Source organism: Gossypium hirsutum, chromosome D03, assembly GCF_007990345.1.
Source record: "Gossypium hirsutum isolate 1008001.06 chromosome D03, Gossypium_hirsutum_v2.1, whole genome shotgun sequence".
NCBI lineage: Eukaryota > Viridiplantae > Streptophyta > Magnoliopsida > Malvales > Malvaceae > Gossypium > Gossypium hirsutum.
In genome coordinates this window covers 43,558,906-43,703,084 of record NC_053439.1, presented here as the reverse complement: position 1 = coordinate 43,703,084, position 144,179 = coordinate 43,558,906, and the positions used below count along the sequence as shown (strand labels likewise).

At 32.1% G+C, this 144,179-nt stretch overlaps 5 protein-coding genes and 1 long non-coding RNA gene across 26 annotated transcripts; 3 read left to right on the top strand and 3 right to left on the bottom strand.

The window, feature by feature from the left end:
- The first annotated feature begins 7,560 nt into the window (after nucleotides 1-7,560).
- LOC107950819 (carbonyl reductase [NADPH] 1) lies at nucleotides 7,561-9,376 on the top strand. The gene is made up of 4 exons (XM_016885769.2): nucleotides 7,561-7,813; nucleotides 7,882-8,140; nucleotides 8,230-8,424; nucleotides 8,876-9,376. The coding sequence occupies exons 1-4, from the start codon at nucleotides 7,719-7,721 to the stop codon at nucleotides 9,269-9,271; spliced, it is 945 nt and encodes a 314-aa protein (XP_016741258.1). The 5' UTR covers nucleotides 7,561-7,718; the 3' UTR covers nucleotides 9,272-9,376.
- A 34,721-nt stretch (nucleotides 9,377-44,097) lies between these two features.
- LOC107949626 (chromophore lyase CRL, chloroplastic) lies at nucleotides 44,098-50,153 on the top strand. Of its 6 annotated transcripts, none has more exons than XR_005911382.1 (11): nucleotides 44,147-44,611; nucleotides 44,701-44,750; nucleotides 44,960-45,020; nucleotides 45,116-45,151; nucleotides 45,313-45,363; nucleotides 45,651-45,743; nucleotides 46,036-46,140; nucleotides 46,456-46,548; nucleotides 46,643-46,703; nucleotides 49,463-49,730; nucleotides 49,880-50,153. XR_005911382.1 is itself a non-coding variant. In XM_016884359.2 (10 exons), exons 1-10 carry the CDS (start codon nucleotides 44,432-44,434, stop codon nucleotides 49,882-49,884), a joined length of 735 nt encoding a protein of 244 aa, XP_016739848.2. In that variant the 5' UTR covers nucleotides 44,147-44,431; the 3' UTR covers nucleotides 49,885-50,153. The 6 variants fall into 6 exon arrangements, 3 of the variants coding, with proteins under 3 accessions (XP_016739847.2, XP_016739848.2, XP_040946120.1); XR_005911381.1 differs by having other exon boundaries at nucleotides 49,463-49,743; XR_001697826.2 differs by having other exon boundaries at nucleotides 49,463-49,753.
- A 7,659-nt stretch (nucleotides 50,154-57,812) lies between these two features.
- On the bottom strand, nucleotides 57,813-64,319 carry LOC107949627 (phosphatidylinositol transfer protein 3). Of its 8 annotated transcripts, none has more exons than XM_041090180.1 (10): nucleotides 64,125-64,319; nucleotides 63,676-63,909; nucleotides 63,496-63,558; nucleotides 62,836-63,413; nucleotides 59,361-59,461; nucleotides 58,807-59,065; nucleotides 58,692-58,728; nucleotides 58,507-58,612; nucleotides 58,296-58,406; nucleotides 57,813-58,219 (listed from the first exon to the last, which is right to left on the bottom strand). In XM_041090180.1, exons 5-10 carry the CDS (start codon nucleotides 59,454-59,456, stop codon nucleotides 58,103-58,105), a joined length of 726 nt encoding a protein of 241 aa, XP_040946114.1. In that variant the 5' UTR covers nucleotides 59,457-59,461; nucleotides 62,836-63,413; nucleotides 63,496-63,558; nucleotides 63,676-63,909; nucleotides 64,125-64,319; the 3' UTR covers nucleotides 57,813-58,102. The 8 variants fall into 8 exon arrangements, with proteins under 8 accessions (XP_040946114.1, XP_040946117.1, XP_016739850.2 ...); XM_041090183.1 differs by having other exon boundaries at nucleotides 63,052-63,408; XM_016884361.2 differs by lacking the exon at nucleotides 62,836-63,413.
- Nucleotides 64,320-80,967: 16,648 nt separating this feature from the next.
- LOC107949628 (uncharacterized) lies at nucleotides 80,968-83,386 on the top strand. Of its 2 annotated transcripts, XR_005911380.1 has the most exons (3): nucleotides 81,133-81,327; nucleotides 81,639-82,138; nucleotides 82,231-83,386. It is a non-coding gene; the product is annotated as an uncharacterized lncRNA (long non-coding RNA). The 2 variants fall into 2 exon arrangements; XR_001697827.2 differs by having other exon boundaries at nucleotides 80,968-81,327; nucleotides 81,639-83,386.
- A 24,055-nt stretch (nucleotides 83,387-107,441) lies between these two features.
- On the bottom strand, nucleotides 107,442-113,175 carry LOC107949629 (protein BONZAI 2). Of its 7 annotated transcripts, XM_016884363.2 has the most exons (17): nucleotides 113,015-113,145; nucleotides 112,630-112,811; nucleotides 112,301-112,348; nucleotides 111,426-111,574; nucleotides 111,293-111,341; nucleotides 110,905-110,961; nucleotides 110,555-110,743; nucleotides 110,324-110,458; nucleotides 109,894-109,955; nucleotides 109,710-109,812; nucleotides 109,510-109,624; nucleotides 109,062-109,138; nucleotides 108,846-108,983; nucleotides 108,593-108,757; nucleotides 108,263-108,376; nucleotides 108,017-108,113; nucleotides 107,442-107,717 (listed from the first exon to the last, which is right to left on the bottom strand). In XM_016884363.2, exons 2-17 carry the CDS (start codon nucleotides 112,771-112,773, stop codon nucleotides 107,623-107,625), a joined length of 1,737 nt encoding a protein of 578 aa, XP_016739852.1. In that variant the 5' UTR covers nucleotides 112,774-112,811; nucleotides 113,015-113,145; the 3' UTR covers nucleotides 107,442-107,622. The 7 variants fall into 7 exon arrangements, with proteins under 7 accessions (XP_016739852.1, XP_040946108.1, XP_016739853.1 ...); XM_041090174.1 differs by having other exon boundaries at nucleotides 112,630-113,175; XM_016884364.2 differs by lacking the exons at nucleotides 112,301-112,348; nucleotides 113,015-113,145 and having other exon boundaries at nucleotides 112,630-113,001.
- A 1,396-nt stretch (nucleotides 113,176-114,571) lies between these two features.
- Nucleotides 114,572-119,157, bottom strand: LOC107949630 (uncharacterized). 2 transcript variants are annotated; one of them, XM_016884366.2, is made up of 8 exons: nucleotides 118,887-119,157; nucleotides 118,015-118,384; nucleotides 117,775-117,931; nucleotides 117,551-117,595; nucleotides 116,553-116,718; nucleotides 116,363-116,405; nucleotides 116,038-116,290; nucleotides 114,572-115,319 (listed from the first exon to the last, which is right to left on the bottom strand). In XM_016884366.2, the coding sequence occupies exons 1-8, from the start codon at nucleotides 119,067-119,069 to the stop codon at nucleotides 115,004-115,006; spliced, it is 1,533 nt and encodes a 510-aa protein (XP_016739855.2). In that variant the 5' UTR covers nucleotides 119,070-119,157; the 3' UTR covers nucleotides 114,572-115,003. The 2 variants fall into 2 exon arrangements, with proteins under 2 accessions (XP_016739855.2, XP_016739854.2); XM_016884365.2 differs by having other exon boundaries at nucleotides 116,038-116,405; nucleotides 118,887-119,156.
- Between the last annotated feature and the right edge of the window lie 25,022 nt (nucleotides 119,158-144,179).

The window sequence follows — 144,179 nt, the reverse complement described above, 5'->3', positions numbered from 1 at the left end:
TTTTGGACAATCAACCCCATATTTTCAAATTAATAGTGGAGGTGGTCGTAACAGAATAAAGAGTATCCTAGGTTTTATCTTCTTCCACGAAACAAAGAATCTACTGTATACAATGGAACTCTACCCAATGTTGAAAGAGTTCCAAACTCCAAACCCCATCAGTTTGAGCATGTGATTGTTAACCCTTGAACTACTCCAATGTCAGTGCTTTTTTGGAATTGTAGAGGTGCTAAGCACCCAAGTATTATTGCCACGATTCACGATCTAGTGAGAATCCACCATCTAGATGTCTTAATTATCATTGAGATTAATGTTTGAGCTAGTAAGGTTCCTCATATTGTTAATTGTCTTCCCTTCTGTTAAGTATGACTCCTATTTCAGTCAAATTTGAGAAATAATCTTCTAGTTAAACTCTGTTTATTTGTTTCAATCAAACAGTGATTAGTTTAGATTATTTTTTTATTATTTGACATATGAATTTAGCCTATAAATAGACTCTTTTACAACCTTAGAAAATACACCCATTAGATATTAGAACTCATAACACATTTAGAGAATTTTGTGTTTACGTTTTGAGGGTTCTTTGTTTTCGGGGTTTAGTTTTTATCTCCATTTTTTTTACTCTTCGTTTCTTTTGCCATTATAGTAAAATTATATTTGCCCGTGGTTTCTTATCCTCTTTAGAGGAGTTTTTCTATACTAAATTTGTGTGTTCAATTTCTAAATTTCTTCTGCTATTTTTACTTGTTCCTTGCTTAATCGGGTCAATCTCTAACAAGTGGTATTAGAGCTAGTTCAATTTTCATAAATCAGCCCATTCAGATATGGCAGCAAAAAGGTTTGAAATTAATGGTGAGACAAATTTCAATCTGTGGCAAGTTCGGATGATGGAAATTCTAATTCAATCCGGTTTGAAAAAGGTTGTTACCGGGAAAAAGCCTAAGAATCAATAAAACAGAATGGGAAGAGCTTGATGAAAAGGTTTTGTCTGCAATCCAGTTGTGCCTCAGGAATACGGTATTGCAGGAGGTATTGATGGAGAAGACCTCATTTGCCTTGTGGAAAATGTTAGAAACTCTTTATGCAACTAAGTCTCTAGCTATCCGTTTTGTGTTGAAACAACGTCTATTTACGTTTCGCATGAACGAATGTGAGCTTCTTAGAGATCACATCAGTCAATTCATTACTCTTTTAAATGATTTAAAGAACGTTGAGGTTCATATTGATGATGAAGATTAAGCTATGCTATTATTGTGCTCTTTACCCCATTCATATAAGTCTTTTAGGGAGACCCTGATTTATGGCAGAGACAAACTCTCGTTTGAAGATGTGAAGGGTCATTTGTTGAAGAGAGACAAACTCGACAATGAGCTTCATTTGGATAGCAAGGCAGATAGGAAAACTTCCTTTTTGATAACATCAAAGAAACGAGACAAAATGTGTCGCTATTGTAAAAATTTAGGTCACGTCAAAGCAGATTGTTATAAACTGCGAAATAAAAGAGTTGCTAAGAGTAACGAGGAAGATGTAAATGGTGCTAATTTGGTCGATAAAAGCGATGATGATTTCTTGTTAGTGTCAACGAGCAATAACTCCAAACTTACGTCCGAGTGGATCCTAGATTCGGGATGTTCTTTCTACATGTGTCTCAATAGAGAATGGTTCTCTATATATAGTTCGGTTGAAGGTGGAGTTGTGCGCATGGGAAATGATTCATCTAGTAAGGTAATTGGTATTGGTACTGTTAAAATTAGGATACACAATGGGACGATTAGGACACTCTCAGATGTTAGGTATGTACCTGATTTACGAAAGAATCCCATCTCCTTGAGTATTTTAGACTTGAAAGGATGCATAATCAACATCGAGTCGAGCGGCATTAAAGTATCTCGTGGAGCTCTCATTTTGTTAAAAGGTAAAAGAACTGGTATCCTTTATATTCCGGAAGGTTTTATAGTGACTACTGAAATCGAACGTCCCTCGTTTGTTACAGAGTCAAAGTCAACTCATTTGGAGCAGAGGCAACTTGGTCATAGGAGGGAAAAATGTATGACCATTTCTTTGAAGAGAGGTTCTCTTTGGATGCAAGTTTTGAAAAGTTAGGGCACTGTGTTCGTGAAAATTAGACTCGGGTTAGTTTTGATTTGGTAGTTTACAAGTCGAAGGTTAGAAGTCTTCTATTTTCTAAGCACAGATTCGAGTAAGTTAATTCCATGCATAGTTCAAAATAGGCTCGTGGCGAGCTTTGGCAAAGATGGCATTGTAGAAATATGATTCAAGGTGGAGATTTGTTAAGTATGACTTCTATTTCAGTCAAATTTGAGAAATAATCTTCTAGTTAAACTCTGTTTATTTGTTTCAATCAAATAGTGATTAGTTTAGATTATTTTATTATTATTTGACATATGAATTTAGCCTATAAATAGGCTCTTTTATAACCTTAGAAAATACACCCATTAGAGATTAGAACTCATAACACATTTAGAGAATTTTGTGTTTACGTTTTGAGGGTTCTTTATTTTTGGGTTTTTGGGGTTTAGTTTTATCTCCTTCTTTTGTACTCGTTGTTCTTTTGCCATTATTGTAAAATTATCTTTGCAATGGTTTTTTATCCTCTTTGGAGGGATTTTTCCTCGTTAAATTTGTGTGTTCAATTTCTCAATTTATTCCGCTATTTTTGTTACTTGTTGCTTAATTTGGTTGATCCCTAACACCTTTGATTCTTAGAAAGACACTAAAATTATTGGATACAAAAAAAGGCATATGGATGCCATGGGTCACTTGCAACGTCACCATCAACTATGTATGTAATATGGAGCAAGAGATCCATGCCTCTATCAAGTTACATTTCAACAACCTCAATTGGTTAACTTCAACCATTGATGCTAACCATTGCTCAAATGAAAGAAAACTTCTTTGGAATTATCGTAAACTTGTTGCTTCTCTTCGTAATCTTCATTGGCTACTTGCTGGAGACTTTAGTAAAGTTTTATCTCAATATGATAAAAAAAAAGAAGGTATGCCCTTTGATAATCATAGACAAAATATTTTTCTTAACTTTGTTGATACTTTTCATTTAACAGATCTTAGTTTTGTTAGACCAAGATTCACTTAGAGCAATCTTAGAAACTCTTATTCCCTTATACATGAATGATCTAACCCATTTGGGTGTGGCAGATTTCTTTGAGAAGCATAATGACAAAAATTAGAAAATTTGATATTATCTTAAAGTTATGTTGTTGTTTTTATATTTTAAGTATACTTTTATTTTTCCTTCTTAGTTTTATATATTTTTTCTATGATTATTTTCATTTTTTTTTGTTTTAATGAAGAACATAGATATTCACTATAACTTTGTTAGACCTAATATCGATGAAGACACGTGTCTTGTAGGTACTAACACAACACATACTATATTGGAAGATAATTTTTTTTTTCTCATTTAACAATAAGTGATGCCCATGTCAATAACATATCGGGTAGTTCAAAACTTATCGAATGCTCCGGAAGAACTATTATATTATTACCTAAAAGGATACAAATTTTCATTGATGATACTTTATTTTACACTAAGTCTCAAAGATATATATTGAGTTTTAAAGATATTCGTCTTAATGGATATCATATTGAGACTATGAATAAGAAAACTATTAAGTACTTATATATCACGATTGCTAAATGTGGAAAGAAATGTCTTTTGGAAAGACTATTTTCTATTTCATCAGGTTTAAACTATACACATATTAGTGCAACTGAGACAATGTTACTACAAACCAAAATTTTGTAGAACCATATACTTCTATTATTTGGCATAATTTGCTAGGCCATCTCGAATATATTGTGATGCGAAGAATAATTAAGAATTCAATTGGAAAATCATTAAAGAACCAGAAGATTATTAAATTCAAGAAATTCTCATATGTTGCATATTCTCAAGGATAATTGATTATTAGACCAGTACCAACTAAAGTTGGGATTGAATTTCTCGCATTTCTGGAATGATTTCAAGATGGTATATTTGGACCTATTCATACACCATGTGGAACATTTAGATATTTTATGGTTTTAATAAATACATATACTAGGTGGTCACATGTATGTTTATTATCAACTCACAACCTACGTTGCAAGACTATTTGCTCAAATAATTCAATTAAGAGCACAATTTCTAGATTATGCAATCTAAATTATCCATCTTGATAATGCTGGTGGGTTTAAGCTTTCAATGATTATTGTATGTCAATTGGGAAAAAATTTGAATATCCTGTAGCTCATATTCATACACAAAATTATTTTTCTAAATTTTTTATCAAATGCCTCCAATTAATAGGTAGGTTAACCTTTATAAGAACAAAACTCTCTATTACAATATGGGGATATGCTATTTTGCATGCAACAACACTACAACGCAACGTTATAATAAATACTCTTCATTACAACTGGTTTTTGGTTAGGAGCCAAATATTTTCCATCTTAAAATTTTTAAATATGCGGTATATATTTCAATTACTCCACTACAACGCACAAAGAAGAGGCCCCAAAAGAGGTTGAGAATATATGTTGGTTATGAATCTCCTTCTATAATTATCTCGAACCATTAACTGAAAATTTATTTATTGCTTGATTTGTTGATTGTCACTTTAATGAAACAAAATTTCCAACATTAGGGGGAGAAAAAAAACAACTGGTAAAAAAATTACATGGAATGAGTTATCATTATCTCAATTAGATTCTTGTGCTAGTCAAAATGAACATAAAGTTCAAAGGATAATATATTTGCAAAACATTGTTAATCAACAGTCAGATGCATTTATTGACCTAAAGAGAGTTGCAAAATCTCTTGTACTAGCTGAAAATACTTCAATATGAATTGATGTCCTAGTAGGACAAACTATGAATGCCAAAGAAAGTAATTCACACCTGAAGCATGGAAGACCAATCGGTTCCAAAGATAAAAATTCTCGTAAAAAGAGAGGAGCAAACATTCAATATGATCATAATGTAGAGGTGTCCGTGGGCTAGACCGGGCCGAGCCCAACCAAAATTTTAGGACTGTTTGCTGGGGCTGGCCTGACCCGAAAAATGGGCCTAAGATTTTGCCCAAGCCCAGCTCGGATAAAAATGTTAAAACCCAAACCCGACCCACCCGTATTAAATTTTATATTATTTTTTAATATAATTTTTAAAAAATATAATACATCAAAAATACTAAAAACATTAAAATAAATTTTTCCCAAAAAATTGAAAATAAATTTAAAAAAAATATGTATACTTAAATAATACTAAGATTGATGAACTTAACAAGCAAATGCCTCTAAAATAGTAACAAAATTAACAATAAAACAAGAGTTATATAATATCTAAACAATAACAACAAATTTGTAGCAACATTATAGTGAAATGGTAGCAAAATAGTGAAAAAAACAACAAGAAAATAGCAACAAAACATAAATAAATAAAAAAAGAGGCAAGAAAACAGTTTAAAAAACATTTTTTTTGCATATTCGGGTCGGGCCAAACTTGGGTCAAAAAAGCCTTACTCGAGGCTCAGCCTATTTTCTAAACGAGACTTATTTTTTGCCCAAGCCCATTTTTCGGGCCTATATTTTTACCAAAATCCTCCCACTTTTCGAGCAAGCCTTTGGGCTGGGCCGGGTGGTTCAATCCATGGACAAGTCTATCATAATGTAGAGGCAAGTGCCCAAGAAGAGGTTGATAACATAACTAATAAAAAAAAAACCCCATAAGAGGTTTAGGTAACTGAAAATAAATGATAATGAAGAGGTCTTGATAAGCTATGTTACTTCAGGAAAAAAATGGAATCGAAAAAATATAGTTGTTAACAACATTTTTGCTTATAATATTGCTATTAAATAGCAAAAGAAAATGAAGATTTTGAACCTAAATTTATTGAAGAATGTGAAATAGAAAAGATTGATCAAATTGAAAAAACGCAATTCAAGTATAATTGAATTCACTCTCTTGATCAGATTAAATAAATCATTATATAGATTAAAACATTCTAGGCTTCTGTATTACAATCGTCTTGGTGAGTATTTTTTGAAAGAAAGTTATAAAAATTATCCAAATTGTTTATTTGTTTTTATAAAAAAGTATGGATTAAATTTTGTAATAATTGTTGTTTATATTGACGATTTAAATATTATTTTGAATAGTTAAAGAGTTTCAAAATACAATATATTGTTTAAAGAAAGAATTTGAGATGAAAGAGAATTTGAGATGAAAGCTCTTGAAAAAAAACAACATTTTGTCTCGACATACATATTGGATCATTTAAAAAATGAAATTTAATTTCATCAGTCAACTTCTACCGAATATATCTTAAACGCATTTTACCTGGATAAAACAAATTCATTGAGTATCCCAATGGTTGTAACATCATTATATGTGAATAAAGACTTATTTTGTCCTTGTGAAAATGATGAAGAGTTTATTGGTCCTGAAGTACCATATCTAAGCGCCATAAAGATATTGATGTATCTTACAAACAACACGGTCTAATCTAGCATTCAATGTAAGCTTGTTAGCAAAATTTAATTTTCCAACACGTAGGCATTGGAATGAAATTAAACATGTATTTAGATATCTCGGAGGAACCATTTGTATGAGTTTATTTTACTCAAGTGATTCAAGATCTCTAATAATAAGCTATGCTGATGCTGGATATTTTTTCGATTCACATAAATGTTGATCTCAAATGGGATATTTACTTAAATATAGAGGTACAACCATATCATGGCATTCAACAAATCAAACATTAACTCTTGCCTCTTTAAATCATGTTGAAATAATTGCACTACATGAGACAAACCGAGAGTATATTTAGTTAAGGTTATTAACCTAACATATCCAGAAGATATGTGATTTGCCTCTGTAGGAAAAAATGTCAACTATCTTATACGAAGATAATGCAATATATATAACTCAACTAAAGGATGGTTACATCAAAGGTGATAAAATTAAACATATTTTATAAAAATTATTCTTCACTCATGATCTTAAGAAAAAAGGTGATACAGAAGTTCAACAAATTCGTTCTAGTGATAATTTGACTGATCTTTTTACCAAGGCATTGCCGACCACAACGTTTGAAAGATTAGTATACAAGATTAAAATGCGTCGACCTTAAAATGTACTGTGATGTTACCATTAGTGGGAGTCTAAAACACGTTATATTCTTTTCCCTTTATTATAGATTTTTATCCAACAAGATTTTTTCTAATAAATTTGTAAGTAGACACCTTTTTGACGTCTATATAACTCCCAACCCCCCTCTCACGCGCAAGAATTAATTCTATTGTAACACCTTTAACTTATGAAGAAAAGAAAACCAACCGTCAATTCAGTATTTGTAGTTTTTGAATAAAAAATTGGTTGGTTGATATTGAAGCAGGAACGCATTAGTGGTGCAAAAGAAATCAAGTAATGAGCAACGGCATCTTGCGTTTCTAAAGGCATAAAAGATGGAAGATTGGACCTAAAAATAAGCAGCTCCCAAGAATTGACCTTAAACTTCTCCAACAAAGTTTAAGATGAGATATACCGGATTTCAAATCTGCTGTTGGAAAACCTTCATGTTGTTGTGCCTCTAATCTATTATTACATACATAGGTATAGATATTTACTTATTTCTTTTTCTTTTATTTAATTAATGTCTTCCTGAATAATACCTGAAGTTAATCAACGAGGCAAAGGAGATGACAGGGAAAAAGGAAAAGGCCAGTGAGAAAAGGGAAAAGAGACTCCAAGAGATTTCCCTTCTTAGGACCATTCCTTATTCTGATCATCAAAGGTACGTACGTACTTTGGTTATTTGCAACGTATTTAGTTTCCTTTGTAAGTTTATGTATGTATATACAGGTGGTGGTCAGAAGAAACAATTGCTGTAGTAACGGGTGCAAATAGAGGGATTGGATTTGAGATTGCAAAACAACTAGCGGGGCATGGATTGACTGTAATACTAACATCAAGGGACACAAGTGTGGGCATTGAAGCAGCCAAGGTGTTACAAGAAGGAGGTTTCAATGTGGATGTCCATCAGCTCGACATCTTGCACGAGGAATCCATCTCTGAATTTACTAAATGGATAAAAGAAAAATATGATGGCGTTGATATTCTGGTATATACATATATAACATCCAAACTCCAACCACTTTGGATTGGTTTCTTTTAATGTTGGTTTATAAGTATGTATTTGTATTATGGCAGGTAAATAACGCAGGTGTTAACTACAATCTTGTGTCTGGAAATTCAATGGAGTACGCGAAGCAGATGATTGAGACCAATTATTTTGGCACCAAAAATATGATTAAAGCAATGATTCCATTGATGAGACCTTCCGCTGCTGGGGCTCGTATTGTTAATGTTAGCTCACGCCTAGGTAAACTAAACGGCCGCCGCAGTGTAAGTAAATCATCTCTCTTTGTTTTGTTTTTTTTTTTAAGTAAATAGTTTTATTATTATCAATATTATTTGATTATATATTACATATTTCAGTTAATTAGATGTTTTATTTCTTGTGCATTGTCAATTTTTCTTATATAAAAAGATAATCAAATTATTTAAGGATCGGGTTATTCATCCAAACTTGAAATCTTACTCATATTTAAAACAATTTAGATTAGAATTTAACAAAATGTCACACCAATAAAGTTTCGACTCCTAGAATTAAGGTGTTTAATGTAAAATATGAAAATGAATGTTCATATTCTTTTATCAATACATGACTGAAGATCACCTATTGCAAATCAGCTGTTAGGTTCTCACAACTTGTACATGTTCATTTCTATTAGCATTATTTGGCATGCAAACTAAATATTTATATATATACGCATATTTTTGGTGTGTGTGATAGAGGATTGAAGATGAAGCTTTGAGGGAAAAGCTAAGCAATTTAGAAACTCTATCTGAGGATCTAATTGACAACATGGTGTCGACATTTCTACAACAAGTTGAAGCTGATACATGGCAATCAGGTGGATGGCCTCAGAAATTTACCGACTACGCTGTATCTAAGCTTGCTGTTAATCTTTACAGTATGCTAATGGCTAAACAACTCTCTGAACGACCAGAAGGTGAAAAGATATATATAAATTGTTATTGTCCGGGATGGGTCAGAACTGCTATGACAAGTTGGTCCGGCAATGTCTCGGCAGAGCATGCCGCGGATACCGGCGTCTGGCTTGCTTTGCTTCCCAACGAGGCCGTCACAGGGAAACTTTTTGCTGAGAGACGGGAATTGAAAGTGTGAGACAATGAAAAAAAGGTTACATATTGTAGGGTTTGAAGAAGATTTGTTGAGTTTAAAAAGTTTGTGAAAGCTTTTGCTTTTATTCATGGAAACTGGATTGTGCCATATTTGCTTCAACCTTCTAGTATTTTTATACCCATAATGCTACTTTTTGAATGATTTGAGCTTTAACTGAACAAAACCCTAACCTACCCAATTCACTCATATACTTATAGTTTGAGTTGCAAATTTGTTATCAACACTAGCTTCGTGTTTAGAGAAGGAAAAGGAAAGTAAACAAAAAACCATTGCTATATTAAAACTACTCAAACAAATATTATTAAAAGCAGTTTACTTTTATTTGAAAGATTGATTTTGTGTTTATAAATTAAAATATATTTAATAATGGTGAAATTTTTTATATGAATAAAATTTCTAGAAAACTTCAAATTTTAAGTTTTAAATAAAAATTTTATTTAATTAAAGTACAATAAAAATATATTTATTGGTATATATGTTTAATTAATTTAACATATTTTACTCTCTTTTTTTAATATTTATGTAAACTTTTATAAAATTTAAAACCTTAAATACTTTATATTAAAATATGCTTTTTAAATCATTTTAAAATTTTTATTTTTTATTTTTTTAAAATTTAAAAACTATCATGTAATTTCATAAAAGCTTAATATTAGAAACTAAAAATAAAAATTACTCATATAAAGTTGTTTATTATTGAAAAATTATTATTATTGTTAATGGCAAGAAGATCATATTTAAAACTTAATTTAAAAATGAAGCTCATTTTAAATATAATTAAAAAAAGAAAGAAAGAAAGTATTTAAAACTCAATTTTCTGTTTTGCTTCTATACCTTCTTTTATAATATATATATATATATGATTATATTTTTTTTGAAAAGATATTGTAATTATAGTTCGCAGTTTAGGAAATATAAAATCGATAATAATTAATCAATAATGATATATTGTATTAGTTATAATTTTGAACCATTTATACATCATGATTATCATATGATATTTGGAGAACATTTTTTAAAAAGTAATTATAATGTTAATATAGGATTTCTTATATTTTCAATAAAGCAAATGCAATTATCATTGATGCATTAATACGTCATTAATAGAGCAAATATAATTATAGGTTTAATATATATATATAAATGTCTCATAAATATAATTATACATCATCACTAAAAGTTGTAAATAAATTTTAATTAAAATTAATAAAAAATAATATTTAAAACTTAATTATAAAGAGAGGACCTACTTTAAATATAACTAAAAATATATTTTAAAGTTCAAAAAACTAACCCATAACTTAATGTTTTCATATGCTCTCATACCTTCTTTTATATTATATATATGATTTATTTCTTTATTTATTTACTTTATTTTTTATCATTTTTTTCCTTTATTATGCAAACTTAGGTAACTCATTCCAAATTTGTAAATGATAAAAAAATAGATTTGGTATTTTCTTTTTATATTTTAAGATTTTTGAAAAATGAATTTTTTTATTATTTATTTTTTCATAAATGTATAATTTTTTTCATCGGTTTAGAAATATAATAGTACCTATTTATTATAAAATATTAAATTAAAATAAATTAATTTTAATTTTAATAATTGTGACTTTTTACCTTATAAACCAAAAATAAAACATAATCGAGTATAATAGATTATCTTTAAAACAAAAGCTCCCTTTGAATCTCATCACTACAATAGGGAGATAGAATTATTTTTCAAACAAAAACACCCTTTGGATAACTAGTGGTGAGATGAACCAAACTCACCACAACCCTTAATTCTCACCTATAAAAGCAATGCCAGCAAGGTTTTACTTTTACTTTTTTGGTGAAAAAACAAAACTGAGCTTACATTACATCGAGACATTAGAAATCCCCCTAGGTGGCTCCCCAAGAATTACCAAGTCTTTTCCTCTATCAAAGGCCATCTTAACTATACAATCAACATCTTTATTATTCTCTTTGAGAATATATTGTAAAAACCAATTCCCAACCTCCTTCAACAATTGATGTATTCGCCTAATCAATGAGGAATTCGAGGATGACATGAAACAATCATGAATAGCCTTTGGTGCTTCTATACTATTAGTTTGAATCAAAACATCCTCAAAGTTCCTACTCCTCATAATATTCAAACCATCCAGAATCCCTCATAATTCAACATAAAAAACTGAGCACTGACCCAAACATTTATTATAACTAGAGATCCACTTACCCTCCCGATCTCGCAAGACAACTTCTGAAGTACCTTTACCATAATCTATTCTAATCGCACCATCATAATTTAACTAAACTCAATCATTTGTCCAAGGGATTACCTTCCTAACCTATTGCCACTTAGTCGAACCTTCTTTATGATAAGAAACATACTATTTGGTCAAACTCTGCGAAATTTTGATGACCTCAATTGTAACACCCTATACTCGGCCTAGTCACTAAGCCTGAATATCAAGACACTACATCACTGTTTCATGTCATAACCAACAAGTAAAAGCTCATTCTAACAAAAACATCCATCAGTTTATTATTCGCATAGGTCTTAAGTCAATCATACTAGTTAGTTATCATTATCATGTGATAAACTTACATTGATTAGTCTTATAAACATATTAAAACATGCATAAGGTCTGTTCAACAAAATTCTCAAACCATGTCCGTAGGTATCAATACTAACACTAGGGTATCAATATTTTCTTTAAGTGGTATCGATACCACCTGGAAAAACGATTCCAAAATTGCATTTTGTTTCTTAATTAAAAGCCAAAGTCTCGAAAATTATCAGTACCTGCCATGAAATATTGATATTTTAACCTTGAGTATCGATACTCAAGCAAAGGTATCGATACCAAATCTCTATTCTGACTCCCTGCACGTTTCAAAATCACAGAGGTATAGATTTTAAAATCTGATTATCGATACCTCTGCCCTAGGCCTAAAAAATGCAGCATACATAAGTAATTAATCCATTCCAACTTAGTTCTTAAACATCATACACCAATTAGTTCGAAAAATAATCATTCAACGACCTACTTAACAGTTCAATGTCGTAAAATCATGTTCGAGCAAGTAACGTCAATCCATCCTCATGTTCATGAACCAAAGCATAACAATTGCATGTAATCCTTATAAACTAAACCAAAAACCAGAAAAATGTCTAGAAGTTAACATGGCTATAAACAAGTCTACCACATTGCCTCATTCCTCAAAATATAAATAAATATAGAACATATACAAAATAACAAATAGACTTACTTGGATCACCTCTCGGAAGCCACACAGCTCACACCAGCACTTTACTACTCTGCAATGGTTTAAGGAGGGAGTGGGTGAGATTAACAACCTCAGTGAATGCCTAGAACAATTACCATGAAAACAATTCATCAAGCATCAACGAAATAACCATATAGCATAACTTCAACAGTTCCAAATCTAATGCCATATTATACTTACTCGTGCATTATTTTCTAGTTCTTTTACATAGTAAACATATTCACTTTTAAGCACATACCACAATACTCAAAAACATCTTTATAGACAAATTGCATAATGGTCACATGTCATTTAAACACTTATCACAAAACACATATATTCATAATTTAAGATAATTTGACACTTGAGCTATGAAACATAAAAGTGAGCTCTACCATCACTCATCGGATCCACAGATCTCCAACACACCACATAGACTCATAGAGTCAAACATATCCCAAAAGTGAAGCATAAAGCTAACACTCTCCTCATTTCCCCTCACATGTCCCGTTGAATGGAGCTTAACTCACATTCCCCTATCCCTCCAACATGTCCCAGGGCCTCAACGCCCAAAATCATTGTACATATAGGTGAGTACTAACAAACCTATGACATGCCAACTATATCTAACGGTTTCAAGATCACAAGGCCAAAATATCTGAAATAAACACATATCGATTATCCGTGCACTATAACTACATATTTGCATTTTTAGCAAAACATTGCCACTAACATTTAACATATATATAACATGTACACATTTGCATTTTCGCAACAATTATCATAACCACATATATCATGTTATAACATCTCGTCCCAATTCACATATTCACATTCACACAAGTACATAATTCACAAGATAAACATAGGTATGAGAAAGCTTACACTCAGAATTTACAGTAGGGGTTTAGGTTACTACTAAATTCGCAAATAACACTTTGAATTATGCCCACAAGAAATTATTCCAAACACTCACCAATTACGCTTTTGCCGAAATGCCTAAAGCTCAAACTAGCTTTTCCTTGCTTTTATCTCTACTCGTAGAAGGTCCTATAAAATCCGAAACTTCAACACAACAAATTCACACAACAATACATTCACAAATCAGCTAAGAACTCACCACAAACAATCTAAACATAAGCCTAAGCTATTTTCTATTATAACCGAAAACTTTAACATAACAAACTTTAAATTCGAATATCTTGATTTATACTCAATCTTTTCACCTAAAATCAAATTTTTTTCATCTTATAATTCACCTACGACTAATTTCCAACCTGTAAACTACAATAAAATACTCAATTCATGGTATCAACTTTTTCGACATGTTTTATGACTTTTTCGAAAATTCATTGAAACTCAAGAAATTTTTAATGAAACTTAAAAGTAAGTTTAGAAACCTTCTAATGTTAAAACTAATTGAAAAACACTTTAAAACGTCATTTTTATGCAAAATCCTAAATTTCACCATTATTGACTCAATTTTTTGCTTTTATTCAAAACATGCAATTTAATGGCTAAAAACTTGGTTTTAAAGACTAAATAACATTTAAAACTATTTAGGAGTTGAATCGTTACCTTAGACGACAAAAAACTGAGTGTTTGATCAAAACCCGAAAAACCCGAAAGCTTGACAATTGAGGAAACTATGGTGTTTTTGGGTGTTTCTCTTAACTTCTATGGAGGTTTATGACTAGGAGGATGATAGAAATCAAAAGAATAGAGTTTAGTAATCAAAATTGAGGGATTAGGGTGTGGAAGAGCAAAGTATGGTAAAGCATAAAGGGTGAGAGGAACTATTGTGGGTTTTATAAAGATGGAGGGAAAATAAGTTGATTTTTGAAATTTGGTTTATTTTCCTCTTAAAAACTCTAAGTTTTGACTCTTTTACAAATTAGTCCTATTTTCACAATTAAAGGTATTTAAAAAAAATCAAAAATTGATTTAATTTTCTAAAAATCATAGTAAAAACATTACTGATAAATCATGTCGCAAAATTTCGAACACTTTAAGGCTAAAATTCCTAAAATACCCTTAAAACTCCTAGGCCTTATTTTGGGGTGTTACATCACTAGCATTCTATTGTATGCCCCAAAATATAAAGAGATTCATGTTCTTCTAGATACGTCATGCAATCAATCCAAAAAGGCTAGACCATTCCACATCCCTTATGACCATACAACGATGATTCAGAAAATTATCTATGAGTCATTCCTTTAGGCTACCATAAAAATAATACTCCTCCTATTTGTCGAAATTATCTGGCTCAAAATATCTTTTACCCTTGGACAATCTCTGATGGCTTGAAGAATATCCTTTGAGCCACGCTCACATATTGCTCACGAACTATCTATCCTGATCCCATGTCTCACTCGTTCTATGTTTGTGAGAAGCCTTTGTTTAAAGACTAGCCAAATGAAGAACCTAACTCTTTGGAACCCTTTGTACTTCTATGGGATATTCCAATAAGTAACCTTTAGGTCCTATGTCTGTTCATACACATTCCGATAAGCATTTTTAATAGAAAAGGATCCTGTTAAGGTACCCATCTAGCCAATTCTATTTGGTCCTGCCAAAAGATGCTGAAGGTAAGGGTGAGCATTCGATCGAATTGAATCGAATTGAATCAAAAATTTTTGAGTTAATCGAGTTTTCGAATCTCATTTTATCATCCTAACTTTATTTGAAGTTTTCTCAAATCAAGTCCATTGAGATGGAATTCGAATCGAATCGAATATATTTGTTCGAGTTAAATTTTAAAAAATAATTTTGGGTCATTGTAACCACTGTCACCCATCGTAATAAAATTTGTTCACCTTAATCAAATTTTTTATTAACTTTCATCACCTCATAATTTATTTATTAATTTTTTATATACTGGTTAGCTTCTTTGCTTGCTTAGTTGCTTCAATTATCTTCATATTCTTGTCACTATGTATTTTGGAGTTAAAAAATATATTAAATGTAAAAATATGATTTTTTAATAAAAGTTATTTTAAAAATAAAATGTGAAATTGATACCAATATAAAATTTTAACACGAAAATTTTATGACATAATTAATAATTCAGTTTTAATATAAATATTCAATATGACCAAACAATTCAATAATATAAATAATATAAAATGTGAAATTTAATTTAATAATATAAATAGTAGATATAAATAAAATTATTACTATTTATGTTTAGTGATTTTTTTTGGATAATTTTGATTTTTTATTTGAGAGTAAAGGGTGAGAAGTAAAGTTTAGGGAGAAAATAAAAAGTTTTAGGGAATAAAAGTTTGAGGGAAAGTAAATAGGGGGGAGTAAAATTTTGGAGGGAAAATATTAAAAAATTTGGAGGGGGGTTTGGGGTAGATGAGAGGTGGGATGGGAAGAGAATAAAAGTTTTAGGAAAAAAGTGGGAGGGAATAAAAATTTGGGGGGGGAATAAAAGGTTTTGAGGGGTTTTGGGAGTAAAATTGTGAGAAAAAGTAAATGAGATAGTAAAATTTTGGTGGGAAATAGAGTTTGGGTAGATTGGGGGGTTGGGAGGGGAGGGGAGTAAAAGTGGAAAGGAGTAAAAGTTTTGAGGGAAAAGTAAAAAGGTTTGGGAGTTTGGGGTAAAAATGTAAAATATTATAGTTTGATATTCGAACTATTCGAATTATTCGAGTTATTCGAATTCGAAAATTCAACTCGATTCGAACTCAAAATTTGAAAAAAAAAATTGAGTTGATTCGAATAGCTCGATTCGTTTAACTCGAAATTCAATTTTTTTTTCGATTTTTTCGAGTCGAATCGAGTTTTGCTCACCCTTAGCTGAAGGGTTATACTAACAATATGATTAATAATGCCTTCTGGAATTCATATTCGGAATATGTCCAAATTCCAAGAGCCACCTACCCTCACCAGATCCTTGAGAGTACACTCTAGATCAAGGTTACCATGTGAAGGAATGTGATTAACCAAAGGTCCAACTCTTCGAATCCAATTATCTTTCCAACATTTAATCATATTGTTGTCCCCCACAAACCAGAAGATGTTCTCACGCAGTAGAAGCCAGATTTTAGATGGAACCCTCCAAAAAAAGAAGCATCTACCCCTATCAATAGACTCTGGTACATTCTCCTTCATCCCATATTTAAACCTTAGAACTTGGACCCACAGAGTAGAAGAATTAGATGCCAAATAAAATGCCAATTTAAGTAAGAAAGAGGTATTATGAGCCCTCATTTGCCTTAACCTAAGGCCTTTACAAGACCTAAGTTGACAAACTGACTTCCAACTAACCAAAGTCATCTTCTTTTCCTCACTTGAACTTCCTTAAATAAACTTCCTCACCATACCTTCAATTTCATCACAAATGCCTTGCAGAATCATCATAGATTACATAAAATAGCTAGGGATTGAGAGCAAAATCGACTGAGCAAGAGTAACTCTTCAGGCCATTGATAATTGTTTAACGTCCCAACATTACAGCTTAGCTCTGACATTCTCAACCACAATCTCAAAGAACTGTTTGTTACTCTCTTGTGAAAAAGATGCACCCCGAGTAAGTTCTAAGATTTTCTACTCTTTGAAAACCAAGAGCATTACTGATAGAATCATTTAGTTCCTCCTCTACCCCACTCGAAAAGAAACCATTTGTCTTCCTCACATTAATTTTTTGTCCAGATGAGACACAAAACTACTCCAAGATACTTTTAATTCTTCTAGCCTATTCAATTTCCGCATGTTCGACAATAACCAAATCATCAGCAAAAAATAAATGAGATTAGTTTGGACCTGACCTGGTTAATTTGATGGGTCACCAAATCCCAGAATTGACAGCTGACTGAATACTGTAGCCAAGCCATTTCATACTGAGAACAAACAAGTAAGGTGACAAGGGACACCCTTAGCGGATACCCCGAACTGACTTGAATTTCTATGATGGGATCCCATTTCACAAAACCTGCATAAATGAACCCGTAATAGCATACATAATAACTTTGCATAAAAAATCAGGAATAACTATCGCCTTTAACGAGAAATCAATTGTAACAACCCGGTAGTCAATGTTTTGAAACTCAAAAAACTAACCCAGAACTCAATATTTCCATATGCTCCCTTACCTTCTTTTGTATTATATATATGTGATTTATTTCCCTTAATCTTAATTTTTTTACTTTAATTTTCTATCATTTTTTCCTTTATTATGCAAAGTTAGGTAACTCATTCTCTTCCTCAATTTGTGAATGATAAAAAAAAAATCCAATCAAGGATAGATTTGGTTTTTTTTTTAATTTTTTAATATTTCAAGATTTTTGAAGAATAACTTTTCGATTATTATCTTTTTTATAAATGAATAATTATTTTCATCAGTTTAGAAATATAATAGTATCTATTTATTATAAAATATTAAATTAAAATAAAATAATTTTAATTTTAATTTTCATAATTGTGACTGTTTACCTTATAAACCAAAAATAAAACATAATGGAATATAATAGATTTTTTTTAAACAATGGGGAGATGGAATTATTTTTTAAACAAAAACACCCTTTGGATAACTAGTGGTGAGATGAACCAAACTCGCCACAACTCTTAGGGCCAGTTCTTCATTGTTTTTAAAAAGTGCTTTTAAGGAGTGCTTTTAAGAGTGATTTTGAGAAGTGCTTTTGAAAATTTTGGGTGTTTTGTATTGCTGTCAAAAAATGCTTTTGAAGAATAAAATGTCTATTTTAGACATGATATTATAAAGTAGCAAATATGTATTTAAATAATGTTCAAATTAGTTAATATTATGATATTTTAGCAAAAATATAAAAAATAATTTATTATAACTTATTGTTAATATTTTAATATATAATATTAATTTTAAATATTTTTAAGTAATTAATATTAATTATTTATAAAATTTAATTAGAATATACAAACTATATTTAAATATTTAAATATAAAAATTAAATATTTGTAATTAGATATTGACACAATTATATTATTATAAAAATTATTTTTTATTTTTAATTAATACTTTTAACACATTTGTATTATTTTATTTTAAAATGTATTTGAATATATAACTCATATTATATATAAACCTAACATAGAAAACATAAACCTAACAAATTAAAATATTACATATGTTTGGATTAAAGTTTTAAAAAGGGATAATATTTATATACCAAATATAAATACTAAAAATTTTACAATAGTATTTACAATTTAAAGTGAATTCATTAAACTAGAAACTATAACATCTCTTGTTAATTCCATTTCAAAACCACTTGAATTGTTTGATTCACCGTCATCATCACCATCACCATCGTCGTCGTCGTCATCATCACTTTCTCGACCATGCACATTTTCTGAATCAATAATATAGGTTACTGCATGTGCCAGGACTAATCCAAGCAATGACCAAAGAAGAAAAACCAGGTTTTGAATATTTGATGTAACACTAAAATTAAACACACATAATACTATCTAACTAAAATCTAAAACCTAATTACTAAAACCCAATATTAAACTTAGTAATTCACTTAAAAAGAGCCTAAAACTAAGTGTGAATTTAACTCTAAAACATATATTAATTAAACACCTATCAATTTCGTTTCAACTGTCATTGTAATGTAATGTTATAATGTTTTTGTTCTAAAATATGACAATGCACATTGTTTGTCATATTTTTGTTCCGATTTAATGCACACTATCATTTTAGTGTAATGTTTGCCAATAATTGTTTCAAAATGGTATGAACTTTAGACCAAAAGAAAAAAAAGTTATATAAACAACAATTAAATAGAAAGCCGACAAAATTAATTGAAGTTAGTTCGATTCGGTTAATTATTTTAACAGAAAAAAGCTCAATTTAAATAACAGTTTAATTAATTATAGTTCAATTAACAATGGATCGAACTAACTATTACATCACCCCTTAGATTAAATGTTTGAGAATATAAAACAAAATACTTAGAATTATTAAATATTATATCCAGAAATCATATATACAGGCGCAAAAGTTGGAGACTACTATGCCATTCATCTTGTAATTGCTTCAAACGCAAGGAAGACCTAATTCTTTCACCTTTCTCCTATTCTAAAAGGAAACATAGTTTCAATTGAACAGTTTAGCGTGCAATGGATACTAAGATGCTAATTTGAGGGTAAAATATGGAATGCCCATATTGTAATCTGTGGTGCTTTATTAACTGCTGATATCTTTAACAGCATAAAGCTAACAATCCAGGGTCAAGGCGAGGCTTTCAAGGCAGCTTCTCCTAGTTTACCTCTGAGCAAATAATGGATCGTAGGGTGCTCCCCAAACTAAGCTAGGGACAGTTTTACTACTGGTTGTAGCAATAGCAGCTGGAACATTGGTACTATTACCAAAAGGGATTAAGCCCTCTACTGGCCCAAGACCCGTCTGCATTACAGGCCGACTGTAGCCATCAGAATAGGTGGTGCCACCTTGAAAAGGTGGTGCATATGAAGGATCAGGATTCATGTAGCCACTAGCATATGGTACCGTTCCTATTTTTGTTAAAGAACACAACATCAGTGCAAGTGTTAGCAGAGGGAAAAGGTGAGAGAAAAAGAAAAGAAGCAACCAGGTTATGTCCCAAGTACCATTTATATAGGAAAAGAAAGTAACCATGCATTTTCTTCTCAGCACTCAAGACTTCAGCGCGTAGCTTTTCGACTTTTTTGCCATCCGGATTAGATTCTTCTCCATAGCTTGCATTTGCTCCACCTGCTCTATGTTTGACTCTTTTTCATGCTGAAATGTAACGCTACATTTAAACAAATTCAAAAAATAATCAGAGCCTACTTCTTAGCAACTATATGGTGGTGGAAAGCACCACAAATGAAATATGAAACAAAGAGATCTTGAGGTAAGCAACATGATTATTTTGCTTGCTTGAACATTTGCATTACTTATGACTCTGGGCTCATAGAATAATTTTTTGATAATCAATATATAAATCTGGTGCTATCCAGGATTATTACAACCATTTCCATCTATTGATTACTTAAAACAGCATGCCACGTTAAAGCTGGAGCATGGGGCAATAATAACAAACGGCATATTCAACATGGCAATTTTATTAACAGTTACCAAGCAGTTTTATAATTCAGATGAACAATAGAGCAAATAAATCATATAGCATATTTAAAAATGGAACAACAACATCAACACCGAGCTGTTCTATAGCAGCTTCTAACTTATATCCTGCTCTGGATCACCAAATGGAACAGTTAAATTAACCTTGAATATCTTTGCTTTAAAAATGGAAGGATAATGCAGGCTGGATGTTTCATATTTACAAACTTGTAAATATGGAACTCTTAAGAAAAATGGCATATTTAAAATTCAAAAATGGGAAGAAAGCAAGGACGGAGGGCATCTTAAGATAAAAGAAGAAGCAAGAAATGGAATTGATTGGGAAAGTTCAACAAACAGAAGGGGAGCAAAATAAGACAATGGGAGAAAGGAAGATTGAAACAAGAAAAGAAGCCATAGTTGAAATCATTTGTCTCAAGAATTACTAGCTTAAATCAACAGCTTCAAACTCTTAATAAGATCATACATAGAGTGTCAGCTTGGCTGCACTATAGTGTAAACAGAACTATAAGATTTCAGATGAATAACTTTTGCATATTTCAGTGATATATATATATATATTTCTTAACTCTACTAATTCAAAAAGTCCTAATAATGTGATGCTAAATAATACCTTAGGATGGTGTGATGCAAACCAGACTTTGGACTCTGAGAAGGCTATTGATAAATTTAAATTCCCGTCCAATATTTTACTCAAGAACTCACACACAGTGTCTTCTTTCTTGGATTGTACTTTGGCATCCTATTAGAATAAGTAAAGACCAAAACAAAAACATAAGACCAAAAGCATGAAAAAGATAAAAACAAGCGAAGATATGGAGTGATAGTCAAACTAACCTCTAGGAACTTGTGAGCAGCTCCATGAAATTGTGATGGATAATTCTTATTAATAGTAGCTAAAACATTCTTGGCCCAGGTTACTGAAAAATATTTCACAGATGATCAAGAAATATGACATCATTAGCATCAGTGGAAAAAGAAAGTATGCCTACAATAGACAGTTAGCCAATGAAGACCAAAAGTAATAAAAATAAAGATATCAAAGTAAATAAATAGCACCCTGAGCACCTGTGAAACAAAATTTAAAGTGAAAGAAAAATGTTGATAAAGTATAAGACATACCTGATTCAGAAGATACCAATTTGCCATCCCTCTCAGATAATTTCATGCAGGTTAGTAGAATCTTCGAGACAATAGGATCCACTAAATTCCTCAGAGGAACTGAATCTATTACTGATATTAAAGCAAGATGATATGAGTCATCATAAGAACTGCAATAAACAAAAATCAGTTTAGAAGCAGCAAGTATGCAAAAAAGTAGGACAAGTAGCAAAAACTAATCAGCTTCACACCTTTGATCAACCAGAGCTTCCAACTGTATGGCAAGGAATCTATCGATGTTAAATTCCTTGGATAGTTCCAGAAGAACAGCACCAATATCCCTTTCAAAGCATGCAAAAAACCTAGTAAATTACAATTGAACCTGGTGACAAAAGACTTGCAGTACTGCATTAAATTTCTAAACAATGTTCAAAGAAACAAGGAGTTACTTGATATCCCTCAAACTTTCCAAAGCCTTCTTTAGGAATACATCAACAGACTGTGACTGCAAAATTTACACAAACTAAATTAAGAAAAATAGAAACTGGACTGATAAAAATAGAACCTAACATTTATTGCAGGATGATTGATTAGATTAAACAGAAGAAGAAGAAAAGAAACTCTCACCTGCGGAAGAGGAACAAAGATTAGGAAAGAGCTTTGAAAGCCGAAAATGGGGAAAAAAAAATTGGGTATACAACTCCAAAAAACCAGCAGAGGGGAAAGAACGTTTGGGGAACCGGCAGAGGGGAAAGAACGTTTGGGGGAGAAGACAGGATAATTTGGTCAATTATCATCCAAAAGCACTTGAGGCTGAAAAAAAGGAGAAAAAATTAGCTTCTCCATCTGGAGAAAAGCCCTTCTCTGCTGGTGAAATGTTTAAGTAAAAGGAACCAGTTCTTCATTCCTTTTAAAAGAAAACGCGCAGAAGAACACACCCTTAATTCTCACTGGAATAAGGAGCTTCGGTTGGTAACAGCAATGCCGCCGAGGTTTTCCTTTTACTTTTGACTCCTATTCTGCTTCTATATAATATTTGCTAGAACTTTTTCCATTTCAATTTAAAATGTACATAAACATTTCCTTTTTGCTTTTATTTTCATTATATAAAAAAATATTTTTTATTTGTATTAAATTTCCACTCTGTTGGCTTAATTATTTATTGACTAAAATATAGTGTAAAAATTTAAAGGTTATAATTTGCTCAAAGTTTTTGTACTCTTCATATATTTGAAATTTAATCTTTTTACTTTTCAAATTTAAAAATTTAGGTCTATTTATTGACACTGTTAGAATTATTTTATGTTGGTGTGGTATTTTGAAAATAAAAAGTAAAATAAACTTGATATCCACGTAACAAAAAAATAATATTGTAACGAATCTGAATTTAATAAAGAATTTTAACAGTGGTAACTGTTCTTAAAAATTCATATCATTTTAATTAGAATAAATTATTTAGATTAACTAATGGCATTATAAAAGTTAAGACATCAAATTATGTCAAAATTAAAGCATATAGATTAAATCTCAAATTTAAGCAAAATATAAGGATCAAATTAAAATTTAATCATTCTTATAATCTAAAAAGTAGAAAAATTGGAATTGAAATTTACCCATATTTATCTCATGTAAGAAAAAGAGAAACGAAAAAAATGGACAAGTGTTTAAGGCCTTCCTTTTATATATAGTTGTATACATACTAGAGGTGCTCATGGGCCTGGCCGGGCCCATAAAAAAAATTTTGGCCCGGCTCGAAATATGGGCCTAAAATTTTGCTCAGGCCCGGCCTAAGAAAAAAATCATAAGCCTGGGCCCGGCCCAACCCGGCCCAGTTTTTTAATAAATACCAAAAATTTATTTTAAAAATTTTAAAAAGTATTTTAAAAATATTTTAAAATTAAAAAAGTATTTTAAAAAATTTTTAAAAATATTTTAAAATTAAAAAAAATTAAAAATATTTTAAAATTAAAAAATAATAAAAAAAGTATTTTAAAATTATTTTAAAATTTAAAAAATAAATATATTTATTATATCGGGCCGGGCCAAGCCGGACCCGGGCCAAAAAAGTGGTGCCCGAGGCCCACCCGTTTTTTAAACGAACCTCGTTTTTTTGCCCAAGCTCATATTTCGAGCCTATATTTTTACCCAAACCCTCCCATATTTCGGGCGAACCGTCGGGCCGGGCCAGGCCGCCCGGCCCATGAGCACCTCTAATACATACTAGTTTAATAAATATATAAAATTTATTATTATAAAATTGATAAAAATATTTTTTATAATTAAATAATTTTATATGAATAATACAAATATGAATAATATCTTTTTACAAAAATTTAATATAATTAAAATTAAATACAAATATAATTTATGATTTTTTATAAAATTTTAATTAATTATTAATAAAATTATTATTTGAAATAAATACAATTTTAAAATGTATTTTATAATTTAATATAAAATATAAAATTAATTATTTTTAATAATTTTAATTATTTAACATATTTTATTTTAAAAATATATATTTTTAAGCATTTATTATAAATATTAATTTAATGTCTTTAATAATCATTTTTCATTCTCACATCATCGTTATAGTTGCGTTTAGATCCAAATACATATCACACCACTTGTAACACACTATACCCGACTCGATCTTCGGGTTTGAGCTTTAGGATGTCACATTCATTGCTAAAGCAACTACGATTTATTACAAACAAATTTCATCATTAATCATTAGTTTATAAGTACCACAAGTGTAATGATTGAGATTACCAAAAAGTATTTTGGAGATATTTTTTCATATTAGGGAGTTGGTAATCTCGATCATATTCTTTCGGGGGTTGAAAGCTGTGTTTCTGACAATATGAATCAAGCTTTGATTGTCTATTACACTAGAGAGGAGATAGTTACGACTTTTAAAAAAGATGGTGCCAATAAAAGCTTCAAGGGATGACGGCTTCCTATGTTTTTCCAAAAGTATTAGCACATTCTGGGGCAGGAGGTAGGTACGTTCTGTTTGGATATTTTGAATAGAGGGTGTTCACTAGATGGTTTAAATGTAACAGCCTAATTTTGACCCTAATCGGAATAGTGGTTTCGGAACCACAAATCCGAGTTTGAAAAATATTTTAATATTATTTTGTGTGTTTATGATGTGTGAATTTAAATGTGTGAAAGTTTTGTGAATTAATTTTGTTGTTTATGTGTTTAATTGACAAAAGTATCAAATTGCATAAAATGTGAAGTTTGATTATTAAGGTGTAAAGTGCTTATTTGATGGTGGGTTTTAAATATGAGGTTCTTAAAGGGCAATTAGCCCATTTTAAAAAGATAGTGGACGGCAATGATAGTTAATATATAGTTTTTATATATTAAATATAAAAGTTATAATAGTAATAGTATAATATTATATTATTATATCATTAAAACATAAAAGAAATAAGTTTTTTTTTTCTTCATTGTTTGTATCACCGAAAACAAAAAGAAAGAAACTTTGTTCTTCAAGCTTTAGCATTCGGCCATCTTAGGGATTTCAATTCAAGGTTAGTTTGATTTTAGTTTTTGATAATTTTTACGTTTTTGTGATCGTTGCTTTGAATACTTCAAAACACATGTCTTAATTTTGTGAATTGTTGATGATTTGAGAAATTCCATTGATGAATGCTTGAGCTTGTGATAGTTGATGATGAAATATGAAAGATATGTGAAAGATTAACATGCTTTGTCTTTGAATTTTTGATGAATTTGAGTAATTAGGGTTAAGTTGTAAAAATAAAATTTTTGAGGGACTAAAATGTGAAATAAATGAAATGTGTGGGTTTGTATGGACACTAGGAATATTCGGCCCTTAAGGAGTGTAGTCAAATTTTGTGTATCTTGTCTTTTGAGCAAAAAGGATTAAATTGTGAAAATATGAAATATTAGGGGTAAAAATGTAATTTGCCCATTTATGTGTTCTTAGACTAAATTGAATGAAAATATGTTTAAATGAGATTTATTTGAATATGTTTAGATCAAGAAACCAAGAAATCGGATTTAGATCGGGGGAAATCAAAGGTAGTTGAGTAGCCGATTTATTAGTCGACGATATCCGAGGTAAGTTATTAAGCATACATATTTGTGTTGTTTTAAATTATCTTAACATCTACGTAATTATGTTGAATTGAATTGATATATATGTAGTGATACGATTTTTGAAATATATCGTATTGAGTTGTTGACCTCCAACACTAAGTGTGCGAGTATAAAATAAACGATAATGAGATTAGCACTAAGTGTGCGAGTTTAATTGAAATGCACTAAGTGTGCGAGTATAAGGTAAAGCACTAAGTGTGCGAGTTTGATTATTAAGCTCTAAGTGTGCGTACTTATTAAATATTTTTGAAAGATTATTAATATCGAGTATTTGACTTATCGAGAAATCATGAGTAACAAAGTGAGTAATAATTATTTTGGTGGTATTCAAGATTAATTTTTGTAAGTATCAAACCTAGGTGGTGATTATAATTGGAATCATATTTATTTAAGATGATTCATTATATTTTATGATAATAAAATGCATAATATACTTGGCCTTGTACTTAAATTTGAAGAAATACTTATAGTTGTGTTATTATATTGATTTTTGTTAAATCATAGTATGAAGTGAATAATTATATTATGCTATGGTAAGCTAAAGGTAAGATGATTTAGAAGTATGAATTGGTTAAATATTATTCTAGATGTTAAGTTAAATTGTAGAGTTTATTTGCTTGTAACTTACTAAGCTAAATTAGCTTACAATGTGTTGGATTATTGTTTTGATGTATAGATTTTGGTGATCGCTACGTGTTCGGAGATCGTCAGCTAAGCTCATCACACTATCGGTGTCTCCTTTTGGTATTTTGCTAAATTGTTTTCAAGTATATGGCATGTATAGCATAGTTAAAATTGTTGATTTTGAAACCAATGTGTTTGTGTAATTAAAAGCCATGCGAAAATGGCTTATCTCTTTTTGTTTGAATTTGATTTTGATACATATAGTTAATGGACAATTTGGGGTATATGCTTATGTATCATGTGCATGATTAGTTAGATTTAGATAATGTATATTTTTGGCTTAGATATAAGTTCAATAATTATTTTCTTTTTAAAGATGTGATGACCGATTGTGTGGTACAGGTTTGATTTAGTGTATGCATATTAAGCATGTAAATTAGGTACAAAATTAAAGGTTAATAGTGTATAATATGGTGCAAGTTGTCAAGGTCATATGAGCACATAACGGTAGTGAGAAAGTAGGTACATTTTTGTGTTATAATTTGATGTATAATGCTATTCAATTAAAGCAATTTAAAGCTGCCAAATTTGATGTCAATTTTGAGTATATTTAAGCTGTCTAATTTGATGTATAATGCTGTCCATTTTGAGCATATTATTGCTGTCAAATTTGTTGAATAATTGCTGTCCAAAACAGGGTTGGTTCTTTATGGTTGTAGTATAGTACATAGTTAATCATTTATTAATGAAATAAATGTATGCAAATAGTAGTTTTAATATTGGCTCGGCATATGATATGTAATGATAACTGTTAATTCTTAAAATGTTTTAAGTGTTTGAATGATATAATATTATTAATTAATAAAGCATGATTGATACTTAGTGTAGATTGTTAATGACTTATATTTTTGGCGAATAAATTATTTTTGATAATTAGGTGAAATAAATTAGGATTTTAAATATATATATATTTACATATTCAAGACACATATTTATATACAGCTTGATATTTGGTTCATTCTGTTAAGTGTAATGTTTCAATATTTAGTATCACTCCTTAATCCTAATCCGGCGACGGATATGGGTTAGGGGTATTACATTAAATATGACGAATATTGTTCTTATACCTAAAGTGACTCATCCAATAAACCTTAAAAAATTTCGATCGATCAGTTTATGCACGATTTTCTATAAAATAATTTAGAAGATAGTGGCAAATCAATTTCAAAAAGTATTAGAGAATTGTACTGATGAAGCTCAAAGTGCCTTTGTCCTAGGAAGACTGATCACTAATAATATTCTTCTTGCTTATGAACTGTTAGAGTTGTGTGACCCAATTTACTGTTAAAGAAACCATGCAGCACAAGTAGAATCTGTATAGAACTACACTTCCTCTATTTGACTTTGATTAGAATAATGTTTTTCAACCTTTAAATAGATGTAGTAGAAACTCCTCTTGTATCATTCAGTTTTCAGCATTAGTGAATTTTCTTCTCCTCTTCCCGTGGTTTTATCCCGAAAGGGTTTCCAAGTAAAATCTGTGTGTTTTATATATCTTTCTTATTATTTTGCGATCATTCTATATTTCCATTATCGAAGTTTATTTTTACATGAACTCTTGCATACGTTCAAGCAAAGAAGATTAGGTCAAAAAGTTAATTTAGCTCTTAAGCTTGACTTGAGCAAAGCTTATGATAGGGTAGAGTGGGTTTTTTGGAACAGATGATGTTAAACATGGGGTTTTCCAGTTCGTTTATGGATTTTATAATGCATTGTTTAAGCTTAGTCTCTTATTTAGTATGCCTAAATGGGGAAATGGGGGAAAGGTTTAAACCAAAACGGGGATTACGTCAATGTGACCCGTTAAGCCCCTACTTATTTTTTATTTTGTAGTGAATGACTTTTTTCTCTTATGAGGCTTGCAATTCAGGGAGTCATAAAAGGGGCAAAGGTAAGTCGAAGAGGGCCATCTATATTGGAGTTGCCTTCAAAAATAAAGATTATGAACTGGAGATTTCTAAACAATTATCTACCTACTCAACTCAACTTATTTCAAAGAAGACTGGTGGGGTCTGCGAATTGTTCCAAATGTATAAATGGGGTAGAAAACATTGAACATGTTTTTAGGGATTGTCCTTTTGTAACAGGAATATGGGAAAATTAGACATATATTGGCCACAAAATTAGATGCATTTTGAATATTGGATAATATACCTATACAACAACAATCCAATTTATAAATGCAGTAGAATTGCATGTACGCTTTGGGTTATATAGACAATTACAAAATAATTATGTGCATGAGGGGAAACAATAGACATGAGAAGAAACTATTCGATTCATATTGGGATATATAAACAAGTTGGATGGGTTAAACAGAAGGTTACTTGTCTAAAGGGTGATAGGCAAACAGTGGAAGCCACCGAAGGCTCCAAAAGTAAAAATAAATTTTGATGCTACTTTTCAGAAACAAAATAATAAGTCATGTTCAGGGATTATGGTTAAAGACTCAAATAGACAAGTTTTAAATTTTGAAATATGCCTTAATAAACACATACCGACAATTTTTGCCACAAAAGCACTTGCTTGTGCACAAGCAACTCAATTCAGGATGGATCTGGGAATTGAGAAGGTAGTGATTGAAGGAGATTTATTATCAGTAATAAAAAAGCTTGTAACACCCCGAACATGTCTCTGTTATCAGATTAGGGTTACTGAGTATCACTAAACAATTAGAAACATTTGCACATTATACCATTCAATATTATAATCACATCATAAACCATTCATACATATGGATACTGTCCTTAAATCGAGCCTTCGTGGCGCTAAAAATAACATAAAAAATTTGGGACCAATATGGAACAATTTGGAAAGTTTAAGAAAAATTTGCGAAATTTGCAAAACAGGGGTCACACGCCCGTGTGGTCAGGCCGTGTGCCTCACACATCTAAGATACACGCCTGTGTCTCAGGCCGTGTAACAATTGAACTAGGGACACACGGCCGTGTTTCAGCCCGTGTCCTCACCCATGTAACTCTCTGAGTAGGTTTATACAGTCATGTCACACGTCCGTGTGCCAGGCCGTGTAACTCACTCACTTGTACTCTAAGGAAATCATTAAATAACACATAGCTGTGTTGCCAGGCCATGTGTCTCACACAGCTGAGTCACATGCCCGTGTGGACCCAAAATGAACCTTAAATGTCAAGTTTACCATTTCAAGCTTACTTGGACCCTAAGTAATCCATTTACCAGCCAAAAGACCTATTTAAAATGACATTAAACTAGCTCAAAACATGCTAAATCAACCATCTTAAGTGCCTAACCAATGTACCCTCATTGGTACCACAAGTATACACAATTTCACAACAAAATGAACTATCATCCAAAACATGAAAAATCACATAACTTAACTTCTAACCAATATGCCTATCATAGGCACCTCAAATCTAAACAAATTAATTTGACCTCTTAAACATACATAACCCACATGTTTGTATCAAAAACATATTCCATCATTCATATTCCATAGCAATGCATAATCTAAACTTTTGTCAAGCAACAACAAAATCATGTATAGGTGATCATGATACCAATTTGTACTTAGGTTTACTAGTTACATTGTACACATCCTAAACCAAAATAATATCACAACAAGCCTATTACATGCCATATAATCCAAAATGAATGTTCCAAAAACTACCGAAAAATAGGAGGATAGCGTGACTTGAGTGTTGATCAGGTCGTCCAACATTCCAAAGTATCTACGAAACAGAAATTAACACAAGTAAGCTTATTGAAGCTTAGTGAGTTCGACGTACAGAAATATTAAGTCTTATCGAAGTAAACATAACATTTTAATAAAAAACGATCCAATAACACATGTTTCCTGTCATTCACAACTACATACCGGTAAATTTTGTCACTTAATTCAAAGCTCAACCAAAATTCTCCGAAAACAATATACATATCCAAAATGTAATCAATTCTAAATATCAATTACATGTCATGCCATTCAAAGTCATAATATAGGTATAATACAATAATTTATGATCTGATGAACGACTTACAGATACTAGCACAGTAATCCATCCAAAAACATGCTAGAAGCTCATAAGAGCTAATCCACACGATAACACGCCAATTGCTCTGAAGAGCTAGTCCAACCGTAAACACACCAAATGCTCATTAGAGCTAATCCACCCGATAACACGCTAAAATAATGAGTATAACACGAGAGTTCATAACAAATGTTGAACCTCGACCTACTCGAAAAACATAAGTATATCACTCCACATCAATCTTCACTCCAATCCCCCTATAACACACCGTCAAACAATTGTACTCTATCTTGCGTTCATCCGATCCACGTATTGAATTTCAATAATATTTCTCAAATAATTATATATCAACAATAAAACTATTATATCTATTATATCAAATTATATCATCAAAAATTTAATATAAATATTAAATTATAAACCGTACGAACTTACCTGGACTAAGTTGTAATAGTTACAAAAATTCAGGGACTATTCCACAATTCTTCATTTTCCACTTATATCAACAGGGTCTTGATCTAAAATGTGAAATTCCCAATTATTAGCTTGCATTCATATTTCAATTTAATTTACATTTTATACCCCTTTTAATTGTTTGAAATCACACAGTTACCCCTAACTTTTACAATTTTTACAATTTAGTCCCTTGACCCGAAATTCATCAAACTAACCACTTTTCACAAGTCAATATTATAGTCGAATATCTAAGGCTTCTAAACAATCCACAAAAGACCTCATACTCACCTTTAATCCTTGAAAATTTGACATTTTAACAATTAAATCCTTAAATAAAAAACTAACTAAAATCATAACCAAAGCCTCAAACATATAATTATCATCACAAACAACCAATATTCGTCAATGGTAACTTCCAAAATTTTTAACAGATTCAAAAATAAAGGTACGGGCTAGCTAGAGCTAGTTGCAACGATCTCAAAAACATAAAAATTACAAGAAAATGAGTCAATTTTACATACCATGCAAAGCTAAGAAGTAATCGAAGCTCTCTAGGTCTACAATGGTGTTTTCGGCCAAGAGTTGAAGAAGAATGAAGAAAAATGGTTTAATGATTCAATTTGTTTTAATTAATTTTGACTTATTTACAATTTTGCCATTAAACATACAATTTTTTTATCATTTTTCATCACTATTGCCGTCCAACATTAATGACTAAGGTTTATTTGCCACATAGGTCCTCCATCTTATGATATTTAAGCTATTAAATCACCTAAATGTATTAATTAATAAGTTTTGTACCTTTTATAGTTTAATCATTTTTCCTTAATTAACTACCAAAATAATAAAATTTCCTAACCAAATTTTAATACGACTCAAATGAATTTGTAAATATTTCATAAATAATATTTACGAGTCAACACGATGGAAACTTGTGGTCCTGAAACCATCGTTCCATCACCACTAAAAAATGGGCTATTACAAAGCTGCAATAGAATTATGAACATAACTCTGAAATTAGTACCTATATATCAAGTATAAAAATTTTTAGTTATGGTTCTGCTGCATGTCAGTTTAAATAACTTTCAAGGCAGGAAAATAAAATGGCACATGCTCTTGCTATAGAAGGATTAAGAGATGAAAAGGGAACTTATTTGTAAAGTGGACTTCCATGATTGATAAAAATAAGGGTAGATAAAGACTGTAGGGGGTGTATATTCAAGAGTAGAGGGGCGAAGTTGTTATACCCATGAAAAGAAAGGGGAGGAGAGTAGTTAGTAATAGATGTAGATGACTCCAACACTGGAAACGTCAACGATTGTGGATTGGTTGTGTGAAGAAAGTGAGACTTGAGGATAAATAGTGGGTAGGTATACGGAGATACCTCGAAATCAGGCTGGTAGCAGGAAAGTCATGCTCTGATGAGATATTTTGTTCAGTATAGATGTGCCTTTGATGGCCTGAATTTTCGACTTTGGTGAACGGGCAATCATGTTGGAGCTTGGAAATAAAAATCTGGTTAAAACTTCATTTGGAAGTTTGATCATCTAACTAGGCTGGCTGCTGCATAGGATCATATGTAGGAGTGATTTTTTTCTTTTTAGAAATTGTTTAAGTTTTTATGGTATTTCGATTATAGTTTTGTGTTTTTTTTGTTTGTTTTTTAATAGTTAATGCAAGCCAACTGTTTCTCAAAAAAAAGTACCACAAGTGTAAAACATAATATATATATAACTATTTTTAGGTCATATAAGAGCTTACGAAAGCTCAATACCATCCCGGGGTCAAAATAAGATTAAACTAAAAGTTTCCAAAGTATGTAAGGTGAGTGTCGTAATTTCTAAGGTTTGGTATCGTGGCTTTGAAAACAGTAGCCAAACTTTCCAACCTGAGGACCAAATTAGAAAGTTTTCAAAATAAAACAATGCTTATATCGTAATGACAGAAACAGACCACTAAGTCCCTATTTTCCAAAGCTTCGAACCTAGTATATTAACCAACATTCGGTCCCAAAGGCTTTAAATCAACCATTTCATGTGTTGAAATATGCAAAAACATAGTTACCAAAACATCACTTCACTTATATGTATGACTATATCATTTCATAGAATCACAACATATATCCAACCATTTTAAAGTATTTCTATACATTAGAACAAATATTCCCTAGGTACATGCCTTAAGACCAAAATGAAACACAATATACAAACTTTGTTGAGTTGTAATAGTTGTTTGGATGCTGGCTTCAAGCCTCGGGGCTTCCAAAATCACTTGAACTTGCGCACAGAGAAAACAAACCGTACGCTGAAAAATAGGGCTTAGTAATACATTTATAATTCAAGTATATAACATAAGCATTAACAAATCAATCCCAAAGTAAACATATCTATATTCACTTATAACATTTTTAATATGACATGACAATCTATTATTGGCTGGAATATTTTTAATGCATATAATATGTAAAACCCTTAACTCGTATCTGTCGCCCAAATAGGGTTTCGAAGCATTACCGAGAATCATAATCTAACCATTCATTTCAAACATTTAAAAATCATAAAATGATTCATCATTAACATGCATAGAGTCTCATATTAAGCCCTTGAGGGTTTGAAAACACTTTAGAAACGATTTGAGACTAAATCGGTAACATTTGAAAATTTTAGAGAAAAGTTAGAAAAATTTTAACTATAGCGTTCACACGGCCGAGTGGTCAGCCGTGTGACTCCCACGGCCAAGACATACAGTCGTGTCCCAGCCCGTGTCTGTACCAGTATAACTCTCTAACTTGGGTCATACGGCCAAGCCACCCGTCTGTGTGCCAGATCGTGTACCCTTTGAGCTGGCTTCGCACGCCCGTGTGCTAGTTGTGTGTCCCACAAGACCAAGTCACACGCCCGTGTGTCTGGCCGTGTGGACCTAAAATGTGCCTTAAACAACAAATTTACCAATTCTTATATGCTTGGACATTAAACAATTCATAAACCATTCGTTTAACCTATCCAAAACAGTAACAAACACATACAAAACATGCTAAAATAATCATCCTAGGTGCCTAATCAATGTACCTCCATTGGTACCACATTTATATCATCAAAACATAAACCAAATTAAAATTATAAACGTGTCAAAATCCATCAATTTGGCCTAATTCAAAACTACCTAAAACATTAACTTAAATTCACATGCACAATCTAGATTTGGTTCAATTTACCATGCCATAGTATAGCTTTAAACACAAACAAATGTTTATATGTATATACCAAACCAACATTACATTTCTAATCTATCCACAAATTAACTATCGTTTAGACGTCCTAGGTACATGTTGACACAAAAGATAAACATCACCACATTTGAGTTCATGATCATTGTTGGATGCTGAATCGACGATCAAAAGTGAAGTACCTAATCTTCGCACAAAAAAAACAAAATTGTACGCTGAGTAAAACTCAGTGGTATTTCTATAATTCGAATATTTAAAGACAAGATAATATAATATGCACAATTGAATTTTCAGTACATAGTAATGTCTAGTATCATGACTATCTTATGCTATCATATTTCATTTGTTAAACAATTTCCCAATTCACACAATTTCTATATAAATAGTTATTCACATATCAAACCACATTTATTTGTACAATGGCATTAGTCATTTAATACTCAACTCATGAATACATCATTTCATACCATACTCAATTCTCATCACTTGCTATATAATAGCTTTTCACAATTTGATCCACATATCATTTAAACAATAACATTATCCATTCCATATCCAATTCACGAGTACATAACCCATGTATCTCATTTTCATGTTTCAAATCACTATCCCATTTTCAATTCATATACAATATCATCTAATATCAACCATAGTACAATTTTATTTAATTACCCCTATTAACATGACTCAGACTCGGATGGATACACGGATCCAAGCAACACACTAGTTTGGCACCCTGCGTCTCATCAGATAAATCCGAAGTAGTAACTGCACCCAGCGCTATACAAATTTGACATCCAATGTCTCATCAGTTAAACCAAAGTAAATTGGCACCCTGTGCCTTATCGACTTGAAGTTGAAGAAATCCTTGAACTCTTCCTATCCTATGGCATGTCATCTATATCCAACTCAACCCGATACAGTTAATAGGATTTAATTTCACATTTCAAAAACAATCAATATCCAATATAAATTTTTCATATAATCACATATACACATGAATATTCATTTCAATTCAAATAATCATACATTCATAATATATATACCAATTCAATCCATTTCAATAAACTTTTATTCAATTCAATATTAAAGTGTCAAATACTCACCTCAACCACTTACCATATGCATTAAATCAAAATACAACAATTAATAACTAGGTTCAGATTATAGAAATACAAACCGTGAATTTCAAGCTATTCGACGTCGATTTTATCTTTCTCATTTCTAGTCGAGGATTTCGATACGACGTTAGCAAATGAGCTTTAAAAAATTGGAGCCCTAAGGCCATGCGTCTCATTCTTTTCTTCTTTCTTTTTCTTTCTTAGTTTGTATGGCTTTTCTAATTTTTTATTTGTTTTATTATACATTAATTAATTATTATATAATACATATAAATTTACTTAATTATTAAGTTTTCTTAATATTATAATATATTTTAACTTTAACTATTATAATATATAAAATAAATTTACACCTAAATTATATAAATAATTCATTAATGCCGTCCACTTAATGGAATAAGGCATAATTGCTTCTTTAGTCCCTTAATTATTCTTTAATCTATAATTCAACTTTCACCCTAGACACAATTTAGTCCTTATACCTAACTACTTTTAATTCAAGTAAATTTGCTTAACCGAAACCTAATTAACTACACAACGAGCTAATAAATATTTACGAGTCCTAATTACGAAAACAGAGTCCCGGGAATGCACTTTCTGACACCCCTGACTATCAGATCGTTACAATTCCCCCTCTAATTAAATTTCGTCCCCGAAATTTACCTGAAAAGAGGTGGGGGTCCTGAGATCTCATCGCCTCTTCTGGTTCCCAAGTTGCTTCCTCGACACTATGACTATGCTATAGTACTTTCACTAACGGAACTCGTTTATTACGCAACTCTTTCACCTCACGTGCCAAAATCTCAACCGGTTCTTCTTTGTACGACAAATCAGGTTAAATCTCAATATCTTCCGTCAAAATAACGTGAGATGGATCTGATCGATATCTTCTAAGCATTGAAACATAAAAAACGTCATGCATTTTCTGTAGTTCTGAAGGCAAAGCTAAACGATACAAACTGGTCCCACTCTTTCTGTGATCTCATACGGTCCTATAAAACGGGACTCAGCTTCTCTTTTTGACCAAATCTCAAAATTTTCTTCCAAGGTGAAATTTTAAGAAATACTTCCTCGCCAATAGAATATTTGACGTTTCAAATCTGAATAAGATTTCTGTCTATCAAAGTTGTCTTCAATCTATCTCGAATTTTCTTAACAATATCTTTTATTTCTTGAATTAATTTCGGCTCAATCATTCTTCTTTCATTCAATTCTATCCAACAAACAGGTGTTTGACACCTACGACCGTATAAGGCTTCATACGGAGCCATTTAAATACTCAATTGAAAACTATTGTTGTATACAAATTTGGCCAAAGGAAAGTAACGCTCCCATCCAGATTCAAAATCAATACCGCAGGTACAAAGCATGTCTTCCAAAATCTGAATAACACGTTCAGATTGTCCATTAATATGTGGGTGAAAAGCTATGCTAAAATTAAGTCGCGTACTAAGAGATTTGTGCAACTGTTTCCAAAATCTCGAAGTGAACTGTGGATCTCGATCAGAGATTATCAACATAGGGATACTGTGAAATATCACGTTTTATTGAATATAAACTTCAGCAGGCTTTTGAAGTGACCAATCAGTCCTGGCCGTTATAAAATGAGCTGATTTTGTAAGTTGATCAACAATCACCCACACAACATTTTTCTTACTTGCTGATAAAGGTAATCCTGTTACAAAATCCATCGTGATACGATCTCATTTCCATTCAGGAATAGAAAGGGGCTAAAGTAATCCGGTGGAAACTTGATGTTCTGCCTTAATTCACTGACAAGTTAAGCATTTAGCCACATACTCGACCACGTCTCTTTTTATTTCTAGCCACCATTAAGATTTTCGCAGATCGTGATACATTTTCGTTCCTCCAGGATGCAAAGCAAAAGAATTATCATGAGCTTCACGAAATATTAACTCTTTTAATTCTGAAACATCCAGAACGCAGATTTGGTTATGAAACCTCAAGCAACCACAATCATCAATGCTGAAATTTTCTAATATACCATTCTAAACCATTTCTCTTTTCTTCGTCAACTTGTCATCATCTAACTGCGCTGACTTGATCTAATCAAACATCACCAGTTTGATCTTTAATTCAGCCAATAGGCTTCCATCGTTATTGATACTGAGTTGAGCAAACATTACTCGCAATTCAACTATTGTTTTTCTACTCAACGCGTTAGCTACAATGTTAGCTTTACCAGGGTGGTAATCAATAACGTAATCAAAATCTTTCAAAAGCTTTACCCAATGACGCTTTCTCAAATTTAACTCCTTTTGAGATAGGAGGTATTTGAGACTCTTATTACCAGTATAGATAAGACACTTTTTGTTGTACAGGTAGTGTCTCCAGATCTTTAGAACAAAAACTACAGTAGCTAACTTTAAATCATGCGTTGGATAATTACATTCATGCATTTTTAGCTGACGGGATGCATAAGCTATCACTTTCCCATCTTGCATCAAAACACAACCAAGACTTTTCAAGGAGGCATCACTATAAATGACAAAATCCTTTCCCGATTATAGTAAGGTCAAAACTGACGCTTCAGTTAACATATACTTCAATTTCTAAAAACTTTCTTGACACAGATCGTCTTAGACAAATTGAACATTCTTATGCAATAACTTTGTCATTAGCAAAGTTATCTTTGAAAATCCATTTACAACTCTTCGGTAACAACAAGCTAGTCTAAGAAAACTACGAATCTTTGACACATTCCTCGATGCTTTCTATTGAACAATTGCCTCGATCTTTTTTTAATCAACTCCAATTCCATCTGTCGAGATAACATGACCCAAAAATATAACCTCTGATAACCAAAATTGACACTTACTAAGCTTTCCATATAACCGTTTTTCTCAAAACAATTCTGAGGTGTTACTCATACTCGGATTAAGATTTCAAATAGATCAAAATATCATCAATAAAAACTACCACAAATTGATCCAAATACGGTTGGAAAATATAATTCATAAGATTCATAAATGATGTTGGAGCATTCATCAATCCAAAAGGCGTCACTAAGAATTCATAATGGCCATAACAGGTACGAAATACCATCTTCGGTACATCACTATCTTTCACTTTCAACTGATAGTAACTCGATCTCAAATCGATCTTTGAAAAGATAGAAGCTCATTTTAGTTGATTGAATAAGTCATCAATAAGGGGTAGAGGGTATCGATTCTTAATCGTCAACTTATTCAATTATCAATAGTTAATACAAAGCCGCATCGAACAATCTTTCTTTTTGACAAAAAGCACTGAAGCTCTCTAAGGCGATATACTAGGGCGTATAAAGCCACGATCCAATAAGTCTTGCAATTGTATTTTTTAATTCTTTCAACTCCGTGGGTGCTATACGATAGAGGGACATTAACACTGGAGCCATACCAAGAAACACTTCAATTGCAAACTCAACCTCCCGATCTGGAGCTAATACCGGTAATTCTTTCAGAAACATATAAGGGAATTTGCAAAAAGTTCAAATTTTACTGCACTAACTCTCATCAGAATTCGAGTTGATAACATAGGTTAGAAAAGCTTCACAACCTTGATTAAGAAGTTTATCAACTCAAATTACTAAAATGATACGAATTGAACCACTCGTTTAAACACCATTCACCTCAATCATATCACCGCCTTCAGTCTGAACAACAAACTTCTTTTTACAACAATCCAAAATCACTCCGTGCTCCATAAGCCAATCCATACCCAAAATCGTATCAAAATCGCCAAGCGGTATTATCAACAAATCAACAGGGAAGGTTATATTCTGTATCACTAATGGACATCTCCTGCACACCTAATCTACTAACACAGATTGTCCCAATGGACTAGACACTACTATGGTTACTCTAGACGTCTCAGATTTTAAACTTCCCGACTTAACCAATTCAGTATTAACATACAAATGTGAAGATCCCAGATCTATCAAAGCATAAACATGTTTTGAATGTAATAAAAAGATACCTGACACAACGTCATTGGCATCGCCATCCTCACGAGTCCTCACAACATAAGCTCGAGCTGGCGTTCTAGCCTCTGATTGATGAGTAACAATATCATTTCTCTTTCTGGCACCCCCTCTCAAAAATGAACCACTTCGACTCGACCCACGACCCCTAGGAGTAGGCATAGATCTTTGAGAAGTAACACGTGTAGCTTTCTCATTCTTCGGACACTCTCTAGCAAAATGTTCCATAGATCCACATCGAAAACAATCTCGAGTTAATTTCTAGCATTCACCAAGGTGCTTTTTCCCGTAGTGCTCACAATTCAGAATATCAGTATTCCTGGATGGACCTCGCACACTATCCGTAGACACAGTCGGTTGTCTATCACGATTTCTATCAGCTCTATCTGAATTAAAATTTGATCTTCAGCTACCATAAAATTTTTTTGATCTCTTCGGTTGTGGATTTGAACTCGCAGCTCCAGGACGCTTTCCAATAGTATGGGTATGTTCAGTTTTTTTATCAAAACCCAAAACTTGCTCTACCATTCTTGCTCTTTCAACTAGGTCCACAAACTCAGTAATTCTGTGCGATACTAATTGTACTTGTAACTCATCACGTAAACCACATAGAAATTGCTTACAACTATCAATTTCAGTTGGTACAAACTCAACAGCGTACCTACTAAGTCGTGAAAACTCTCGTTCATAATCAACCACAAACATCCTGCCTTTTATCAACATAAAAAAACTCTTGTCTTCTATCTTCGATATACAATTCGCCAACATATTTCTTTTGGAATTTCTTTTGGAAAAATTCCCAATTAGCCTGATCTGCAGATACATGTTTTTGTCACTGATTGCCACCAAGTATATGCTTCTCCTTGTAGTAGAGAAACATCACATATTATGCTCTAACGTGGGTTGCGTTCAAGTTGTTGCAAGATACGTTTAGTGGATTTAATCTAAACTTCAGCTGCAGAAAGATCAACTCATTTCAATCCTAAGAATTCAGTCGCACCGCATCTACGTAACTCTTTAATCGAAGCTCGACCAACAGTAGGTGCAGATGTCGTAGCGGATGTGGTTTTCGCCACACGCTGGAGAGTATCAGCAATAGTTCTAAGTAACTGTGAATCACCTCCTCCCTCAGTATTCCCTCGCTCAATGTTAGGTTGTTGAGTACAACTGGATTAACATTTGGTGCTACCGATTCGGTTCCATCTAACTTATTGGAGACATCATCTCTGGTATACATCTCTTGATCAATATTGTCATTATAATCATCCAACATTTTCAACTATAAAACAAAAATAAATATATCTGCATCCAAATCTTGACTCAATTTGACTCAACTATGGCATGTACCTCTAGACTCAATTCCGAGCTCGATTTAGTCTGAGAATTCACTAAACCTGTAAAACTCTGATAGTACTAAATGTAACACCCTTAACCCGTATCCATCGTCAAAATAGGGTTTTGGAGCATTATCGAGAATCATAATCTAATCATTCATTTCAAACATTTCAAAAATCATAAAATGATTCATCATTAACATGCATAGAGTCCCATATTAAACCATTGAGAGTTTGAAAACACTTTAGAAACGATTTGAGACTAAATAAGGAACATTTGAAAATTTTAGAGAAAAGTTAAAAAAATTTTAAATGTAGGGTTCACACGGCCGTGTGGTCAAACCGTATGACTCATATGGCCAAGTCACACGCCCATGTGTCTGGCCGTGTGGGCATTCGAAGTAGGGACACACGGCCATGTCCCAGCCCGTGTCTGTGCCCGTGTAACTCTCTGACTTGGGTCACACGGCCAAGCCACACACCCGTGTGCCAGGCCATGTACCTTTTCAAATGGCCTCGCACGCCCATGTGCTAGTCGTGTGTCTCACATGACCAAGTCACATGCTCGTGTGTCTGGCCGTGTGGACCTAAAATGTGCCTTAAACAACAAATTTACCATTTCCTATATGCTTGGACATTTAAGAACTCAAAAACCATTCGTTTAACATGTCCAAAACACGATCAAACACATACAAAACATGATAAAATAATCATCCTAGGTACCTAACCAATGTACCCCTATTCATTTATATCATCAAAACATCAACCAAATTAAAATTATAAACGTGTCAAAATCCATCAATTTGGCCTAACTTAAAACTACTTAAAACATTAACTTAAATTCACATGCACATATCTAGATTTGGTTCAATTTACCATGCCATAGTATAGCTTTAAACACAAACAAATGTTTATATGTATATACCAAACCAACATTACATTTCTAATCTATCCACAAATTAACTATCATTTAGACGTCCTAGGTAAATGCCGACACAAAAGATAAACATCACCACATTTGAGTTTGGGATCGTTGTTGGATGCTGAATTGGCAATCAAAAGTGAAGTACTTAATCTGCAAACAGAAAAAACAAAATCGTACGCTGAGTAAAACTCAATGGTATTTCTATAATCCGAATATATAAAGACAAGATAATATAATATGCATAATTGAATTTTAAGCACATATTAATGTCTAGTATCATGACTATCATATGCTGTCATATTTCATTTGTTAAACAATGTCCCAATTCACACAATTGCTATATAAATAGTTATTCACATATCAAAACACATTTATTTGTACAATGACATTAGCCATTCAATACTCAACTCATGAATACATCATTTCATACCATACTCAATTATCACCACTTGTTATATAATATCTTTTCACAATTTGATCCACACATCATTTAAACAATAACATTATCCATTCCATATCCAATTCATGAATACATAACTCATGTATCTCATTTTCATGTTTCAAATTACTATCTCATTTTCAATTCACATATAATATCATCCAATATCAATCATAGTACCATTTTATTTAATTACCCCTATTAACATGACTCGGACTCAGACGGGTACACGGATCCAACCAACACACCAATTTGGCACCCAGTACCTTATCAGATAAATTTGAAGTAGTAACTGCGCATAGCGCTATATAAATTTAACACCCAGTTTCTCACCGGTTAAACCGAAGTAAATTGGCACCCAGTGCCTCATCAACTCGAAGTCGAAGAAATCTCTGAACTCTTCCTATCCTATAGCATGCCATCTATATCCGACTCAGCCCGATACAATTAATAGGGTTTAATTTCACATTTCAAAAACAACCAATATCCAATATAAATTTTTCATATAATCACATATACAGATGAATATTCATTTCAATTCAAATAATCAATACATTCATAATATATATACCAATTCAATCCATTTCAATCAACTTTAATTCAATTCAATATCAAAGTGGCAAATACTCACCTCAACCACTTACCATATGCATTAAATCAAGATACAACAATTAATAACTAGGTTCGAATTATAGAAATACAAACCGTGAATTCTGAGATATTCGACGTCGATCTTATCTTTTCTCTTTTATTTCAAAGATTCCGGTATGACGTTAGCAATTGAACTTTAAAAAATTGGAGCCCTAAAGCCGCGCGTCTCCTTCTTTTCTTCTTTCTTTTTCTTTCTTAGTTTGTATGGCTTTCTCTCCTTTTTTTATTTGTTTTATTATACATTAATTAATTAATTAATATTATATATATACATTTACTTAATTATTAAGTTTTCTTAATATTATAATATATTTTAACTTTAACTATTATAATATATAAAATAAATTTACACATAAATTACATAAATAATTCACTAATGTCGTCCACTTAATGGAATAAGGCATAATTGCTTCTTTAGTCCCTTTAATTATTCTTTAATCTATAATTCAACTTTTACTCTATACACAATTTAGTCCTTATACCTAATTACTTTTAATTCAAGTAAATTCGCTTAACTGAAACCTATTTAACTACACAACTAGCTTCGTAAATATTTATTACAAATATTTATGAGTCCTAATTATGGGAATGGAGTCCCAAGAATGTACTTTCTGACACCCCTAACTATCGGGTCGTTACATAATATTTTGGTGTAAACTGTGTAACAAAAGAATAATTTATTACCACTTGTACCAAAAAAAAAGTTTTAAGTAACAACTTGGGGAAAATAGTGTAGTTTAGGTATTAATTTATGGGTTAATTTTTTTTTAAAATAGACTTAATAGTTTGACTAACGATTAAACTAACCAAAGTACCAACTTATGAAAAAAGGTAATTTAGGACGGTGGTCGGTTCTATACCAGTTTCACCTATATCGTTTTACTCCGACCAATTCCAATCACATCGATCAAAACATGGTGCATAAGGTGCATAAATAATATTAAAATATAAATTTTTTAATTATTTACTATTATGCTAAAGATTGATTGAAATGTATTGACCAATAAAAAAAGACTACATTGAAAAGTAAAGTTTAACATAATTTTAAAATATTTTTTCTAGGACATATTCTCATATTTAAAATATAAAAATACAATATTATTAAAAAACCACAAACAAGATTATCAAAGAAAAAATCCCCATTCACCCTTCGCCTTCTTTTTTTCTTGTTAATTTTGGATTTATTGAGCCATGGATTTTAATTTGTAGAGTTTATTGATAAGCAAATATTTTATATAATTAATGGATATTTTATATTTAAAATTTATTTACTGTCATTTTTATTTATTATTTTTAAATATTTTTATATACATATATAAAATATTTTTAAAATATTAATAAATCTAAAACGGTATATTTAAACAGACTAATACCAGTATGTATTTGTAAAATATCACACACACACAAATACTAAAATAAAAATATACCCTAAAAAAATAATTCTCCTAACAGAGAAGAGTGGTAAACAGTGCGTGAAAACTGAAAAAGAGAGGAGAAACGTGGTAAACACTGACACAACACCACCAAAAATATACCCAAAAACTCCAAACCCTTGTTTATCAATTCTAAACAAATTATAATCTCTAATATCCATCCTACTTTTTCACTTTTGGCTTGGCTCGCCCTTTATTTCTGGAGAAATCTAGATTATTATTTTCCTTCGATATTTCTGCTGGTCTAAGATGTGGGTGTCTGGATGAGCTCTGAATTTTGGGGAATTATATCATTATAATATATGGCAAAAGGTTCGGAGTCGGGGTCGGAATCGGACCCTAATGGATGGAGCCGAGCTCGAGGTTTGGTAGTGAAGACCTTGGTTCTAATTGGCGGCGCCTTTTTGCTCAAGAGGTTGACCAAATCCACCACTCGTTGGGACCATGCTAAAATCGTTGCCCGTTCTCTTAGCGGTGAAAAGGTACTTCATTTTTTTCTCCGTTCTCTTCTTTTTTTTCTATCGTTTTTTTTTATTGTCTATTTTCTTTCTTTCTTCATGTTTAATGGTAGTTCTCGAGGGAGCAAGCCTCTAGAGACCCAGATAATTACTTCAATTTCAGGTACTATCTATTTATTTACTGTATCTAGGATGAAAAACGAAGTTAATTTTAGATTCTATGGTTGTTGATTGAACTCGATATTACTTACAGCATACTTTATTTTTTTGGAAGAAATAAGCCCTTGCTTCTTAGTTTATGTTATGGTTCATTTTTTTCGGTAGCTGATGCTTTAAATACATCTAAATTTTAAGAAATTTTGATAATTGCAGAATATTTACTTGCCCTGCAACAGAGATGGTGGATGGTTCAAAGGTTTTATATTTTGAACAGGTTTTTGTTCAACTCAGTGCCTATTCAATCTATTTGTTCTTAAAATTTTCGGTTAATATGCAACAATTTAGTGGTTTGCATTTCTTTTGGTTTAGGCGTTTTGGAGGACTCCTCAGAAACCCTTTCGGCAGGTAAACTACCATGCAAGAAGATATACTGATCAGACATCTATGATAATTGAATACCTTAAGTTATATTTATGTTTTTTATTCTGTGTTTTCCTTTGATCTCTTAACTCACTTTCGGTGGAACACCTTTACCTCATACAAGTCTGACAGTTTTTTGGTTGCAGAGGTTTCTCATGGTGAAGCCTTGTCCAAAAGATCTGAAATGCGATGTTGAGGTTTGTTTCTACACTGATTTATTAAAAGTGCTAACTTCACGGTTGAGTAATGTCATTTTTAGGATTTAAGAGTAAGAAAAAAAGAAAAAAAGGAACACAGTGTAAGAATCTCCCTATGTTTGAGGGGTTTGTGATCAATACATTCTGTAAGCAATGCCAATTTGTTCTACTATTATTGTTTACATTGAGTATATCCACATCGTTTCCTTGATAACCTATTGCCTTCCTTTGATGTCTTTGGAGCTAGCTGGGATTTTAGATTTCTAACTTGTATTTTACTGGCACAGGTAAGTTCATATGCGATTAGAGATGTGGAGGACTACAAGAATTTCTGTGACCGCCCAAGGGATCAACGTCCGCTACCTGAAGAAGTTATTGGTGTAAGCCTTTTCACATTATTCCCTTGTGTGCAAGCATCTATGCATGACTTTGATTTTCTTGTTCGCAATTTGTAGATATTCCCCGTTGTCATGTGCTTGGTACTTGCTGTTTCTATCTTGTCATAACTTATCATGCTTAGGTTCTTGCCTTCTTAGAGCATGCTAGTGGTTGGTAACCATTATCACTTTGGCAATAAGCATTTTGACCAATAAATTTGAGTTGAAGGTTTAGATTTTGGTCATTACTGGCAATGGTAATTTTGCTTCTTGTAAAGTTATATTCTATAAACAGGATATTGCAGAACCTCTGACAACTATATACCTTAATCGCTGTGAGAGGGGGAAACGCTGTTTATACGAAGGTTCAACTCCACCAGGTGGCTTCCCAAATTCATGGGTATATTATTCTCTCTGTCAATCATGTTGTCATTCATGAAATTGCTTCTTCTTTTTTTGTCCAACCTTCCAAGGTTGTAAGCATCCGTGTCTCTCATAATCAAGCTTTGGCGTGGGGTATAATTTTCCAAATATATGATAAAACTTAAAAATGTGATATATCAGACACATACCTGTATTTCCTACTCATATCTGAGTTCAACTAACATAGGAAACAGTTCAAGTAAGAAGCAGTTAGTATGAATGTTTTCTATTGCAGTGAATGATGCTATACTAGCAAGCACTAATTGCCATAATTTTTTCACCATTTGGCTAGAATGGAGCAACACACTTTACTTCCGAACTTATGGTTTTGAAGAACAACGAAATATGTACCTGGGATAGGGGCTATGATGATGAAGGAAATCAGGTAATATTTCATGGTTTTGGTTCTTTTACCCACCTTATTTGGTCTAAAACTATGATGTTAAAATCTCCATTATAAAATTTTGTTTGTTAAACAGGTGTGGGGAGTGAAGGAAGGTCCTTATGAGTTCAAGCCTGCACCTGCTTCTAGTTTCAATGGTATGTTTTCGCCTCTAAATTTTCCTCTATCGCAGCCCCTGGAGAAAAAGATAGAAGGGTCATTTGTCTTGCAAGAATGATTGGTTTTTAACTTGTTATATATAAATATTCTTTATAGCCTGTAAATCTTATAAGCTTGAGTTAAGTTTTTTGGCCTTACTCTTGGTTATTTATGGATGCATTATTTTTAAGATGGGTAGAAGCTTAGGGGTAGTAGATTGATAATCATAATCACTAGGGATTGATTCTCGATATTGCGTAAAGTCTCTTAATGGAAATGGATGAACTATTTGGGTTAAACTTGGGGATCATTATGTATGATTTAAAGTGTTCCTAGGTAGAATCAGACTCGATTTAAGCTTTAGGTTTTGAGGTTTTTTATTTAAATCTTGTAAAGTGGCGGAATAAATGTAATTTTTTTTATAATGTCATTTATAATAATTTTTTATATTTTTCTATAATTTTTTGGACAATTTTACCAATAAAGTTTCATTTCCAACTTTATTTATGGAAATGGGCTAATTTTTTCATTAATTACCGGAAAGGGTCGAAAATACAAAATGCGTCTTCGTAGGAGCGTTTTTGAGTGAAATTTTAACAAATTACGTCTTTGGGGGAGCGATTTTACCATATCAGCACAAAACGCGCTGACGTGAACGTGCTTTGTTGACGTGGCAAAATCGCTCCCCTAGGAACTCAACTTGCTTCGTGTTTTTTTAGGGTTAGGGTTTTTTGCATGTTTAGTCCTTAGAATTTAAGGTTTTATGATTTTAGAGTTTTGTTAAAATAATTTAGGGTTAAAGTTAGGGTTTTCTTAAAATAATTTAGAGTTAGGTTTTAAGGTATGTTTAGAGAATAAATTAAGGATTAGAGTTTTTTTAAAAAATTAACTTAGGTTTTTGGGGTTTTAAATAAATTAATTAAATTGGGGTTTAGAGCTTTTAAGAAAATTAATTAAATTATGGTTTAGTTTTTAAAAAAATAATTGTGTTTAGGTTTAGGGTCGAGGGAAAATTATATTGACAATAAGGATTTTGTTTTTTTTCTACAGTAGTTCTTAAAAAAATTTTGAGAAGACGATTCTGAAAAGATAAAATAAAAAACGCTTCAAGTAGGATGCAATATCAACAAAATTACTGAAAAAGTTTCCACGTGGACGCTCTTTTTTCATAATAATTCATGAAAAAATAATTTTGAGAAGACGGTTCTGAACAAATGGTGTTAAAAACGCTTCAAGCAGGATGCACTGTTAGCAAAATTGATGAAAAAACTCCCACGTGGACGTTCTTTTTCTACTGTAGTTTCTGTTTGACTTTAGGTTATAAATAAGCCAAATTTCATTCTTAGGTTGCATAAGTTACAGTAAGAAAAATTAGAAAGGCTAAACAGAATAGAAATTGAAGATAAGTGAACGTATTAATGTTGTTATTTACTATGGTGGTGAGGTCCGTGACACCAAGAACAGCGTTTTTTTATCGGAGAATATAGCGCGATTAGTTTTTAACCAGAACATAGATTTGACAGAACTTCGTAAAAGAATTAGGCGAAAAATTTTCGAAATGACGCCAATGAGTGTTTTGTCTATTAAGTTTCGATTTTGTGCTTCTGTTGATCTCGCGACATATGACTCATTTGATATCAAAGGTGGTTGTAGCTTGTAAGCGATGGTGTAGACTCATCTCGTTAGTGGATCACTCTATCTTGAGTTATATGTACAAATTTTATTGCCAAATGAAGCATTTGTGACTTCAACATCTACTGTTGTTCGAGAGGAATACACGACCCTTACCCGACATTCCGTTAGCGGGAGGCAGAACACGGAAGCACCCCTGTTTGGTGGAAATATGGAATACACAACTCTTGCACTACACTCGGTTAGTGGATGTGACATGCACATCGGTTGGTCGATGTTCAATGCTGGAAATACGTATTGGGGAATGACATCAACTTCTAGTGGTTGTAATCCACATTTGATTGAGGACAGTACGAAACGTCCACAAGAAGGGATGATGTACTCCCTACAACGTCTACCAGCGATGGGACCTCATACGTTGCAAATGATGGTGGGTTGGATGATGAGTGATGTGGATCCACCTCGAGAGCCCGGCCTCGATGGTGCAGAAGTTGTATTATTTTTTGAACCAGAGTTTGTTCTAACCGAACCTGAAGATGTTGGGGGTTTAAATGAAGAAGAAGAAGACCTGCGATTCATGGTGTATTCGTCTATAGCCGACATGCATAATGTTGATCTATTGGCAGATGATGTGTTGGAGTTTTCAGATATACTACACAAAAGACGTGACTGTACAAGTTCGTCATTAGATTCGAGTGAATTGGAAGTTGATAAGGAGTTTTTCAATAAGGATAGTTTTCTTGATGCATTGAAAGAACATGACATCATAAACGGGGTTAACTACAACATAGTTAAATTTAAATCCGAGAAGTTCGAGGCCAAGTGTGCAGTGCAAGATGATACATGTTTATGGAAAATCATGGCTTCGGTTAGAAAAAAGACAGGCTTGTGGGAGATAAGTACAAAGGTCCACATACCTGTGTTGTCGGTACAATAGCATTGGGTGTTTAGGGTTTTTTAATAATACTGTTATTACTTAATGTTGCATTATTTAATTTACTTCGTTGATAGGTATTTCACAAGATCATCCCAAAATGTATTCAGATATGATAGTTAGCTTAATACTATTTACAGTGAAGGCAGATTCTAAGACTTCTGTGTTGGTTTTAATTGTCAATATTTGTAGCCAATTGAGGTATACGCCCTCTTACCGCAAGGCTTGTATAGCTAAACAGAAGGCGTTAGAAAAGATGCATAGTGGATGTGACGCTTCATATAATGAGATGTGGCAGTGGTCTTAGGTGCTGGAGAAGTAAGTCCTAGGTTGCATAACAGACTTTGAAACAGGCCCTGTATACTATAATGACCGATTACTCCGTAGATGGCAAGTGTTCAAGCGTCTGTTCTGGAACTTTAAGCAATACCGGGACGCATTTGTGTACTGCAAGCCATTGGTGCAAATTGACGGTACCTTTATGTATGATAGATATACTCATCGACTATTGCTAATTATGATATAGGATGATGGTAGGAGAATACTTCCAATTGCATTTGCAATAACACTGGGGGAGTCAAGTGATGATTGAAATTTCTTTCTTTCTAGGTTAAGAAGGCATGTCTGCCCCCAACTTGATATCTATGTTATATCGGATTAGAGCACTGGAATACTAGTCGCAATTGAGTGATAGGGAAGCCTATGAGATCGCACACGCCATCAGTATTGTCTAATACACGTTGCGTCCAATTACTATGGGCAATATCAGTCTACAACTGAATGACGGCAAGTGACCAACATGAGTATTTAATCTGTATTAATATAATTTCGTTTGTAATATTCAATTTATTCTGAATGGAAGAGTGGTATGTAATTTTTGCTATCAACTTATATTGGCAGGGTACAAGATCAATAAGGACCGTTTTCATGAGATGTTGGTAATTTTGCGTTCAATTAACGAACAATGTGCAAACTACCTCTATAACATATCTTTCGAATAGTGGACATAAGCATACGACGGTGGCTGACGATATAGTCATATGACCTCAAATTTGGTTGAATGCATAAATTCTATTTTGAAAGGAACGCATCATTTGTCGATAACTTTTGTTATGAGAGACATTTTCATTTAGTAGCATTATTTTCAAAGCGAACAATAAGTTATAAATGCCAAACGTAGGGAGGCCATGTATGGTGTCGGAAGGTGTTGCACGAAATTAACAAGGCGAAGGGGTGGACCAATACCATGCACACAATGTGCCATTATCGCAACAACCTATGGTTTCGCGTGACAATGTTTGACAGATCAAACCAAGGTATTACCAGCGGGCAATATCATGTACACCTGAGAAATAAGACTTGCGACTGTGGGGCGTTTGACGCACTTTGTTCTCAATGCGCTCATGCAATTGCAACTTGTCGAAATCTCCGTTTGGATCCCATGAGATATGTCGATGAAGTGTACAAAATAGAATACATGTACAATGTATGGAGACACGTATTCCTACCAGTCCCAGATGAACGTAAGTGGCTGTCTTTATCGTTTGCTCTGTTTAAGTTGTTACTGAATTGAGAATTGCATCGCAAACTAAAAAGTCAACCTTGCTCAAGTAGAATACGTAATAATATGGATATCCAGGAAATAATGAACCAACAGAAGTTGTGCAGATGGTGTAAGAACCGAGGTCATACAATTTGATCATGTCTAAATCGAAATAGTTGATAATTGTTGTGATGAAACTATGTTGTATTATTTCTATTGCTTTATTCAAAAGAACTATTTTATTAAAAATATAAAAACAATTTATTATTGAAATATTAAAAACAACTTATTTTATTAAATAAAATAATATAAAAGTAGTTTGTACAAATATATTAAAAAAATCATTGTATGTGGCGGTCGGAATCAGTGCCACATGGGGGTGGTCAATGGTTACGCTCTGGATTCCTTATTGGTTTAGCTTTCGATGGGGGTTGTGGTTGCTCCAGCAAGGGTTGTGGTTGCTCTGGCGGGGGTTGTGGTTGTGGGTGTTAGGAGAATGACCCACCTTAATAGAATAAAGAATGCGAAGGTGTTTGCATCACGCACGGCGGAAGTGTTTGAACCCCATAAGGCGATGGGGATTGGTAATGAGATAAGCTCCTTGACGGTGCCTCGTGCGGTCCCTCTTGCGACTATGGCCTATATGTCATTAGTTGAGTCGGAGTCATCGGGAAAAGAGATGCATTGGGCCATGCATTCCAACTTGGCATAAGACTGAGAAAATGAAACATATAAGGGTTAAGATACATATAAAGGCAAGGATACGCACCTGGCATAATCTGAAGAGGCTGTGGTCCAGGTGTTGTCGGTTGAGGCGTCGGGCTCGGTGATTGTATGGGCGCTGTTGATGGGCTCGTGCTGTCATCCCTTCTCTTTGGATTTAAAGGGTCCCGTCATTTCTTTTCGACACGAATTTATCGACGCCTCTACTTTTTGGACAGCAAATATTGCTTGCCATGGATCCTAAACTATGATATGTAACCCGGCGCGCACGTTAATTCTGGAACGATGATCGATTCACGAGTAGGTATATGATCATATCGATTTTTCCATATTTTGATATGCTTTGACCATAATACCGGTAAATTCGTATTCGATTACCATAATTTAATTTTGTGCTTATCATCGAGCACCTCAAGTGCCACGAGAATTGGTTGTTGGAATCTAAATTATCGCAACACTCTATCTGTCTGGTGCATCTCGATAGTAGCATAGTTCACCAATGGGACCTTCACATGTTCAGATTTTGAAAGAATTTATCCAGAATTACTGGCCGAATTGTCGGATCTTCGTATGGTGTCTATTGAAACTATATAAACGTGATAAAAGTATTAGTTATATACATAATACTAACTACTAAATATGAAACGACTATTTTATGTATATATATTTTATTTAATATTTACTTACGCTTTCGACTGTTGGTCTAATAAAAATCGTATATCTTCAAGAGCGGTAGGTATTCCAACATAACTCGCCGAATGGTTCCACCTAATTAAATAAATTTTTAGTATACAATTATATTTTAAATCTATGTAATAATTGTAAAATCTAATATAATTTTACCACGTTATAAGTGAGAATGTATATGGGTGGTTCACTCGAAGATGTAAAAATAGAAAGCGAAATCGAGCCCATGATTGTAGTAGTGATAGGCGACCTTCGATTTTGGCTTTGTTTGGTGGCGTCGCCCCGCACATCTCCCGGTAAATATTGCCAACACGACAGACCTCCAACTATATTCGTCAGTTGCTTTAAAATTAATGAGTTTCAGTTGTCACCTTAAATGTATGAGGTTTGGTGACAAGTCCGACATCAAATAACCTCCAATCATATCAAAGATGTATGCCCGAGCATATCGTGTTCTTTCTACTTCAGTCGAATCATTCCATGGCTCCGGGAATGTGTCTCGTAATCAGCCTATCTCGATTTGACTTTCGTAAATATTATCGGGAATCGCACCCAAAAAATCGTAACATGCGGCTCTCCAATCAACAGATTGAACAGACCCGGTGAGTGCGAACCCATCCACCGACAATCTCAATTGTAACTGCACGTACTCTAAAGTGATGGTACACTCTTCGCATGAAATATGAAATGTGTGTGTCTCGGGTTTGCACCTTTCTATTAAAGCACTGATGAGTTTCGAGTCCAACTTGCACCCTCGGCCTATAGTGGCCACGTGCCAAAAACTCGTTTCCCTCAAATAATTTTCTATCAACGGTGATGAAGGACCAGACATATTACAAATATAGCATTGTAACACTCGATCTACAGACTGTTACAAAAAATTATAAAATAAAAATTAATTAAAATTACAGAAATGAAAAAATATTAAATAATATTCAAAAATTAAAATTAACCATTACCATTTTCATTTGTTCGACGAAGATATGTTTATGATTGAGACGAATTAATTCTCTGGCCATTGTTAATACGATCAAATATTTTTGAAATTATAAAAAAAATACTAATTTAGAAAAAAAATTAAAGGAAATAATTAATAAAATAGAGTTTTGAAAAATTTAGGGAGAAATTTGAGAGCTTTTTTGCCAAATTTGGAAGAAATATTGTGTGAAAAAAATAGGAGGGGTGTTTTTATAGTTTTTTTTTACCGTTGGACCCCCTAATGGTTAAAAATTGAAATAGTCGTTGGGAAAAAAAAACACGGGCTAAAATGCATCCATGGGGGAGCGATTTTGCCACGTCAGCAAAGCGCATCCACGTTAGCGCGTTTGTGCTGACATGGTAAAATTGTTCCCCCAGGGACGCAATTTGTTGAAATTTCACCCAAAAACGTTCTTACGTGGACGTGTTTTGTAATTTTTAGTCATTTCTGGTAAATAATTAAAAAATTGGCCCATGTTCATAAATAAAGTTGAAAATGGGCCTTTATTGGGAAAATAGTTAATTTTTTGCACATTTCTATGTTTCTTGTTTTTATCTTTTTTGTATTTCTTTTTATGATTTTCTATGACTTTTATAATTTTTAATGATTATATATAATACTGGTCACGTGACACAATGCTAGTGTGTAATGTGACAAAAGTAATCCAAATATGACTGGCGTTTCTCTTTAATGGTTTATTGTTAATTTTAAAGGTTAAAAGGCTTAGTTAATTAAATTATATTTAATGGCTCAATTGAGTTGAAAGGTTTTAAACCACAAAAGAATCATGCAATCAATAAAATTAATATTTAAATTCAGTAAATTCAAATTTATTTGATTTAATAAAATACTTGAGATTGATATTTAAAAAATATGTGGTTTTACTAGAGGTGCTCATGGGCTGGGCGGCCCGGCCCGGCTCGACGGTCCGCCTGAAATATGAGAGGGTTTGGGTAAAAATATAGGCTCGAAATATGGGCTTGGGCAAAAAAATGAGGTCCGTTTAAAAAACGGGCCGGGCCTTGTGCACCACTTGTTTGGCTCGGGCCTGACCTAATATAATAAATATATTTATTTTTTTAATTTTTTTTAATTTTAAAATATTTGTAAAATACTTTTTTTTTATTTTTTAATTTTAAAATACTTTTTAAAATTTTTTTAATTTTAAAATATTTTTAAAATACTTTTTTTAATTTTTAAAATAAATTTTTGGTATTTATTAAAAAAATGGGCCGGGCCAGACTCGGGCTTATGATTTTTTTCCCGGGCCGGGCCTGGGAAAAATTTTATGCCCATATTTTGGGCTGGGCCTAGGACTCGGGCCAAAATTTTTTATGGGCCCGACCCGAACTCGAACCCGGCTCGGCCCGGTCCGGCCCATGAGCACCTCTAGGTTTTACCCCCATTTAATAATAAGTATTATTTTAAAATTAAAAAACATATTAAATTATTTATCATTGTGTTGTTGCCAATCTTAATTCGGTGTCGAGATAATATTAAAATGTGCATAGTAAAATGTGTATAAAACTATTAAAATGTACAATATATACAATTAATGAAAGTTATAAAGTGTGCATAATAAAATTAAATTGTATAAAATTATTAAAATAAAATTTTAGTTAAGTAGTAAACTAACATTACGTTTAGTTCGCTATAATGGAATAAAATTGTAATAGTATAAGGAAAAAAAAAACTAAAATAACTAGACTACCATTGGTAAAATTTTTTTTGGGTAGATAATTATTGTTATTTTTATTAAATTTTAGCACGATCATTATTAAAAATAATTTAATAAATAATAATAAATAATTTAATTATATTCAGTTCAGAATAATACCAACTCAGTTAATAGCATTCAAAGAACCAATAATATTTTTACACTTTATGGGTTTTTACTGGCTCGATTGAGGATAATACCAACTCAGTTAGGACCTTAAATAATAGTATATACACCCTCAAATAATATAACTTATTTTAATTACGAAAGAATATTTATGTAATTTCCTTAACCGACTTAGTGATCCGCTCAATGGTGATACAAACTCAATCAAAAGTTGAACTAATAATATAGATTTTTTGACTTAATATTTTAATAATTGAACAAGTAAATTTCTTAATTTAAAATTATTTATATATTATTAAATATTAGCGGATAAATTTTTTTTATATAAAATAAATAGTTAAAATCTTTTTGTTTAGTCTAAATTTATCATGTATGATTGATATGAATAAAGTATAAAATATGATGGTTAAATTATTGAAATATTAATCAATAAAATTATTTCAATTTTACCGTTACTCTCTTATATATATAGACGCACCGCATTGGGGAGGGTGCCTCTTGCAGAGAAGTTTTTTTGTAAATAATTGTGACATGAACTCTGTTGGAATATATAATGGTTTTGTTATCCTAAAAGAATCTTTAAGTTGATTGAGTTATTTATGAAAAAGTTTGAAAATATTTTATTTGAAATATGCTTTAACTTTTAATACGTAGGATTTTTATAGATAACTATTAAATATAAATTATTTGAAATGATTTCGTTAAATATAATTAAAAAATATAAAATAAAATTGGGTAAACTACAAAAAATAATTTTCTGTTTTATTTTGATCATCCAATTATTATTATTATTTATTTAGTTACTAAATTTTTTGAAAATAAATATTTTAGTTATTCATAACTGACGTGAGCTTTTTTTATTGGTCTAATAATAGAATTAGTCCTCAATGTTTATAAAAATGATCATTTTAGTTTGAATTCTAAAAAAAAAAACCAATAAATTTAACTCTTAACATTTACAAAATTTGTCAATTTAGTTTTAATTCTAAATATTTCAAAAAAAATATTTTTTAAAATTTACTTATAATATAGCAGGAGCCTCATGCTTAGGGAGATAGTGACTAGTTATGGCTATCTGTGTATTTGTTAACATTGTGTACACTGTCCATATTTGAATGATACATATTCATAGTTGGAACAATCTTAATTAAGCAAAATAATACATCAAACTAGGGATTTAAGAAATAAAATTGATAGTATAGTGTAATATATAATCATATTGTCTTTAATCCAGATATAATTCATTAACTTTTTATGTTTAAAAGAACCTATTTTCATGATGGAATTGTTTGATTACTTGTTTTAGCTTGCTTGAAAATTGTTAGTATAATATTTAATGGTTTAGTGCTTATATGAAAATTTTCTAATTAGGTGAAAAAGGTTATGTTGAGTATGACTCTTATTTTAGTTAAATTTGAGAAATAATTTTTTAGTTTTATTTGTTTCAATTAAACTCTGATTAGTCTAGATTATTTTATTATTATTTGACCTATGAATTTAGCCTATAAATAGGTTCTTTTACAACCTTAGAAAATACACTCATTAGAGATTAGAACTCATAACATATTTAGGGAATTTTGTGTTTACGTTTTGAGGGTTCTTTGTTTTCGGGTTTTCGGGGTTTAGTTTTTATCTTCATCTTTTGTACTCTTCGTTCTTTTGCCATTATAATAAAATTATCTTTGCTCGTGGTTTTTTTATCTTATTTGGAGAGGGTTTTCCACGTTAAATTTGTGTGTTCAATTTCTCAATTTATTTCGCTATTTTTTTACTTGTTGCTTAATCGGGTCTATCCTAACAGGTTTTTATTATTAAAGTTGTGTAGCAGTAATTATTTCACACAATGATTTTATTTAGAGTAACTAAATTGAGAAAAAAATCGAATGATTAAAATAAGACAAATTTTATTTTAAATTGACCATAAATATAATTTACCCAAGAAAAAAATTGCATATAAAATGTATATATGGCAAAAAACCAAACTAACCTAATTCAACTACTAGTAAACAATTTTAGTATATAAAATTTGCCAAGAGCAAAAAGACTTGCAACAACAAAATCCTCTCTCACAACTTAGACCTCATTATGGGTTAGGTTATCTGTCTATATTCGAAGGTTCATTCAAAAAGTTGGAGGGTTTGAAAAAAATATAAGCCTGAAAAATGAGTTTGAAAAAAAAAAAGGTCCGTTTTTTAAACGGGAAACGAGTTGGGCATCAGGTAAGAACTTTTTAGCTTGAGCCCGACCCGAATTTGACTAAAATTTTTTTGTATTATATTATTTTGCTATTATATTATTATTATATTGTTGTTATTGTTTGGATATTGTATAACTCTTATTTTATTGTTAATTTTGTTACTATTTTAGAGGTATTTGCTTGCTAAGTTGCAACTATCTTAGCATTATTTAAGTATAAAGACTTTTTTAATGTATTTTTAATTTGTTGAGAAACATTTATTTTAATATTATTAGAGTACTTGATGTATTATATTTTTAAAATTTATTTTTGTATATAAGATAATATATAAAAAAATTTTAATTCGGGCATGCCGGGCCGGGCCAGGCCAAGCTTGAGTTTAACATTTACTTAGGATGGACTTGAACAAAATTTTAGACCCATTTTTCGAGCTGAACTTGAGGACTAGAAAATAGGCTTAAAATTTTGCATCGACTCAGCTTGGCCCATGATTAGGTCTACCCAACTTAATGTACCAAAAAACAAATAACTTTTAGATTGATGGGCCTCAAAAAGTTAGAAAGCGAGAAATTTTACGAAACCAGGACAAACCTAGAATAGATTTGGGCTTAACCTTACGAAATTAGCCTGCCCACTCCAACTTACCTGTTTTCTCCATAAGGCTTAGTCCAAGCTACAAGGCAATGCACATACATACATGGAGTGAAGACGGTGTGATTCAACTCACCTTTGAGGAAACCGTACTTCAAATACGTAAAAAGAAAAGTGTTAAAAGTCATCTTCCAGTATATATTGGATACATATGTTGACACAATATAATTTTTTCAAGCCATTCATCGGTAGCAAGGTATTATATATGATTAGCTGTTGTGAATTGGAACCAATTCAAGTTTGCCACCCAATGTAGCAGGCAGTTGGCTCTCGTCTATTTCTTCTAGCAGAGTTGATTTGAGTGATTTGTTATCAACGAATATCATCTGTAAAACACACACAGAGAAACAGTTAAAAGATAGTGCATTGATTTGTTGTTTCAGAAGTGGTAAGGACGGTTACCTTTTTCCTGGTTTTTGGGTCGATGAAAGGGTAAACAACTTTCCATGCTGTCATGAAGATGTATGGTGCATGGACTACGAACAGCTTTTCAAGCCTTTCAGGGTAATAATCCTGCCATTGAACTAAAGTGTTACATTTTGATCAAACATTGGGATTGTTTGGGCAAAACATACACAGTTTTATACCATAGTTTGAATTAAAAGAGTTAAACCTGTACGAGAGATAGAGCTGCAAGGTATGCACGGATGTCGCTATTTGCGTATCCCCATCCTTTAAGATCTCCTATCACTATGAATTTCTCTTGCCCTGGTGGCATCCTGCCACCATTACAAGGTTGCATGAAATACTTATCCCAATTGATTGGTTGGAAATATAAATATGAATAAAAGATATTACCTTGTGATTATTTTGTCGAAAAGGTAGACTATAAAACCTGTAAGGGAAAATTCAAAGTCATCATCGACCAAGACATTTTGTGAATTTGTGGAAGTTTGAAAAGTAAAATACGTACGCTTGAATTCATCCACACTGCCTTCATGTTGGAAATGTCTTGCAGCAAGAAGAAGGGCAATCGGTCGTCCTTTCTTGTCCCAACCTTGCAAGAACATCTTGTTCTGTTGGATTTCATGCCTGATTTCGGATGGTGAAATGGAACCATTGGGAACAAAGTTTCGTTTCCAGTTGAGGTATTTAAGGAACATGTTTAATGCTTTCTCTACATCTAAATCACGAGCTCTTAGAAATCTTCTCAATGCCCCATCTTCAACTTCCTGCAAAACCCCAATTTCATATACGACTCAAATCAAAGAAGAAAATCTGAATCTTGGAAAAGAGTTTCCTTGTTGGTTAAACTAAGGCTTTTACGTTTATCACAATATGGCAAAAAAGAAAGATGAAAAGGTATTGTAGGTCTCTGAGTCTGTAAACCCAGTTTTAATGAAGAAAAGCAGCCAAAACATAAACAGACAAAGAAACAACAATGGCTAACAATCAAAACGCTAAACTGGAAAAACCTGCAATAATCACGGGGAAAACAACAATGGTAAAGGAAAAAGGCACACTCACCTTGGAAGATGGATCTTGTTTTTCAACCAAGATTCTCATAAGACTTATCTTTGTCTTCTCAATGTTCTCATCTTCTATTTCCATGGAGTTATTCATTTTCTCTGAACCCATCATCATAGTTCTCGGTTAAGTCTATTATACATATATATACGTATAAACATACAATAACGTTTTTTCTTTTTCTTCATCAATAAATAGGCTTAACTTTTTCAGCAAAGAGACAAAATGTAGTCCCTATTGGTTACGTACTCAACAATAAATTAGAAACAAGAAGATCACCGCTTCGAGATATAGTGACATTATGGGAGTTTAACTATACATTGAAAGGCCATGTTGTGTAATGTAGGGTTGGGTGAGGTACATTAAGCCAGGTTGGACCCCAACATTAGGTTCAATTACTCTCAACACTAATTTCCCTTTTATGATCAACATAAAAAATGATTAACATCATTTTATTTATTTTTTCTCATATAATTGTAGATTTCAAAATAAATAAATAAATAAATAAATAAATAAATGCACCTTAACTAAAGTTTGTTTTATGCTTAAATTATTTAAGATATTTATCTTTTATTTTAGTAAATTTTCAATGTAAAATTTCAATTATTTATACGAAATAAAAAAAAATGTTTGCTCTCTACTAACTCTAATTCTAAACTTGTTTGCCCAATCTGGCACGTCTCTGGTCTTCTGTTTTTAGCATGTTCTTTTGCTTCTAGGTTTTTGTGTTTATTTTTCTTGGTTTCGGTGGCTTTGAAGTAGCATTTTGCTTGATTTTTTCATTTATTGCGTGTTTTGATTTTTAAGAATGGAGAAGGATTTGGCTAATTTGTCATTAGATGATAAGGAGGAAGAGATTTTACAGGTGTAGGGGCAAATTGGTTCTGTGATTGAGGATACTGAGTTCTGTTTGGTAGAGTATTTTTTGACGGCCAGTGTCATTCACTTTTAAGCAATGAGAAGTACGATGGTAAATCTTTGGCATCCGGTTATAGGGGTTCAAATCTTAGATTTGGGAGAGAAAAGGTTCTTGTTAAATTTTTTCATAAAATAGATATGGAACGTGTTGTTAATGGGACTGGTTGGACTTTTAATAATCATCTTTTGACGATTCATTGTCTTTAGAAATGGGAAGATTAGTTGAAGGTTCCGTTGATTTTTGCTTATTTCTAGACACAGGTTCATGATGTACCTATAGGACTTCGTAATGAGTCATTAGCAAGGCAACTTGGTGACTTCCTTGGAAAATTTGTGGAGTACAATAGTGCTAGTTTGGGTAGAGGATTCTGAAACTACTTATGTGTTAGGGTTTGTTTGGATGTTCGCTGACCATTAAATAGAAGAAAGGGTTATGTTTTCCCTAGAAAATTATGGTTATGTTACTTTAAATATGATACAACATCTTCCACATTATTTTTTTTGATAATTTTCTGCTCATTATTTGCATTGAACAGGAAACAAACAGACTGGTTAGGAGAAAGTTTCGGTTTAAGGCTTGGTGCGTTATGGAGGATTCTTTTGAAGAAGAAGTGAAAGTCTTATGGGATTCTATATCCGGTGAGCTATTAAGTAGGCTTGAACAATTGAAAATTGGGTTGATCAAATGGGCTAGTTTAATAAAATCTAAAAGGAACGGTCACAAAAAAGAGTTGACGAAATAACTTGAGGAGCTAGTTCAAGAGGAGTTAGATGATGAAAATCTCACTCAAATTATTGATACAAAGATCTAGTTAAATTTGGAGATTGATAAAGACGAAATGTATTGGGAACAAAGAGCAATGGCGAATTGGTTAAAAGTAGGGGACAAAAACACAACTTTCTTTCACAATTATGCTTCTTGTCATAAGAGAAGGAACTTGATTTGATGTTTGGTGAATGAAGATGATAGGGAAACAAAAGATAAGGGTGAAGTGGAGGAAATTGCTCGAAGGTATTTTTAAAATCTTTTTTCCTCAAGTGGTGTCAAAAATTTTACTCATATTCTTTCAGAGGTTGAGCTATCGATCTCAAATGAAGTGAATCAAAGGTTATTATCTTTTTACTCAATGGATGAGGTTCTTACGACTTTAAAGGAAATGGGGACAACTAAGGCTTTTGGGGATGATGAGTTTTTAACTTTGTTCTTCCAAAGGTGCTGGCATATTCTGGGAAGTGACGTCTCACACTTTTGTTTAAAAATCCTAAATGAAGGTATGGGTCTTGAACCACTAAATCTTACTAATATTGTGTTGATCTTTAAATGTCCTAATCCAAAAAATCTAGGTAACTTTAGGCCTATTAGCTTATGTAAAGTTCTATACAAGTTGATAACGAAGATGATTTTGAATCGGTTCAAAAATGTGTTAGAGTTGTGTATAGATAATGCTCAAAGTGTTTTTTTTCCTGGGAGGTTAATTTCAGATAATGTGCTTTTAGCTTGTGAGATCTTGTATACTCTTCGTCAAAAGAGAGTGGGGAAAAAAGGGTTTATGGCTTTGAAATTAGATATGAGCAAAGCTTATGACAGAGTTGAATGTCAATTTTTGAGGGAGATGATGATGCATATGGGTTTTAATGTGAGATGGATTGATGCTATTATGAGGTGTATATCTTTAGTTTCATACTTGGTCACTGTGAATGGAAAAATTGGTGAGAGATTTAGACCTAGTCGAGGGCTTCGGTAGGGAGATCCTTTAAGCCCTTTCCTCTTCTTAATTTGTAGTGAGGGTCTATCAGCTCTTATGAGGTTAACTATGGTTGATGGGTTGCTAAGAGGCACTAAGGCAAGTAGGAGTGGACCTTAAATTTTTCATTTTCTATTTGCAAATGATTGTATTCTTTTCGGAGAAGTTACTGCTAATGGAGCACATACGTTAAAAGTGGTGCTAAGGGAGTATGAAAGATGCTCAAAACAATGTGTAAATTTTGATAAATCCACCATCTTTTACAACTTAAATACAAATTAGGGTGATAAACAAATTGTGTCTAGTATTCTAGGTATGAGATTGTCTAACAACCCTAAAAGATATTCAGGGTTGCCCAATATGGTAGGTAGATGCAAAAAGGCCTCTTTTCAGTTTCTTAAAGATTGATTTAAGCAGGGGATAGAAAATTGGAGTACTAGATTTCTATCCCAAGGAGGTAAGTTTTCATAAAATCAGTTTTGCAAGTTATCCCTAATTATTCGATGGCGTGTTTTTTTACTTCTTAAGTCATTTTGTGGCGAGTTGGAGAATATCATGGCAAAATATTGGTGGCAAAAAGGTCCTAGTAAAAAATGCATTCATTGGTGTGATTGGGAAAACTTGTGCGATTCAAAAGATTTTAGTGGGATGGGATTCTGTAGTCTTACTAGATTTAATATCACATTATTGGCAAAACATGGGTGGTGTCTTATTAATTATCCCAATTCACTTTTAGCTCGTGTATTAAAGGAAAAATATTTTTGAAATTTATACTTTTTGCATGCAGGGCTAGGTAATTTACCTTCGCTTACCTAGAAGAGTGTGTGGGCTGCTAAAAGGCTCTTACAAAGTGGGTTCTGTTGGAGAGTAGGTTCAGGGGAAAGAATTTCTATTCAAAGTGATGCGTAGCTTCCTAGTTTTGCTTGTTACAGAATTCACAAGTTAGTTAGCAATGAGGAGATAGTTTGGGTATCAGACTTAATTGACAATTTTGATAGGAAATGGAAAGCAGATCTGATCAACAGTACCTTTTTAGAGTAAGTTGCGACAAGGATCCTCCAGATTTCTTTAGGACAAGAAGTTCACAATGACATGCTGGTGTGGAGGGGTGAGTCATCTAGGGAATTTTTTGTTCGAAGCGCTTATAAACTATTACATAGAAGTGCTTTTTTCTCGAATACAAATTCTAGACAAGATGATAGCACTGATTTCTACAAGAAATTATGGAAATTACAGATCCCATCTAAAATTAAAATTATGCTATGGAAAACTTCTTGGTATTTTCTTCCTACTTTGGCTAATTTATTTTCCAGAAGGTTGGTGGTGAACGTGTTTTTTCCCAGATGCAAGGGTCTAGTGGAAGACCTCGTCCATATTTTCCGAGACTGTCCTATAATAGTGGAGGTATGGGTTCACTTAAATCTTACCTGGAATTTATCAAATTGAGTTATGAATTATTGGGAGTGGATTACCTGGATTTTTAGAAGAAGTACGGACAAGTAATGCAGGACGTTCTGTTGCTCCATATGGGCTATCTAGACAAATAATAATCAATTAGTGCATGAAAGGAAACAGTCTACTGGGAAGGAAATAGGCGAACGGGTAGTTCGTTATATCAAAGAACTCGAAGGGATTGAAGAAAGAAAGATTACTAGATTGGAAGGAAATGAGGAATGGAACCCCTCAACAAATTTGTTGATCAAAATCAACTTTGATGCTTCCTTCAATCAAACACAAGCCAGACCGGGTTCGGGGGTTGTTGCTAGAAACGCATTGGGTGAGATTGTTGCCTCTAAAATGATTCTCCACACGGTGGTTGCGTCGCCTTTTACGGTGGAAGTTTATGCTTGTCTCCAAGCATTGCTTTTAGGACAGCAGTTAAAGCTCTGAGTAGTGATAGCAGAGGGCGATGCAGGGACAATAATAAAAAAAATGTCAGACAAATCTTTAAGACAAATCAGAAATAGGAGCTATCATTCGAAACATTCAACAGATAAAATGAGGATTTCAATGGATCTAGTTCAAGCATGTACCCAGATCTACAAATGCTCTTGCACATTGTTTGGCCACTGAAAGTTTGAAGAGGGATAGAGAAGATTACCTGGAAGGAGGAGTACCAGATTTCATTGTTGAAACTGTGGGAAGAAGGAGACTGAGAGAACTTAACTGGGGGTGGATGCTGTGACAATGTTCTGGAAGGGATAATGACAATTGATAGGGTTTGATTTTGGAAAGTTGCTAGCTTTTGGAAACTGGACCGTTTGAGGCGATAAGGTTGAGAATATCTTGGGAGTGTGTGCCAGTTGGTGTATTCAATTGGAAATTGTTTTATTTTGGGCTTTCATTTCGTAATAGTGGGCCAATATGCATTTGTTTGCATTTTGGGCTGGCTTAGGATCTGCTCAAGTTTGAACTTGGTCTCTTTAATTTGATTGTGTTACTCTTATTTTGAATAAATTCCAGTCGGGTATTTCTAAAAAAAAATTCACTTTTTAAGATAAGTGAAATTTAAAACTTTTAAGATATAATTTTAATTATTATTATATTAATCCAGAAGTCTTTTAATGAATTTAAATTCTTATTCTTTTATTTGATAATTTAAGATTAAATAATTCAAACGATTATATATACTTTCGAAAATAAAAGATTATATATATTAATATCATACATATCATATATCATATATTGTTGAGACAAGTTTTTTAAGTGATTTAGTAATTGGTAGACAGAAGCGATTATTTCCATCGACTTTATTGAGTAATTCATTGAGTAAACATGTGAGTTTGTCGTATACAAATTCATTGAGTAATTCAACATCAATAATGTCATTCAAGCTATTTCGATCACATAGCATCATCAAATATAAAAACATCGTTATCCCATTTATTCATAGATTTGGATAACCTGATAAACTATAGCAAAAGTAACTCAGATACTCAAGTAACCGTCTTAGAGAGCACCGTAGTGCTGAACAAGGGCACAAATGTGCATACAAGGGCACCATAGTGCGAACAGAATAAGCGTGCAACTAACCCTATTGGCATGCCAATCGTATCCTAATCGTTTACTACATTCAAACTGATGGTTATACAAGATTCAGAACATTTACAATATAGGAGCACTTCCACATTTTTAGAGCACATATCAAAATCAGGTCATTATCATTCAATATCTCACATGAATCATATTATTCAAGAATACAAGGCATAATATTAGATCCTTAATCCTTTCTCACCTTTAGTACTGAATTATAAACATTTCAAAATTTCAATCTATCATTACAGAAATATTCACAATTAAATCAAATTCAATACATAAAAGTATATGATTATACCCTATGAACTTACCTAATATAACCAACTATCGAATTGGGTCATAAGGACTATTCCACAATTTTTCTTTTTCCTCACTTATCAATCGGTTGTTCAATTCTTGATCTAAATAATAATTAAGTTCAAAATATCAATTCCATATACCATATAACACTCAAATTCATACATATGACCTATTAATTTTATTTTAAAGAATTTCCCTAAACTTTTACATTTTATTCCATTTATTCCTTAAAACCGAAACCTTTATAAATTTCACATTTAAACCCACAATTTCAATCCGATTACATACTCATACCTGTACAATTCTCAATCATTTAAAATTACAGAAATTTCATGCTAAAGTCGACATACTTTCATTTTAGTCCTTGAACTCAAAACTAATAAAAATCACTTTACAAATTAGTCTTATTTAACAACCAAGCTTACAAATCTACTAGTAAACATCAATAACTTCCATAACTCACTAATGGAAACTTTTAAAACCTTTAAAAATTTTATGAAATAGTCACTGGGCTAGCTAGATTAAGCTACAACGTTCTCAAAAACATAAAAATTAGCTTACATGCAAGGAGACAAGTTGGCAGAACCTTGAAGCTTCAACAATGGTGTTCTAATATTTTTCTTTTCGGTGGAAAGTCCAAATGAAGACGATGATGTTTATGTTTTATTATTTTAACCATTATTAATATTATTATAACATGATTTAACATAAAATAATTAAGGGAAAATAAAAACTAACTGTACAAAACATTTAAAAGGTGGTAAATTTCCACATTAGACCTTAAATAATTATTAATTAAATCTTTTAGTTTTCAAAAATCAATATGTATAAACTCTTATAATTTTTACGATTTAGTCCTTATACTTTAATTAAATAACAAATCACTAAAATTTTCAGACCAAACTTCATTTCACCAATATAATATCTTCGTAAATATTCAATGGAAATGTTTAAGGGCCCGATTTATAGAAACAAAGTCTCGATACCTCATTTTCTAAAATAACTGACTTAAAGGTCAAACCACTTGTCCTTTGACCACTTGTCCAATTAACAAAATTTAACAAATTAAATTCAATATACACTATATTTAACTCGTAAATATTAATATTTAATATTTACTGACTCGATTGTCAGAATACAGGGTTCCAAAACCACCGTTTCTGGTACCACTAAAAAATAGGTTGTTACACAAGTAGAATTTATCTTAGATCCGTTTATGAATTTATTCACTTGTGATGTTCATAGTGTTGCTTACCTAAATCATGAGTGACTAACCATGTGTACTTAAATGCTTTAGTATATTGAGTATATGACTTATGTATAAAATGACTTCACTTACAATAGTAGAATTCATAACTCGGTTAAAGAGTAAATGCTATGTTTTCAATGGCATTGCATGAATTATGAAAAAAGAATGTTACCACGGGTCATTCGTTAGAGACAAATACTTATCATTACTATTTGTTAACGATGATATTTTTCATCGTGGACGTTAAAATGGTGACCATCAATAAAATAAGATCGAGTGAATAGATTGAACCCAAAGTGATTAAGGATATTCTATGAGGGTAGCACACAAATGACAAGGTCATTGGATAAAGGCATAGATTTAAGCTGCTTCCGTAATTGTATATAACGGGAAGATTAGTCATGATATTTTTAGTGTATTGACTCCATGACTTGGTAATTTGTGACTAATAGATAAAAAGTTGAAACTTAATTACAAATTATTTAAGCATGACTTGTACATGTTTGATCGGCCTATTTGCTAGATCAATATAACTCTGTATGGATTGCTAATAAGAACCATTATGATGAATGGATGAAAATGATGTATGAGAAATAGATTGCATGGATTACTATCCGTAGTCAATGCATTTTCTTGAAGGAGCAAGAGATGACTTTGAAATTAATTTAATTTCTTTGAATTATTATTGAATTGAATGTAATTAAATAATTGAGTCTAACGTGACAAATTAAATTAACTAGTCATCGCAGTTTTACTAAATACAAAAATTGAATTGATTTGCTCATTGATTTTAATATGGTAAAGTCCCAATACATGAAATGCTGAAGTAACTCAGTATATGGGCATCTGGGAGGCACACTGGCAAGGATTCTCAGTGTGTTTGTCGCCCACCTCTTTTGAGTTCTAATAGAACTTTGGTTTTCTAGTAAAATATTGGTTTCCCCCTTCCTGTTCTAGTAGATCTCTTGTAGTTTTTCTCTATAAATCTGGATTACGGGCTATTGAAATACACAAACATATATATGAGGATACTTTGCAGAATTTTAGTGAAAAATTATTTAGGTTATTTTCTTGAACTCAAATAAAATTTATTTTTTGTGGCTTTTTGTGAGTTTAAATTTGTGAGAGTTGGCAATTATAATTCAAGTTGTGAGATTATAATTGCCAAGGAGTTGGTAATTATAATTTAAGTTGTTAGATTGAAATTTTCAATTTTGGATTCCCCTAGAGAAAGTCAATTTTTCCACTAGAAAGTTTCGATTTTTATCCTATATCTAGTTCTTTAAATATAGCCTATTCTCTAAGCATTCAAGTGTTCAAGAATAGCGAAAAAGATCATTTGTCCAAAAGCTAGAAGGATTTAAACACTAAATTTAAGATTTTTGTGCGAGTCTCCAAAAACACATGTATCAAATTTGGTTGAATTTATTTTATGAGTAATTTTAAAATTGAACTACGTAAAAGATTTGTTTTCCATAACTTATTTTTCCGACACATCACTATCAATAAATAGGGTGCGGACCAACTCCAATTCCTAGAAGGACAAGTTGTTGGCAATCAAATCACCTCCCTTATATCCAATTCCTGTCAAATATATATATATATATATCAAGTAAAAGAAAAGAATGTTAACGAAAGAATAGGTAGTATATTATTTTGTTTAAATCGTTAAAATTAAATTTAATTAATTTTTGTTTGGTTAAATGATAGAAAGCAAAAGAAATAAGAGTAAATTATTAAAATTGTCATTTTTGTTTAACCTATGTTACATATTATTCACATACGTTTTAGTCACTTACGTTATCGCATTTTAACATTTTAGTCACTGAGTCATTAATTGCCATTAATGATGAAACGGTATGCTGACGTAGTACATTAAATCATCATTTCAAACAAAATTTTAGGTTAATTTATACAATTGGTTCCCATATTTTTTTTGTTAAAATATTACAACACGATAACATAGTGACTAAAATGTAACATTTCAAACATAAATGACTAAAATGTAACTTAAGGCAAACAAAAGTGACTATTTTAATAGTTTACTCAATAAATAATTTATTAAAATTATCTTTTATAATTATACCATTTTTTATAAATTAATTTATATAAAATATAAATAAAATAAAAAAGATATTTTACATTTTAATTTTTTTTTACTTTTTTTATCTTTTAACTTTCCACTCAAATTAGGTAATAAAATTAAGATAAATTACACCAATAATCCGTAAACTTTATTTAAAATTACGAATCAACTACCTAATATTTAAAAGTTACATAATAATTACTAATATTAACAAATTGCAACATTTTGATCACACGTTTGTTAACTTCTGCTAAAGAGATGATATGACATGCTAATTCAAAGGGTTTATAAATAATTTTTCCCTTTATCCACAGGTAAAATATAAATTTTGAAAATTTTTTAATAATAATTTTCAAAAATCTTAAAAATAAATAAAGTAATTAAAATTTATTAAAATATTTAAAATTCTAAAATTAAAGTGAGATAATTTGCAAAAAGCAAAAACATCCTAATCTCATTACTTTTTTTATTATGGATTTAGGGAGAGAGAGCTTAAACTCAATCCAAAGCAAATACTAAATGTGAAAAACTAACACAAATCCACAATTAGTGAGAAATGTATGAAACGAATTTAACGATAAACACAATTAAAGTAGCATAGAAAAAAGTTGACAGAGCCGAAAGCTATCATAGCTTTTGCTCAACTGCTCAAAAGAAAATTTCCATAGCATCATCCTCCATTTTCTAGGCAACCAAACATATGCTAAAACTCAAAATTTACGTAAAACAAACCTCAAACTACTAACCAAGACAACAAAGGATCGAAGCAACGGCAAGCAGTTCACACCCCAACTAAAATGACAACACAGAAAACAAAACTGCCCAGCCTTAGTTACCAGAGCCTAACATATATTCGACGTCTCAATATGATTCAGAAAAACAAATAAATTTTAGCTTTTTGAGAAAGAAAGACAAATGGTCTATGAAATTGAGTTTAAAAAAGCAAGCCCTGAGGTGAGCCACATTTGTGCAAACAGATTCTCTCTCAAAATCCCTAAAAAAAGGGAACGAGATTAATGTTAAAGAAGAATGATGAAAAGAGGTGTTTTCTGCAAATTTTCCCAATTTATTTTTGGAGTTTTTATTACTTTTAATAATCTTTTATTTATTATTAATATTTTTTAAATTATTGTTACGGAAAATTTTAAAATATCCAAAAGATATTTTAACTATAGTTTAGGGTCAAAATAATTATTATCCCTTTGAATTAGCATGCTATTGTTGCGAAATGACTATCCATGTGAACTGCGAATTGCGAGCTTACTAAATTTGCGAGCTCACCTGCGAGCTCTTCACTATACAAGTTGCCAACTTGCACTGAAACAATAATAACTTTTTGATTGGATATTATGTCGCTGATTAGACTAAAATTAGCCAATAGAGAAGCAAGTTGGATTAATCAAGTTTAATTTATTATTATTATTATTATTAGCTTATTTAAGCTTTATGATTCATGTAATCTTTGTATCAACTTTTTATGTTAATATAACAGTAGTTCATCCTGTTTTCACAAAATCTTGATCTAAGAGGACTTTGCCGCAACATCTCAGAAGGAAATTATGCCGCGATAAACTGAGTGAATGAATGTCGAGGTATGAGATAGCATGGATTAACCGGACAGAAAAGTCCAAGGGAGAGATTTTTGGATAGCTGGGCCCATTCTGTTACTTGGGTAGCCCCAGGGAGGAAAAGCCAAAACTTTTATTTTAGGGCTAGGTCACCTCACATTTTCCTCTAAAAAATCCTTTTATTTTTCCCTCCTCCATGCCATAAAGATTACTCTGCACGTTTCATTTGTTTGGACTGTCAACATTATCTCCTTTACTCACCTATTTTCAATTGGTCATGTCTCTTACGTTTCCCACAGAGTTTTCATCTTTACCGTTTCTTTCTCTTCAACTTCTCCTACATTTCCTCTAACCACATTTTTCGAGATTTCTTTTTATCCTCCTTCAATGGCATGAGTAAAGAGTGCTTCAAAAGCTACTAAATCATCGCGGGCTAGCACTACCCGACTTAAAACCTTTTTCAACAGTGTTGTAGCCACAAAATACAACAATAACATCTCAAAGCGCCCTTTTTGTTTCGAACAAGGGTTATTGTTCAAGGACAAACCACACATGGGCTATGACGTGTCCGTGTCCTCCATTGTAAAGAAGCACGGGTGAAGTATTTTCTGTTTGCACCTTAAGGACATCTTCGAAAAGGTTGTGTCGAAACCATTTTTTTGAAAACAAAAATTGGAGTCGCCACCGATCTTTGATTGAGGTGTGATCGGCCCACCTTAAAAATTATTCTGGTCTACGAAATTTGAGAAAACGATTTCGGGAGTCAGTTACGCACGAGGAAGGGTTAGCACCCTCTAACTCCCAAAAAAATCGGTACCAAATTGATTATTTTAATGTCTTAGTGTCGAAAATTAAAAAGATTTTGTTAAACTCAAATGTTGAAATCTAAAAAGGATAGTCAATTATTCAAGTCAGACAAAGAAATTGAGACCTAATACGTTAGGGTACAATTTCTTAAAATCTCCGAACTTTGAATATCACTTTTACTTTATAAGTAAATTTTCATCTCAAGGAAGCAATTATGTCATGCCCAATACATTAGGACACAACAAATTAAGTTCCCAAAAATGGTTTTTACTTATACATTTTGAATAACGAATATTCTCGGTTATTTGGAATTAACAAAGAAAATCGGAACCCAATATGTTAGGGCTCAATTTCCTTGAAAGTTCCTAACTTTGAATACCGTTTTTATTTTAAAAACCTTTGGCAAAATCAAAATATATTTTTAAAAGATATGTTTAAAAAAAATGAATGCAATATGAAACAAATATTTTAATTTTAATCATATGTATACATAAGTATGACATATAAATAATTTTTGCAAATATGTATATGGATATGTGAGGAAAAAATGCATAAATTTTATAAAATGTCAATGCATATATCTATACGAATACATAAGTCATAAGAATAAAACGATAATAAAATACACATAAAATATATTCATGTATTTATAAAAAAATGTATAAGCATAATATATTGGTAAATATAAAAATATATTTATAATAAGTTTTGAATAGAGTATAAATATATATGTACATATTATAAAAATGTATAAACATATACAAATTATAAAACATGGGAAACATATAAATGTTATAAAATATAAATGTATATACATATATATAAAAACTATGAAAATAAAATAATAAAAAAATATGTATAGGTATTTAAAAAACATTTTAAAAATATATATATACATATATATTATAAAATACTCATGCGTGTATATATGTAAGTATAATAATAATATAATAATGATAATAATAATAATTATAACCACTATATTAATAAAATAAACTAAAAAAAACTTAAAACGAAAGATCATGGATTGAATTGAAAATAATTGAAGTTTTAGGGGTAAATTTGAAATAAATAAAACATCAATGGATCAAATAGAACATGCAGTTAACAGTGGAGGACCGAAAGTGAAATTAATCCAAACCTCCCAAAACTCCACGCAACAATGGATTAAAATAAAACAAATTCAGCATTTTTTGGAAAAATTTGAAAACAAACAACAATGATTTTGAAATGATGGGATAAAATGGAAGGATTAAAAACGTAAATATCCCATCAGTGCTTAAAACCCTTTTCAATCTCAAATTTAAATGCTATTCTGCAGTAGCAATAGCCGTAAAAAACTGTTTCATCTTCTTCCCAACTCTTCACGCCAAAACCCCCTCCCCTTTAACTTCGATTTGGACAAAACGAAGCAAACGATGCCGACAGCGCGCCTCTGTTGGTAAGAATCTCCTCACTTTCTTTTACTTTTCATTTTTTTTCAAAAAATGAAGTAAAATACAAAAGAAATATGAGACAAAAAAATAGAAACAGTAAAAAACTTGGAAAGAACAAATCACCTTCAAAAATTTGTTTTTTCTGATTCTTTTCTTTCGTATTTCAGTATTTTTCATTATATGTGTAACCCTTTTACAGATTTGATTTGGCTTTATATAGCCGAAACAACGGAGAAAGAAACTATCGAAAAAACTCTCCTCTTTTTGTCGTAATTTCTGCTATTATTTCTATTCGTGGTTCATGGCTTGTTGCAGGTACGGGCATCGTGCGAAGCTACCAGACGTGGGTGAGACGATGTGGGCAGTTGCTATGCATTCATGCGTGAAGACGATTGCTGCTTATTTCCAAAGGTTTCTGCTGTTCATTTTTTTGTGTTTTAGGCTAGTGGGTTAGGTATTTGGGTTGTTTGGGTATTGGGCTTGTAATTTGGTTATTTGGTCAGGGTGTTATTGGGTTTAAAACTGGGTTTAGTAATAAGCTATTATATATTTTTTTAGCCAGGCCAAAATTGGCCTATTACAGCTGCCCTTCTTTGCTCGTTATCGTGTAACGGGAACAGAGTAAAGACTTTAAAAATGGTCAATTTTGCCTGGTTATGCCGGACCTTGGTACTGCTCTTCTTCAAGTAGCCTCATTCCATCCTATTGCATCTTAAGAGGTATAGGAACTAGTGTTTCAATCTACTCCACTGCAATGTCAGGGAGATGATTCGTATGCTGTAACTTCTTAAAAGAACAAAATTTGCTATCTTTAATTTGCTCTACTGCAACTTTAGGGAGATAAGACTTGTAGCTTCAATTTGTTCTGCTACAACTTAAAGATAAATCTGATGCGATCTGCTCCACTACAACTTTAGAGAGATGAGATCTGCGGTTTTAATCCACTCCATTTCCACTTCAAGGAGATAGGATTGGATACTTCTGTCTGCTCTACTGCTACTTCAGGGAGATAGGATTATTTACTTCAATTTGTTTAACTGCAATGTCGAGGAAACAAGATTCGATATTACGACTTCAATCTATTCCACTACACCGCTAGGGAAGTAAGATCCGTCATTGTGGCTTCAATCTTTTGAATTGCAATGTCGGGGAAACCATATCCGCCTTTGTAGCTTCAATCTGCTCTACTGCACCGCTAGGGAAATAAGATCCACCGTTGTGGCTTCAATCTTTTTAATTGCAATGTCGGGAAAACCAGATCCTCCGTTGTAGCTTCAATCTGCTCCACTGAACCGTCAGGGAAATAAGATCCGCCGTTGTGGCTTCAATCTTTTTAATTGCAATGTCGGGGAAACCAGATCAGCCGTCGTAGCTTCAATCTGTTCCACTGCACCACCAGGGAAATAAGATCCACTGTTATGGCTTTAATCTTTTTAATTACAATGTCGGGGAAATAAGATTCGCCGTTACGACTTCAATCTATTCTACTACACCGTCAGAGAAGTAAGATCCATCGTTGTGGCTTCAATCTTTTTAATTGCAATGTCGGGGAAACCAGATCCTCCGTCGTAGCTTCAATTTGCTACACTGCACCGCCAGGGAAATAAGATCTGCCGTTGTGGCTTCAATCTTTTTAATTGCAATGTCGGGGAAACCAGATCCGCCGTCGCAGCTTCAATCTGCTCCACTGTACTGCCAGAGAAATAAGATTTGCCGTTGTGGCTTCAATCTTTTTAATTACAATGTTGGGGAAACCAGATCCGCCGTCGTAGCTTCAATTTGTTCCACTGCACCACCAGGGAAATAAGATCCACCGTTATGGCTTCAATCTTTTTAATTACAATGTCGGGGAAACCGGATCCACCGTCGTAGCTTCAATCTATTCCACTACACCGTCAGGGAAATAAGATCTGCCGTTGTGACTTCAATTTTTTTCACAGTAATGCCAAAGAGATAGGATTCGCTGCCCATAGCTTCAATCCGCTCCACTTTAACTAATCCAAGCCTTAACGCCAAGGAGATAAGATTCACCTTCGTGGCTTTAATCTGCTCCACTACAACGCCAGGGAGATAAGATTTATGATTTCACCGGTTTGCTCTCTGGGGAACATGACCTGTATAATTTAATCTATGAACCTAATTATGCCTAGTGATTAGGATGTCATGATCAGACTGAATCCCATGCTCCTAACTAGACATGTATGAATGATATTTGAATGAATGTAGAATATTTTGAGAATGATCCTGCTCAGATTGTCATTACTTAAAGTTTATTAAGACCGTATCACTGACGTGCTACAACGTCCTCTTGCTTAGCCAGCATCTCCGAAGAAACACTTAATCAAACTGCCCCCACTGTAAACTTCAAAGTTTAATCCACGGGGATGCAAAAAATTGTACCATCCTTCTCCCGTTGTGACCCAATGGTAGAAAAATCTGGCTTTCTCTTAATCATATTCTATCATAATTCAAGGATACAACATGTGAAACTCTTTGGTCCTTTATACCAATCTCAGGGCATCATACCAAATGCCTATGCACAAATGAAGGGTCCCCTTCTCCAAGGAAACATCTTCTTATTACAAAGTGATCATTGCTTGTTTGTTCATTAAAGCTTTGTCAACAACACGACATCCTGCCATTTTGTTCAGTCAATGTTTTTGACAACAAAATATGAAGGGATAGTCTTAATTTAGACTTTTCCTTCTTAGATATTCAACCTTTAAACTTGGTGCGTTCTAAACAATAGTCTTGTTTTAGGTTACTGTACTATTTAGAAGCTTCTAGACTAATATGTAAAACTTCCTTTGTGAAAGTTTTATTAGTCCATTAATCATTATTCCAATGCAACATGCTTGTAAAAGATCATAACAATGATAAAAATAGAATTGACTTGGGAGCATGGCTCGAAATGAATAAATATCAAGGATAGTAAAAATAAAAGAAGAATGGATTGGGAACACGTATCTTGAAAAAGAACAAAGTATTCCAAGAACAAGCAATTCAATATAAATAGCATAAAAACACCTAGGTATCGCAGCTTGAACTTCTTTGTACAAACTTGCTGAAGACCGTTCTGAGTTTGACATGTGTTTAGGAGATCTACAGTACTCTGTCGATGCCCCAAGATGTCACATACCCCTTTCGTACTGATTCAGGCATATCAAGACCACCACATGCCCCAATCTGATCAAAATTTGAGCTACTCTTATTACTTTATGCCCCATTTTGATCAATATTTGAGCCGTCTTTTTCGGGTTTTCAACTCAAATCCCCTTTGGTCTAAGGCTCCCTTTGCGGGTTTTCACCTTAGCTTCTCCATTTTTACTTTTTCCATTTTTCATTTTTCATTTTTCATTTTCATTTTTTCACATCTTTTTTCTTCTCTTCTTCTTCTTGTTCTTTTATTTTATTTTTTTTGCGACTCAAAGTGCCCTTTGCGGGTTTTTACCTTGGTCATCTCCTTCTTTAAGCGAAGCACTTCTTGACTGAATCTGAGTTTACAGGATTAGACAAGTTTTTTACTATCCATCTTACTCAAGATCACTACTCCTCCGGAAAATGTCTTCTTTACAACATAAGGACATTCCCAATTTGGCAGTCATTTTTCTCTAAAGTCCTTTTGTAGAAGAAGGATTTTTTCAATACCAAGTCTTCCTCGTAGAATTCTCTGGGACGAACCTTTTTGTTGTAAGCTCGAATTATCCGTTTTTGGTACATCTGACCGTCATGAATAGCTTTTAGCCTTTTTCCTTCAATTCAGTTCAACTGATCATATTGAGGTTAGATGTTCATCCTACTTCAGCTCAGCTAATACCCGGAGAAAAAGAATTTCAACTTCAACGGAAAAATCGTAATAAGCTAAAGAGAAAGGCATTGCCCCGATGGAAGTTTTTTGTTTCTTTTTCTTTTTTTGTTATTATATTATTATTATTTTTACTTTTTTTGTTTGTTTTTTTTGCATTGAATCTGCACTCATAGGATTAGGCAAGTCTTGGTCATCCTTTTCGATCAGAATTAATATTATTCCAGATAAGGTCTTCCCCATAAGATCTTCCACTTTCATTTTGTATGCAAAAGATCTTCTTTGGTATCAGGTTTCTCTCATAGAGCCTTTTGGAGCGAACTTTAACTATGATGAAAAAACTTTAGATCTTCCTCTTTAATTAGGATGAAATCCCAAAAAAAAATACAGAGAAATGGCAACTTGACTTCAACGGGCAAAACTATGATGAGCCAAAAAAGGAGGCATTGCCCCGGCAAAGAATTCTAACTGCATCGTTCATAATGTTAATCTTGAACATATTGTAAATTTTTAACGTCGTGCTATTGTTCATATTACAATATCAGTGCTTAACCCGAGCATGTCCTGGTATGACCATGTGAAGACATCTTTGAACCCTTAAGGTAACTAAAAAAGGTCTTGTTTTGTTTCTCCAGTTATGCACGTTCCCTTAAGGTCACAATCTCCATTGTCTCATCAGGAGGTAAAATTTGTTCCTCTTCATGTTCTACCATCCTCAACAAGTTCGGAGATAGGCCACGATCTATGTCATCTTCAAAGTCACGAGACCCCTCTAACATATGTCTCGCTTAAAAAGAGATTCATAGTCTGTAGCAGTGTCACTCATGTCATTGATATCCAGGGACCTATTGTAGGTACCAAGGAATATACAAAAGAATGTATGAATTTATGAATAATTATTTGTACAATATGATTATGAATGAATGAATGAATGATTTAGAAGAAAAATCTAAAAGAATGAAAGAATTGTAAAGAATAAAAGAATATTAGCTCAAAAAATTATCACAATGATGTATTAAAATAATAACTTTCAGACATGAGCCTATTTCACAAAGGTGTTCTTATCACTTCTGGGCTAAAAGCAATAAGAGTGTTTTGAACATTACTCTGAGTAAGCTCTAAAACTATAGGAATTTCCTCCGTAATCCAATTATTTAGAACATCTCCAAGTTGATAAAGGCGAATATCTAACAAGGACTTTTTTCAATTGTGTCTTCATATATGGCATTGATGTGAAAGCCTCTCGACACTTCCTCATACATCACATTCACCCTATTATCAATCATGATTGGGTAGTGAATTTTCTGCACTGGATGAATCATCAAATTTGACAACGCCTATATTAATGAGTCTTTCAACCATCTTTTTGAATGCGGTGCAATTTTCTATCGAATGCCCCTCAATTCCTGCATGGTATTCACACTGAGCATTTGCATTATACCATTTAGGAAATGGGGGCAGCATTGGTTTCAAATAAAAGGGAGACACCACACGTGCATTAAATAGGCTTTGATATAGCTCACTATATGACATCGGTATAGGCGTGAACTGAGGCCCTTCTGTATTTGTCTTCGTATAAGATTCTTGCTTTAAAGGACCCTGATAGCTGGTGGTCTTCGTCTTTGGCTGACCCACAGTGATTGGTTTTGAGTAGCCCCTGTTATATCTGCCTACATTATCCCCCTTATTCCCCTTCTTCCTTAGGGCCTTTAAAGTATTGATTTGAGAGTTCCACTCTCGCCCTTTCCGTTTGTAACGATCTTCGAATTGTTTTGGGAACTCCACCCTCGCATGTTCTGTTTCTGCTTGATCATCAATGACAACAGGATTAGTTAAATTGCCCATCGAGTTGGAACCTGAGCCAGTCTGGAAATTCACCGGTGTTGAGGTGCTGGTCTGATATTGGGGTCAGATGTTAACAATTACCCTTTGTGGATATGCATTTGGTTGTGCTTGGGTATTTGTTGGGGTGAAGCCTGAAGGATATATAAGGTCCTCATTATTATCCCCAAAGTGGACCACTGGGGTCTTTCCTCTTTCTAACCCTTTAGCCAATAACTGGGTTAATTGGCACATTATATTTCTTTGGAATTCTAACAACTGGTGTCTCATATCTTACTGAAATTTGGTCAATTGCTCCTGCATCCGCACTTGCATTTACTCTAATTTCTCCAACCTTTGGTCCATTTCTCTAGTCTTAGCTTGGATGCTGTGAGGGTGTTGGTTTTCCAAATTAACTGAAATAATTTTACTTAATTAGGCTTTTTCAATGGATTTTAATGCATATGATGTCATGTAATGCGAATGCATGAAATGAATGCATAAAGGGATGTTGATTCTGATTCAATTCCATTTAGAAAACTTCACTAGAAGATAAACTTCTTTACATAAAACGGATGCATGTACGGCCTCGCCCTCATACTCCAAGAAACATCGACCTCTTACTTCATCTGGATGTTTAAGATAAATCTCGCAAATTTCCAATGAACAACACTACTAGCTCCTTTTTGCTTGATATTGGTTGCAATCCATCGTCTGCCCATCCTCGTAAGGCTTATCAGCTTCTTTAAGGAAGTTGGAATGTCGACAGCTCTCGAATAATCAGCTTGAATCCTCAGGCCATGAAGTAAAGTCATGAACTCTTCCATCACTATTCTCGTGTTTCTCAGGATATATTCGGGCAACTGTATTATCTTCCATTTTATCAAAAAATCCGTATTCCATGACAAGCTTTCTAAGTTAGTAATCGAACTTGAATCAACATCTCTTTTCTAAGATACAAATGCAATGCAATGCAATCAAAATGTCATGCAGCCAAAACAAAACACAACAAGTCAGTATCAAGTATAAAAACAAATAGAAAATAATGAAATACCTACTTGGGTAACTACTAGGGTTTGGTATAATTCTACCTAGGGTAAGTTCCTAAAGTTCACTATATGAGGTTTGGCTTCTAGAGCAAAAGTACCCGAACCAGCAGATTCCTCGATCCTCACCCATCATAGGCTCATATGGATTGAGTTCGGTTCAGGGGGATACATTTCCCTATGGCTGCACAGAGATGAAAATCTCATGAAGCCATAGGTACGGATGTATCCCGAAAGTGATCCATTATCCTGCACGGAGGTGAAAACCTCACGAAAGAACAGCTTCTCACTCCCACTTAGAGGGGTAAAATTGACCATGAAATGCAAAATGCAAATAAATTAAAAGACTTAGATCAATTAAGCAAGCATATCATGATGAAAACCAATGAATGCAAATGGGAAATCGTGATTTAAAACAAATTTGAAACCTTTCCGACAAAAAGACAAAAGCTAATCAATTTATGGCTCGACTCTCGAAGTCCCCAGTAGAGTCGCCAAGCTGTCGAAACCATTTTTTTGAAAACAAAAATTGGAGTCGCCATCGATCTTTGATTCAAGTGTGATCGGCCCACCTTAAAAATTATTCTGGTCTACAAAATTTGAGAAAACGAGTTCGGGAGTCAGTTACGCACGAGGAAGGGTTAGCACCCTCGTAATGCCAAAAAAAAATCGGTACGAAATTGATTATTTTAATGTCTTAGTGTCGAAAATTAAAAAGATTTTGTTAAACTCAAATGTTGAAATCTGAAAAGGATAATCAATTATTCAAGTCAGACAAAGAAATTTAGACCCAATATGTTAGGGTACAATTTCTTAAAATCCCCGAACTTTAAATATCACTTTTACTTTATAAGTAAATTTTCATCTCAAGGAAGAAATTATGTCATGCCCAATACGTTAGGACACAACAAATTAAGTTCCCAAAAATGGTTTTTACTTATACATTTTGAATAACGAATATTCTCGGTTATTTGGAATTAACAAAGAAAATCGGAACCCAATATGTTAGGGCTCAATTTCCTCGAAAGTTTCTAACTTTGAATATCGTTTTTATTTTAAAAACCTTTGGCAAAATCAAAATATATTTTTTAAAGATATGTTTAAAAAAATGAATGCAATATGAAACAAATATTTTAATTTTAATCATATGTATACATAAGTATGACATATAAATAATTTTTGCAAATATGTATATGGATATGAGAGGAAAAAATGCATAAATTTTATAAAATGTCAATGCATATATCTATATAAATACATAAGTCATAAGAATAAAACGATAATAAAATACACATAAAATATATTCATGTATTTATAAAAAAATGTATAAGCATAATATATTGGTAAATATAAATATATATATTTATAATAAGTTTTGAATAGAGTATAAATATATATGTACATATTATAAAAATGTATAAACATAATATATGTACATATTATAAAAATGTATAAACATATACAAATTATAAAACATGGGAAACATATAAATGTTATAAAATATAAATGTATATACATATATATAAAAACTATGAAAATAAAATAATAAAAAAATATGTATAGGTATTTAAAACACATTTTAAAAATATATATATACATATATATTATAAAATACTCATGCGTGTTTATATGTAGGTATAATAATATAATAATGATAATAATAATAATAATTATAATAATTATAACCACTATATTAATAAAATAAACTAAAAAAAACTTAAAACGAAAGATCATGGATTAAATTGAAAATAACTGAAGTTTCAGGGGTAAATTTGAAATAAATAAAACATCAATGGATCAAATAGAACATGTAGTTAACAGTGGAGGACCGAAAGTGAAATTAATCCAAACCTCCCAAAACTCCACGCAACAATGGATTAAAATAAAACAAATTCAGCATTTCTTGGAAAAATTTGAAAACAAAAAACAATGATTTTGAAATGATGGGATAAAATGGAAGGATTAAAAACGTAAATATCCCATCAGTGCTTAAAACCATTTTCAATCTCAAATTTAAATGTTATTCTGCAGCAGCAATAGCCGCAAAAACTGTTTCATCTTCTTCCCAACTCTTCACGCCAAAACCCCTTCCCCTTTAACTTCGATTTGGACAAAACGAAGCAAACGATGCCGACGGCGCGCCTCTGCTGGTAAGAATCTCCTCCCTTTCTTTTAATTTTCGTTTTTTTTTTCAAAAAATGAAGTAAAATACAAAAGAAATATGAGAAAAAAAATAGAAACAGTAAAAAACTTAGAAAGAACAAATCACCTTCAAAAATTTGTTTTTTCTGATTCTTTTCTTTCGTATTTCAGTATTTTTCAATATATGTGTAACCTTTTTACAGATTTGATTTGGCTTTATATAGCCGAAACAACGGAGAAAGAAACTATCGAAAAAACTCTCCTCTTTTTGTCGTAATTTCTACTATTATTTCTATTCGTGGTCCATGGCTTGTTGCAGGTACGGGCATCGTGCGAAGCTACCAGACGTGGGTGAGACGACGTGGGCAGTTTCTATGCGTTCATGCGTGAAGACGATTGCTGCAACGTGGGGGCGAGGGTGACGCCGATCCGCTACTTATTGCCAAAGGTTTCTACTGTTCATTTTTTTGTGTTTTAGGCTAGTGGGTTAGGTATTTGGGTTGTTTGGGTATTGGGCTTGTAATTTGGTTATTAGGTGAGGGTGTTATTGGGTTTAAAACTGGGTTTAGTAATAGGCTATTATATATTATTTTAGCCAGGCCAAAATTGGCCTATTACAGGTTGTTCGTGAATTTTATGCACATGTTAATTTACCTGATCCTCTTTTTATCTATGTTCGTGGCACTTCATTTCCGTTCAATGAAGATCATATTAACGCCCAATTTGGGATCGCTGATGTGTAAGATGAATACACACCCTTCACTGACAATGTCACTACTGATGGATTGACTCAAGTCTTGAATGATTTATGTGTCGAAGGTACGTATTGGACTGTTTCCAGTCAAGATTGCTATACCGTTGAGAGGGCTTCTTTAAAGCATATTAGGAAAGTATGGTACCATTTTTTGAAGGGTCGATTCATGCCATCAACTCACAATGCGACTGTTTCAAAGGAGAGGATGCTCTTATTACGCTCCATCATCATGGGGAGAAGAATCAATATTGGCCGGATCATTTTTCAAGAGGTGTACCAATGTGTCGAGAAAAATGTTGGCAGCCTAAACTTCCACTGCTTCATTACTGTTTTGTGCCGCACTGCTAGAGTCCCTTTCAATACTGATGAAGATGTCACCCCCAATAAGGGTGGACTGTCCCAAGCCAATTTTGCCAAAGTCTAAGGTATTGATGCTGCAAAATCAACTCAGCATAGTCAGGCTACCACTTCTACTACTGCATATTTTCCCACAGTAGCACCCTCAGCATCTCACAGCTATTTCGAATAGCAAGTTTTGCGCTCCTTAAAGCAACTGAAACAAAGGATTTCCCTCTTTGAGACTTAGCAGTTTCAACTAGCTAAAGAGATAGTCAAGGCCTAAGAGCAGTAGTCTCAATATTGGACTTATGTGAGGAGCAGAGATTTGGCTCTTAAAAGATCCTTTCAGAATAACTTTACAAAGTCGATGCTCGAATTCCCTGCCTTCCCCACCTCTTTGCTCCTAATTCCTGAAGCTACAAAGGAGCCAACTCAAACTCCTGTTGCCAGAGCCAAATTCGCGAATTTGAGAACCACTGCTGATTAAGGGGAAACTGTTGCTGATGAGCCTAAAAAGATGACATCATTAAATCTTGAGAATGAAGAAAAATAAGAGAAAGATAAACTGCCATTGACACTACTGCCACCACGAAAGGTAAGGAACTGTTCCACCCACCCCACCAGCTTCCACGACTGCACAAGATTGAGACATCGATCATCTTATTGATGAACTCACGAAAATTAATAAGGAGGGGGACGAAATGAACGCCATGAAGAGGAAGCTGTGGTATAAAGTCAGTACCTGTAAATCCACTCGTAGGGTTGAATGAAGTAACTACACTCCAATCTAAGCTAGGGAAGGTTTTTTTCCCTACCTCATGCATTTTATTTCTTTTTCCATGACATTTTCCGTACATATCTATATTTTTATTTTTCTGTTACATATTTGTTCATGCGTTGAAAACAATGCACCCCTTAGGTTTAGGGGTGTATTGTGCATTTAGACTACATTATATATCTATTACGTATGTTCATTCTAGTCTCGTTAAATTTGTTTTGCCACTGCCACGTAACTACTAAGTACTGTTTTGCCTATATGGAGTACAATATTTACTTTTGATGTTCGATGAGGAGATAAATTCTTTAATAAATCTAGAAAAATGTGACAGTGGATTAGGCGAATTTAGTTTAGGATAGTTTGCCTGAGAATTAACCCCTAAAAAATGAGATATCCTAACTTCGATTACAATTGGTCTATAGTAAGTTCTTTTAATAAACTTAGAGAATTTTGAAGGTAAGCTCAGTAAAATGGTAATACTTAATAATGAATAAAATGACAAAGTTTAAGAAAGATCAAGGAAATGCCATTAAAACACTCCAATGCTTAAAATTGCCAAATAGGTCAACAACACTTTGTTTGCTCCATTATGTTATTGATTATAAAAAGCGAGTTTAAGCAAAAGTGTGTAATAAAGAAAAAGAAGTTTAGGGGCACTTCATTGTAGTAATAGGCTGAGTAGCTAAGGAGGTAGTTGTTTGCTTCATCCATCTTCTAAGTCAAAAGCCTTAACTTCATGAGTGAGTTCTATTCAAATCGTGACATTGTAATACCCAATTTTAGCCCGGACTCACATATGGAAACATAATCTTCGAGGATATGCAATCTTAGACATGATATGCAATCTTAGATATGATATGTAATCTTAGAAGATATGATTTTGTAATCTTAGAGATTTAATTTGTAGATACCCTTTAATCTTCGCCATTGATGTAATTGATTTGTACCGTTGGATTTGGGGAGGCTCAGCTATAAATAAAGGCCTCTCCCTTCATTGTAAAAAAAAATCAATAAAAAAGGAGAACGATTGGCAGTTTTTTAAAGGTGGCTTATTGTTTTCTTTTTTTTTTCTTTTTCGATTATTTTTTACTTATTTACGATTTTAAAAAAGGGAGAAGGTGATACCACTGCGAATTTTATTTATTTATTTTATTTAGCCCTAATAAAGTAACGCGTTTCAAAGGATGGAGATATTTTCCTATTTGAGCCCTATGACTTATTCGCGCCATTTAATTGGGCCCTTTATTTTTTTAAAATTATGTTAATTTTCAATTTAATCCTTAATCTTTTATTTTAAGTTTTTAGTCTATTTTATTAATTTTGTTATTATTAATTTTATTATTATATTATATATTATTATTATACCTACATATATGTGCGCATGTGCATGTTAATATATATACATATATATTTTAATCATTTTAATATATATACATATTATATACATACTTTATTATTATTTTATTTTCATAGTTTTTTTATACATATATATACACACATTTATATTTCATAATATTTATACGTTTGCCCATGTTCTATGATTTTTATATGTTTGTACATTTTTGTAATATATACACATATATTTACACTCCATTCAAAGCTTATTATAAATATTTTCCACGTTTTTATATTATACTTATCTATTTCATTTTTTTTTGTAAATGCATGAATATATTTTATATGTATATATTTATATTTTCCTTGTTTTCATAAATGCATTATGTATTATATATATATATATAAGTTTTATAACCCAAAATTTTATGAGTAAATTATCTTTATGTCTTTTATTCTTCATAATTTTAAATGTATATATATTTTGTACCTTTTTCTCTTTATATTTTTTTGTTTATTTCCTTCATTTGCTTATTGATTTATGTTTTTATTTATATTCATTTGATATTTTACATGTCGTTGTTTATGTACATTAAATTTCGTTTATTTCTATGCCATTGTTGTATTTATTATTACATTTTATATTTAATTTAGCATCACATCATTTTTTTTTCGATTTTAAAATTTTCAAAATTGAGATAACACTCGTATTTAGGATTTTCAAGGAAATTGAGCCCTAACGTATTGGGTTCCGATTTTCTTCGTTAAATCCAACGATCGAGGGTTGTTCATTAATAAAAATATATAAAATAAAAAGCTTGTTGTTGGGGAGTTAAATATGTTGTATCCTAACGTATTGGATGTGACGTATTGATTTCTCGAGATAGATTTTTTGAAAAAATAATAATAAAGGAAATATTTCAAGTTTGGGATTTTGAGGAATTGTGCCCTAACGTATTAGGCCGCGATTTCTTAAATCTTAAACAAATGAATATTATTTTAAATTTTTATTACACGAGTTTTAGACTAATTCATTTTTGAGGAAATTAGAATGTTGTGTCCTAACGCATTGGGTGTGACATTTTCTTTCTCCGAAATGATAAGGGTCTTAATAAGTAACATTTTTAAGTTTTTGCTAAGGATTATATATTTCAAATTTTCGACATTAAGACACTAATTAATTAACTAGGTACCAATTTTGGGCGTTACGAGGGTGCTAATCCTTCCTCATACGTAACTGACTCCTGGATCCGTTTTTCTAAAACTCGTAGACCAAAGCCGTTTTTTTAGGTGATCCAATCACACCTTAATAAAAGATTTGTGGTGACTCTCAATTTTTATTTTTTAAAGTCAACAACCTAAAAGTTTTGTTTTTCAAAAAAAAATGGTTTCGACAGCTTGGCGACTCCACTGGGAACTTTTTTAAAAAATAAGAGAGTCGAGCCACAAAGTTGATTAATTTTTGTCTTATGGTAGAGAAAATATTTTTTTTTAAAATTTATGAGATCCTTTTGCATTCATTATTTTCTTGCTTAATTGATCTTTGCATTATACATTACATGAGTTGAATGATTTTACCCTTTTAAGTAGGAGTGAGAAACTATTCCTTCGTGAGGTTTGCACCTCCGTATAGGATAGTGGATCGCTTTCAGAATACATCGGTACCTATGCCTTTGTGAGATTATCATCTCCGTAAAGTCATAGGGAAAATGTGTTCCCCTGAATCGAACTTGGTCTATATGAGCCTATAATGGGTGAAGATCGAGGAATCTGCTGGTTCGAGTACCCTTACTTTAGAACCGAACCGCATATAATGAGCCTTAGGAGCCTACCCTAGGTAGAATCACACCGAATGCCTAGAGGTCACTCGAAAACTTGGTTTAAATTTATGACCATTTTGTTGTATTTTGTCCATTTTTGTTACGATTATAATTACTTCGGTTTGTAATTACTTTATTGGTTTTAATTTTGATTTTTCTGCATATTGCATTACATAACCACTCGATTATATCCTTTTAAGTGGGAGTGAGAAGCTATTTCCTTCGTGAGGTCTTCACCTCCGTGCAGGATAGCGGATTGCTTTCGGGATACATCCGTACCTATGTCTTTGTGAGATTTTCATCTCCGTGCAGCCATAGGGAAATGTATTCCCCTGAACTGAACTTGGTCCATATGAGCCTATAATGGGTGAGGATCGAGGAATCTGGTAGTTCAGGTACCCTTACCTTAGAGCCAAACTACATATAGTGAACACAAGTGGTTTCCCGAGTAGGTACTTTATTCATTTGCTTTTACTTTGTACTAACTTGTCTTTTATGTTGTTTTTATTATGATTGCATTGCATTTGCATCTTAAAAAAGAGGTGTTGATTCACGTTCAGTTGCTAAATAGAGAGCTTGTCATAAGGAAATGGGTTTCTTGATAAAGGGGATGACAATATGGTTGTCCGAATATGGTCCAAGAACATGTGATAAGAGAAAGATGATAATTTAATGGAGGACTACACGACTATGGCTCCGTTGCCCAAGGATTCAAGATGACAAAGATTATTCGAGAGCTGTTGAACCTTCTTAAAGAGAAGCCAACGAGCATCACGAGGATGAGTGAGTAACAAGTTATGGCCCGGATCGAGCAAAAAGGAGATAGAAGAAACGTTTTTTGAAGAGTTCGTGAGATTTATCTTAACGCTCGAATGAAGAAGAGAATCGAATATCTTCGCCTATGAGGGCAAAGCCGTATAAATATCCACTTTATGTAAAGAGATTTATTTTCTAGTAAAGTTTTCTAAATGGAATTGAATCAGAATCAACATCTCTTTATGCATTCATTGGATGCATTCGCGTTACATGACATCATACGCATTAAAATCCACTAAAAGAGCCTAATCGATTAAAATCATTCTTCAGCTAATTTAGAAACCAACCAACCTGCCAAACACCGTTATAGTACCCGAGCAAAGTCAGGAGGCATGGACCAAAGATTGGAAAGAATAGAGCAAATGCAAATGCAGATGCAAGTGCAATTAACCAAATTTCCACAAAATATGAAGGATCAGATGCTAGAATTCCAAAGCAATGTGATAAACCAGTTAACCCAGTTATTGGCTAGAGGGTTAGAAAGAGAGGAAATCCCAGTGGTCCACTTTGAGGAGGATAAAGAATACCCTAATTATCCCTCAAATTTTATCCCGATAAGTGTCCAGTCAGATATGCACCCACAAGGGGCACCCCTTACTATCAAATCCCAGCAATATCAGACCAATACCTTAACACCAATGAATCGCCCGACAGGCTCTAGATCCAATCTGAAGAACAATTTAGTCAATCCTATTACTCTTGATAATCCAGCAGAAATAAAACAGGCGAGGGTAGAATACTCAGATACTATAAAGGCCCCAAAGAGAAAGGGGAATAAGGGGGATAATGCAGACCAATATAACAAGGGCCACTCAAAACCAATCGCTGTGGGCCGGCCAAAGACGGAAACCACCAACCATCAGAGTCTTTTAAAGCGAGAATCTTATACGAAGGCAAATACAGAAAAGCCTCAATTCACGCCTATACCGATGTCATATAGCGAGCTATATCAAAGCCTATTTAATACGCATGTGGTGTCCCATTTCTACCAGAAACTAATGTTGCCTCCATTTCCAAAATGGTATAGCGCAAATGCTCAGTGTGAATACCACGCAAGAATTACGGAGCACTCAATAGAGAATTGCACCGCCTTTAAGAAACTAGTTGAAAGACTCATTAACATGAGTGTTGTCAGATTTGTTGACTCGTCTAGCGCAGAAAATCCACTACCCAATCATATTGATAATGGGGTAGACGTGAGGGCAGGAATGGGATTAGTTATTTCTGATTCAGGAAGAAACCATGGAAAGACAAGGAACCATTGTGAGTTCCATCACGAGAAGGGGCACGAGACCCAAGAGAGTGTGAAATTCAAGGCCTTGATTCAGGGTATGGTGGACGACAAGGAGATGAAGCTTTGTGAGGAAATTAAAGAGAAGGAAAATATGCACATAATGATGGGAAGTGTTCACATCAATGACATAGATGACGACACAAATGAAAAGGGACCTTGTTAGATATCCGCCCTTATAAATCTGGAGTGTTCTAAGCAATTGAACTGCGAAAGAAATTCCTGTAGTTTTTAGAGCTTATTTAGAGTAATGTTCAGAAAATTTTTGTTGTTTTTAGCCTAAAAATGATAGAAATTCTTTTGTGAAAAAGGTTCATGTCTGAACGTCATTATTCTAATAAAATATATCTTTGCATTTATTTTTGAGCCAATATTTTTCATTCTTTTTGAATAATTATTCTTTCTTTCTTTTGGATTTTCTTCCACAATCATTCTTTTATTCATTCATGATCATATTGTATAAATAATTATTCATAAATTCATATATTCCTTTGTAAAGTCTTTGGTATTTACTATAGGTCCCCGGATATCAATGACATGAGTGACATTACTACATATTTCGAACCTTCTTTTAAGCAAGATATGTGTTTAGAGGGATCTCATGACTTTGAAGATGACATAGATTGTAGCCTATTTCCGGACTTGTTAAAGATAGTAGAACAAGTCGAGAGACGGATCTTAACCTACAAAGAATCATTGGGATACATGACTTCTCCTTATGTAGGGCATGAAGGTCATTTGGTTGATCTCACCAAAAGAGTCTGACGGTCATCGATTCATCTTTGTGGTCGTCAATTACTTTACTAAATGGGTGGAAGCTGCTTCATATGCCAATGTCACAAAGTCGACAGTTAGCAAATTCGTGAAAATCATATGTCAGTTTGAAACGTCAAAAGGATCATATCTGACAATGTACTAAATTTGAACAATAACACAATATCAAAAGTTTGCAGTTTGTTCACGATTAATGTCATATTGCCCAAAAAAAAAACCTCTGCCGGGGCAATACCTTTCTCTTGGGCCCATCGCAGTTTCGCCTATTGAAGACAAGATTCTTTTTCTGAGTTTTTGGATCCAATTCCGATTGAAGAGGAATGTTCAAAGTTATCCATCATGGTCAAATGCGCCAAAAGCAAATGATGCGAGCTCACAAAAAAAAAGGATCCACCCTAGAGAACTCCTTGAAAGGAACCTGGTATTGAAGAAGATCCTTCCCATACAAAAAGAACTTTATCCCAAGTTGGGAAAGACCTTATGTTGAAGGCCGTATCTGGAAAAGCGTCGATCAGAAGGGATAACAAGGACATGCCTAATCCTATGAGTTTAGACTAAAAAAAAGGGGTCAAAATCAAAATAAAAAAATTAAAGTGATAAAAAGAAAAAGAAAAAGGAAAAGGAAAATGGAGATGCCAAAGTGAAAACCCGCAAAGGGCACCTTGAGACCAAAGGGGATTTGAGTTGAAAACCCGAAAAGAGCGGCTCAAATATTGATCAGAATGGGGCACGAGGTGATCAGAGCAACTCGAATTCTAACCAGATTGGGGCATGTGGTGATCTTGTTATACCTGAATTATCAAGAAAGGGTAGGCAACATCTTGTGGCATTGGCAGAGTACTGTGGATCTTCTAAACACATGTCAAACTCAGAATGGTCGCCAGAAAGTTTGTATAGAAAAGTTCAAGCTGCGATATCTGGGGCATCCAATTTTTATATTGAATTTGTTATTCTCGGAATACTTCATTCTTTTCCAAGATACACATTCCCAATCAATTTCTTTGCTATCCTTATTTACTATTTTTGATGATCTATTTCTTTCGAGCTATGCTCAGAACCAATTGTATTCTCATCCATTGTTATATCCTTTTTTGCAAGCATGTTGCATTGGAATAATGATTAATGGACTAATAAAACTTTCACAAGGGAAGTTTGGCATATTACTCTAGAAGTTTCTAAATAATACAGGAACCTGAAACAGGACTATTGTTTAGAACGCACCATGTTTAAAGGTTTGAAATCTGAAATGGAATAGGCTAAATTAGGACTTTCTCTTTGGATTTTGTTGTTAAAAACATTGATTGAACAAATGACATGATGATGACAAAGCTTAAATAAACAAGCAAGCAATGATCACTAGACAATAGGAAGAGGTTTCCTCAGAGAATAAAGCCTTCATCTATGCATGAGCCTTTGGTACGATACCTTGGGAATGGCGTAGGGGATTTAGATCGTGTATCCTTGAATTGTGATAGGAAAGGATCGAGAAAAATCCATATATTTCTACCTTTGGGTTACAGTGGGAGAATTATGGTATAAATTTTGCGCCCCAATGGATTGAACTTCGAGGTTTACAGTAGGGGCAACCTGACTAAATGTTTCTTCAGAAAAGCCAACAAAGCAAGAAGGCATTGTAGCACATCAGTGTTGAAGCCTTAATAAACTTCGAACAATGACAACCTAAGTGGAATCATTCTCAAAAAATAAAAATAAATAAATAAATTACGCATTCGTGCAAACACCATTCACACATGTCTAGTTAGGAGCATTTGATTCATGCCACCCTAATCATTAGGCATAATTAGGTTCATTATATAGGTCATGTTCCCCGGAGAGCAGATCAGTGAAGATAACAGATCTTGTCTTCTTGTACTGGCAGCAAAGCAGATCGAAGTCACCAGCCTTGCCTCCCTGGGTTGCAGCGGAGAAGGCTAAAAATAGCAGATCTTGCCTTCCTGCACCGACAGCGAAGCAGATCGAAGACACCAGCCTTGCCTCCCTAGGTTGCAGCGGAGCAGGCTAAAAATAGCAGATCTTACCTTCCTGCACCGACAACGAAGCAGATCGAAGTCACCAGCCTTGCCTCCCTAGGTTGCAGTGGAGCAGGCTAAAAATAGCAGATATTGCCTTCCTGCACTAACAGTGAAGCAGATCAAAGACACCAGCCTTACCTCCCTGGGTTGCAGCGAAGCAAGTTAAAAATAGCAGATCTTGCCTTCCTGCACCGACAGCGAAGCAGATTGATGACTCCAGCCCTATCTCCCTGGTCAGCAGTGGAATAGGTTAAAGATTGTGAATCCTATCTCCCTGGACAGCAATGGAATAGGTTAAAGATTGTGAATCCTATCTCCCTGGTCAGCAGTGGAATAGGTTGAAGATTGAGAATTCTATCTCCCTAGGTAGCAGTGGAATATATTAAAGAATCCTATCTCCCTGGACAGCAGTGGAATAGGTTAAAGATTGTGAATCCTATCTCCCTGGTCAGCAGTGGAATAGGTTGAAGATTGAGAATTCTATCTCCTTGGGCAGTAGTGGAATAGATTGAAGATTATAGGTCCTATCTCCCTGGTCAGCAGTGGAATAGGTTGAAGATCGTGAACCTTATCTCCCTGAGCAGCAGTGGAATAGGTGGAAAATAGCAGATCTTGCCTTCCTGCACCGACAGTGAAGCAGATCGAAGACATCAGTCCTATCGCCTAGATGTTGCAATGGAAAAGATTGAAGCCATGATGGCGAATCTTATCTCCCTAGCGTTAAGGCTTGGATTAGCTGAAGTGGAACAGATTGAAACTGTGGGCAGCGAATCTTATCTCTTTGGCATTACAGTGGAGCATATTGAAGCCGCAACGACGAATCTTACTTCCCTGGCGGTGTAATGGAACAGATTGAAACTACGACGGTGAATCTTGTTTCCCTGACATTGAAGATGGCAAATTTTATCTCCCTGAAGTTGCAGTGGAGCAGATTAAAGCCGATAATCCTATCTCCCTGAAGTTGCAGTGAAGCGGATTAAAACCTTGGATCTTATCTCTCTGAAGTTGCAGAGAGCAGAACGCATTTAGCCTTATCTCTCTAAAGTTACAGTGGAGCAGACTAAATAAACAAATCCTATCTCCCTAAAGTTGTAGCGGAGTGGATTAGAATGATGGATCTTATCTCTCTGAAATTACAGTAGAGCAGATCGCATCAAATTCATCTTTAAGTTGCAGCAGATCAAGCCGAAGCTACCAATCCTATCTCTCTGACGTTGCGGTGGAGTAGATCGAGACACCAATTCCTATACCTCTGAAGATGCAGTAGGATGGATGTGGCTGCTTGAAGAAGAAGAGCACCAAGATCCAGCGTGACCGGGCAAAAATTGGTCATTTCTAAAGTCTTTGCTTTGTTCCTGTTACACAACAACGAGCAAAGAGGGGTAGTTGTAATACCCAATTTTAGCCCAGACTCACATATGGAAACATAATCTTCGAGGATATGCAATCTTAGATATGATATATGCAATCTTAGATATGATATGTAATCTTAGAAGATATGATTTTGTAATCTTAGAGATTTAATTTGTAGATACCCTTTAATCTTCGCCATTGATGTAATTGATTTGTACCGTTGGATTTGGGGAGGCTCAGCTATAAATAGAGGCCTTTCCCTTCATTGTAAGAAAAAAAATCAATAAAAAAAGGGAGAACGATTGGCAGTTTTTTAAAGGTGGCTTATTGTCTTTTTTTTTCTTTTTCGATTATTTTTTACTTATTTACGATTTTAAAAAAGGGAGAAGGTGATGCCACTGTGAATTTTATTTATTTATTTTATTTAGCCCTAATAAAGTGACGCGTTTCAAAGGATGGAGATATTTTCCCATTCGAGCCCTATGAGTTATTCGTGCATTTTAATTGGGCCCTTCATTTTTTTTAAAATATGTTGATTTTAAATTTAATTCTTAATCTTTCATTTTAGGTTTTTAGTCTATTTTATTAATTTTGTTATTATTATTATTATTATTATATTATTATTATTATTATACCTACATATATGTGCGCATATGCATGTTAATATATATACATATATATTTTAAACGTTTTAATATATATACATATTATATACATACTTTATTATTATTTTATTTTCATAGTTTTTTTATACATATATATACACACATTTATATTTCATAATATTTATATGTTTGCCCATATTCTATGATTTTTATATGTTTATACATTTTTGTAATATATACACATATATTTATACTCCATTCAAAGCTTATTATAAATATTTTCCACGTTTTTATATTATACTTATATATTTCATTTTTTTTTGTAAATGCATGAATATATTTTATATGTATATATTTATATTTTCCTTGTTTTCATAAATGCATTATGTATTTTATATATATATATAAGTTTTATAACCCAAAATTTTATGAGTAAATTATCTTTATGTCTTTTATTCTTCATAATTTCAAATGTATATATATTTTGTACCTTTTTCTCTTTATATTTTTTTGTTTATTTCCTTCATTTGCTTATTGATTTATGTTTTCATTTATATTCATTTGATATTTTACATGCCGTTGTTTATGTACATTAATTTCGTTTATTTCTATGCCATTGTTGTATTTATTATTACATTTTATATTTAATGTAGCATCACATCATTTTTTTTTCGATTTTAAAATTTTCAAAATTGAGATAACACTCGTATTTAGGATTTTGAAGGAAATTGAGCCCTAACGTATTGGGTTCCAATTTTCTTCGTTAAATCCAACGATCGAAGGTTGCTCATTAATAAAATATATATAAAATAAAAAGCTTGTTGTTGGGGAGTTAAATATGTTGTATCCTAACGTATTGGATGTGACGTATTGATTTCTGGAGACAAAGATTTTTTGAAAAAATAATAATAAAGGAAATATTTCAAGTTTGGGATTTTGAGGAATTGTGCCCTAACGTATTGGGCCGCGATTTCTTAAATTTTAAACAAATGAATATTCTTTTAAATTTTTATTACACAAGTTTTAGACTAATTCATTTTTTAGGAAATTAGAATGTTGTGCCCTAACGCATTGGGTGTGACATTTTCTTTCTCCGAAATGATAAGGGTCTTAATAAGTAACGTTTTTAAGTTTTTGCTAAGGATTATATTTTTCAAATTTTCGACATTAAGACACTAATTAATTAACTAGATACCAATTTTGGGCGTTACGAGGGTGCTAATCCTTCCTCGTACGTAACTGACTCCCGGATCCGTTTTTCTAAAACTCGTAGACCAAAGCCGTTTTTTTAGGTGATCCAATCACACCTTAATAAAAGATTGGTGGCGACTCCCAATTTTCATTTTTTAAAGTCGACAACCTAAAATTTTTGTTTTTCAAAAAAAATGGTTTCGACAGACATGATTAAGTATCCGATAATTTGGTGTATGCTCCATTGTGATTGTCGAGTCAAAGAATTGTGTGACGAGCTAAGCCCCCTATTCTAATAAAAAAAAGAAAACTGAGTTTAGATAAAAGATGAACTAAGTAAATTATGAGATATTTGCTAGTGTCAAATTGCATACAAGAGTATGTAGGAATTTTGTTCTTAGGGCAATATTTTCTGCACTGCCTTTACTAAATAAACTTATGAAACTTGAACAAACTTTTTAGACATGAAGATTGCTGAGAACTGAAGTATAAAATGCTCTCTATATTGTTTGGCAATACAAAAGTGGTTATGTGGCCATGGCAATTCTTGCATTCACGCATTCATGAATACTTTGCTTGAGGGCAAGCAATAACTCAGGTTTATGGGTATGATAACTCTTGAAAAGAGTTATATTTCATGCTTTTAGACTTAGTTAATTGCATGTACTTAAGTGATTTTAGTTGCATTTTAGGATATTGCATTAGTATTTTAGAGCATTGCATTAAAAAGCTTGGATTATGCTTAAGTGCTATTACATGTTGCTTTTAATTGCATGTTGGAAGGACTTGTTTGGTGGTTGATTGGCAGGTACAAAGTGTAGGAGAAGAAGTAGAGGGTTGAACGTTTAACCTAACAAATTTCGGGTAGTTTGCCAACACAAATGTTATGGGAATACCTAAAGATGCCTAGTCAGCACTTAATGTGTACCATTCTCAGTCCCTACTGTACTTGTACCAAAAAAATCCACCTGAAAAAGAGAGAAAGGATTATTGGCTAATAGACTTACCCTAAAAGGTCAAACCTATAAAAGCTAAAAGGGGGATATAATAGCCTGTTTTTAATGGTGTTAGAAACAACAATTTTGGAGCCATAAATCTGACGAGTAAGTTCGTAAATATTATTATTTAATATTTACGAGTTAAATATGGTATTAAAATAAATTTTGAGTTGACTATTTGTACTATTCGAATGAACAAATAGGTTCAAGTGGTAAAACGCTAAAGTCTAGTAGTTTTAGAAATTAAGGTATTGGGACCTCATTTTTATAAACCAAGCCGTAAATATTTATCGGAGTGTTATTAAGATCGTATTAAAGTTTTGTTAAGAAATTTTAATGTTTGGATAGTTAATTAAGTAAAAAGGACTAAATCGTAAAAAGTATGAAAGTTGAATTCTACTAACTAAAGGTATTTAATAGCTATGAAAAAGTAAATTCATGGAATAATATGGTAAATATACCATATTATATATGAGTGAGCGGTTGGTGACTATTCTTTTGTTAGTTTATATGATATAATTTAATATTAATAAATTAAATAATAAGTAATAACTAAAAAAAAAGAAAGGAAAAACATATATATTTTTTATGTTCTTCTTCTTGGATGCGAGAAACTCCATTTTTGGAGTATGGGAGGTTCGACCAAACAAAATTTGTTGCATGTAGGTGATATACTTCTCCATTTCTCGTGATTTTTATGTTTTTGAGATTGTTGCAACTAAGTCCAATTAGCTCGTACCTTCGCTTTTGAATCTGTTAAAGATTTTGAATATTTCCATTGTGAATATTTGTGATTTTAGATGTTCAATGATGAATTTGAAGTGTTAGTTGGTATTTAAAAGTATTTTGTTAAGCGATTTTTAATGAAATTATCGATTAGGGACTAAATTGTTGAAATAGTAATAGTTCAAAGACTTGATGTGAAATTATTGCAAAAATGGGCTGAAATGGAAGCTATGAATATTCGTTTAGCATGAGTTTTTCAATAAAAATGGTTAACTTGCATGTTTTAGGCTTAATGACTAAATTGAATAAAAGTAAAATGTTGGGGCAATTTTGTAAAAAAATAGCTTAATTTTATAAAATGAATTATTTTTACTATATGCATTAATTAATTGAATGAAATTATTAATTTAGATCCAGAACGAGTGGAAAATCGAGGAGAAGAGAAAATTACCAAATAGCTCATGTACTTTGTCATTTCTGTAATTTAGACAGGAAAGTTCGTACGGTTTAAAATTTAACATCTATATGAATTTTTGAATAGTATAACATGATATAATGTATATTCAATTGTCGATAATGAATGATTATTTGAGATATGTTATTGAATTTGATGTTTGGATTGGATTGAACGCGAGATAGAGTACAATCGTGATATGGTATGTTGTGGGGGGTTGGAGTGGAGATGGTTTTGGAGGGATGTATATATTTATTTCTCAAGTAAATTGAAGTTTAGTATTTGTTGCGAAATCTTGTGTTATACTCTCTGTTTGGCGTGTTTTGGTTGGACTAGCTCTTATGAGCATTGGCATGTTTCGGTTGGACTAGCTCTTGTGAGCATTTGGTGTGTTTTGGAGGGATGGGCTCGTACGAGCATTTGGCGTGTTATGGTTGGACTGACGATGTGCTCCTATCCGTAAGTCGTTCTTTGAATTAAAAATCTCGAGAAGGTAATTTGTTTAATTAATTTGATGGATTTGCTATACATTTGAGTATTAAATTGAATGTATGTGATTCATCAGTTGAGATTCTGGATGGCAGCAACACATATGATTAATTGTTTTTTTTATGATTATACTTTGTACAATGCAAATGAAAAGAGTAAAGAAAAGGAATAGAAAGGTAATGTTCAATGAAAGTACATTTATGTTCATGAAATTGATGATTTCAAACGATGTTGCCCATGTAGTTGACTTACTTTATGTTATTTCAAGTGATTTATGAGTTGATGCACTAATATGTGTTGTGGATAATGCTTAGGCCTGTGCCAAGCTTAAGATTGGATTATATAATGCTTAATCCTAATGATATACATTGAAATGGTAAGTGTTCAAATGGAAATATGCTTATGTTCATGAAAAGATAGTATAAATCAAAAGATGTAATTTCTTATGAAATGGTTTATCATGTGGTTGACCTTAAAAGAGTTATATACATAAATGCACTAACTTGTGTATTGATGATGTTGATTAGGCTTTTGTCAAGCTTGTGGTTATGGTTGATGTTTAGGCTTATATCTTGTATTATGGAAATGAAACGAGTAAGAAAGGGTAATGAAACGGTAAGTTCATAATTAAGATGTAATATGATGATAAAAAAAAGATTGATGAGTTAAATGACGTATTTATATGTGAGAAATTCACTTGTGCTATGGATGAATTTACCTATGACATGAACAAATACACTAATTTGTAAATTGATAATATTATTTAAGCTTATGTTAAGTAAATGGAATGGAAAGTAAGTAAATGGAGTGGTTCATAGTTTTATGTAAAGGTTAATGATTGTATAATATGTCTTCTATAATCTTATTATGTTAGGAATGAAAAGTATAAGTGATGGTGATGGATTTACTCAATTGATGTCTTGATAGTTATATAGTTTGATAAATCTTGTGGCATTGGTATAGTTTTATATTGTCATATAAAGTTCATATTTGAAATGGAATTTTATGTTTAAAGTTTTTATGAGCTTACTAAGCATTCATTGATTACGTAGTTGTTTTCCTTTACTTTACAGATTATCGGAAGCTTGATCGATTTGGAAGCTAGTCGGAGATCTATCACACTATCCAGAGATTATATGTAACATCCCACACCCGACCTAGACATTATGGTCGAATCTGGCGATGTCACATGGAAAGGAATTTGAAGACAAGATTGCCAAGTTTAAAAACTGTTACAGTAAGTTAGCTTTTATTTAATTCAAAAAAAACTAATTGATTTGCTTTAAAACTTGTCTCTTAGCGAAAGCTTTTGTAACCAATTAATTTAGGGAAAATCATTTCTATTTATGAAAAACCTTAGCTTTTAGAAAAAAACCGTGTTTTGTGGAGTCGTAAAAAAATCCATAAAAAACCGTATAAAGTCCCAAATTTAAAGCCAACCAGTCCATAGTTTAGAAGATACATCAAAAACCCCAAATAAGTAATAAATTCTAGGCATTAACGGAAAACAGTCTAAAATTTACGTGTGGCCACCGTTGAGTCCTCCGTTGCACCGACCCGTCAAGTCTGGGGTTACCTTTACAGATTAAACAGAGAAAGGGTGAGTTTTCGCAAATTTAGTGTGTAATCCCCATAGAAAACATGTATACAGATAATCAACAAAATTCCGTTGGATACAGTCTAGGGCCTGTGCCCATTACAGAATCAGTTTGGGCCTCAGCCCATTCAGATACAGTCTCAAAAATACATTAGGGCCTTAGCCCATATCAGATACAAAATGCAGATACAGTAAATCAGAATCCTACCCACCAGCCTCTACACACCATCTCCGTCCAACCCTGCACACCATGTGGGGATTAAATCAACCCACCCATCCCTAAACACCATGCTGTACCGAAATACGACATATAATCAGAAGGTTGCAGCTGAGCTGCTAGATAACAGGTTTAATAGCCTTTCAGACACTTCCTCCAAATGTCATCAACCCACCCCGATTCAATGCAAAATATAAAATATGTCATGCCATTATGCAATTAATAGTACATACATTCAGATATCATAAGTCATGCTCGGTATAGAAATCAGACAGACAGATCACACATATAGGGGTCTAAGTAAAGCTTACCGACCCTACAGTAGGTCCACAGTCGACTTGGGCGACCCGTGCAACCTTACAGAAATTTTCAGAAAAATGGGCTCACACGCCCATGTGGCCCACTCGGCCAAAATTGGCATTGGCCGCGTGATCCATTTTTAATGTAACCCGTGCTAGTTAATTATTCATATATGTTTTCACTATTTACTTATATGTTTCTTCAAAGCTATCTACTTGAGTCACTGTTACTAAATTATTTATATCTTGAGTTACAAAATTATGAATTAAGATCTGCTTGATTTTTTTGAAACTAGACTCAAATAGCTTTCTACCATAAAATTTTCAGAATTTTTGGTTCAGCCAATAAGTAAAGTAAAATCTTCAATCTTACCCACGTTCTGCTGTCTGACAGCTTCGACCTTTCTTTGCTAAAAATTAATTATCTCTTAGTACAAAATTTTGATGATGTTACCATTTGTTTCTATTGAAAATAGACTCACTAATAATTTAAACATGTAAATTTTAACCCCTAATTATTTTTTTTCCAATTTTTGATGATTTTACAAAATCAGAATAGAGGAACCCGAATTCATTTTGACATTGTCTCACAAAACTTATTATATCTCACAATTTACAATTCCATTACTACACCGTTTCTTCTATGAGAAACTAGACTCAATAAGATTTAATTCAATATTTTTTTAATCCTCTAATTTGATTTCCACAATTTATGGTAAATTTTCAAAGTTATCTTACTACTGCTGTCTAATCAGCAAGCAATATTGGCTTTTTGTCGAATCTATTTTATTTTTTTGCGTTTCGGGTACACACCTGGTTTTGTTTGATGTTAAAACAGTCCCCGAGCACTCCAAAGCCTATAATCAATATTCTCAACATCAATTTAACGGATTTACAAGTGAATTGACAACCAAGAACGAACAGAAACCCAACTTACCACCAATGATAACCCTCCATTTAACTAGTGTTAAGACAAGAACATTGAATTCACCAGTCCGAGCCTCCCCCTATGCCCAAATCGCAGAGAAAAAATATTACCACTTCAGTTTCTAAGAGATTCATGACAGAAATAAAGAGAAACACTTATTGAAACTAAGCGAGCACTAACCGCGTGCGAAAACGAAGGAAAATAAATGGATTAGGGAAAAATCAAGAAGAAAAAAAAAGAAAGATGGAAAAACTCAGAGAATTTCGGCAAGAGGAGAGGGAGAAGAATAGACGCCAGCATTTTTTTGGAAAAGAGAGTTAAAATTCGGTTATGGGAAAAAATAAAATAAAATCTCGATAACCCCCAAAATCCCTTAATCTTCTCCCCTAATTCCCACTACACATCCACAACTCAGATTTTTAGTCCATCTCAAACTCTCCTGTACGCACGAGCAAAAATATTGCCCATGCCAAGATTCAAACACAGGACCTCCTTCACACCAACACTCCACTTATCCACCAGACCAGCTAGCCCATTCTGTTAATTATTTTCCAACTTTTACTTAAAAGCCTACTGACCAAAATTTAGGACTTATTCATAAAAATACCAAAATTTTCCCAGGTCCTAGCTTGAACTTGGGACCTCCCAAACACACTCAGAACACATAACCACTAAAGCAGAAAAATATTTTGTGTCACACATTCACAATACCCAAAATTAAAATTTTGGGGCGTTTCATTATACCGGTAGATTTTGATGTTATAGTCAAGGTTATAATGGCATGTATAGGTGGACTTATGTTTAAGGGTTAGTTGATGTTTATGGTATGTAAGCATTGATTTGAGCTGTGCTACTTTCGGTATTTTGGTGCCTTGATGGTTGAAGTTATTATGGCTAAGTTGATGCTTATTTTGAATGAATAATTTGGTATGTGATGGTATAGTTTTAATATGGTCAAGTTGAAGCATGATTTTATGACCAAAGTGGTAAGTCTTGGTATGTTTGCAATGTGGTCAATTATGGTATGCTTTGATGTGGAAATTGAGTTAAATGTGTTTGGATGGAATAAGACCAATTAGACGTAAGTTTAAGTATATTTGATTGTTTGTGTTTGAGGTGCCTATATGGCATATTGGTTGAATGGTTAAATGGTTTATTGAATTGGTCTTATTATGCATTATTTAGGTATATTTTAAGGTCTTGATTATATGTGCAAGTTTCTTGTAGATTCATGCTTGAATAAGTGAAAGAAATGGCTTGAATTTTAGCCAATTTCTTGTCCACACGGCCTAAGACAAGGGCGTGTGTCTCAGTTGTGAATGACACATGACCATGCAACACGGCCGTGTGTCCCCTGTAGGTTTTAAAGGTTGCTTTTTGAAAGCTACACAGCCTAGCACACGGCCTGGCACATGGGCGTGTGGCTTGGCCGTGTGACCTAAGTCAGAGAGTTACACAGACATGGACACGGCCTGGTACACAAGCGTGTGAGGCCATTTTGAATGTTACACGGGCGTGTGTCTCAGTTGTGTGAGTCACATGGCTGTGTGACCCCTACAGTGTGAATGTTTCTAACTTTCTTCTTTAATGTTTCAAATGTTTTCGATTTAGTCTCAAATTGTTTCTAAAGTGTTTCTAAGGCTTTGAGGGCTCGAATAAGGGGCAATATGCATGTGCATGGATGGCTTATACTATGGTTAGTGAAATGTTTGGAAATGAATGTTTAAAGTTATGTTTTCACGGTAATGCTCTGTAACCCTATTTCGACGATAGAGACGGGTTAGAGGTGTTAGAGGGGACCCTAGAAGAATGCATTTTTTCAAATAGAAAAAAAAATGAGCAACTTTTGACATGAAAGGAGGGAAGGACCAATAAGGAAGGCGGCTGAAGAAGGAGAAGACGACTGCATCATCTTTGGCAGATGCACGACATTGTGTTGTCGGTGTTGAAAGCTGAATAAGTGAAAGCCAACATCGCAAAATTTCTCCTTTGATTATTATCGCATTTCCTTTAGAACTTAATTGTAAAAGTTGATGTTGATTATTGCATTAAACTTGAACTCGATTTACCAAGCTATGAGCTAAATCTCTTAGGCTTGGGATTACTTGGCTGAACCCTTTAACTTCTATTAATGTTCACAATTTAAGTTGGAATTATTCTGTTGTTTTATTCAATGGTATTTCATGCTTATTACAGGCTGTATATTGATGAATATGTAGCAAGTTATTAAGATAACTTAATGCCGACAGGGTTAGGTTATTTGGATAGAAATTGGATAATATGAGTGAATGAAAAATTATTTATTCGTAGTAACCTCTAGGCATAGAGCCTTACCATATTAGAAAGAAGGTAGAAAATATTAGTGGTAACCGAACTTAATTCTATAGACATATAGTACCTTAGGAAAGGTAGCCCAAGGTTTGTTCTCGAGAGAAGTAGACTACTGTATAAACCTATTGAGCAGTAGAATGTTCAAGACTTTGTTGTGGCATTAATAGTTAGATAAGGTAGATGCATCAGTAATCCCAACTATCCTAATCAACATTGCAATTACTTAATCTTTTTTTTTTGTAGCTACTTGGCCGTGACATTCTTGTTTCGTTTACTTGTTTTGTGTTGCACATTTTATACATCATCATTCTCTCATTTTACCACTACATTCTCACTGTTATTTTGCTTCAGTATTATCCAGCCTAACTCAAATAACTTGACCAAATTATACCGTTCTAATCTCTGTGGAGGCGATCTCACTCATCACTTTATTACTTGTTCGACATGTATACTTGCACAATTTGCACATTAAACTCACAAGCGCCACTCTCATTGGAGTTGCTCGGCATTTTATGTGATAAAAATTGCATAACTCGAAAGAGGAACGCTAAGATTAATTATTAATTACAAACCTCTCAATCAAGATTTAAAATGGATTAGATACCCAATCTCAAATAAAAAAGGATTTATTGCAAAAACTTTGCAATGCCAATATTTTCTCAAAATTAGACATGAAATCAAGATTTTGACAAATCCAAATAAAAGAAGAAGACAGATACAAAATGACATTTATTGTACCATTTGGGAAATATGAATGGAATGTAATGCCTTTTGGATTTAAAAAAAATGCTCTATTTGAATTTCAAAGAATTATGTATGACATTTTTTTCCATATTTCCAATAGTAGATATTGATGATGTATTAATGTTTTCTGAAAATTTAGAAAATACTTCAAACACTTAACCATTTTTTTTTATCAAAGTTATAAAAACCAACAATTTAGTAGTATTTAAATCCAATATTAGTTTAATCCAAACCAGAGTAAGGTTTTTAGGTCATATGGTTACCCAAAGGACAATTACTCCAATAGAAAGATCTATACAATTTGCCAACAAATTCCCAAATCAAATTCTTGATAAAGTCCAGCTACAAAGATTCTTAGGTAGCTTAAACTATGTTATATATTTTTATCTCGGTCATAGAAAATTATGTAAGCCCTTGTATGTGAGGCTCAAAAAGAATCCACAACTTGGACAAATATTTACACCAATATAGTAACTCAAATAAAAAAACAGATCACCGAACTTCCTTATTTACATTTAGTTGATCTAGCCCCCCGAAAACTAGTAGAAATAAATGCTTCTAAGATAGGTATGGTGGAATCTTAAAATAGATCAAGGTTGGAAAAGAACAAATAGTCTAGTTTACATCTAGAGACTGAAATCCAACTCAACAAAATTATAGTATGACCAAAAAAAAATTATCAATCATTTTGTGTATTACAAAATTTCAAAGTGATTTATTAAATAAAAAATTTCTTTTACAAATTGATTGCAAATCTATAAAAAGAATTTTTACAAAAGGATGTTCAAAATATTGCTTCAAAACATATTTTGCAAGATGGTAAGCAATTTTGAGTATATTTTATTTTGAAATGGAATATATTAAAGGAGAAACTAATTCTTTACATGATTTTCTCACCAAATAATTCATTCAAAAATGCCTCCAAAACTTAGAGACAAAGGAAAAGGAAAAATAGAAAAATCCTTCTAAGAAACAAAAATATTCTCAAAACTCATCAAATCGTGGTATGAAATTTGTTTGCAAGAAGAAAATGAGGGATCATCCTCATCAAAAACTTCAAACGATACATCCTTCCAGGATGCACAAGACCCAAATGAAATCAATTCTCAAATTAAAAATGGATTGAATCTCTCTCTCTCTCTCTCTCTCTCCCCAAAAGTGGCATTAGCCATAGCTCAATCCAAAGAGGGAACTCCTCTCAAACAAATTACTGCTAAAGCAGTCAAGATTTCAAAAAAAGAAATAGAGAGATTGTTTTACATAAATCAAATTCTCTCAAAAATATTTAAAAAGAAAAAGTCTCTTCAAGAGGTTTTCCTAAAAGAAGTGGCATCTTCACATACTGCTACATAAAAATCCTCATAATATTTTACAAATAAATCTTTTGAAAGAATTTCATTATGGAGGAAGAATTTTTTGGTAAACCTTCACATATTATTATCAAATTCTCAAACCTTAACTTTATTACACATTTAACAGCCCAAATAATTATAATTCTTAAACTAAAAGATCAGGGCAAAAGCCCAAACTCTTCAAAGAAATTCTCAGCCAAATTCACCACCAAAACAAACCATCACCCATATTTTACATACTAGGGCTATCAAACAGTTTGAAACAATGCCTTCCTTATCAACAATAACATATGATACACTCAACTCATATATTTCAAGTATGACACCCAATACAAATTCTTTAATTGGTTTCAAGAATGGTGAAACTGACACGAATCATCTTTTTTTTTATATGTTACTAGAAAAAAATCCAAAATTTATGGCCCAAATTTTTGACAAATTCCGACTGACCAAAAACACATATATAAAACAATTCATTTCTTTTCAAAATTGTGTATTTCTTGGATTATATCTTAGAATTATGCCTATGAACAAGACCAATGCATGAGAATCTCATTATTAGTTTGAAATTTCAAAACAAAATGGTGGGACAAATTCAATTATGAAAGTTATGATTGCAAATATTTGGATATTTTTTTTAAAAAAATTAAAAATGCAAGTCCGCTGCCCATGACCAAACTACTGCAAAATTTCTTCAATCCAAATCGACTGTCAACGCACTGTTGGCTCAGGTTAAAACCAAAAAAATAATACATAAATCTTATGGTTGAAATGCTGAGCTCAATGGATTCCAACTCAGAAAATGAGTCGACATCTTCAATCAAAATGGTGGATTTTGCATATGACACCAAAACAGTGATGATCACCAAAACTAGAAGAAGATAATTGTTTGAATTAATTGTTTGCAACCTTCAAAGGTTCCTTGCATGCCTGAAGAAATTGTTACAAAAGAAGACAAGAAAGTCAAACAGTAAAGATTCCTTAGAACACAAAAGAGGAAGATAAACAATAATGATTCTCTATAAAGAAAAGACGGAGATAAACAAAAATGATTTTCCACAAAAATTCTCCTAAAAGAAAAGACGAAGATACACAACAGAGATTCCCTGCAAAAAGTATTGTCATTCGGGGAATATATTCTTTGCCATTGTAATAATAGTCTTGAAAATAACAATTGTGTACTTCAAGAAAAAATAATTGTAATGATATAAGGGATTTGGTTCCCCAATAATGATGTTGTAAAGAGGCAATAGCTCTCTATAAAAGGCTCTCAATTTGGCAATGAAAGGTACGACTCAATTTTCCCAACAATTCTTTTGAACAAAATTTCTCTCCGAAAAATTCCCACCTTTCAAAATTTTAAGTTTTTATTTTCAAAATTTTATGTCCAAAACAAATTTTAAATTTAATTTTTTTATCCATCCATCCTCAGATCCTTGGAACTTGTTGGTAGATAACTATTTTTTTTATAGTTTTAAAATTTTTATAACTTTTTTTTTATAAATTTTGTTTATAATTTTTATGATTTTTAAAAAATTTTAAATTTTAAAAGTGTTTAATTGTTTATTTTAATTTGTTACTATGTTTTTTTTGACCCTTTAGCCTTATTAGTTTCAAAATTTTCTAATTTACTTCTAATAAAAGAGTAAGGGTCAAATTGAATAAATGTGTGATAGTTGAGGGCTAAATTTATTATTATATTTATAAATAAATGCCAAATTTTATTGGATGGGCTATTTTGCTCACTCATCTAACTACAGGGGATAATTTGCCCAATTTTTTCAGTAAAGAGGCTAAAATGCAATTTAGGGTATAGTATAGGGGTTTTTGTGGTACTTTCATCATAAATTAGTATAATAGTGTTAAAATATAAAATTAAATATTATAAAATTAAATAATATCAATATTAATAAATTATTACAATATCCATATACGGGTATATGCATATCATATAATATTAGTATCTACTCAATAAATTATACAAAACTTAATATTATATATATTAATAATTTTTAAAAATAAATAATATATAATTATTAATCAAAATTATTTTAAACTAATATTTTTATAATAATTTATTATTTTAAAAAAATCATATAAAAAAATAGAAATGCTATGTCAACATTGTTTCCATATGGCATGGCATTTGCTTGACATGTAATAAAAACAAACAAACAATAAATTAACAATAAAGTATAAAATTTAAGGATCAATGTTAGTTAAAAACTTAATTGCTGCATTTTTACGATTTGAATACTCAACTGAAAAAAATAAAAAAAAATATTAAAAAATTTTTGATGAGTTTTTTTAAACTCTTAAACCTTAATATCATTTTCATGTTTTATAATGGTATAGATCCACCTTCCTAGCTTTAATAGTATGCATTTGCTCCCCTTTTTTCATTTATACATGTACATAAGCCAGGCCTCTTGATTATGTGCTGAGGCCTCCTTTGAATTTCATTGGAATCCTAATGTGGTGCGTTGAAGCACCTTTTTAAAGCAATCAGCCATTTTGTTCCCTTTAGGTAATAGAATCAAGGGTAAACAAACTTTTCATAACATAAATTTATCAATAAATTAAATAATTAATATGATGGAGACATTCTTACACTGTACACATTAAATCCAAAATAAACTATCTAAATAAAAGTATATCATTTACTCTTCTGAATGAATTTTATGAGTAAACAGTCCAATCACAGAAATTCAATTGAAATGATTTTAATTCAACTAATAATTATATGCCAATCACACCACTAACACAGTGGCAAACTTGTAAACCCTAAACCCTCTCTTTTTCCCATTTCACTCATACAAAAACAATAATTTCATTATATAATAAATTAATAAAATTATAGATATCGTAATCAATGTAACCAATTAAAATTTAATCACATAAAAATAAAAATATTATTTTTATATATAATCTAAAATAATATATATAAACATATCGACATGCCTTGTTTTTCTGTTCTGTTCTTTTCTTTTCTTTTTAAAAAAGGGCCATGGTTGCATTGATAAGAGCCAAAGTCAAGGCGTGAAAGGAAAGTAGAAAATATATATATACACATACAAAATTAAGTGCTTGGTTTAATATCTCTGCGTCGCATGTAGGTTAAAAATTGTGTTGGTAATTCTGCCAGAAGTGCTCCAACCATAGAAATTTCTCCACCTGCAAGTCAGGGGTTGTTATATTCCCTAAACTACAAAATCGTTTCCCAAACATTTTTAAGCAACTTTTCACGCTAAGCAACACATTTGGGAAAATTGCGTTTAATCATTTAAGCAAGTTTAATATCTTATTTAAGGTTTTCTCTATGCATCCCGAAATGTCTTGCAATATAAAATGGATTTGGTTTTTAAAGCTGATTGAATCTTTAAGCAAGCTTTTCTCTAAGCAAGTTATGTTTTTCTCCATGAATTTTGGAAATTGAACCAACATATTTAAGCAAGCTCGAGTAGATGACTTACTCTGTAGATCCCGAAATGGAACAAACTGAACGATGTCACGTGAAGCTATACATCCAGTTGTGCTTTCAAGTCTTTCTCCTTTGACTGCATCTAAAATCTGTAAAAGAAATTTAGTTGATAAACCAAATGAATCTTCGCATGGGTCCTTTCAACAACATAAAATATCGAGTACTGACAACAAAAGGGTGATCTGTGAAGAGATCGTTATCCTTCAAATGGATATGAGATGGTACATGTAGTAAGTACCTCCATTTCTTTGAAGTCAGCTCCTCCAACTCCAACAATGAGGATCGACAATGGGAGATCTGATGCTTTTACGAGGGCATCTTTGGTTTCTTGGAGGTCAGTTATAACCCCATCCTAGAGTTATATTAACAGCTATTAGAAATAGCGATAAAATTAGATCTATTGTTATGAGAGGGAAAACAATAAAATTAGTTCTAATAAAACTAAAAAGAATAAAAATAAAACAAAATAGGAATGTTGGTGATGGATACTGATAGCATAATGTTCATGTGTTTATATCAGCTTCAGCTGGCTGCTAGGAAAACAATCCATTTCTTTTACGTATCTTACCGTGATTATCAACAACGCAAAGTATTTTTTAGCACCAGTGGAAAGAGAGTCACAGGCAACTACGGAAGCTCTGTTGATCACATGTCCAAACAGTGTTGGCCCTGCCAGAGAGACATTAAAAAGGGCACTGGTATATGCCATCATAATTCCTTGGATTCCTTGAACCTGAGAGGGAATGATATTTCTTAATATCAGGGCACAAGAAATGAGAGCATTCAAGATATCAATAAGATTTCTGCTCATAATTGCTCACCTCACAGTAGTTACTGCTTCCATTTAAGTTGAAACAATGAGAAACTGGACCATCAATAGGCCGTGCTCCAAATCCCCAGGCAGGATAGCGTTTATCTGCATCATAAAACTGCAATACCTCTCCGACCTCATAGATTGCCTGGGTAAAAATATGCATATCATTTGCTAGGGTACCCATAAAAAATAAGGAAACTATTGAAAGAAATCAATTTTTTACTTTCTGGTATGCATTCAGCCGTCCTGATGGATCAATGTAATGCAAGGAATCAGGGAGGCGGGGATTTCCATTCGAAGCTGATAGACCAGAATTCAGAATTAAAATGTAAGCATATATATAACCTATGGTACTTTTGCAGAACTGCACATACTGCAAGATGCCTTCCACATTTATCTATACAGCCTTTAACAATTTCAGATAGTTACAATCAAGTCAGCATCATTCAAACCTAAGACCTCTTTTTTAACTGATTCAGCCCAAATAATTTCTTAATCTAGGGGGAAAAGAAGACCTAGAGAAACGAGAAGGGTTTGTGTACTCTTAAAAAAGTTGTTTGCTTAATTCATATCCAAAAGTTCCTCACAATCTACATTTTATGTTCAAATAGAAAACAATGCATGTTTTGTCATTAAACTTGATAAGAAATACGTCAATGCTACAAGTATACCAGTGAAATCAATAGCCACCATAAAGTTTAGTTCAAAACCCCCAGCCAGATAATCCAGGAAGGTATGTTGGACAGTCTCAGAGAATTTGTCCACTAAAAGCTTGCTATTCAATATCTGCCTCAAAGTTAGCAAATTCATAAAATTAAGCTAAATAATAAAAAAATGTATTATACAATTAATTCAATTCAAGTGGTTAAACCTTGTTCTCGTAATTATGCCCAACCAGAGTTGGCAAATATAAATTTTCTCCTTCCCTTCCAAGATGAAGCTTTTCCAAATCTGCTAGTGATTTCTGGACTTTTCTAATAAAACCCAAAAGAGGAAGCTACATCAGCAAGCATCGAAAAGAAAAAAGGAAAAAAGAAAATAAGATCTACAGTTACCCAATCAGATCATGCTTTCCATTGCTGTTGAAGTTAAAGCACTCTATCACTAATGGACTATCCTGCAATTTTATTTAGAAAATATAAATTCAGATACCGAGCAAGAAACAAAATCAATAAAGGCTAACTTAATAAACCAATGACGGAAGCATCTGTGCTCATGTTAAGCAAACACCACCATGTTTATATAGCTGATTGTAATTTATAGACAGTTCAGTAGTAATAACCAATTTATTGGTTAAAAAGCTCTGAACTTTGAGCAAGATTAGGAATCCAGGATTACTAATAAGAAGAATCAACAAATTGATGGAAAGGAAACTGATGTCTTCCCAAGACAGCCTGGTAAATATTAGACCAAACTTGCACTCCAGTTTAGGAATCAAAGAAATAGAAAATCTCTTTGAAAACTACGAATGAAAACTTGTAATACCTTGCTTCCAACTTGTTGAATATTCAGAAACACTGGCTTCCATGTTGGGTTGTGATCATTCTTTAGAACTTCAGTCTTACATACAGGAATAGAAGTCCCACTCTCCACGAGTTTTGATATAACCAAAAAGGGGTCCTGCAAGACAAGTCCAAATTTGCACCAAAAGATAACTAATATTCCTGATAAAAGTACGAACAGAAAGTAAGAAAATATGAAACCATCACCGCATACACTTTTTGAGAAGAGATCCTTAGATTCCAAATCTATACACCTTAATATTATATCTGCTGTACTCTTTGAGCTAAAGCATTCCTCAGCATGCACAGTAAGCTTCCCACAGTGCTGGGAATGGGTTGATGAAACAGATTCCTCCCTACGTATAAGATCCAGGGTTAATGACCTGTTTGGTTTGGTTACAAGCTGTAAGATAGAAACAATTTTATTTAAGTAAATGAAGTAAAGCAAAAAGCAAGTGAAGATTCCTCAATTTTATTTTAAATCTAAGTGTTTTTCATTAAACTAAGGCATTCCACCTCAGTTGCATTATATTACAAAGTTTCATTCAGATATTTATGATATACCTCTGATAATGTGCAGTATGCCTCACCAAGAGATTGCTGCTCCTCCAGCTTAAGCATCTGTGTAGAAGTGAAAGCATCAACTGAAGGTTTCATGCTTTTATCCACTACCATGAGAGTGGCATAAGGCAAATTTGTTGTACATCTTGTTAATTAGCAAAGTCGGATCATATATCATATTTCCAAATAACAGAAATGTAAAAAAGCATGGTGACAAACTATGATTTCATAGAAAACAAATACAAATACAACTAATAAATATATCACAAACTCAGAATATATTATACATATAATATACTATATATTACTTCCAAGTTTGTAAATTAAACTATCAAAAAGAGGAGGCAGAGTGAGGGCAGGAATAAGGAAAGACTGAATTACTTAATTATACCTTCACTTCAACATTGTGATATTGAGTATCCACATCAAAAACCTTAAACCTGTGACAAAATCAATTCCAACAAATTAAACTGCATGAAAAAAAAATCTTTTGCTGATCAAAGAAAAGGAAGAACAGAACTTACAGCAAGTTTTGGACAACCTCAAAATGATAAGTAATTGTATACTTTGCAATCCAAGTAGGAGTCAAAGAATTGAGAACTACTTCAGTACGAAATACTTCGTTAATTGCTCCATCTCTTTCTTTAATATAAACCACCACCATTGGATCACTCTAAAGCAAACAAAACGTATGAGATATCATGCTAAGTTTTCTGCAACAAAATTACGATTCTCATAACTAAATAATAAAGCATGGGAGTAAAGTACATAAACGTTACTAGGTGATACAAGAACTACAACTGAAAATGTTTTAAGAGCCAACTGATCATTCAAACTAAAGCTAAACAGAAGCATCGTGAGATTCAATCAAGATTATAGGAGTAACCCTAGAGTTAGTACATACTTATTGGATTCATTAAGGTCATATTCCTAGGATGTTATGGCTTGATCAGTTTGGATGTGGAGTTAGTAAAGGATTTCTTTAAGTACTTCAGGTTATGTGATTGCCTCACATGTTTCATTTTCTAAACCTGGCATGATCCATAAACTTCTCTCACAGGACAATTCTAACAGCCAATCACACACGAACACACCACCCCTTACTACATGAGGAGATAGCACGTCTTGATTGGTCGCTTAAATGCACCATTAAACCTACCTATATGGCATCCAAGTTTCCAATTAACCATACAGTGTGACTTCTCACCTTCAACTCCCTAATTCCAACTACCCAATTGTTATTTCCTAAATTCCACTCATTCAAACTCAAATGTTCACAATAATTATAAATTTCAACAACAAAGTCAAATATGGCACAGCACTGAATTTCTAACTACATAATTGCTAGTAGAGCAAATAAGCTAGGGCCTCGCTTTGCATGTATTCATAACGTGCATACCTTGGAAAAAACATCCCGGTCTCGCAAACTCGTAGCAGAAAATGATAACTGCGTAACATGGTTTTGCATAAAAGAATCAATGCAAGAGCACAGAGATTGGAGATTTCAGATAATTTAGAGAAAATGAAACAGAAAGTAGCTTGTGTAGTCAACACAGATGAAAATCGAACTATAAATCTAAATACTAATACTAAGACTAATAATAGCAACATTAAATCGATTAGCCAATCATCTAGTTGGTAACAAAGTAAATTCCACCATCCATTATAAGGCAAAACTAGCCATTTAGTCAATTATTAATATAGTAACTCAAGAGAGAGGAAAAAGACCTCGATCTGAGAGAAGAGGCCGTGAATACCGTGAGACCTCAAGTACATGTCGACAGCATCGTTTTGGTTGCCAGTAGCGGCGGAGGAAGTGGCACCACTCACAGCTGCCATACCGCCACCGACGTCCGAGCAGCAATTTCCCATCTCCAACTAACTAAACCGGCAGAACTCTCTTTTATAGACTAGGAAAAGGATATATATGCATGAGACAAAACAACTACAACAAAAAATCAAATGTGAAGTAGATTGAGAGAGATTTGGAATGTTTATATATATATATATAAATTGATGTCTTTGAAAAATAGAAATTTGACAAAGAAAAAATTTAGAACTTTCATTTACAATTCGGTAGACAAAATTAGAAATGGAAAATGAAATGGCCCACTTTTTTCTTCAATTTGTTTTGGGCTGTCGTCTGTCTCCATTTTACGTTCAGCGGCAGAAAACGCGTTGCTCAAAGCGCGTCAATTAAAAAAGATGAAGCAAACCAATTCAGCTCAGTTTTTCAATTCCATTAGTCCAAAAAGGAAAATAAAAGGATAAACTCACTTACGTGCTTTCATTTTCGACACTAAAATTAAGAACTTTCATAGTGGTCGTCGCTGTTAGATAAACTTTTTTTTAAATAGTAGTTCTTCTTCACTCAAAATTTTTTAATAAATAGTAACAAAAGATTAAGAGTGTATTTATACAAAATAATTTTGCAGTGATTAATTGATAGTTTACTCTAACATTAAAATGCACCCTTAACCTTCCGTTATCATTAAAGGTGGAATGATCAATTTCTAATAAATTAATAAAAATAGGAATGAGCCATATTTAGAATGATTGGTGGACCCCTAAACGTAATTACAAAATTTTGCAAATGGCCCATTTATCTGTGCGTATCAAATCTCACGATCAACACAAATGATCTTTCTTTGTGTTTTCTTTTTACCTGCCAGATATTTTGGAAGTCAAGGAGGCTCCTAGCGCTTAATGACGTTTAATGGGAGGCAAGTCAAAAGAAAGTCGAGTCAACAAGCACAAAAAAGTCAAGAGGTCAACCACTAGAGTCGGATCATTGAACTGTAATATATACTTTAGTTTCAATATCACACGTTACGCAATTGGTTATGGTTAGCTTTTAATTTAATAAATACAAAAATTAACCAATTTTTTAAAGTTGAATTCAGAGTGTAAATATATAAAAATAAAATATAATTCAAATGTAAATGTAGTAATCTAATAATCAATAAAATACTAAGAGAAAATAAAAATCTAATAAATTTCTATGTAGAATTCTTTTTTCTAAGGTTATCTAGTGTTAAAGTCATTATTATCAAATCACAATATACTTTGTTTGATGTTTTTTTTATAATAATATAATTAAAATATTAGTCATTATATCATATCAATATTAATTTAATTTAATTTCAAAATATAAATAAATATTTAAAGAATAATATCAATAAAAGTAAATATGTAATCAGTCTCTATATTAATTTTTCTATATGCATTTATAGGTAAATTATTTAAAATATGAGTATCATAATATTTTAAAATAAAAATTTATTGCTTAATTTGGTGTAATAATCTTAAAAATAAATTACTGTAAGTTCATTTTTAAATTATAATTTTTAATATAAATATATATTCTCAATTGGGTATTTATATAAATATATATAAATATAAATATATTTTACCATGTTAATAAGTTTACTTTTTTGAATATAGGGAAAAGGTAAGCCCTCATTGATTTTCAACAAATTGGAATGTCTAAAAGAACTCTAACCCATGTAAAAGTAAGCAAGCCCCATAGATCTTGACTTGAAGCTCACCTTTGAGCAAGGTCAATGATAATATTCGATATCTATGTACTACGCATATACGGGCATGGATATAAAATATGATTCTAAAAATACTCGGGAAAAAAAAACCCTTAGAAAAATTGAACTACCTGTATCGAACACATCTATATCTCACACTTAAATCCAAGTCATCCAAGTGACAAAGTTGCTTTCGCTTTCCTACGAGTCTCCAGCATATAAAAGTTAAAAAGAGCTTTCTACCAAGGCTTAAAGGCATGCATACAACGCGAAGCAGAGCGAATTGACACCCAACAAAATGGGAACCATGAATTAATGATATAAAATACATTAAAAAAATTTTTTTGATATAACGAAAACATGGCAATACGTGGGTTCAGTTTAGTACCGGCTAGGTTTTCCTTGATAATCAAAAACTGCTCACTGACAAATTCCTCTTTCAGAACAAGTTGCAAGATTTCGGATCCAAGGCAAAATGAGGATCAAGAATCGGATCAAAATGAGCTGAAAGGAAGAAGCTGTTTACTCATGGGAATGAAACACCGAGAGCTATGAAGACGGAACATCTACCTCTTGTGCAGTCCAATTTGTAGATCAGAAGATATGGAAATGAGAAGTGGTAAAGAGTAATGCCATACAGCTTTAAAAACTCGTTTCTGATGAGCTCTTATCGACTGGGATGGCCTCCGGGCATTATACCTAATATCAAATATGTGGATAACAGGGTCTGCTGAACCAGATGAGAGGTATAAACCATCAGGAGACCAAGCTTGATTTATCAAAGCTGATTGTGAGTCACTACTTTCTTGTTTCCACCCAAAAGAATGCAGTTCGGTATGCCTCAATCTAATATCATAGAGCCGAAGCTGCCTCTCGTGGGCCCTGAAAAAAGGATACATCTCATTGTCTAAAACTCCAAAATTAAGATAAAGTTCAAAACTTCTTGTGATACATATAGCGTTCATCACAAGTTACACCAAAAGGCAACAATCTAAGGGGCAAACTGAAAACTACACAATTGCACTATGTTACTTGGACTTGGATATGAAAGTCAGATAAGGATATGTGCCTGACATAGGTACGCTCAACTTTTTCTAAGTTTTTTTCATGTATTTAAAGGGTCCTTGAAGGGTTATATCCATAAGCTCATGCCTGCACATTTGTCGGGAAAGGGTGTCCAATACAGGTACTTTAAGAAAAATACTAGTCTGAGCAACACAGCAATTGCCAACCAGTTTCTCTTGAACTAGGATACAGAATTAACATGACAGGGGCAATAGAAGACCGGAAATTGCTACCATACTAAACATATCTAAAAATCATATCTTAACAATGCCACCTAAAATGGAAAGTGATGTACAATATACACCTGAATCAACTAGTTACTCAAAAAAGAAAAAAAAATCTACTAGTTAGGTAAAAGCCTGGTTATATATAATTCACTAGAATCCTGGAACAGATGCAATTAAAACAATGTTCAGATGTTTGTTGCAAAAATGCTATATATTAAAAAATGCAGTAGGTAAGCTAGAAATGTAAAAGGTAAATAGCCATCACAGATTGAATAAGTTTACTGGTTGAGAAATAGACGTTACTTTACCCAGTTTGAACCATGAATAGGTTGAAGTCACAAGGGTTTGGTAGAACACTCATGCATTTACTTTCTATTTGGTGCTTGTAGTCTGCTCTTCCAACATGCACATCGAACCCAATAATTCTTTTGTCCGCCCCAGCTGACAATATAACATTTTTTTGCTGCATCCCTGCAACTCCCATGACAGCAGAAGAATGCAGATTCCGATGTAAGGATTTTGGCTTCCATATATCCTCATCTTTCTCATTCCAAAGCACCACTGCATGATCGCTACCCCCAGTGACAAAACAGATTTTTTCCCAGGGCATGAATATTATGCTGTTGATGATACCTTTAACATGAGGCTTATCCTCTAAGTAAGTTAGACGGCCTCTCTGTCATTGCACAAACAAGAAAAAGGAGAGTTCAGTTTACATAATGAAGCCTTCTAAGATGGGAATTAATTCTTCCAAGTAAAAAATTACAGAGGACTTGGCATTTTCAAAGCCTCCACACATCACAATTATGACCATCGCACTTACCCCTTGTGTTTTGTTCAGATTTAGTATTGATATCTGAGAATCCCCAGCATCCGCAGTGTATACACAAAAAAGGCTGTTTCCATATGGATGCCAAGCAATATCTTCTGGCCACCTTCTCTCCCCTGAGGATCCACAGTCTGTGCTACTAAGAAAAGAGGCCGATGACCTAAAGTTCAAGGGTTAAAAAAAGGAAAAAGAAACCTTTACAACTTGATTGACAGAAAGGGAGAAAAGACATGGTTCTGAATACTGCCAAGTAATACACGAATTTGCACTAAGCAACAATCACAACCTGCTTTAACCCATCTCATCTTTAACAATGTTCTTGTAAATTCCATCCAAACAAAAGTACAAACAATGAAACGACATGAAACCCATGATGCTGCCTGAATCAAACTAGAACATGCATGAGAGAGAAAAAGGTTCAACCTTAAGAGATCACAAAACATACGAGTGAAAAACTTAAGAAATGCCCAGAATAAAACCACTCCGATATTGCATTTTCTGTAGTGAGCCAGAAATTAAACCACACGTTTCAAAATAGTGCAGATAATCAAATTTTAACTTTTGACATCAACTGCTTCTTGCTATACCTAACACAATTAAACCTTAATCAACAAAATTTTGGCCAACCATGTATATCATTTTTCCTTCATTACTCATGTCTAAGCACATTAGTCTTATCTTTCTTGCTAAGGTTCTAAACAGACTTGCAAGGATCTTCTACACCACAAAATAGTCAAGTTCCACCAAGACAACCCTCCCCCTTTCTTTTCTCAAATTGCAGAATGAATGTCAGTTAAAAAGCTCTAGGATTCTCTAAATTAGCTTTCTGCAAAAAGAATGTTCTTACACATCTATCACATGCGTCATATTCATAGTTCAGCATGGTGGTATATATCCTTATCAACTTCATTCTATTATATTATTAGAAGCTCAATTATATAAAATTTTGCCTTGCAAATAGCAGTTCCAAACAAAAAAGAAGTTGAACTTACCCTCTAGCCTGTATTTGCCACAAATTGACTAATCCATCCAAAGCACTGCAAATGGTCCAAAACAGTAGCAGCAATGAGATCCTATAGAACATAAAGTAACTATAGAAATTGACATGCTAAATAGTTCAAACAATGAGTAACAGGGGGCCTTCAATCATGCCACCAAATGCAAATTCTCTCATAATCAACGGCATAAGCTCCTCTTCACTTATCAAAGGGCATACCTGGTCACGAAGAGCTGGTCATTCACTGGACACACAGAAAGACTTCTCAGCTTTCTTTTGTGCTGACTAGATATGTGATTGCTTGAGTAGGAGCCAATTGTGGTCGGCGTAGAGCTGCTTCGTACGAAGGGAATCAACTCTTTGTGCTCTCTTTGTTCTGATACAATAGAAAATTTAAAAGGTTCATGTAATTCATCATGAAAAATATGTAAATAACTCAGTTAGTGGTGATCATCATACCAAACTTCCTTTTAGCCCCTCTATCTTTCTTCTCAACAACCTCGGCATTGGAAGAATTTCTATGAGATGTCTCAGCTTTTACTTTTACAGCTCTACTAGAGGCAGCATTTGCTTCAAGACCAATGGTAGTCTTTGCACTTGAACCTGCCGGTTTTATGGGTTGTGAAATCTTCGGATTGACAGAAGGGATTACAAGTTCAGTTCTTGGTTGCTGCTTTGTTTTAGAACCCCCATTTATACGTTCGGGACTCTGCTCCACCTTCACACTTTTAGTTGCCAGAGAAGCATTAGAAAATGCTGTATTATGTCGTCCTCGAAGGCGAGCCAATTTAGATTGTGAATCTTGCAGCCTCTTCTCTGCTTGATCAAGCTATGTATCAAATAAGCAGGAAGAACAAAAGAATCAAACAATGCGATTCGAATGAATGTGAAAGCCAAAGCTCAAACCTGTACTAAAACAAACCATCATATCAATACACTTTTATAACAATATAAACAATTTTATTAGCACACGTGATTCGCCAATAGTGTATCTCTAGAACAACCTGATAACCCATACATCAGTTAACGAAACAAATGAAAGCAAAAGATTGTTCTAAAAAGTGGGTAATTTTATTGCTTCATGAGATTAAAAGATTGGGTTTTTCTTTTACACTTAAATACCACTTATTTGAACTTGTTATTCTCCAAAGATAGGCATTAAAAGCGAAATATTACAGTGAAAGAGGTGAAAAGAAGAAACTTTCTCAAATGAAAATATACAGATTTTTACAATAAAAATCCCTCAATCGGTGAAAAAGAGAAAAACCCAAAAATAGAAAGAAAAAAAGAAGGAAGACATTCATGAGAAAAGGGGGAAAGGGTGGAGGAACCTGAGATTTGTAATAGGAGATACGTTGACCAAGGTGTTCGACTTCTTTGGTGCGATGCTCAATCAAAGCCACCAATGCTTCTTCTTGCTCAGCTATGGAGTTATCGTCTTCTCCATTGGTTGTTTCTTCTTCTTCAACTGCTTCTTCCTTTATTTTCTTCGAAATCGTTGAACCCGCGATCATTTCTTCTCCACTTTTTCTCTTTTAGGCCACTCTTTCTCGGTTTTCTCCACCGCAAAGACGCCTTTCTTATTTTCTTTCTTCACAATTTTCACTTTGATCGATCATCATGTCATACAAGGTAAAAGTGTGAGAGCAGTCCCTATATTATAACTCATATTACATTTTAGTCCTTTTACTGAAAAAATAGTTAGATAAATAAGCAAAATAGTTGCTCCGTTAAAACTATATACTTAAATGCTTATTTTTCTATTTTATGCATTAATATTAATATTTTATTCAATTTAACTTACATTTTTTTATACGGAATAAATTAGTTATCAACTTTTAGTTAATAAAGTGATACTATTTTATTTTATATAGTATGTTAGTAAATAATTTAAAAATTATAATAGATAATAAAAAATTCAAAATATTATAAATAAAAAATATGATTTCAATTTATGAAAAAACTCTTCAAATAAAAATAAATATTCAAAAAATATATAAAAGTTTTTCAGATTTTCAAAAACCTTTTAAAAATGAAAAAGAATTTTTGAAAATAAAAAAAATTAAATTTTTTAAATTTTCAAAAAATTATGAAAAATACAAAAATATTATAGAACCAAGAAGCTTTTGAGGATTAATGATAATTTGTAAAGTATCTCTATTAGCTACATGATCATTTTGCAGGGTTCTTACGAAAGTATATATCAGAGTCCAATGGTGTAAACTGAGTTCCATTCATCCAATCATGTTAAATTTTTTTTATATATTTTTTAATTAAATTTAAATTGCAAAAATTAGTATTCTAATCTAACCCAATGTAAGTCCAACCGTTGCCTTTAAAGTGGTTTATGTATAATGTACATGATTATGTAAGCCTAACCATTGAGAGTTTGGAGAGACTTAGTTTACGATTTAACTTTTAGTATATTGAATTTTTTTATTTTTTTATTTTTGTCTCAATTTGAAATTTAAAATATCAATGTCTTCTATTTTTTGGTTCATTTTATTAAAAAAAATCATTAGGCAATTTTCGTCAATGGAAAAGTATCACATGACATGTTTTGACCGATGAAAAATGTCTCATGACAATTAAGTTTATTTAAAATAAAAACATTAAATTAAAAGTAAAAAATATAAAAAAAATTATAATATTAAATATTTAAATATAAAAAATTACTCTTGACTTTTATTGATCATTGATTAACATTGACCGACATTATTAGAACACACCATGTGTCCTTTTTTTAAAAATATTATACATTATATATTAGTTAAAAATATGAATAAAATCATCTATTATTTTTAAAAAAATTAAAAATAAATTTTTTATAAAATTCTAAAATATATCATTTTAAATTTTAAAAAGTCAAAATAATATATTTTCAAAATTTTAATTTTTATATCATTTTTCAATTTTATATATTATTTTCACTTTTAAAAATTTATAATTATATATTTTAGAATTTTATAAAAAATTATTTTTTAAATTTTTTTAAAAATTATATATATTATATATGATTCTTTTATATTTTTAATCGATATAATATATATAATATTAAAAAATAAAACAAATGACACATAGTGTTTTCTAATAGCATTACGTGACCGATCAACGCTGATCAACAGTTGGTTAAAGTTAAAAGTGCTTTTAATATTTAAATATTTAATATAATAATTTTTATTTTTTATTTAATTTTTTTAACACCCCTTACCCGACCCAATCGTTGGGTCCTAGTTATAAGATGCTATATTCGTTGTCGGAGTAACTATAGCAAATTTCAATACTTTTAACCATTTCAGCATACTTACTAGAATAAATCACATTTCAATGTGATGCAAAATTAATTCTAGGTCATATATGAGCTTATGGAAGCTCTTTTACAAACCCAAGGTCGGTTAAGGATTTAATTGAAAATATTTCAAAATTTACAAGTTGAAGTCGCAACATTAGGGTTTTCGGCATCATCAATCAGTGAGTTACGTCGCAACTTCAGAATTCTCGATGTTGCGACGTCACTCACTGTCAATCTATATCGCAACGTTGGGCACTTGTGGTCGCGACGTCGCCCTTGTTTTGGAAAGAATCACATTTAGAGCATATTTCATATTTCTAACAAATACATTTCATTTCACCTATGCATATGCCAATGTTACCAATACAAAATCATGCCAATCCATGCCAAATTAAGTCTATAACACATTTAAAAACAATTATTCCAATGGCATAAAAATTCATGACCAAAACATAACCATTTTCAAACCATTCACCAACTTATTTTGCTAAATTACTTCACTATGCAACCAATATTATATCTAACTTATGCAAGCTTAAAATCATGAAATCTAATGGCATCAAACATGACCCAAAACCATGCATCAAATAAGTTATATATCAAACTTATCATGCAAATTCAATGTTAGCCACAAATTCAATCATGACATCCACATCAAGAAAGTGACCATTTACATAACCAAATACTTTATATACATACCACAATTCTAAAACTCAAAATGAGCATAATTCTACCATTTCGATGATAGTTTGTGCTTCACGCTAATTCGACTCTGTGAGTTCTACAAGTTGATGATCTACAAGTAGGAGAAACAACTAGAGTAAGCATTTTAATGCTTAGTAAGTTCAAATGGAAATTACATACTTACCTTGCTCAAAAGTAAGCATACTAGCTGTAATAGGCCCAATTTGTCCGGCCCAAATCAGAAATAAATAAACAAAAAATATAAATAATAATAATAAACCAAAACCAAAATTAAAAGTCCAAAAAAAACCAATAACATAGTCCAGTTCATTACATCAGCAGGCCTAAATCCAAGTAGGCCCAAATGCATATGCCCAGAATACTAAACCCGACGGCCCAACACCAAAGAGATTGCGGAAACCCTAACAGCAAACCTCTAACGCCGCAACCAGGCTCTACCCTCGCACGAACCACGCCTTCGAGCCGCTCCCCGCACGCGCCTCTACTCTCACGTGCCCCTCCGTACCATCCATATCCGCCACACGTCCCCTCCATGTCACAGCTGGCCTCCGTACGTCGTACCTGCGCAGCAAACAAACAAACAACCACACAGGAGAAAGAAAAGGACAGCAAACAAATCGAATAACAAAAATAGCAGAGAAAATAGATGTGATTTTATTTTCATTTTATTTTTATTTCTTTTTTCCGATCCGGCTATATAAAGCCGAATACTACAATGTAAATCCTCCCCTTTTGGACAGAGATTGAATACAAAAAAAAAGATTCAAAGAAAAAGAAACAGAATACTCGTAAGGTGATTTAAAATCCTCTCTTCGCTTTTCTCTGTTTTCTTTGGTTCTATTGTTCATTTTTAGTGTAGAAATAAAAAAAGAATAAGACTAGAAAGTGAGGAGATTACCTAGAGGCCGGATCTTTGTTCTCTCCGTCGTAATCGGGGTCGAACGGAGGTTTGGAGGGCTGATAAACGATCGTTATGCGGAGCGGCACAAGGAGGCTTAGTTTCTTTTAGGTTTTTTTCTTAAAAATGATTGAAAGTTTTAAGTTTAGGTTATTTTTAGTTATATCCTGGGAAAGAAACGACACCGTTTTAAGCATGCCGCAGTATCTTTGAAAAAGACGCCATTTAGAAGGTTCGACTCGCGCGGTGACCTGATCCGGGGAAGGATCCGCGCATTTTGTTCATCTGGTCTATTTGCGTATAAGGTCCCATTCCTTCGTGGTGTTTTCATATCAAATTTTTCTTTATTTATGAATTTCATGCTTCATTTTGCTTTTGCTCCATTTTGGCCTATGTTACTGCGCAGCGTTTTGGGAGGGCGGGGATATTTTTTGCTTTACTCCCTCCTTGTTATTCGCGCACTCGATCCACCCCTTTTTTCATTTTTATTTATTGTGGATTGGCCCCAAAATTTCTGTTTGCGTTCCAATTTAGTCCTGGTTGATATTTTTGCTATTAATTAATTTACTATTATTATTTTTTATTACTATTTATTATTGTTATATTTGATTATATTTCTATTTACCTATATATATGTTACTTTATTATTTACTATTATTTTTAGACTGTTTTTATTATACATATATGTACATATGTAATATATATTATTTAATTTTAAAACTATATTTTTTATACACATATAACTTTCATTAAAATTATTTTTACCTCACATACATATAATTGATTTCCTGTAATTATAATTATTTACCTTAAAGTTGTCTTTTAAATATATTTATATGTTTTAAACCAACATTTTTCTTTTACATACATATATAATTTATTTCTTTCAGGAAAACCTACTTTGTATATTTTACTATTTTCAAGTTTCATATGTATTGTTATATGTATATTACTTTATATATTTTAATTTTCTTCTTATATAATATTTGCTTCAAAATTCATCGAAATATTATTACTTCATGTAGTGTTATTTTTTTTACTCTATTTTGAATACATTTCATACTTATATGTATATTGTCTATTTTAAAACTTTTATAGGCACAATTTATCTATTATAATGTCTTCTTTTCTAGTGTATCTTTAAAAATTGATTAGTAATTCATTTAATTTTTGGATGTTGTATGATTGAGATTATCATTGCCTTGTTTGTTAGTATTTGTCTATGGCTTATTTGTTATTCATTAATGTATGTCACTTATAAATTATCACTTCGCATTGTACATTCCATCATGCTTTATTTGCTTAGAAAGTTACATTCAATATGGTTTAAGCTTCGAAATCATTTTATTCAAAGCTTTCAAAATAACGCAATATTCAGCATTTGGGATCTTCGAAAAGATTGTGCCTAACTTACTGGATTTCAAACTTCCTCGTTGAATCTAAGAAACCGATTATCCTTTTTAATTAAAACATAAATAAAAAGCTCATTCTTAGGAATTCGATACGTTGTGTCCTAACGCATTGGATATGACATGTTGTTTTCTCGAGACGAGAATTTTTCTAAAAAAAAATAAAGGCAATATTCTGCGTTTAGAATTTTGAGAAATTGAACCCTAACTTACTGGGTTCCTATTTCTTCATTTGGCTCAAATAACCAAATATCCTTCTTAAGTTTAAAAACATGAGTTTTAAAAGTCACAAGTCACTTAATTTTGAAGTTTAAAAATGTCGTGCCCTAACTCACTAGGTGTGATACTTTATTTCTTTTAAAATAAGAGTGTCTTATCATCCAATTCATTTTATTCAAATTTTCTTTTCAAAGGATCATATTTTAAAATCTTTTCAAAATTCGACACTAAGACATTAAACAATCAATTCGGTACCAATTTTGGGCGTTACGAGGGTGCTAACCCTTCCTCGTGTGTAACCGACTCCCGAACCTATTTTCTCAAAGTTTGTAGACCTAAAATCATTTTCAAGGTGATCCGATCACACCTCAATAAAATATCGGTGGTGACTTTCATTTTCATTTTCAAAATCGATTCCCATTTTCAAAATAAAAAGGGGTTTCGACACTAGTTATGTTAGTTTTGACATACTTTTGGCTAGAACATGGCACTTAAAATAACAACAAGGTAAGCATAATTGTTCATATACATTAAACATTATAAGCATAATTCACAACACCACCACTATGAACCAATTTCACATAACTCATCTCAATGTCATATTCTATCATCTATCCATAAATTTATACCATGTCAAGTGAATTACGTATCAAATTCGTTTACCAAATTCAATTAATTAAATTTCCAATTTCTAGATTCAATTATAATATTTCTCCCAATGGAACCCTAGTAAAATGAAATTAGATACATGGGTGAATTACACCACACCAAATAGCTCGTAGGAGCTTAACTACACCACGTTAAGGCACCAAAGTGCAAAGCCTGTAGGCATCAAATGTATAACATTTTCAATTACATCCCTCCACCACACCAAAGTCTCCGTAGAGACGAATAATACTCGATGATCCACAACAAATATTGGATCTTGATATAACCTTTCATGGTCTCCGTACAATCACATATATCATACAAGTGCATATGACCCTATTAGCATGTCAACTATATCATAATCTTTTACTAAGTTCGCATAGGCATCAATTATACATATATTCATTATCATTCCCTATAATCAATCATTTCCACATGTTTATACCTTGTAATCATTCATGTTTTCACATTTATACCCTACATCATGTCATAACAATCAGTTATCACATTTCAGTTCAATCCAATCTCTTTACTAGCCTTGTATGCCAAATTCATTAATATTTCAAAATTATACTCAAACATATATATATATATATCAAAGTAAACACAAGCAAACATATAACACAAGATAAGATAGTAAGTTCTATATTAACTTACTTATTCAAAACACAAAATGGGTGGATTATTCAAGAACTAATACACAATTTTAGCTTTTCCCATATTAGCTCCACTTTAATCCAATTATTGATCTATACAAATATTTTATATACCAATCAATACCGAAAATTATCACACATTTTCATGATATGCATGATTCTAAATAAATCCATTTTTCAATTTCTCATACATTTTACATTTTATTTAGTTTAGTCCTTAAACTCGGAATATGCATAACTTTTGATTCCTAGATTTGGATTGAAATCTGATTTTCACACACTTTTATTAGGGACCTTATACTTTCCAATTCTAGCATAATTTCATGATAGGTTTTACATTTTTCAATTTAGTCCCTAATATTCATAGTTAGAAAATAAACTAAATTAAATTTACAATTTAGTCCTTTTTATAATCTAAGCTCAATATCCATCTAATCCAAGCCTAATTCATCAATTTATAAACAATGATAACTTCATAAAACTTCAATAATTTATCAAATTCATATATAGGCTAGCTAAATCAAGCTCTCATTATCACAAATCTATAGAAATTATAAGAAAAAAGCTTGGATTCCTCACCTAAATGGATGGCCGAATATGCAAGGGTTTGAAAGCTTTCATCTACTCCTTTCTATGGTGGACAACAAGAATGAGGAAGATGATGGTGAAATTCCACTTATTTTTGGCTTTTATACTTTAATTAATTATTAATTAACCTAGTTTAGTTAATTAAATCATGGATTAATTAGTATAATTAATACTTAATCACATTTAGTGGAAAATGACATCATCATCCACTATCACCTATTAAAAACTATTTAATTACCATTTTGGACCTTTGGTTAATTTCTATTTAGGTCCTCAAGTATTTTCTTAATTAAAACTCAATAGCGATTGGACTTTTACATTTTAGTTTCTGTTTTTAATTGACTAATTAATCAAAAAAATTACTCGACCATTCTTCAATATATTTTTATATTCACTTCATAAATATTCCTATTTTATTTTTATGGATTTGGTTTACGAAAATGGGGTTTTGAAACCACATTTTCTAGTACCACTAAAAATCGAGTCATTACAAATTTAATATTCTTATTTTAAATAAACCCAATTGAAAATTTTCACTTAAGCTATTGAACTATTCGAAAGCTTTTATTTAAATCATTGAACTGTTAAGTTTTTTTAACTATTAATTAAATTTTATTTAACTATTAGTAAGTTTACATTTTGGTCAATCACCTTTGCTCTTCTACATAGCATGTATATCTAGACTTGACTCACAAGCTCGGTTTAATCCTAAAATTGAAACATTTTCTAGTACCACTAAAAATCGGGTCATTACAAATTTAATATTCTTATTTTAAATAAACCTAATTGAAATTTTTCACTTAAGCTATTGAACTATTCAAAAGCTTTTATTTAAGTCATTGAATTGTTAAGTTTTTTTTAACTATTAGTTAAAATTTTATTTAACTATTAGTAAGTTTACATTTTGGTCACTCACCTTTGCTCTCCTACATTGCATGTATATCTCGATTTGACTCACAGGCTTGGTTTAATCCTAAAATTGAAACAACCTTAGCTTTGATACCATTAAATGTAACACACATCACTCATCCCGGTGATCAGAATGAATGGGAGGTGCTACGATGACATTTCCAAAACTTATACAAAATTTGAACTTTTATAAAAGCAACATTTTCACAATATAATTTTGTTATTTAATTAAACTTCACCACTTTTACAAAGCTTTAGATTCAATTAAAATTCATTCAAAGTCATTAGATTCATAAGGAAACATGTTCTTGGCACGAAACAAGTTTTCAAAGCTCATTGACTCAAATCAAGGTCATACAAGTTTAGAAAGATAGGGTTTTTCAATAACTTAAAATTTTAAATAATTTAATAAAATTATAGAAATGAGATGAATCATTTTTATGGCTTTAAAAACATCCTAAAGTCATTTAGAAACTTCTCATGAGGGACTAAGGGTGCTCAGGGCTAAATGAAAGCTATGGAGAGCTTAAAAAGACCAAAATAGTGAAGGGGAGTCTGTCCAGGGGCAAAGGACCGGTACCTATACTGAAAGTATTAATACCTTAGCCTAGAACTATAGCATTTTGACTTTTGTCAAATCATGTTTCGATTTTTATATATTAGGTACTATAACTTGGGTTCTCTAGGCAAAAATCAATCCAAAAACACTTTAAAACATCTCCAAACAACATCATAATGTACCAATAAATTAAGCCCCTATTTTTTTTTTGCACTCATTTGGGTACTTAAACTTTCAAAATGCATTAAAGAGGCCCTCAAACCTTGTTAAAAAAAAGAGCAATTAAGCCCCTACTTTTTTTTGCACTCAATTGAGTACTTGAACTTTCAAAATGCATCAAAAAGACCCTCAAACTTTTTTCAAAAAAAGGAAGTAAGCCCCTGCTTTTATTTAAAATTATAAAAAGTTAAAATCAATAAAAGCTATAAATATTATTAAATTTTAATAAAAATATCAAATATTAAAAATTTATTAAAAATTAGAAAATAATATAAAAATCATAAAAAATAAAAAAATTGTAAAATTTTATAAAAATCGTAAAAAATTATAAAATATATAGAAATATAAAATTTTATAAAATTTTATAAAGCCGTAAGAAAATTATACAAAATGTAAAGAAATATAAATTTCGTAAATTATTTTTATAAAAATTATCGTACCAAAAGAAGCATTTTCTAAGTTTTCTATAACTTTTATTGATTTTTATTTTTTTATCATTTTTTGCCACATGCCATGCTGTGTTGCGACATGTGATGACTTTAATTTAAAAAAACTAGGGGTCGTTAATTTTTTATGATTTTTTTATTTTTTACGATTTTTATAAAAAAATTTCTAATTTTTAAATTTTTTAAATTTTTATTAGAATTTAATAAATTTTTCTAAATTTTATTATTTTAATTTTTTATAAATTTTTTTTCTAATTTTTAATAAGAGCAAGGGCTTAATTGCTTTTTTGGAAAATTTTAAGGGTCTTTTTGATGCATTTTGAAAGTTCAAGTACCCAATTGAGTGGAAAAAAAGCAGGGGATTAATTGCTTTTTTGAAGAAGTTTGAGGGCCTTTTTGATGCATTTTGAAAGTTCAAGTACTCAACTGAGTGCAAAAAAAAAAAGGAATGGCTTAATTGCTCTTTTTGTAAAAGTTTAAGAGCTTTTTACACCCTTAAGCCATAATTTTAAAACACTTTTGAATGGCATATAACCCTATATTCAACACAATAACATGCTCAATAATTTTAAAAGTCAAAGTATAACTTATAAATCATCAAATACAAATACATTTGTCATTCAATAACATAGAAAAAATAATTACAAACTCTTAAAGGGTCTAAGCTTTTATGTAAATGCCATGACATAAACATTGTAACACCCCAAATTTTTTTATACGGTAAGTGGCATTGTTTCGAGAATTGGTACAATGGATTTTTGAGAAAATTTGATAATGAGGCCAATAAAGAGAATTTTTAAAAGGAGTTATAGGGATTTATTGTTGGAAATCAATAAAGTAAATTTTGGAAGAAAATACTAAATTGAAAAGTTGGGAAAGTATGAGGATTAAAGTGTGAAGAGATCGATTAGAGAAATTATGGATTAATAATGATTTTTAATAATAAGTTGACATGGGATATGTATTTTTACCAAGAAAAGCAAGTTTAGACTAAATTGAATAAAGTAAAAAGAATAGGGATCAAATTGAAGAGTTTCCATTTTTGGACAAAAAAAGGATTTAAATGCAATTTTTGCATGATCGAATGGTATTATGGGCCTTTATGATGTTTTGAAACATGTTAAGTGTCGTAATGGTATTAATTAAGTGAAGTGATAAGAGAAATGGACTAACGGTGTAATTTCTCCATTAAAGGATATTTTGAACTCTTTAGGAATTTTATAATGAGATATTTGGAATTTATAAATATATGTTTTTATAAGAAAAATCTATGGACATAGCTTTTGGAATTTTTAAATCATGTAAATTTGTGGGCCATTCTTTTAAAAATTGGGTGTTTGACTTGGTTGAATTTAAAAAGATAAAAGAGAGAAAAGATAAGCAAAAAAAAACTTGTTTTGTTTTTATCATAAAAGGAAAGTAAATATATTAATCAAAAGAATGTTCAATACAGAGTGAACCCATATGCATTAGATTTCAACAAAGCCTCAATACAAGACAAAGGTTTTATACAAATACATAAAAGATGCCTATTACAAAAATGATTAGGATTATTCTATTGAAAGTTGCTCTCTAGACAAGCTAAAGGTGTAACACTTCACACTCGACCTGATTGCTAGATCTGAATGTGTGATGTCACATTACATCGCTGAAGTAACTCAAGCTATTATAACACAAATACATTCAATTCAATAATCAAAACAATTTATATGCATGCATTTATACACTCATTGATTTCATCTCATTAATTTACGGGCGTATATGGGTTAACTTTAGAGTTAGGACTCAAATACAAACTCAAATGTCAAATTTCAAATTTATGTCTAAAGATAGGGGTCTCCATGTCTTGAGACAAGTCATAAATAATTTTGGAATTTTTAGCTTCGAAGTTAATGAGACACTACATGTTGTGTCTCAAGGCAATGTCATTTATGTCTCGAGACTAGGTCTGAGACCAACCTCTATTATTTTCCTATTTTTGTTTCGATGTTTGAATGTCTCAAGACAAGGGGTTCCTATCTTGAGACTTGGAGCAGAGCAAAAATCTATTTAGCTTCAATGTACTTCTGTCTTGAAACAAAGACCACTTATCTCTAGACCAATATACAATTGTCTCGAGACTTAATAGTTATGTCTTGAGACTTCAGGCTTTTGAATACAAAAATTAAACAAAATTCATTCTAACGATCTTGAGACATGTTCTCCTTGTCTCAAGACTTAATGACCAAATGGTCAAAATTTTTCACTTCTAAGTGTCCAAAACCTTAGCCAATTGAACTCAAACTTACCTAAAACTTACCTCAAAACATAATCATCAAATTAATGCATCTAAACAGATTCAAAAATCACCAAATCATAACCTTCCACACATCAATATTTAACCAACCAACTCACACAATCACACTGAAATATGCAAGCATAATTAACTAATAGTCAAAAGATAAAATCCAACCTTAAAAACTGTAGCACCCTTAACCCATCTCCGTCGCCGGATTAGGGTTACGGAGTATTATAGTACAATTAAAAACATTTAACTTCAAACATAAACAATTATTCATAAATAATAATATAAAAAAACAGATTTTATTTAAATTAAAATTACACTTAAAAACCTTAAACCGAGCCTATGGGGCCCTAAAAATAGTTTAGGAATGTTCAGGGATCATTTTGAAACAAAACAGTAAATTTTGGATAAAGTGAAAAATTTTGAAAACATGGGTCACACGGCTGTGTGACATAGCCTAGGATGTGTAGCTTGAAAACATGTTGGTGTGGCCAACCGTGTTTAATTCAAAGTATGGGACACACGGTCGTATTTCAACTCGTGTGGGTATTCAAAATAGGGTCACACGACTGTCTCCCAAGGCCGTGTAACTTTCTGTGACCGTGTAGTTCATCCTGCACTTAAAATTTAAATAACACACGGCCGTGTAACTTTCTGTGATTGTGTGCTTCACAAATAACCCCTAATACAAGCCAATTCAAACCCAATTGCTTGGGCACCAAACCAAACCAATTTAAGATACTTTCACATTATTAAAACACTTTTAAGGAAATCAAAACATGCCAAAAATCAATCAATCTAGGTGCCTAACCAATGTGCCTTTATTGACACCACAATTTATAAGCCAAAGTAAACCAATTAAACACTTATCAAGCACCAAACTAATTTGTATTTAGATTCATCATGAGCAAAACAATCACATGGCTAATTTTCCATTCAACCATACCATTAATGTCTACTTTCAAGATTCCACAATTCCAACTCAAACTATCACCTTAAATATATATACTTAGAACTACCCAAACATTCCATTTCATTCCATACTTTAAAAAACTTATATAAACATTCCATTTCATTCCATACCTAAAGTATTTACAACCAATTCACTAGATCAAGGTACCAAACATATAAACATGACCACAAAATATTACCAAATTAAGTACCAAACATAAACAACATGGACAAGCCAACCAAAAGTCCTAATACATGCCATTCATAACCAACTTCCAAAATAACTCAAAACATCTACCAAAATAAGAGACGGATAATGTGTATGATCCGACTTGAACTTTCGATCTACTAAACTTCACATAATTTACAAGAAAAACACGATATATGAGCACGATATGCTTAGTATGTTCGAATACATATAAACAAAACTTACTTAGTAAATTTATTTTACTTAAAACATACATGATCTTAAATCTCATTTATGTACTCATAAGTTCTTATTCACATAACGAACCTTAGAACATTGATATGGTAACCATTCCATTGATATCATTTTCAATTATTTCATTGTTCCGAGGATGCTATGGTATCTTTCAATCAAGGTCTTACACAATCCCAAAGTGGTGCCATAGTATCTTTCAACTATGGTCTTGATTGTTTTTCGATATGGTGCCGTAGTATCTTTCAACTAGGGTCTTACCCGTTCCGATTTAATGCCATAGTATCTTTCAACCATGCTCTTTTCCTTTTCAATTATAATGCCTTGATATCTTTCAATCATGGTCTTTCCCTTTTCTCAAATCAATGAATCCAATCACCAATTTATATATATAGGTATCAATTTACTTCTAGAAATCAAATGAATTACTTTAATTGAAATACAAACTTACTGAGACCCGATAATTACAGATATGCGACAACGCCTACTCAACAACCTTCTATTTTCCCCGATTAATGATTGATGGACTTGCTTCTTGATATGCACACTCAGAAGCTTGGCCAAACTTCAAGCATTCACAACCATGGTATTTTTGGTGGTGAAGAGAAATTTTTTGGTGAAGACTATGGTTTGTCCATTATTTTCTTATGTTTTAATTACTTATTTACCCTTTTACCCTTTAATTTAATTAAAAATTATCTAATAACCTTGCATTAACCGTCCACCTATAAACTAATGTGGCTAATTTCCACTTAAGTTCTTTAGTTTTTATTTCCTTAGCTAATTAACTCATTTAACTAATACAACTACTTTTTGCAACTTTCACAATTTTGTCCTTTTTACTTAATTAAATGACTAAACAATAAAATTAACGTATCAAATTTTTATACGACATTCATAAAAACTTATTATTTTAATTAAAATAATAAATCTAACCTACTAGTTAGAATTGTTGTCATAAAACCACTATTTTCGACACCACTAAAAATGGGTTGTTACAAAAATATTATGGGTCATTTACAAAAAGGGCCAAAACTAACTTCGGCGACAAACATACCAACCTAGGAACATTTCATATGACATCAAAACATATAACAAAATACAAAATAGGATCGTAATGGTTTTTGAACTAAGCTAAAGAGTTGGATGCTTGACCACGAAACTTCAATAACTTGTATTCGGGACTTGCGCATGGAAATAAACAAACCCATACGATAAGTATACTCAGCAGTGCTAACTAATTCCAATTCAAATGTAACATAACAAAATCATATAAACAACTAACTAACAAACAAAACATATTAATCAATAACTAAATCAATATCAATATCATTAAAACATATACACCATTGGACCAAATAATCCTTTGTTGTTTGATCATATTCATTTCATTTAGATGTCCATTGTAACACCCCTAACCCATATTCGTCGCCGAATTAGGGTTACAAGGCATTACTGAACAAAACACAACTCAGAACAGACGTTTATTTGAATTCAAAAATTTTAAGATCTATATGAAAATTTGTTTAACTCAAATTGTACCTGAACTTATCTACTTATTCTTTATAACCTATTAACATTCAATCTAATGAAATTCTACCTTATGAATATTCGGCTATTTGACAAATTTCAAATCTAAATTAACTATTTTAAAACAAAACATAAACATTGCGACGATCTAAACCATAAGGAAATAAGCCATTTTCGCATGGCTAATATTTACATAAACAGTATCTCAAAATACAACATACAAAAATTTTGTGCAGCCTATACATTCCATAAGTTAAGTTCTAACATTTAAATACCGAGATAGTAGATAGAGTGATGAACTTTGCTGACGATCCCCGATCTTGAAGCTTGAATTTTTAAGTCTATAAAACAGAGAGATGTAAACGAACAAAGTAAGCTTATATAGCTTATTAAGTTTATAGCATAACAAAAAAATATATAAAAGTCATATAATTTCCAAATTAAATTCACTGAAATCGTAAATAACACAAATAATTATTATATTAGCATTTGTTGTTCTTAAACCATTTTATTTATAATCAAATATATGTACCTGTCGAATGCATACATCTAAATATATGTATACATATACATCATGTGCATATAACCGATCATATATATATACTAAATAAACATTATAACCGAATGCATAAAACCGAACATGTATATATATATACTAAACACATATTATATCTGATTGTATATACATACTCATCTTAAACTTATAACCCAATACATATCTAATGCATATAACCGAATGCAAACATATTCATCAAATACTTATAAACAAATGTATATACACCTTAAATACATATATAGATACTTATTGAATACATTTTCCGAATGTATATATATTTATCAACTGCTTAGCAAATGCATATACCTAATGCACATATATTTAATATATGCATATACGAAATGCACATATATATATTTAACAAATGCTTAGACCGAATATATATATATGCTCATCAATTAAATATAACCAAAATCATATAACTGAACATTTGTATACTCATCAAATACATGTAACTAAAATCACGAGCGCGTATAGCGTATGCTCTGGTAGGTGCATGAGCCTCAGATCGAACTATTGTATCTTTTGTCCCTTTCTGACTGCCACTTACATTGCCTGTAGGTCTGGGTGCTCTACCACGCACTGACATATTACTCGGTCTGGTACTCTGAGTAGTGTTTTGCTCGGCTATCATCAGGCATTCCCGAATAAATTGATCCTTCGATCCACACTTAAAGCAAGACCTATCATGCAATCTACAGTCTCCAGTATGCCATTTACCACAATGCTTACACTTTGATCTATTCTGTCAAACATTGCGAACAATAGCAGTTGAAGTGGCTTGTGAACTCACAAGAGGTCGATCTCGATCTCGTCTAGAAAAGCCTACAGTAGCTTTAGACCGGCTATGATGCTCTCTGAATTTCTTTGAGGTCGACTGAAACAATTTACTGAATGTTCTTTTATGGGAATCTTTAGCTTCAAAGTCAGCTTTTCTCTTCTCTTTCCCGAGCTCTTCAGCTTTGCAAGCTCGTTCAACAAGCATCACAAACTCTTCTATCTCAAGTATGCCAACTAATAGTTTAATGTCTTCATTCAGCCCATCTTCAAATCTCTTACACATAATAGCTTTGGTTGACACACACTCTCGAGCATATCTGCTAAGTAGCACAAATTCCAGCTCATGTTTAGTGACAGACATACGACCCTGTTTAAGTTCAAGAAATTCTTTACGTTTCTGATTAGTGAATCTTTGACTGATATATTTCTTGCGGAACTCAGTCTAAAAGAATTACCAGGTGGCCCGCTCTTTCGGCACAACCGACACTAAAGTGTTCCACCAATGATAGGCAAAACCGCGTAACAAAGACATGGCACATTTCAAACACTCGTCCGGCGTACTTGATAATTCTTCGAATACATGGATAGTGCTATCGAGCCAAAATTCAGCCCGCTCAGCATCATCATTAACTGTGGCCCTGAATTCTTCGTCCTTGTATTTTCTAATTTTATCAACAGGGACTTATTAACTCTCATCGGATTAATCATCTAAGGTACCACAGGTATCAGAGATGGATTAGTCGGGGTGGAGGTTGTTGTGTAGCCGGATTAGTCCGAATATATTGAGTAAACCAGTCGTTCATCATTTGGACAAAAGGCTTGTTTAGCCTCTCCCTCCTGGTTACTCGAGGTCGGTTTAGAATCTACTGGCTCTATCCCTTGCGCGGGAGCAGGCGCTATACTCTCAACCTCATCAGCTATGGCTCTATCGGGATCCATTACTATACGAAAACACATTTTCAGATGTCAGAAGTCATCACACTATCGCAGTATATAAAAATATGACATGTATAGCTAGACTCACACGCGCTACGTTAGTCCTAGAATCGACTAAACCGTAGCTCTAATACCAATCAAATGTAACACCCCTAACCCATATCCGTCGCCGAATTAGGGTTACAAGGCATTACTGAACAAAACACAACTCAGAACAGACGTTTATTTGAATTCAAAAATTTTAACATTTATATGAAAATTTGTTTTAACTCAAATTGTACCTAAACTTATCTACTTATACTTTATAACCTATTAACATTCAATCTAAATGACATTCTACCTTATGAATATTCAGCTGTTTGAAAAATTCCAAATCTAAATTAACTATTTTAAAACAAAACAGAAACATTGCAACGATCTAAACCATAAGGAAATAAGCCATTTTCGTATGGCTAATATTTATAGAAATGGTATCTCAAAATACAACATACAAAAATATTGTCCAACCTATACATGCCATAAGTTAAGTTCTAACATTTAAATACCGAGATAGTAGATAGAGTGATGAACTTTGCTGACGATCCTCGAGCTTGAAGCTTGAATTTTTAGATTTATAAAACAGAGAGACGTAAACGAACAAAGTAAGCTTATATAGCTTAGTAAGTCTATAGTATAACTAAAATATATATAAAAGTCATATAATTTCCAAATTAAATTCACTGAAATCATAAATAACACAAATAATTATTATATTAGCATTTGCAGTTCTTAAACCATTTTATTTATAATCAAATATATGTACATGTCGAATGCATACATCTGAATATATGTATACATATACATCATGTGCATATAACCGATCATATATATATACTAAATAAACATTATAACCGAATGCATATAATCGAACTTGTATATATATACTAAACACATATTATATTTGATTGTATATATATACTCATCTTAAACTTATAACCCAATACATATCTAATGCATATAATTGAATGCAAACATATTCATCAAATGCTTATAAACAAATGTATATACACATATAGATACTTATCGAATACATTTGCCGAATGTATATATATTTATCAACTGCTTAGCAAATGCATATACCTAATGCATATATATTTAATATATGCATATACCGAATGCACATATATATATTTAACAAATGCTTAGACCAAATATATATATATGCTCATCAATTAAATATAACCAAAATCATATAACTGAACATTTGTATACTCATCAAATACATGTAACTGAAATCATATACATATCCAATGCATGTAATCACATACTTTAAACAGATTCACCGGCACTTAGCCTACTAGGCTTAAAGCCTGATTCTGTATACTGGCACTTAGCCTGCTAGACATATAGTCTGAAATGTTTCACCGGCATCAAGCCTGCTAGACGTAAAGTCTGAATTATTTCACTGACAATAAACCTGATAGGCACTGAGCCTGAAAATCTCAATTCACAGAAGTTGTAACTCATATTCGAACTATATTTGTACATAATATCCATACATAAAAATTCAGCTCAATAATTTATAAACTATATCTTTAAACCACATAGATATATAAAGATCAATACCAAATTTAGCTAAATAACTTAATTATACATCCGAACACTCACATATATATATAACTTAATAAATTAAATTCTACTACTAAAATCTTATCATTTAACTTATATCATACCTTAAGTAATATACATTTACTAATCGAATCACTTAAATACATATATATTCCATAACATTAAAAATCAATTCAAAAAAAAAATCATACATTCAAACACCTTATAGATAATCTAAGCTAACAATTTCATACCTTTAATTCAATACAAGAACTTATACTTGTATATAAATACATATTCGAACCTCACATATACTTATATAAATTTCATATCTAAATTCAATACAAAAAAAAACTTATACATGTATATACATACATATTCGAAATTACATATACATACATAACATTCATACCTTTAAATATATTCAAGACTTATTCATGTATATACATATATGTTCCAACTCACTTATACATATATATAACATTCATACCTTTAACCAAGTCCAAGGGTTTATACATGTATATACTTATATATATTCGGACCTTATGTATGTATATATATTATATATATACATTTGATTAAAAACAAGAATTTATACATATATATATTTTCTAACATGATACATATATATATACATATCATTCATACTTAAACCAAATTCAATCTATATACTTTCAATTTCAGCTCATCAAAATAAAATAGATATAGATACGTATATACTGATTTAATGACATCAAATTGCTAATAGACTTACCTCGGACAGTGTAAAATCGAAACCGGACAATTAGTCGACGACTTTAGCTTTTTCCCGATCCAACTCTGATTTCTTTGGTTCTTGATCTAAATATATTCAAAATAAACTAGTTTAAATATTGTTACATTCAATTTAGTCCAAAAACACATGAATGGGAAAATTACCATTTTGCCCCTGACATTTTATACTTTTTGCAATTTAGTCCCTATTGCATAAAACACAAAATACACAAAATTTGCCCAACCTATGCAAGGGACAAATGTTCATAGGCTTCATACAAGTCCACACATTTAATTTATTTCACATTTTAGTCCCTTAAAAATTTAATTTCACAATTTAGCCCTAATTACTCAATTTCACCAAAAATTCAAAGACAAAACATATTAATCTTTCACCCATCTTTCATATTTCATCATCAACTATCAAAAAGCTCAAACATTCATCAATGGCATATCTCAAAATCACCATCAAATTCTAAAATTAAAGCATGGGTCTCGTAGTACACAAAGCAACGATCTCAAAAACATAAAAATTATCAAAAACCGAAACAAAACTAACCTTAATAAAGCTATGAAAGTGTCGAACTTTAGAAAGCCATAGTTGGGTTCTTCATGCTGAACATTCGGCTAAGAAAAAAATGAAAACATTCATTTTTTCATCATTTATTTTTAATTATAATGTTTAATTTAACAATTGACTAAATTAACCTTATTATAATAAATATATATAACATATATATTAAGGTCAATTATGTCATATGCCACCCACTATCTACTTTATGGTCTTATTGCATCATAAATCCTCCCATTTAAAAAGACAACAACAATTAGATGCTTTTATATTTAACCCCTAAATTTTCATTTTATGCGATTAAGCCCTTTTATTAAATCGGACACTTAAACGACGAAATTAAAACATGAAAATTTCACACAATCAAGTTCACACATAATAAACACACAAAATAATATTAAAATATTTTTCTAACTCAGATTTGTGGTTCCGAAACCACTATGTCCGATTAGGGTCAATATTGGGCTGTTACATCCATTTACATAATAAGATTCCCAATGCGCACTCAGGGTATTTGCATTTGATTTATCATATCCAAATCATGTTTCACATTAACATCGATATCTCATTTTAGTTTCATATAAGTTCAACATGTCATTTTTACATTTTAATCCCTATTAATAAAAGATACAAAAATGGATACACGGATTAATCCACCATCACACCAATACACATTAAAGTGATAATTGGGCATAAATCCTACCAACCACACTAAAATACTCTTATACCCCAAAGGTATTTGAGTTGTTTATACGTTCTCGACCCCCAAGGTATTAGAGAACTATCACAATATGTATTTGCTTAGCACTGAATCTCCCACCTATCAATATGGACCTTATGGCATGCCAACTATACTCGTGACTCTATCCGAAAATGTTAATAGGGAAACGTTATTATAGATTATATTTCAACAACAAGCATATACAGATATATTCAATCAACCAAATGATCACAAATCATATAATCGGGTATATACACACCTTTCGAACATTTCACGTTGATAGCTTACCATTTTAAAATTTTAACGAATAAAACATATACATATAATTATCCAATGAACTCGAATTATTAGAGCACAAACCAGTTTAGCTATTCGTCGATGGCTTTACTTTGCCCTTTGCTTTTCGATGTCTTGGTGTCGTCTTTAGCTACGTACGATTAATTCATATACGAAAAATTCATTAGATATATAATTCAGACATAGAAACGTGATAATTAAACATGAATTTGCATTATTCGATTTACTACCTAATAATGTTATTATCTGAAACAATAACATCTCACAAATCTCCTGATAGAATTTAAATCCTACTTAATGAATATAGTACAATGACCTCCTACAATCATTATTTATTATCAAACCTCAAATTTTTCATCCCTTACAATTTGGTCATTAATTATACATAATTTAGTTATAAAATCTAAGTTTGATTCAAGCTTAAGTTAACATTTTCCACCTCAATTTAACATATTCAACTACTTATTTCTATCAACATGCATGAGTTAAAATTTCTAATCTCAATTTCCCGAGTTTTTCCATCAATGGAAGTTTACTTGAAATTTCACTAATTCATCAATTTAAACTAATGGGTCTTCAACATTTATTATCTATGTAACAGCCCAATTTTCAGTGGAGTTGAAAATGACAGTTTGGAACCCTATTTTTGGTGTTCGAGCCCGTAAAAATTAAGAGGTTATTATTAAAGTTTTGTCTAGTAATTTTGTCAAACCGCTAGTTAATTAAGGTATAGGGACTAAATTGTAAAATTTTATTGCTATAGATTTTTAAATTGCTAAAAGACTAAAATATCAAATGAAATAATTATTATTTGATAGTGGGAAATGTTGGTGGCATCCATTATGTGTGACTAAAATAAGTTAATTACACTTAAACTAATTAAACCTAATTAATAAGTCCCTACACTAACTATATAAGAGAAAGTTAGGAAAAATGTCATCATTTTTCTTCCTTCATCTTCTTCATGATGAAAATTCAAAGGTATAAAACCTAAAAAAGCCTTCAAATTATTCAGTCACTTTTAGGTAAGAAATTTTAAGTTATTTTCTTGTAATTTTTATGTTTTTGAGGTCGTGGGAGCTTGATTTAGCTAGCCCATGTACCAATTCTTAAAACTGTTAAAGTTTCTAAAATTTTCCATTGATGAATTCTTGATGAAGTTGATGTTAAAAGGTTAGATTTTAAGCTTAGATGTGAAAAAAGACTAGATTGTAAAGTGTAATTGCTAGTTTTTAAACATAAGAACTAAAGTGTTTAAATTTTAAAATTGACGTGAAAATTATATAATTATAGATACTAGAGGTTCATATTAAAATTAAGTATAAAACCCGAACCCAATATGATTTAAGCTCAAATTAAAAGCCTGAAACCCATAATTCCCATCAAATTTCGTCCAGAAATTCTGCTCGCGCAGTCTTCACTAAAACGGTCATAACTTGAGTTCCCAAACTCAAAATCGAGTGGTTCAAAGTGTGTTTCGAAGATAAGAGATAGATATTCAAACACTAAGTAGACATCTTAACCAAAAAAATACCTGGATCCTATCCAAAAATTTGTCGCAAGTCTGCTGATTCCCTAAACTTAAAATCTGGTAGTTTCAGTGAATGAAATTTAATAAATTTCACCCATTTCATGCATGTATCATTCCTAGTTTCCTCAAAAAGATTCATCCTCACATATTCCCTTTGATCGAATCTTGGTTTGATGTGCTTGGCCTTTGATTTTATTGTTGGGCCTTGAGGTAGTGTAAGCCCATCACATCCATGGGTCTTAAATTGAGCCTTGAGACTCGCATCAGAATGTAATTGAGATCAGTTTCAAAATTGAAGCTCAAATTTGAAAGATATTTTAATTTTAGTTTTAGGGACTAAATTGAATAACATGCAAAACTTTAGGGGCATTCAAAAATTGAAAATTGAACCAATTCATACTTATAATAAGGTTTTATAAAATGTTTGGAATTGATAAATTGAATTGAATAATTGTATAGATCATAAATTAGATAAAAACAAAAATAATCGAGGAAAAGAAAAAATTGTTGAATAGTCCTTGAAGTTCCAACTTAATTTATGATTTTTTAAGGTAAGTTCCAACTTAATTTATGAATTGTATTTAAATTTTTATATATTTGAATTATGATTTTGTGTATGTTTGATAGTAATTTGAATTGTTTGAAATTTGATACAAAAGGTGACACATGGACTAAATTGTAAAGAAATGATAAATTGACTGATAAATTGAATATGATGAATTGTAATTTTAGATTGATTAGTTGAATTGAATTGGTATATAAAAGTTTAATTTTTGAGATGGAGAACTAAATTAAATAGGATTGAAAATAGTGAAATTCGATGAAATTATGGAATTAACTTTGAATTGGGTTGAAATAAAATTTGCTATGTGATGATTTGAACAATGAATTGAATTGATGAGATGTGAATTAAACAAAATGATGATTGGATAAATTGTGAATTGAATTAGTATCTAAATGTTTAATTTTTGAGATGGAGGAGTAAATTAAATAGAATTGAAAATAGTGAAATTCGATGAAATTATGGAATTGACTTTGAATTGGGTTGAAATAAAATTTGCTATGTGATGATTTGATGATTTGAACAATGAATTGAATTGACGAGATGTGAATTAAACAAAATGATGATTGGATAAATTGTTACATTATTAATTGTTCAGACAGAGTCGGATATAGTTGGCATGCCATAGGATATATCGAGTATGGGTTGCTTTGACTACATGTCGATGAGTGCTGAGCACAACTTTTACTTCGGTTATATTGATGAGTGTCGGGCACAAAATGTTTACTTCGAATTTTTTGATGAGGCACTGGGTGCCAAATTTGGTATGTTGGTTGGTTTTGTGTATCTTGTCGAGTTCGAGCTCGAGCCAAATTTGGTATGTTGGTTGATTCGATTCAAAAAATTATATGAATTTGATATTGAATTGATTAGATGTCGATTGATTATGTAAATGACATTGAAATATTGATTATAAGTGAATTGGAATGTGATATGTTTGAATTACTATATGCTACGATATATGTTGAACTCACCTTGTTGATATATGGTTGTCATGTTTAGGCAAACTTGTCAAGCTAGTAGCTTATTGTATTAATTTGTAAGGTAAGTTGTTGTCTAATACCTATGAACTTACTAAGTATTCAATATGCTTACCCCGTTATTTTCCCTTTCCCTGTAGATTGTCAACCTGCGGAACATGTCAAGCGAATCGTACTTAGCTCACACTATCCCGTTGTTGAATGGTAGCTTATTGATAGTTTTAAGTTTGGAGTTCTAGCATGTACATTGGGTTGGGTGAGGGGTGTTACAATCTATAACCAAAGTTATATTGAAAATTTAAGAGAAAGAGCTTACAATTTCCCTTGTATAGGTTCGGCTATGGTGAGAACTTGAGAGAAATAAATTCATTCTTCTTGTTTGCTTTGTCTTAGCCGAATGTAGGAGAAAAGAAGGTAAATTCTCTTTCATCTCACTTAAGAAAATAATTAAATAATTAAAAAAATAATTATTGAGCTTTACACTTCTGTTTAATACTTGGATTAAGAAAATAATTAAGTTTAATTAGTCTAAATTAACTAATTAAATAATCGCCATTGTTATTGAAAACTAAATTAATAATGAAGAACCAATTTAATCATTTCATTCTACTTATTTATGATAATTTGGTCTAATTATTCTATAGCCACTAGGTTAATTTCTAGTTAGACCTTTACTCATTTTCCAATCTAAAGCTCAATAGTAATGACACCTTTATAATTTAGTCTTTGTACTATTTCAAATAACCAATTTTCATTCAATCACACTCACTCTTTTAACTCTTTAATTCCGAAATCAACTCATAATTATTCTATATAAATTATTTACTAACTTGATTTAATAAATTTAGCCAAAAAATTGAATTAACCAACCCCATTGAAAATCAAGTCATTACAAAATGATCCGCACATTGATTCCCTTCCCTGTAAATGCACTTACGTAATATCAAAGCAAACTTAGACATGATGACCTGTAATCAAATACAAATGTAAAGAGAGGAAGATTGTTAGTAACACTATTACAGATAATGTTAACAACAATCATAGAATAACTTTCAATATCGATATGGGGGAAATTAAACTGTAAAGCTAATATGAGCCTATCTCTAAGTACCCATCATTCTATTTCTATGCTGGTAACAATAGGGATATGTCTATAAGAACCACAAATCCATTCACCCCTTTCATTAATAATGATGAGTCCCTCCCCTCATTTTCCTGGATTACAAATGGCAGACCCATTTGTATTGATTTTTACGTTGCCTGGATGAGAAGGAAACCGACAAATAGTGAGGGTGTAACATCCCTAACATCCCGTGAGATGAAAATAGTATTATTTTAGGATTTGCACATGTTAGAACCTTCAAAGTAACAAAAGAAAAGAATAAAAACAAAATAGGAATCATGAGTGATTAGTAGAGAAGGTAGTTGGATACCGTAGGAAATTAAAAAGAATTTGAATTGAGAAAAATTAATTTGAGGTATTGGCTAAATCACAATTGTAATATCCAATTTTGGCCCGGGTCTAAAAGGCCCAAACTACAATAGGCCTGTATGGCCCAAACCCCAAATACAGAGGCCCAAAATACCAACCCAGTGGC

Coding starts and splice junctions, on each gene's coding strand:
- LOC107950819 (XM_016885769.2), top strand. CDS start 7,719: ATGACAGGGAAAAAGGAAAAGGCCAGTGAGAAAAGGGAAAAGAGACTC. Junction 8,141..8,229: donor ATGATGGCGTTGATATTCTG/GTATATACATAT, acceptor GTATTATGGCAG/GTAAATAACGCAGGTGTTAA. Junction 8,425..8,875: donor AACTAAACGGCCGCCGCAGT/GTAAGTAAATCA, acceptor TGTGTGTGATAG/AGGATTGAAGATGAAGCTTT.
- LOC107949629 (XM_041090174.1), bottom strand. CDS start 112,773: ATGGGAAATTGCTGCTCGGACGTCGGTGGCGGTATGGCAGCTGTGAGT. Junction 109,813..109,893: donor GGAAAGCATGATCTGATTGG/GTAACTGTAGAT, acceptor GGGTTTTATTAG/AAAAGTCCAGAAATCACTAG. Junction 109,625..109,709: donor GGCATAATTACGAGAACAAG/GTTTAACCACTT, acceptor ACTTTGAGGCAG/ATATTGAATAGCAAGCTTTT.
- LOC107949626 (XM_016884358.2), top strand. CDS start 44,432: ATGGCAAAAGGTTCGGAGTCGGGGTCGGAATCGGACCCTAATGGATGG. Junction 44,612..44,700: donor GTTCTCTTAGCGGTGAAAAG/GTACTTCATTTT, acceptor GTTTAATGGTAG/TTCTCGAGGGAGCAAGCCTC. Junction 45,744..46,035: donor TACCTGAAGAAGTTATTGGT/GTAAGCCTTTTC, acceptor TTCTATAAACAG/GATATTGCAGAACCTCTGAC.
- LOC107949627 (XM_041090179.1), bottom strand. CDS start 59,477: ATGATGATGGGTTCAGAGAAAATGAATAACTCCATGGAAATAGAAGAT. Junction 58,729..58,806: donor CAGTGTGGATGAATTCAAGC/GTACGTATTTTA, acceptor TTTCCCTTACAG/GTTTTATAGTCTACCTTTTC. Junction 58,220..58,295: donor ACCCAAAAACCAGGAAAAAG/GTAACCGTCCTT, acceptor TGTGTTTTACAG/ATGATATTCGTTGATAACAA.
- LOC107949630 (XM_016884365.2), bottom strand. CDS start 119,069: ATGATCGCGGGTTCAACGATTTCGAAGAAAATAAAGGAAGAAGCAGTT. Junction 117,932..118,014: donor AGGGGCTAAAAGGAAGTTTG/GTATGATGATCA, acceptor CTATTGTATCAG/AACAAAGAGAGCACAAAGAG. Junction 117,596..117,774: donor GACCAGCTCTTCGTGACCAG/GTATGCCCTTTG, acceptor GACCATTTGCAG/TGCTTTGGATGGATTAGTCA.